The sequence below is a fragment of the Astyanax mexicanus genome, chromosome 7 (assembly GCF_023375975.1).
Source record: "Astyanax mexicanus isolate ESR-SI-001 chromosome 7, AstMex3_surface, whole genome shotgun sequence".
Classification (NCBI taxonomy): domain Eukaryota; kingdom Metazoa; phylum Chordata; class Actinopteri; order Characiformes; family Acestrorhamphidae; genus Astyanax; species Astyanax mexicanus.
In genome coordinates, this window is record NC_064414.1 from 38,788,570 (window position 1) to 38,932,748 (window position 144,179).

The following is a 144,179-nucleotide window of genomic DNA, read 5'->3' on the forward strand; positions in this document are numbered from 1 at the left end:
TTTTATCCAATTACTTTTATGTTGAGTAGTATTGCAAAACAGAAGAAAATAGATTATCTCATACTTTACACCTGTTCTATTATGCTAAACATACATTAGATAATGTGTATCATATTTAAACTGATCTAAAAATTATTCAAATGGTAGTTATAATGCCCTATCCGATGTTAAAAGATTCCATTTTAATTCCATTTATTAAAAGGGTTAGGTTATTTTTTCATTGTTTTCTGTTATTTTGGAGACAAAATGGGCTGATACTTGATTCAACTGTAAAAATGTGCCTTTGTCAGGTCCTATCTTAAACATGAGTTATAAAGTTTTTTTTGTGAGAGTGAGGCAATCACTGGCCTTTACTCAAACTCTGACATCTGACATCAGAATATGTGACACTATTCATCTCCGTGTAAAACCAACCAAATCTTCACTCACTATTCCTTCACATTTTCAGCTTTACAAAACATTTATTACTGGACTTGATCGTAATGCTTTAGAATAGGGGTCATACTTTCTGACAGCTGGTATCAAAATATGTGACCCTATACCATCTTTATTAAATATAGTTTAAAACTTACCACATTTTCTCAGATTACTCACCATTCCTTCACCTTTTCAGCTACAAAAAACATTAGTTACTGGACTTGACCATAATGCCTTAGAATAGGGGTCACACTTTCTGACAGCTGGTATCAGAATATGTGACCCTATACCATCTATACTAAATATAGTGTAAAACAAACCAAATACTGTCAGATTACTCACCATTCCTTCACCTTTTCAGCTATACAAAACATTTATTACTGGAATTGACCATAATGATTTAGAATAGGGGTCACACTTTCTGACAGCTGGTATCAGAATATGTGACCCTATACCATCTCCACATACAATAGTGTAAAACCAATAAAATCTTCTCAGATTACTCACTATTACTTCACCTTTTCAGCTATACAAAACATTTATTACTGGACTTGACCATAATGCTTTAGAATAGGGGTCACACTTTCTGACAGCTGGTATCAAAATATGTGACCCTATGCCATCTTTATTAAATATAGTGTAAAACTAACCAAATCTTCTCAGATTACTCACTATTCCTTCACCTTTTCAGCTACACAAAACATTTATTACTGGACTTGACCATAATGATTTAGAATAGGGGTCACACTTTCTGACAGCTGGTATCAGAATATGTGACCCTATACCATCTCTATTTAAAACTGTGTAAAGCTAACCACATTTTCTCAGATTACTCACTATTACTTCACCTTTTCAGCTTCACAAAATATTTATTACTGGACTTGACCATAATGATTTAGAATAGGGGTCACACTTTCTGACAGCTGGTATCAGAATATGTGACCCTATACCATCTCTATTTAAAATAGTGTAAAACCAACCAAATACTGTCAGATTACTCACTATTACTTCACCTTTTCAGCTATACAAAATATTTATTACTGGACTTGACCATAATGATTTAGAATAGGGGTCACACTTTCTGACAGCTGGTATCAGAATATGTGACCCTATGCCATCTTTATTAAATATAGTGTAAAGCTAACCACATTTTCTCAGATTACTCACTATTACTTCACCTTTTCAGCTTCACAAAATATTTATTACTGGACTTGACCATAATGATTTAGAATAGGGGTCACACTTTCTGACAGCTGGTATCAGAATATGTGACCCTATACCATCTCTATTTAAAATAGTGTAAAACCAACCAAATACTGTCAGATTACTCACTATTACTTCACCTTTTCAGCTATACAAAATATTTATTACTGGACTTGACCATAATGCTTTAGAATAGGGGTCACACTTTCTGACAGCTGGTATCAAAATATGTGACCCTATGCCATCTTTATTAAATATAGTGTAAAACTAACCAAATCTTCTCAGATTACTCACTATTCCTTCACCTTTTCAGCTACACAAAACATTTATTACTGGACTTGACCATAATGCTTTAGAATAGGGGTCACACTTTCTGACAGCTGGTATCAGAATATGTGACCCTATACCATCTCTATTAAATATAGTGCAAAACCAACCAAATACTGTCAGATTACTCACTATTACTTCACCTTTTCAGCTATACAAAATATTTATTACTGGACTTGACCATAATGATTTAGAATAGGGGTCACACTTTCTGACAGCTGGTATCAGAATATGTGACCCTATACCATCTCTATTAAATATAGTGCAAAACCAACCAAATACTGTCAGATTACTCACTATTACTTCACCTTTTCAGCTATACAAAATATTTATTACTGGACTTGACCATAATGATTTAGAATAGGGGTCACACTTTCTGACAGCTGGTATCAGAATATGTGACCCTATACCATCTCTATTAAATATAGTGCAAAACCAACCAAATACTGTCAGATTACTCACTATTACTTCACCTTTTCAGCTATACAAAATATTTATTACTGGACTTGACCATAATGCTTTAGAATAGGGGTCACACTTTCTGACAGCTGGTATCAAAATATGTGACCCTATGCCATCTTTATTAAATATAGTGTAAAACTAACCAAATACTGTCAGATTACTCACTATTCCTTCACCTTTTCAGCTACACAAAACATTTATTACTGGACTTGACCATAATGCTTTAGAATAGGGGTCACACTTTCTGACAGCTGGTATCAGAATATGTGACCCTATACCATCTCTATTAAATATAGTGCAAAACCAACCAAATACTGTCAGATTACTCACTATTACTTCACCTTTTCAGCTACACAAAACATTTATTACTGGACTTGACCATAATGCTTTAGAATAGGGGTCACACTTTCTGACAGCTGGTATCAAAATATGTGACCCTATGCCATCTTTATTAAATATAGTGTAAAACTAACCAAATCTTCTCAGATTACTCACTATTCCTTCACCTTTTCAGCTACACAAAACATTTATTACTGGACTTGACCATAATGATTTAGAATAGGGGTCACACTTTCTGACAGCTGGTATCAGAATATGTGACCCTATACCATCTCTATTAAATATAGTGCAAAACCAACCAAATACTGTCAGATTACTCACTATTACTTCACCTTTTCAGCTATACAAAATATTTATTACTGGACTTGACCATAATGATTTAGAATAGGGGTCACACTTTCTGACAGCTGGTATCAGAATATGTGACCCTATACCATCTCTATTAAATATAGTGCAAAACCAACCAAATACTGTCAGATTACTCACTATTACTTCACCTTTTCAGCTATACAAAATATTTATTACTGGACTTGACCATAATGATTTAGAATAGGGGTCACACTTTCTGACAGCTGGTATCAGAATATGTGACCCTATACCATCTCTATTAAATATAGTGCAAAACCAACCAAATACTGTCAGATTACTCACTATTACTTCACCTTTTCAGCTATACAAAACATTTATTACTGGACTTGACCATAATGCTTTAGAATAGGGGTCACACTTTCTGACAGCTGGTATCAAAATATGTGACCCTATGCCATCTTTATTAAATATAGTGTAAAACTAACCAAATCTTCTCAGATTACTCACTATTCCTTCACCTTTTCAGCTACACAAAACATTTATTACTGGACTTGACCATAATGATTTAGAATAGGGGTCACACTTTCTGACAGCTGGTATCAGAATATGTGACCCTATACCATCTCTATTAAATATAGTGCAAAACCAACCAAATACTGTCAGATTACTCACTATTCCTTCACCTTTTCAGCTACACAAAACATTTATTACTGGAATTGACCATAATGATTTAGAATAGGGGTCACACTTTCTGACAGCTGGTATCAGAATATGTGACCCTATACCATCTCTATTTAAAACTGTGTAAAGCTAACCACATTTTCTCAGATTACTCACTATTCCTTAACCTTTTCAGCTTCACAAAATATTTATTACTGGACTTGACCATAATGATTTAGAATAGGGGTCACACTTTCTGACAGCTGGTATCAGAATATGTGACCCTATACCATCTCTATTAAATATAGTGCAAAACCAACCAAATACTGTCAGATTACTCACCATTCCTTCACCTTTTCTGCTACACAAAACATTTATTACTGGACTTGACCATAATGATTTAGAATAGGGGTCACTGATTCTGACAGCTGGTATCAGAATTTGTGACTCTATTCAAAAATCAAATCTTCTCAGATTACTCACTATTCCTTTACCTTTTCAGTAAAGCAATAATTATTGCAAAGGAGTGTATTCAGGCTAGGCACATATATTTTAATTCAAAAAGTGAGGCACTGTTGAAAATACTTATTTATTGCAAAGTCTACATAATAATCAAGCTCAAATAATGGGAAAACATGCAAAAGATACATACACATAAACACAAACCTTTCTGTCAAAACAAAACATAGTGATGGCCTCCGAGTGGTCCAGCAGGCTTTGCACTGCCTCTATGACCAGGAGCTCGCCGGTTCAAATCCTGTTTATGTAGTTGCCATTAGCTACCGGAACCCTCAGGCAGCAAAATTGGCCTTGCTCTCTCTGGGTGGGTACATGGCACTCTTTCCCCTCATCACTCCAAAGGATGATTTCGATCAGCACAAGGCGTCTGTGAGCTGATGATGCTACTTGGCAATGCTGCATCAGCAGCTGTTCAAAAATAGGCAGAGTCTGACTTCACCTGTCAGAGAAAGGGGGGGGTTGGTCTTCATCCTCCTGGTGTGTTGGGGCATCACTAGTATTAGGGGGAGTCCTAATGAGTGGGTTGGGTAACTGACTTTGGGAGAAAATGGGAAAAAAAATGGAAATAAAATTATATATATATAAAAAAAAAAAAAATAGTGATCTCTTTGTAAGATAGCTCTCTTGCTATTGGCATGCAGCACAGCTGTAGCTCTCATTTATGTTGGGTTTCCCCACACAATTTAGGTGAAACCACCTAGTGCAGTCATCACACTGGATCTGTAATCAATCACATGCATATTTTTATATATTATATATTAATTGGATTTTCCATACTATACTATACTACTGTATACTATATTAAATTATGCTATACTATACCTATATATTGTTTAATTTTATTTTTATTAATGAAAAACATCTTACCCAGACAGTATTGCATGCTTGCCCTTTCTTTTTTTTCCCACGTTTGCTTTTTTCTGTTTCTCCACTTTTTTCTCCACAGTAGTGGCACACATCTTCGAGATTATCTGATTAAAATACAATAGTAATTGCAGATTGTGATGATCAGATTTTCATTACACATACTTACTTTATCAAAAATAGAATTATTGGTCAACACAAGAATTTTACCTGTCTCCTTGAGCAAAGTCATTGCCACCTCCCATCTGTAAGTCTGAACAGCTGATTTTGAATTAGTAAATGTCAGTGGCTCCTCTGCCAGAATATTCTCAGCGTACTAAGGAATGAAGAAATTAAAATCAACTGCCATATAAAAACACTTTCATATATAACTGTTAATTCATAGCGCTTGAAATGTTCTAAAACTGAATTTGGAACCCAACAATTCTTATGTCCAAAAATATCCCAAAACATCTATTTTGAATCTATGGTGTATATATTCAAATATGTATAATCTTTACAGTTATTGACTGGGCCATACATATATTTTTTACTAAACAATTTAGCTTTATGAAAAACATCAAACAGTTCTTCAGTTCAAAATGGACACTTAAATCAACTTACTTTCAGCACAAACACTCCACATGACACAGCATCTGTCTGTAATGCATGAGGAACCGTTTCTGTTGTCCATGTGGACACCTCACACCCTCGCTTTCTCATGAATGCTCTAAAAAGAAACAAAGATTATTGTATATATTGTTCCTTGGCCTTCATAATAGACCATTTTTCATTATCATGAAAAGAGTACCTTGCTGTCCTTTCACATGTGACTAATTTTGTGGAGGCGTTTCCAAGAGAATCAAGCACCAAACTCCTTTTTTGTTGTGGAAAAAATGCCTATATAGGTGTAGAAATATTTGTATATCAGTCACATATAGTCACAGCAAAAAACACATAATATTACAGATACATTACAGTATCATTACAATTTACAAAATATCGTATTCTTACTGTCAGTATCCAGTGGTTTGGCTCGTTTACAGCTCCCAGAATCACTTGAAAGTTATTGGGGTCACACTTAAAAAAGGTTCAAAAATTATAAAATTATAACAAGACTTTAGAAAATCCATATAATACAGCATTATTAAAATGCAAAACAGTAATTTGCCTACCTTCAGTTTTGTGTTCTTCCCCTGCCACATACCAGTCATTTCAAAAGAATCAATGTATAGTGCCTGTTTGCCTCCATGTTCTTGATTTTTCTTGTGAACAATATGCTTCAGATAAGCATTGATCACCTATGAGGAAGAAAATAATGTAAATATCAATTCATATACATCACTTATGATGTTCTGTGATGTCACAGGTTGATAAAACGTAACGTAAAACGTAAAATATGTATCTTACCTCACTTTCAACCTGTTGATTGGGTGCTAGGTTGGCGATGTCCCAATAAAACAATTTGTATGGTCCAATTTTTGACAGAAGGACATGAACATTTTTTCCTTCCCAAGCCTCTTTCACACCTAAAGAAACAATTAATACAAATTGTAGAAAGGTCTTTCAATAAAGTGTAAAAAATCTGCAGCATATTGTGTTTTCTTGTTGCAATTTTCAAAATAACACACAGCTATTAATGTCTAAACTGTTGGCACCAAAATTAGATTCCTGTAGCAACCTGTGAAGCTCTAGTAAACTCCATGCCCAAGAGGGTTAAGACAGGGCTAGATAATAATTGTGGTCACAAAAAATATTGCCACTTTCCGCACAATTTGGCCATTTTCACTTAGGGGTGTACTCACTTGCCAGCAGTTCAGACATTAATGTGTGTTGAGTTGTATGAAGGCACAGCTAATTTTCTTTGTTATACAAGCTGTACACTGATTATATTACATTGTATTAAAGTGTCATATCTTCAGTGTTCAGATGAAAAGATATTTAAAAAAATATGTGAGGTGTGTACCTACTTTTGTGAGACAGTGTAATGAAGCTTTGTTGAAAGTGTTAAATGCCAACTGAAAATTTGTACTCAAAGAAACAAATGTAGTTTCTTGTGTATTTCTGGTGTATGTACTATACTGATGGTTTAATTTAATCTGCTCATGTATACACACATTTTTCTAAGGAGGAGACAGATGTTTGAGCAAAGATGGTTCCAGAAGGTGGAGAGGAGATGACAGGAGGTGGAGAGGATGTGACTGGAACTGGTAGAGAAGAGGTGGAAGTAGGTGGGGAGGTGGTAACAGCAGGTTGAACAGCAGGTTGAACAGTGGATAATGGAGAAGAGATGACAGAAGGGTGGAGGTTGGCAGTGGCTGGTGGAGAGGAGATGACCGTGGCTGGTGGAGAGGAGATGACAGTGGCTGGTGGAGAGGAGATGACAGTGGCTGGTGGAGAGGAGATGACAGTGGCTGGTGGAGAGGAGATGACAGTGGCTGGTGGAGAGGAGATGACAGTGGCTGGTGGAGAGGAGATGACAGTGGCTGGTGGAGAGGAGATGACAGTGGCTGGTGGAGAGGAAGTGACAGTGGCTGGTGGAGAGGAGATGACAGTGGCTGGTGGAGAGGAAGTGACTGAGGGAGGAGCGATACTGAATACATCATGATGCCCTTTTAACTTTTGTGGTATCCTCGGGGTCTGTTCATTGTACAGTTTTAAATGATCAATGTTAACCTTGTGGATGGCTTTTCCATTGGAGTCAACAAGGTCAATGCTTTTTCCTGCTACTTTGGTGATAGTAAAGGGGCCGAGGAATTCTGGGTCAAGCTTTCCTCCTTTTCGTTGCTGGCTGCGGATATTCTTTCTCAGAACTACATCCCCCACCTGAAGATTTTGCTGAGGGAGTTTTGACTGCAGCCTTTTTCTTGTTCTCTCCTGAACTCCTTCCACATTCTCCTGGACAATGTTCAGGATTCTGTCATGCCTCTCAATGTCAATTGCCACCAATTCTTCAGAAAGCACATTCTCAACAGTAGCATCAACCTGTAACAATGTATGGCAATAAACAAATAAAAATGTGTACTTACAGTACAGTACAACATCTGTTGGCTACATCAAGAGAAAATAACTGAACTAATATAAATAATGTGTGATCAAATAATGCAGACCTCATACAGCAAGCACACTCTTTGTCCTGCACAGATTTTATCTGCTAGATAATACATACTTTTATCTTTATTCATTGGTTAGTTACTATGCATTAAATGTTGTTTCTATGCATTTATGTTATTTCTGGTATAATGCAGTAATGTAGTTTTTGTCCTTTCACAGTAAAACAAAAAGGTCAGTTCAACCTTGAAAGTATTTGACGTGGTATTTATTTTATTAATTTCATTCATTTTAACTAGTTTTTAATCAGATTACTCAAAACTAAAAGCCAACACAGTAATACCAATAACTTACTTAAAACAAAAATGAGCAAATTTCTCTTTTCTACCTTATAATGTATTGTACAACAGTTATTGTTCATTAACTTGAACATAATTTAAATACTTCTTTAAAAAGTTACATAAAATATACATGAAACAAGGAGCCATAGTCTGAATACACCAGTTAGCAATGTCATTAATACGCCACCCATTTCACAACCCTCATGGCAGATTACCAGAAAAACTAGGCCTCTATGTGGAAAAACATATTCTACAGATAGAAGCCATTCCTCATTCTACAAGGAAGGAAAAAACTTGAGATATATATACTTAGTATCTCAATAAGAGCAATTTCTTAATCTTGCATTAATAATTTCTGTATAGACACAACAAAATCTTTATTGGGAACAACTTATTTCTACACTCACTGTCTCCTCTGATCATATAGGTCACTTTGTAGTTTATAATGCATATATAATACAGTAATTCCTGACTGTAGTCCTGTATCTGTTTCTCTGCATATAATTATCCTCCTTTCACCCTATTCTACAATCTGGATCAGGATCACTACTGGAGAGACCACCACAGAGCAGCTATTATTATTTGCGTGATGGGTGGTTATCCTCAGCATTGCAGTGATTAGCACTGATTAGCATGGTGGTGTATGAGGTGTTAGTGTGTGTTTTGCTGGTACAAGTGGATCAGATACAGCAGTACTGCTGGAGTTTTTAAACGTTCACTCATTGTCTATCACTCTACTAGTCACTCCTATCTACAGCTGCTCCACCTTGTAAAAGAGACATAAGCTCTGAATCTTTTGCAGCACTGTTTGTGTTGGTCACCTCTAGTCCTTTATCAGTGCTTACAGGATGCTACCAACAAGACAATGCCCAAAATAATGTTGCCCACAGGACGCCACCCATAAGATGCTTTTGGTGGACTATTTTTAGTCCAGCAAGGACACTGCAGCTCAACACATGCAAAAACACCATCACCATGTCAGTGTCACTGCAATGCTGAGAATGTCCCATCACCCAAATAATAGCTGCTCATTGTATGTGTATCCTCTTAAAAGAACACATTTTACTTAACCTGATAGTCCTCTGGCACCTCAGCAGGATAACGTGCTTCTCTCCCGAACATCAAAAAGAATGGGGAGAACCGTGTGGTTAACTGCTTTTTTGTGCGCAGTCCAAACATTACTGCATCCAGGTACAGATCCCAGTTGTTAGGTTTCTCATCCACCATCTTGCCAAGAGCTCTAAACATGACAAACACATACACAATTTGACATATACATACACAAGTAGCCATAATATTTATAAACATCATTATCTAAATCATTATATGAAAAGCAACACTTTTTAGTAGCTTAACGAAGAATGTAATGACAGCCTTAACAGTCTTTGTTTTACCTTTGTATAGTTCCGTTCAGTCTCTCCACCAACCCATTAGTTTGAGGATGATATGGGGCACAGAGACTTCTTCTAATGCCAAGTACTTCACACACTTGTGAGTTAATCTACAGAATAAGAAAAAAATAATAAAACATATTGGAAATATATGTGTATTGACATAGACTTTTGCTTTACCCCAAGAAACAGTAGATATTTTTTCCATTCATAAAGGTAAACATGAAAAGCAATTATATTGTAAAGAAACATTCTATTTAAAATGTGAGTATGATTCACTGAAGTACAACCCCAATTCAAGTTGGGATGTTGTGTAAAAAAAGAATATGATGATGTGCAAATGCTTTTCAAGCTATATTTAATTGAATACACTAAAAGGACAAGATATTTAATGTTCAAACGGATAAACTTCATTGTTTTTTTTTGCAAATATTCACTCACTTTGAATTTGATGCAACACGTTCCAAAAAAGTTGGGACAGGGGCAACAAAAGAGTGGTGAAGTTTAGGAATGCTCAAGAAAACACTTGTTTGGAACATCCCACAGATGAACAGGTTAATTGGAAACAGGTAAGGGTCATGACTGTTGTCGGGAAAGGCCGCACTACCCCTTACAGCGCCGTTTCCAGTGCGTTTCCCCCTGAGTTCTTTTAAATGGTTGAGATGAGTAGAGAAGTCAAGAAGAGTCAGGATACCAAAGTCTTCAGCTAATTTAACAGTTTATTTCAGAAGATCTTCCGGGAACAATGCTCCGCTCAGAGAGTCGAGGAGAATGTTCGAAAACCAAAAGACATACACAAGATTATATAGATCATCCCACTATGGTGTGAGTGAAGAAGGTTGAACAGCCCCCCCCCTTTGGTCCCATAAACTGTATCCTATCTTGACATGACCCCGTGCCTGCCTGACACCTACGTCTTCAGTATAATAAATCTATTGTCCTCCCGCCTGGTTCTGACAACATAAATAATAAAAAATAAATAATAAAATAAAGTTTATCTGTTGGAACATTATCTTGTATTGTGTTAATGAATATCGGTTGAAAAGGATTTACAACACACATTAGACAGATTGGCAGACAGAACTATCAGAGCACTGCGCTTTGTCAGTTTAAGGCCATCCTTTAATTGGCCTTTGCCAATGTAGGGCCAGGATTGATCATATGTGGCCCTTATTTTATCTGAAACATACCAAAAAATTTTCCTTCATTGCTAAAAGGCACAATTCTACTAATATTTATCCAAAATATCTAATAGAAATGTATAAAATCGGATTCTCAGGTCTGGACAACTGCTTTAACTAATTTGAATTTAAGGAGATATGAAGTGAACTAATGGCTAGATGTTTAGGATGGAGGGGTAGGACAGTCCAGCACAGTAAAGTATAATATATTGCGATCTACATGACAGCAGACAGCTGTACAAAATCATTTGCAATTGCACTCCAAAGCATTTGCTGTTTCTGTAAAATTATGACAAATGGTTTCTGTGATGAGCACAATTGATTAGATGATGTGAAAATTAATTAATATTTTTGAGAAATTAAATGTTAATCTGCTCTAAAGGGACAGAGAAAAACTGTAAAATAATCATAAAGGAATAAAAATACTCACAGCATTGACAAATTCTCTACCTTGGTCAGTCAGAATCCGTTTTGGCACTTCAAATTGGTAGACAAATTTCAAAATGCTCTGTGTGACCTCTTCTGCAGACTTTGATTTTAGTGCATATGCCTGAGTCCACCTAGTACAATAGTCAATTATGACACATATGTACTGGTGGTTTTGCTCTGTCTTCACAAGCTTGCCGATGAGATCCATTCCCACCAATTCAAATGGAACTTTGGTCTGTCAAAAAAGGCAAAAACATACATATATACATTTATAATATTCATTGTAGGAAAAGAACAGAAACTAGTAAAAACCTGACCATAATAATACATACAAACATACATACAGATTTAAATTCCAGCATTGATTATTGAATCAATCAGGAATAAGAACAAATATTTAGCATTTTTGATAGTGACAAAATTGATTTATTTAACAATCAATAGATTTATGAAACCTACAGTCAGTATGGTATCTTTTTAGTAAGTATAAACATCAGTATAACCTATCTTTGGTAATTGTGTGCAGACTCTTTTACAACCTATGATTAATAATAATAAAAAAATGTCACAAGTGATTTGCAAAAATTGTATTTTACAACACAATGCCAATGCTTCACATGTCAGGGTGAAGACAATTTAAGTAATGTGAGGAGCATATTTCGTAAATTTGTACAGTCCTGACCCTGATATGTAGCCAACAATTGTAGAAAAATCTCCTACTTCATTATGACTACTGTTACTGTATACTAGAACAAATAAAAGAGAAAAAAAAAACACATCAGAGGACTTGAGTAAATAATTTGGCTCCTTTCGTGACTGCTCAATCAGTGTCTAAATCTAACTTGACAATATAATTTAAAAAGGTATTATAGTATAGGTAGTATACTGTCACATTTGTTCATTTTATTTACTTGAAAATATATGGGCCAGAAGACTCAGTCACAACTGGGCCAAAACAAAGGCAAGGATGAGGCCCACAAGTGTGCCAGATAAAAAAGGGGTATTTTAAGTACTCACAAGGATTAAATATGCAAGTGTTATTTAGCAACTGATGTAAGTGTATACCTTGATCGGCTTGTATTCCGTGCTGGCCTTTATATCTCTCTTGTTTTTCTGGCAAACTGTGCACTGTGACACCTATATCAAAATATGAATAGATAAACATAATACGATCCCACAGTTGATTTGCTGAAGTAAGAAGTAATTGCAACTCAACATGATTAAATATATAAACATACCCATTTCTCAATATCCCCAGACATGCCAGGCCAGTAGAATCTTTGAGAGATTGCATCCCTTGTCTTTATTTGCCCACAGTGAGCTCCGATTCCACTACTGTGAAACTCGACAAAGAGAGCATCAGCCTCTGCCGCACTACACACCACCTTCACCTTGCACTCTTTTTCGGTTCCCCTGTGTCTTATGTAGTACAGTTCGTTGTCTAAAGAAGTCAACAGAAATCATCATGACTGACGTTTCTACAACATATGCAGGCACATATTACAGACAATAATTAGTATCACTAACAAAATAACCATTTTGAAGTATGTTAATGGCCTGTATCCTTACCAGTGATGCAGAAATTGGATGCCCTCCGTCTCAGTATGTACCTCTGATGCTTATCAAAAACATCAGGGTATTTGCCAGTGAGAAGAAATTCTCTGATTTCTTTGGCAGTTTTGGAGTCCATAATAAAATCAATCCATGTACCGTATACCGTAATCCGAAACTAGCTAACTTGACCACAACTAAAAAAAAACATCAGTTACAGAGCATGATGGGGGAAAACAGCCCCTCCCCCAACCCTACGTTTAATGTCCATGCACTGCAAGTGTAAACAATCAATATATTACACATTTTCTTCTTAAATATTAGTGTTCTCACACACTTAAAAATTATTATTATTATTATTATTATTATTATTATTATTATTATTATTATTATTATTATTATTATTATTATTATTATTATTATTATTATTTTAATGCCTAAGAAACAGATTGAAAGGACTAAGTGAAGGAATGCTGAGTAAACTGATTTGAAAAGATTTGAAAAGATTTAATTGGTTTCACACAATTTTAAATGAAGATGGAATAGGGTCACATATTCTGATACCAGCTGTCAGAAAGTGTGACCCCTATTCTAAATCATTATGGTCAAGTCCAGTAATAAATATTTTGTATAGCTGAAAAGGTGAAGTAATAGTGAGTAATCTGACAGTATTTGGTTGGTTTTGCACTATATTTAATAGAGATGGTATAGGGTCACATATTCTGATACCAGCTGTCAGAAAGTGTGACCCCTATTCTAAATCATTATGGTCAAGTCCAGTAATAAATGTTTTGTGTAGCTGAAAAGGTGAAGGAATAGTGAGTAATCTGAGAAGATTTGGTTAGTTTTACACTATATTTAATAAAGATGGCATAGGGTCACATATTTTGATACCAGCTGTCAGAAAGTGTGACCCCTATTCTAAAGCATTATGGTCAAGTCCAGTAATAAATGTTTTGTGTAGCTGAAAAGGTGAAGTAATAGTGAGTAATCTGACAGTATTTGGTTGGTTTTGCACTATATTTAATAGAGATGGTATAGGGTCACATATTCTGATACCAGCTGTCAGAAAGTGTGACCCCTATTCTAAATCATTATGGTCAAGTCCAGTAATAAATATTTTGTATAGCTGAAAAGGTGAAGTAATAGTGAGTAATCTGACAGTATTTGGTTGGTTTTGCACTATATTTAATAGAGATGGTATAGGGTCACATATTCTGATACCAGCTGTCAGAAAGTGTGACCCCTATTCTAAATCATTATGGTCAAGTCCAGTAATAAATATTTTGTATAGCTGAAAAGGTGAAGTAATAGTGAGTAATCTGACAGTATTTGGTTGGTTTTGCACTATATTTAATAGAGATGGTATAGGGTCACATATTCTGATACCAGCTGTCAGAAAGTGTGACCCCTATTCTAAATCATTATGGTCAAGTCCAGTAATAAATGTTTTGTGTAGCTGAAAAGGTGAAGGAATAGTGAGTAATCTGAGAAGATTTGGTTAGTTTTACACTATATTTAATAAAGATGGCATAGGGTCACATATTTTGATACCAGCTGTCAGAAAGTGTGACCCCTATTCTAAAGCATTATGGTCAAGTCCAGTAATAAATGTTTTGTGTAGCTGAAAAGGTGAAGTAATAGTGAGTAATCTGACAGTATTTGGTTGGTTTTGCACTATATTTAATAGAGATGGTATAGGGTCACATATTCTGATACCAGCTGTCAGAAAGTGTGACCCCTATTCTAAATCATTATGGTCAAGTCCAGTAATAAATATTTTGTATAGCTGAAAAGGTGAAGTAATAGTGAGTAATCTGAGAAAATGTGGTAAGTTTTACACTATATTTAATAAAGATGGCATAGGGTCACATATTTTGATACCAGCTGTCAGAAAGTGTGACCCCTATTCTAAAGCATTATGGTCAAGTCCAGTAATAAATATTTTGTATAGCTGAAAAGGTGAAGTAATAGTGAGTAATCTGACAGTATTTGGTTGGTTTTGCACTATATTTAATAGAGATGGTATAGGGTCACATATTCTGATACCAGCTGTCAGAAAGTGTGACCCCTATTCTAAATCATTATGGTCAAGTCCAGTAATAAATATTTTGTATAGCTGAAAAGGTGAAGTAATAGTGAGTAATCTGACAGTATTTGGTTGGTTTTGCACTATATTTAATAGAGATGGTATAGGGTCACATATTCTGATACCAGCTGTCAGAAAGTGTGACCCCTATTCTAAATCATTATGGTCAAGTCCAGTAATAAATATTTTGTATAGCTGAAAAGGTGAAGTAATAGTGAGTAATCTGACAGTATTTGGTTGGTTTTGCACTATATTTAATAGAGATGGTATAGGGTCACATATTCTGATACCAGCTGTCAGAAAGTGTGACCCCTATTCTAAATCATTATGGTCAAGTCCAGTAATAAATATTTTGTATAGCTGAAAAGGTGAAGTAATAGTGAGTAATCTGACAGTATTTGGTTGGTTTTGCACTATATTTAATAGAGATGGTATAGGGTCACATATTCTGATACCAGCTGTCAGAAAGTGTGACCCCTATTCTAAATCATTATGGTCAAGTCCAGTAATAAATGTTTTGTGTAGCTGAAAAGGTGAAGGAATAGTGAGTAATCTGAGAAGATTTGGTTAGTTTTACACTATATTTAATAAAGATGGCATAGGGTCACATATTTTGATACCAGCTGTCAGAAAGTGTGACCCCTATTCTAAAGCATTATGGTCAAGTCCAGTAATAAATGTTTTGTGTAGCTGAAAAGGTGAAGTAATAGTGAGTAATCTGACAGTATTTGGTTGGTTTTGCACTATATTTAATAGAGATGGTATAGGGTCACATATTCTGATACCAGCTGTCAGAAAGTGTGACCCCTATTCTAAATCATTATGGTCAAGTCCAGTAATAAATATTTTGTATAGCTGAAAAGGTGAAGTAATAGTGAGTAATCTGAGAAAATGTGGTAAGTTTTACACTATATTTAATAAAGATGGCATAGGGTCACATATTTTGATACCAGCTGTCAGAAAGTGTGACCCCTATTCTAAAGCATTATGGTCAAGTCCAGTAATAAATATTTTGTATAGCTGAAAAGGTGAAGTAATAGTGAGTAATCTGACAGTATTTGGTTGGTTTTGCACTATATTTAATAGAGATGGTATAGGGTCACATATTCTGATACCAGCTGTCAGAAAGTGTGACCCCTATTCTAAATCATTATGGTCAAGTCCAGTAATAAATATTTTGTATAGCTGAAAAGGTGAAGTAATAGTGAGTAATCTGACAGTATTTGGTTGGTTTTGCACTATATTTAATAGAGATGGTATAGGGTCACATATTCTGATACCAGCTGTCAGAAAGTGTGACCCCTATTCTAAATCATTATGGTCAAGTCCAGTAATAAATGTTTTGTGTAGCTGAAAAGGTGAAGGAATAGTGAGTAATCTGAGAAGATTTGGTTAGTTTTACACTATATTTAATAAAGATGGCATAGGGTCACATATTTTGATACCAGCTGTCAGAAAGTGTGACCCCTATTCTAAAGCATTATGGTCAAGTCCAGTAATAAATGTTTTGTGTAGCTGAAAAGGTGAAGTAATAGTGAGTAATCTGACAGTATTTGGTTGGTTTTGCACTATATTTAATAGAGATGGTATAGGGTCACATATTCTGATACCAGCTGTCAGAAAGTGTGACCCCTATTCTAAATCATTATGGTCAAGTCCAGTAATAAATATTTTGTATAGCTGAAAAGGTGAAGTAATAGTGAGTAATCTGAGAAAATGTGGTAAGTTTTACACTATATTTAATAAAGATGGCATAGGGTCACATATTTTGATACCAGCTGTCAGAAAGTGTGACCCCTATTCTAAAGCATTATGGTCAAGTCCAGTAATAAATATTTTGTATAGCTGAAAAGGTGAAGTAATAGTGAGTAATCTGACAGTATTTGGTTGGTTTTGCACTATATTTAATAGAGATGGTATAGGGTCACATATTCTGATACCAGCTGTCAGAAAGTGTGACCCCTATTCTAAATCATTATGGTCAAGTCCAGTAATAAATATTTTGTATAGCTGAAAAGGTGAAGTAATAGTGAGTAATCTGACAGTATTTGGTTGGTTTTGCACTATATTTAATAGAGATGGTATAGGGTCACATATTCTGATACCAGCTGTCAGAAAGTGTGACCCCTATTCTAAATCATTATGGTCAAGTCCAGTAATAAATATTTTGTATAGCTGAAAAGGTGAAGTAATAGTGAGTAATCTGACAGTATTTGGTTGGTTTTGCACTATATTTAATAGAGATGGTATAGGGTCACATATTCTGATACCAGCTGTCAGAAAGTGTGACCCCTATTCTAAATCATTATGGTCAAGTCCAGTAATAAATATTTTGTATAGCTGAAAAGGTGAAGTAATAGTGAGTAATCTGACAGTATTTGGTTGGTTTTGCACTATATTTAATAGAGATGGTATAGGGTCACATATTCTGATACCAGCTGTCAGAAAGTGTGACCCCTATTCTAAATCATTATGGTCAAGTCCAGTAATAAATGTTTTGTGTAGCTGAAAAGGTGAAGGAATAGTGAGTAATCTGAGAAGATTTGGTTAGTTTTACACTATATTTAATAAAGATGGCATAGGGTCACATATTTTGATACCAGCTGTCAGAAAGTGTGACCCCTATTCTAAAGCATTATGGTCAAGTCCAGTAATAAATGTTTTGTGTAGCTGAAAAGGTGAAGTAATAGTGAGTAATCTGACAGTATTTGGTTGGTTTTGCACTATATTTAATAGAGATGGTATAGGGTCACATATTCTGATACCAGCTGTCAGAAAGTGTGACCCCTATTCTAAATCATTATGGTCAAGTCCAGTAATAAATATTTTGTATAGCTGAAAAGGTGAAGTAATAGTGAGTAATCTGAGAAAATGTGGTAAGTTTTACACTATATTTAATAAAGATGGCATAGGGTCACATATTTTGATACCAGCTGTCAGAAAGTGTGACCCCTATTCTAAAGCATTATGGTCAAGTCCAGTAATAAATATTTTGTATAGCTGAAAAGGTGAAGTAATAGTGAGTAATCTGACAGTATTTGGTTGGTTTTGCACTATATTTAATAGAGATGGTATAGGGTCACATATTCTGATACCAGCTGTCAGAAAGTGTGACCCCTATTCTAAATCATTATGGTCAAGTCCAGTAATAAATATTTTGTATAGCTGAAAAGGTGAAGTAATAGTGAGTAATCTGAGAAAATGTGGTAAGTTTTACACTATATTTAATAAAGATGGCATAGGGTCACATATTTTGATACCAGCTGTCAGAAAGTGTGACCCCTATTCTAAAGCATTATGGTCAAGTCCAGTAATAAATATTTTGTATAGCTGAAAAGGTGAAGTAATAGTGAGTAATCTGACAGTATTTGGTTGGTTTTGCACTATATTTAATAGAGATGGTATAGGGTCACATATTCTGATACCAGCTGTCAGAAAGTGTGACCCCTATTCTAAATCATTATGGTCAAGTCCAGTAATAAATATTTTGTATAGCTGAAAAGGTGAAGTAATAGTGAGTAATCTGACAGTATTTGGTTGGTTTTGCACTATATTTAATAGAGATGGTATAGGGTCACATATTCTGATACCAGCTGTCAGAAAGTGTGACCCCTATTCTAAATCATTATGGTCAAGTCCAGTAATAAATGTTTTGTGTAGCTGAAAAGGTGAAGGAATAGTGAGTAATCTGAGAAGATTTGGTTAGTTTTACACTATATTTAATAAAGATGGCATAGGGTCACATATTTTGATACCAGCTGTCAGAAAGTGTGACCCCTATTCTAAAGCATTATGGTCAAGTCCAGTAATAAATGTTTTGTGTAGCTGAAAAGGTGAAGTAATAGTGAGTAATCTGACAGTATTTGGTTGGTTTTGCACTATATTTAATAGAGATGGTATAGGGTCACATATTCTGATACCAGCTGTCAGAAAGTGTGACCCCTATTCTAAATCATTATGGTCAAGTCCAGTAATAAATATTTTGTGAAGCTGAAAAGGTGAAGTAATAGTGAGTAATCTGAGAAAATGTGGTTAGCTTTACACAGTTTTAAATAGAGATGGTATAGGGTCACATATTCTGATACCAGCTGTCAGAAAGTGTGACCCCTATTCTAAATCATTATGGTCAAGTCCAGTAATAAATGTTTTGTGTAGCTGAAAAGGTGAAGGAATAGTGAGTAATCTGAGAAGATTTGGTTAGTTTTACACTATATTTAATAAAGATGGCATAGGGTCACATATTTTGATACCAGCTGTCAGAAAGTGTGACCCCTATTCTAAAGCATTATGGTCAAGTCCAGTAATAAATGTTTTGTATAGCTGAAAAGGTGAAGTAATAGTGAGTAATCTGAGAAGATTTTATTGGTTTTACACTATTGTATGTGGAGATGGTATAGGGTCACATATTCTGATACCAGCTGTCAGAAAGTGTGACCCCTATTCCAAATCATTATGGTCAATTCCAGTAATAAATGTTTTGTATAGCTGAAAAGGTGAAGGAATGGTGAGTAATCTGACAGTATTTGGTTTGTTTTACACTATATTTAGTATAGATGGTATAGGGTCACATATTCTGATACCAGCTGTCAGAAAGTGTGACCCCTATTCTAAGGCATTATGGTCAAGTCCAGTAACTAATGTTTTGTGTAGCTGAAAAGGTGAAGGAATGGTGAGTAATCTGAGAAAATGTGGTAAGTTTTAAACTATATTTAATAAAGATGGTATAGGGTCACATATTTTGATACCAGCTGTCAGAAAGTATGACCCCTATTCTAAAGCATTACGATCAAGTCCAGTAATAAATGTTTTGTAAAGCTGAAAATGTGAAGGAATAGTGAGTGAAGATTTGGTTGGTTTTACACGGAGATGAATAGTGTCACATATTCTGATGTCAGATGTCAGAGTTTGAGTAAAGGCCAGTGATTGCCTCACTCTCACAAAAAAAACTTTATAACTCATGTTTAAGATAGGACCTGACAAAGGCACATTTTTACAGTTGAATCAAGTATCAGCCCATTTTGTCTCCAAAATAACAGAAAACAATGAAAAAATAACCTAACCCTTTTAATAAATGGAATTAAAATGGAATCTTTTAACATCGGATAGGGCATTATAACTACCATTTGAATAATTTTTAGATCAGTTTAAATATGATACACATTATCTAATGTATGTTTAGCATAATAGAACAGGTGTAAAGTATGAGATAATCTATTTTCTTCTGTTTTGCAATACTACTCAACATAAAAGTAATTGGATAAAAGTAAACATTTTCTTAGTGTTACTCAGTTTTCTGTTTTATCTAATATTTTACTGGTTCTGACGTTTTGGTTTGTTTAGGGAAAAAGCTTGTATTTTGCAGTGCACCCCCCCCCCCCCCCCCCCCTACTTTCTTCATACGACGTGAAAATGCAGAGAATTAATAATGAAACGTTCATGTTCAAGATCATTTATTTTATTTATAGACAACATAAAAATGTAAACACCCTTTTTTCATCGTTCGACAGCAGCAGAAAGAGAAAATAAAGCGAGTCCGCGTAGCTTACGCAGTCTACGCAGCGCGCTCGTGCCCGTGAACAGAAACTGTGAAGTAGCGCCCTCTGTGGTCACAAAACCCGACGGTCACAGAAAACGGTGTAACAACGGTAGTTTCCCGGCCAAAACGGGAGACTTGACAGGTATGTCTACAAGTCCGTTTCTACCATTTAAACAACTTAAATGCCTTAATAAACTTGATTGCCTTCCAGATATCTAGTCATGACACGACTTGAACCAAATGAATAAAATTATAAAATACAAGCTTGAAATTGTTGTATTGTTGTATTGATTTTAGTTTGGGAGGGGCACTGGGTGATGTGGGTTGGGGGGGCAGAAGGTGATTTGCATTTTGTGAATGTCCACATACCAAAGTTCCATAGACGCATCTTTATAAACATTTTATGCAGGACTGGTATGGTTCACAACTTCAAAGGAACACATTTTAGCGACTAATGAAAAAAATATGGTTTAGTGGCTCTTTCAAATATTTGCTACAGTTGTTCTCTTTTCAGCACAATAAGGAATAACATGAGTGAGCTGCTTAATTAATCAAAATATATTTTTATTTTATATCAATATTGTTTTATATATATATATATATATATATATATATATATATATATATATATATATATATATATATATATATATATTTCTTGAGGTTTAACACACTGAAACCCTTTTCTTACCATTTTCACATTTTGCTTTTTCGCGTTTTGATTCTGCGCGGAACCTGATAGGCGCTTTGTGTTTCTACCCGGGTTTTCCTGAAGCCACACTCCGCTCTCTGGATGGGAAAAATCTGAGGATCAATCACAACAGCGGTGTTTACATTAAAGGTACGGGCTTTTATGGCTTTTTACGGGCTTTTTTTCGGTCTCAAAATAATAAATACGGGTTATAAAAATTGTCGGCTCGAGATCTGTTAGTCTTGGTTTGAGATTTGGGAATGAACAGCGTTTTTTCGGGATTATTATCAGAACACGGAAAGGTAAATCTGTAGCCACTTAACCTAGCAACACAAAAGTCCTGTGTTAATAATAAACATATTTTTAGTTTTTTAGATTGTATTGTATGTGACCTAGAAATCTCTGCTGCTATATAAGTACATTTGGTTGGAATGAATCATGTATTTGTTCTTAAATTAATATATATAATAAAGCATGTATTGAAGAAACAAATAAATTATTAAAATTAAAGCAATTGAAAAAGTTAATCGCAACATACTTCTGTGATTAATCACGTTTTATCACACTTTTTTCCTTAAGACTAAGCTTTTGATAATGAATTTTTAAATGTGAATGAAAGAATCAGTGTTAAAAACTTGTAATTTTGCTGCCAATTCCTTATCCATTAAAATAATTGTATTAATCACAACCATATTCATTGTCTAAATCACATAAAATCTTGATTTCATTTTTTTAAATGCTGGTACTTAATTGTATTTTTGAAAGGGGTCAGAAATAATGGTGTACTGTGGTTTACATCTGTCACACTAGATTATAAATATATAAGTTATATATCATCTCCACTTCGATTTTCTTACCGATAAATGCATTAAATTCATGAATTCCTCAAATGATTGGACCTGCGCGTGGTCTAAATATCTATCAACAATAACTCATAGGACGAGGCACAAATGAATATCAGATACATTTATTGTAGTTACTCAATAATGGGTCTTAAGGTACAAATATATATTTTATACCTTAAATATACGTATATACCTTCATACCTATACCTATATTTATACCTTATGTAAGGCATAAATATGTCATTTAGAAAACCATAGTTTAGCAGGTAGCTGACAACAACAACAATCACTTTTTAACAGTCTGGGCACTTTATGTTAATGACAGTTTGTTTAAGTCTGACAGTGTGAAGCTGTTGTACTGTTGTACTGCAAACTTCCTGATTACATATATTTAGATACAGTGCATATTCATTCTAACATAACCTTTGGTTTCACAGAAAGTGGACGTCCTTCTTCTCTGGAACTAGGCCGACAGTCGCTCACCAACCACCATGGAGGTGGAGGAGACTATACATGCCAAATTTCTCAGTCAAATTGAGTCACTCATGGCGAAAACCACCTCAGAGATTGTGAAGGTGTTTGTTGAAGTGCTTATGGAAACCAGGGTAGAGATCACCCGCAGCTGGAGAGAAATCGATGAGCTAAAACAGAAACTGGAAGAGAGTGAGGAGCGGAGAGCAGAGGTTGTTTTGAGAAGTGAAGTAGCCCTCAACTTCAAAAGAGAAATGGAAGAAGTGCTGGTGTCACAAGTGAGCTTTTCAGACTGTTGACCTAAAGCACATAACTATACTTTGACATACATCAAATGAACCAATTAGAAAGTAATGCATTACATAATAAGACAGTTGCTACTAACAATGCTATAATTTATGTGTAACTTCTATTTTTAGATTTTTATTCTTTTTAGATTAAGTATTTTAATATGTATTTATTTAATATGTTATATGTATATTTTTTATTTTTTTCATGCTCCTATTTTACTTTTTTGTAGGATGTTGTGCAGACCCCTAAGGATACCACAGTTGAGCACACTGGTAGTAATGTGGAGGACCATGAATCAGCAACTTTACAGGCATCATATGGTAAAGTTTTAGTCCCCCCAACTGCATCAGTAGGGACTGTCATTGCTTTGAATTACTTGTGTTATATCTGCACAAACAATGACTTAATTTTGTATGATTAGAATTATATTCTTATCACTACTTAAATAGAGCTGTCCTTTTAATTATTTATATTTTACAGGTGCACCTGACATTGACCAATCTGTAAATAGTCCAAACCAAACCCAAGAGGCCCAAGAGGCCAAAATGTCACAGACCTTACAAAGACCTAAAGCAGCATGTCAGTCTGAATCGTTTGGAGTTAGAGAGCACCAACAATCCTTGACAGAGAGTGATGTCTCAAAGTCTCCTCTCCAAGCTGTTTCGTTGTTCAGTCCCCCACGACCATCCTGTAGCTCCTCTACTCTAGCTTCTGACTCTCTCAAAACAGAGGCTCTGGCTTTCACATCTGACTGTCTTGCTGCTGAAGAAATCCAGGATGAGAAGCCAGTAAGTGTTCCATGCTTTTAGATTGTCCTGGGCCAACTTGCATAACATTAGACTTTGAATGACTCATATGCCACACACCAGGATTCTGCACTCATTATAAATTACAGAAGAGTGTTTTGTGAAATTTTTGTTCAGTGCTTTTTAAATATATACTGTTTTCATTTGTGCAGGCTGTAGATGAAAAGGGCATCCCTGGTTTTCACCATGTAGAAAGACTGGCTGACTACTTGGTGGAACTGCGAAATCTTACTACTGTGGTACTGACCAACCTGCAAGTCAGCACAATCATTGACCTGTGGCTGAATCTGGACAGTTGGGATAAGCAGCAGGTTGGTTTTGTTGCTCTGCACCAGGAGAGGTTGACCACTGGCCATTTTCAGTCACCAGGAAAAGAAGACAATCTCTTACAGGGCATGGTGAATACAGCAAGGTGTACTCTAGAAGCAAGTTCCTCAACACGTCCTGACTGCTGCCGCTTGATAGAAGCCATCTTCATCAGGCTGTGCAGTATCCATGGTTGTCCTTCAAAAAAAGATGAAGGAATACTGAAACGCTGGACATTGATTATGCAGGACTATAGAAAGATTAGAGAGCTTCTGCTTGGGAATGGTGCAGTAATGCAGGCTACATCACTGCAGCTAGTGGAGGTAAAACAGAATGCCTTGATCCAATGGCATAATCATCGCATCAAAGACCAGGGTTTGACAGAATTACTCAAGGAGGATCTTTCTCCATCGCTACAAGAAGCTGAGAAGCCACGTATACAGGCCAGAACTCTTCCAATAGATCCCACTCAACATCAGAATCATAAATCTGACTTTAATGTTCACATCAGAAATGAGTGTTTTTCAGAACTGCTCAAGAAGGATCCCTCTTCATCACTACAACAAGCTGAGAAAATTTTGCAAGCCAGAACTCATCCAACAGAACTCAATCAACACCAGCTACCTGCTTTTAAACACAGGCCTCTAGAAAGTACAGCAGGACAGCCTATTTTGAAGAGAAGAGCTGTATGTGAACCACCAACAATCAGACCAAAGCTTCCTACACAAAGGGAGCTATTTGGGCCAGATCCAAAAGCTGCACAGTACTTGCAGATGGTACCACAAATTTCAGTCAGGGCGGCACCGGTACTGCAGGCAGTGCACATGCTCCAACCACTGCCTGCTTTTGTCTGTGGCCCAACTCAGAACGGTGTACCACAATGTGCCACCCAGGAGTCTCCTTCCCAACCTCGTCAGAAACGTGCCTACAACAGGGTAGTGCAAGGAAACACGTGTAAAAAATGTGGCCAGTTTCGCTCAGCAGTCACTGGTCATAGCCAATACAAAGGAATTATTTACTGTCCTAAGACTGAAACAATGGACAAAAAGCAATGGTTGGATTACATGAGAAGAAAATGGAAATAGTGTTATGTCGGAGTCAATAGTACATAGGAAGGTTTTAGTGCTATTTCTGCTTACCCATATGTCATTATTTTGTATTAGTGACAATAAATCCTTTGAAATGAATTGATGTTGATAAATTCCATCATCATGTAGTCCACTCTAAAACTACATGTTTATAAAATAATATTCTTTATATCTTCAGCTAACATTAAAAAGATCTATTTTAGAAATGTAAAGCAGCTGTTTTAAATAATATAATATGCAGATAACTAGAAGTTGCTTAATGGAATCTAATTTTAATACAATGCATTGCTGCCCAGAATATACATAAATGCAGAGAAAGTTGCATTGTGAAGACATAGGGAAAAATGATGCATCATTACATTGCAATATTTGGTTTAGAAATAGTATTGATACACATGGCTTAAGTGTGTATGTGGTTTGCCAGTAGGGGTTGGATATGCTGTCTGGTAAGAATTGCAGTATAAGAGAAGGTAAGTTCCATTTAAGACAGCTTTAGCTAGACAAATTATTTACTCTAACCACTTGTTCACTCTTTTAGGGTTTCTTGGTCACGTGACATCGCATTCAGTAGCTCCTCCATTTTTTCTTTATAGTGTTTACGTGGATCTCTGTGGAAACGCGTGTCCAAAGTGTAATTAAGTGTGCAATTTTTTTTGGGTGGTTTTTAAATGTTTTTTTTTTTTTTTTTTTTTTTTTTTTGCATCTTCTAAACAAGATTCGATGGTATGATCCAAATGACTTTTACTTGAATGGAAAAATATATACTTGAATGGAAATATATATACGTTTTAAATCGTTTTCACATTTGGAGAATCTCATAGTTATCCAGAATGGAACCGAACTCGCGGTGAGTGTTTCTAGCCGGGTTCTTTCCAAACCGCACCGCTCGGTCTGGATGGAAAAGAGTTGGGGAGACGAGCGGAGGGTCGGTCAAAGAGCAGCACTGCGTTTATATTTAAGGTTTGTGGCTAATTTGGGTCATTTTCATCTTCATACTCAGTATACCCCTGCACTACATGCCCTGATTGTCTGTCTGTCCGCTCAGAGAGATGTGCTGGGTGGCGGTAGTAGTCGGGGTTTGAGAGCTAGCGGTTTGTGTGTGAATGGACAAACCGCAGTAGCTAATCTAACCTATAGCTGTTCCCAACCCCCCGATTTCCCCTGGTAAGGGAAAAAATCAGGGGTATTTCCACAAAACAGCCTTAATAACATACCTAGCTAACTAACGTACTGAGATTACCGTTACTAACGTCTTTATTCTGTCAGTTTATTGCCAAATTCAGCATCTTACCCTACCTCTAGATTTACCTGATAAAATACATATATATATGTCTGTCACACGTTTGATGCAAACGGCAAAACAACTATGAGTGTACGACTTAATGTTTTGTTTGAGTGATTTATTATCAGTATTGCTATTTAACTGAAAGTCATTAATAATATTGTAACATTAGTGTTTTTTAGTTCTTTTATATTTTATTAAGTTTTATATCTCAGTCAAAAACATTTAATAGCAACATAATTAGCATATTTTCTTTTCCTGCTTCTCTTGAACTTGCCTTAAAATCTCTCCCTTTAATTTTTTTAATCGCCTGGTGATTTCTGGTTACATTATTATTTCTCTCTCTCCCCTTTCTCTCTCCATCTTTCTCTCCATCTCTCTTAATTACTCTCTCCCCAGCTCTCTGTCTCTGTATCTCTCTCTATTTCTCTCTCTCTCTCTCTCTCTCTCTCTCTCTCTCTCTCTCTCTCTCTCTCTCTCTCTCTCTCTCTCTCTCACACCCGCGACGGATATTTAAACAAGTCCAATTTGGCGGGAAAACGGCGCACCTGGCAACTCTGGCTAATACCCCCAAGCTAGCATTAGTCTCCACCTGGATTTAACTAAGCAAATGATGTGGGGTTGCTGCAGTTGGTCTGCAGGTCTAGGTTCAGCAACAGTATGTGCTAAAAGATTGAGGTCAGCTGACTACCTGAATATACTGAATATAGACCAGGTTATTCCATCAATGGATTTTTTTATTCCCTGTTGACACGGGCATATTCCAAGATGACAATGGCAGGATTCTTCAGGCTGGACTGAAAAAGGCCTTGTGCAGCAGTCAGACTCTACCATCATCAGTGCAAGATACTGGTGAAAAATGAATGCAACACTGGTTTGAAATTAACCTTGTCACATTGTTGAAGCTTTTTGAAACAATGCCACAGTAAATGCCTGCAGCAATTATCGTAATTATGGCTTAGAATCTCATAATTATGGCCTCATATCTCATAATTATGATTTAGTGAAGGAGCCTTTCAAGCAGTGCAAATGGGGTTCCACAGTTACCTGAATAGTTTTAATATAGTATAACTGAACACTCATGAACGGATGAATGGTTCACAGATTTTGGTCATCAGACACCACATTGTGCAACTACATGACCGTATATCTGCATAGGAGAGATGTGACACATACAAACAATATTTTCTAGATTTTACATGTAAAGTATTTAGCATGTGCTTTCATACAAAAAAATAGTTTTTATTTACATAATATCCCTAGATTTAAATAAAAGAAAAGGAGAAAAAAAAATCAAGAAAAGATTTCTCAAGATTAGATACTGTCAAATCTGTGTTCATATGAATACCAATGTAAACATAGCACAAATTACCTTTTAAATGGTGCCACATTTATAAGGAACATGTATTTGTGGGATGAGCAGTAGGACTGGGTGTGTGGGTTGTGCACACAACCAATGCCAAACAGCTGCGATTGACTCACTTTTCTTTTTGAGACACCTACGGTCCACTATAGCAGGGCCCATGCTCACAGGTTCTGCCAATCAATTGAGAAGCAGTGCTCAACCCACATACTCAGCTCTACTGCTCATCCCACAAATGCATATTCCTTACAAATGTGGCACTATGCAGATTGCTCACATACTACACTTCATCAGTATGTCAAAGAAAGCCACAAGTACCGTCTTTGGTAAAGGCTTATTTAAGTATCTACTCTTGGATAAGATTGGTCTTCATTCAGCCTTTGAAATCACTCAGCAGATGTTCGTTTGACCACACCGGTGACAGGAATACAATCTCTGTCCTGTTTTTCATGCATTTAAAGAATGGTTGGTGCAAATCTAGATTTGACCATTGTATGGAAAGATGGTGCATGGCTGAACATAGGAAGTGCTGCATCAGCTGCATTTTATGTATGTTATTGTCATTTATTTTAACCATGTAACTTTATGCACAGGAAATGCAGGAGCAGCCACTAAGCAGTATGCTTTCTTCACCTAACACCATGGAGTTAGATGACCCCATATCTACCAAATTTCTGAGTCTCATTGAGTCACTCATGGCAAAAACCACTTCAGAGATTGTGAAGGTATTCACTGAAGTACTCTTGGAGACCAAGGTGGAGATCACCCGTAGCTGGAAAGAAATAGATGAGCTGAAGCAAAAGCTTGAAGAGAGCGAAGAGCAGAGAGCAGAGGCCAGTTCGAGAAGTCAAGCAACCTGCACCTTTAAAAGAGAAACCGAGGAAGTGCTGGTGTCAGATGTGGGCATTCAGATCACTGTTTCAGACACTAGGACAATTTTGCCAGCAGACAGAGAAAGCAAGGTATGATGTTTTGCATATAGACAGCACTCTGCAAGAACTTCGTAAATTTGTGTTCTTGTACTTTTTGGACTTCGAATTGCAGAGTGCTAACATTTGTTCACAATTATTTTATAGTATTCACACTTCAAACACAGTTCTTTTTATACAGTCTCTTTGCCTTCTGTTGACAGTTAGCCTCAGCCTCTTTGCTGTATTCTTGTCTAACTGTTATTTATTGCATTATTAGTTATCTTTTCTTTTTTGGTCTTTATGTTGAGAAGCAACACCAACAGGCTCTCTTTCTGTTTATGCATCTATTGACTCTTCCAACTCACAAAATAAAATTTGTAAAAATGAGAATCACACCATGTACATCTACACAGTCCAGAGTCCTTGTTTTCAATCTTCAAGTGTGGTTGTCAGAGTAAAGGCTTTTAAAACCTTAGCAAACACAAAATAAAGTGTTATGTTATTATTTATTTAATTAAACCTCCAACTCTGTTGTAGTCTAGATGTAAAGATGTTATAGTGCAATAATAAATAAAATAAGGGGCAAGTACTATTTGAACCGATTAACAAGCAATAAACAAGATTATCTCCTCACAGTTTACATTTAAGGGGGTCAACTATGGCAAATTATGAGGCATTTATTGTTCAATAGAATACTATTAAAGTAGTATACTTTGTTTATGAATATTAAGTGCTCAGAAGAGCAAGAGTAACAATACAGAACATTCAGCTTTGGATTCCCTACGGCTTTAGTGCTTACCACAGATTCAGGTTTAACCTCTGATAGCTTGGTGTCATCTGATTTAAAACAAGGTTCTGATAATTGTATGATTTCTCATTTCTTGTAGGATGCAATGCAAACACATGACTATGTCCCAGTGGAGAACACAGTGGTCACTGAGACAAGTCTGGAAGTCCATGGACCTGTGGGTTTCAAGACTTCTTCAACTGGTACAACTTTAGAAACCCCAGGTATCTATTTTTTCCACCACAAAAAATAATTATTAATGTTCAGTCCTGGTTTCTTTTATTATTTTGTATTTCAAAAATATTTTTGTTTTATTTGCAGGTACATCTGGCATGAACCAGCCTGTAAATAGTTCAAACCAAACTAAAGAATCAGGGGTCTGCCAGACTCCAGTTAAACGCAAAAGAGGCCGTCCACCTAAACCTAAAGTCACAGAGCATCAAAATTCCACGGCAGGGGATAAAGTAGTGTCAAGGTCAACAGTTCAACCAGATAGACTAATGGACCCTCAGCAACCCTCCACTAGTACAAGCAGAATTATTCTTGGTAAAAACAGATGCAAAAGAGCAGTGGTAAAAAGGAGAAAAATCATTCAAAAGAAACTTTCTTCTACAGGCACTAGCACTCCTACACACACACTTCGTGATCGACAGCTTCTTAACAACCACAGGACTTGTTTGTGCTGCTCATCAGACCAATGCTCACTTCAAGTGAAGAAGCCAAAATTCAAACAAGAGGTGATTCATAAAGTGTACACTTGCAGTAGGTGCGGAGACACATTTCCAACTCCTTCGCATCTCACTGCACACAGGCGGACCACTCAGTCTTCAAACAACCATTTTAAGTACTGCTGCTATCTCTGTGGTCACATGTTTGCTAGCAGATGTTGCTGGAATTTGCACAAAAGGATACATGCCCATTCTAATGTTGCTGAGAATGCCCAACAAGCTGCCTCCATACCCTCCCAGCTGCTTATGCGACCCAAAGAACTGAAGGCCAAGGTTCAGGTTCGCCTGGAGAGAATTTCAGATGCTCAGTTGGAAGCTGCCTTGTTCCCTAAAGGCTCTTTGTTGCAAACCGAAAAACCAAGTCTGAGCTCCATGGACACATCGCAGAACCGGCTCTCTGCAGTAGAAAACCCTGCTTTGAGAGAGGGTGCCAGTGCACCATCAGCAGTCACTTTCATAAGCACACCAGATTTTAAGGAATCTGGATCTCAGACCGGGAACATCTTGGATTTAAGGTCAGAAAGTGAAACAGGTGAAAATATAAAGCAGTCACATGAGGAGACGACGTTCCCTTTAATTCCGACTGCCTCTGACCAGTCATTGACTGTACCTACAGCTGCCCCCATGAATGGTGAAGAAGGATCTTCTGGTGCAAGTGATGAGTCAACAGTGGGATTAAATTCAAGAAAGCGGAAAATGTTGGGTATAGTTACAGACATCTTGTTTTTAAATCATTATGTTCTTTGTACTAAGTTTAAGATAACAGTAAAAATGTATATTATTCTGTGATCAAACTTTGATTCTTCACACATTTTCAATGGTTAAGTTTAAAAGATATTTCTCCTTGGTCTCTAGATTGTGATCATAATGTGCACAATGGGGTGTTTCCAGTTGAGAAAATTCTTAGATGGAGAAACACAAAGGTAGGTCAATGGAAAAGCTAATAAAAGTAGCTGTGTACTTGAATTTTGTTTTGCATTTAACTTGAAAACTGCACATTAAATACTCTGTATTTCACAACAGGCAAAATGGGAAAATCTGATTGTCACCAAATGCAGTGTTTTCTTAGGTTGTTCATACAATTATGTCTATTTAATGTGACCTATATAGAAACTTTCTAGAAACAGTTTACACTCATAAAAGTGTCACAATAGGGGGGCATATCAGAGATTGTGCTTAAGCTTGACTTAAAAGGGGGATGTTATGTGACCACAAGTTTTTTTAGATTTAAATAGCAGTGACCCAATTCTGAATTAAACTGTCAAATTGAATGTTTTTTTTTGTTTATTGTCTTAAACTGTTCTGATTGCCACACAGAGAACACATCTGTGGCACATATGACAAAAAAAGAATGTATTAGGGCAACTTTACCTGCAGTGTGAAAAAAGGAAAAAGTCACTCTCATGTAGTGTGAACAGCAGATTTGGTGTGAAAATCGGAATACGGCCACCTTTGCCTGCTGTGTGAACATACCTTAAGTGCTCCTCACATCTTAATTTAAAGTATAAGCTTATGTTAAATAACAAGGTTTTATTCTCATGTCACTCTTCTGTTTCCTCACGTGACAAAAGGGCCAAAATGAAGTCAGAGTTAAATGGATGCCTTGCTCACTGTGGTAAGCTGCTCTGCATTCGATAGATCCATCACCATGTCACTGTTGTTGTTTTTTTTAATCTGAAGCCATGTTATAAGACTTCACGTACATATATACTGTTGTTGTTTTTTTTTGTTTCAGTGGGGCAAAATGGAAAAATACATGGGAGCCAGCTGAAAGTTTTATCTCGTATAAGGACAGCAGAGATGAAGAACCTGTACCCATTAACACGCAGGACTAAAATTTCATGCAGCAGACTATAATGATTTGATATTGTAAAAATGTGTTTTAATTTATTTGCACTTGCTCTCTCCATTTTAATCTGACCCGTATCAGTAAATCTTTTTTGTAAGGTTAACAGTACTTATTTTGGGACATAAGATGCAGTCCGGTTTTATTCAAATGACTGCATGACTTGCCTCAGCATTCTCTGGTCTCTTACACCTTATATAGTGGCAAATTAGATAAAAGGTGACTAGGAAATAGTTCTGATGTTTGATGTGTGGAACTTCAATTTAAATTATATATTGCTGTGTCCAAACGTTTGTACACACCTGATCAAATGGCATATTCTCTACACAGAATATAATCCTTTCTATTTTAAAGACAAAGAGCCATTAGATCAGATGTGTCAATGTTTGTATATGAATATTTTCACACGTCTTTATTTGCAGCAAGCTGATCTGAGTTTCAGTTAGCTTACTTTTATATATATATTTTTTTATTATTTGTTAATTTGTATTATATTAAACATTTAAGATCTTAAGACAAATATATATCCGCTGATTATTAATTTACTGCCTCGAATAACTTGAATGTTTACTTGTCAGTGTACGAAACCTGTTTTATACGTTTTAAACACTGTTTGCAGTCTTTCTGAAAATCACTTTAAGCATAGTACCGAAGCCATTTCCATGATGTGTAGCATTGTTGTTGGATCTGAGTTGCTGCATTAAATGACTTGCACATTACCTGAATGTAAACTAAATGTTAAAAATGTATTTGCCTTGTGTTCTGATATGTTATTCAGTATCTAGATGCCATGTCCATATGTGCTGTTAAAGCCTGTAGCACAAAGGTTTGTGAATGCTTCTTTTTATATAAACTCTGTAAAATTGGTGGTTATTGGTAGGAGATGCTGGCTCTAACAGGTCACATGTTGATTATTTGTGATTTTATGAGCATATTTCCAAAAAAAAAAAAAAAAAACGTTTATTGAAAAAATGTAGTCATACAAGAGTTTAAAGTTGTTGTAAAGCTAGGGACATATATATATATATATATATATATATAGATAGATAGATAGATAGATAGATAGATAGATAGATAGATAGATAGATAGATAGATAGTAGTGCTGATAGTCCAAGTGTATGAAGTACGTTAATTCAAGACTGTCTGCTTACTGTGTTTTAATTTTTTTTATTACTTAATTGGAAATTTGACTGTTTGTGGTAAAAATGACCCAGAAAACATGACCACACTAACAGACCTGGTATAAATGAGTAATCACAAGTTGACCAGACAGACATCCTTTTATTCACACTTCCTGTTGGAGAGTACAGAGTTCTGCTGCTTCTGTTTGGTGATGTGTAATTTAGATGTTGAAGTTTTAATCTTAATTCCTAAATAAACATTTTGAAACATTGTGAAATCACATTTTCAGTTTTGTTCAGTTTAAAAGATGCACAAATCATAATTTTTACTGTGTGTTTTTTTTTATATATTCCTTTAAATTGAAGCACTTTTAGGAAAGAAAAAAAAATGTATTGGGACACCTACTTGTTTATTGTTTCATCAATTTTTTGGAATACTTACTGGACTTAGGAGCATTGCTATAGAGATATGATTGCATTCAGACATCCAGAAGTGTTTGTTAGGTGAGGATGTTGGATGATCATCCCTCATCTCTAACCTTACCTTAGCCCAAAAATTTTGGCTGAAGCTTCATAATTCCATTTAGCACAGTTACCCTGCTTCACAGCGCAATACTGGGAGCTTACAATCCCACTAGGCCATGCCTGACATTAGGCATGAACACTAATGTGTTCAGTTATATACCCCAAAAAGCAATCTGTGTCAGCACCTTACATCTTAAATATGTGATCTATTTGAATGTGCTCTTATTAAAGACAAATGTCAAAATCCAGACCCACGACAACTTAAAGAAACCTTTGAATGCTTGAATGGCTCTTTGTTTGGTGAAGTGCTTTGTATATATATGTGATGGAAACCTGTTCTATATAGTTCTCATTTAAAGAGTCTACTGCTATTGTTACATTTAAACAATTTATGCTCATTTAGTTTAACTGTGGAAAAAAAAATATTGGAAACTGTCAAGTGCATAAGGAAGTGTGGTTTTCAGCAGTGGGCTACAGTGAGTAAGGGGGAGGGTAATGGAAAAAGGCCACTTTGCTTTCGTTTACAAGATAAGTTCAGAGATTTCACTGAAAGGAAACAACACGGTCTCGGCTTTCAACCACACGATGCTGCTCTCTTTATATTTATTCACAGGTAAGTTTCTACCTTTACAATATTTAAAGGCTATGAGTAGTGAAGCTTCTTGTAAAATAAATACTGTGATTATCAAGTAGAATTTAAGTAGATTAAAAAAATAGGTATTTGTTTTTACCAGCGGTCTTTCTGCCATTCACGGCTTTGGAAGCAGTAGAAATGCTAGAGGTGGAACTCGGACAAGCTGTCACACTGAAGTGCAACATCTCTTTGCACCATGAAATCTTCTGGTTGAAAGTAAGCATGGAGGACAAACCAAGGCTTCTAATGGTTGCTGGTCTGAAAAGTGATGGAATAGTATCAGATGTTTGGAATTACGACACCTCTCGTTATAGGGGTTCTCTTGGTCTAGACGAGAGGTTTTTTGGACTTAAAATTCTCCATGTCTTGAAAAGTGATCTTGCCTCATATTACTGTGGAACCCTAGATGGTAAACGCATGGAGTTTGAAGAAGGAGTACACATATATGGTAACATTTCTTAACACATTTCTTATATAATATTTCTTACACAATGTTAGAAGAGTTCCATGATGTAGATATATCTCCCTCTATACAAAAACACATTATTTTTTGTCACCTTTCAGCTAAGCCTGCTCAGCCAAAGACAAGTACTAACACTGAAAAAATCACCAGCTATGAACAAGGTAACACACTAGGGCAGATTATCATATACAAAATATTAAGTGCCATGATGTACAGATTTCTTGTTCTATACAGAATCACTGTTTTTTTTTTTGTCATATTTCAGGTATGCCTGCTCAGCCAGAGACAAAATTGAACACAACAAATATCACCAGCAATAGAAACGGTAACAAACGTGGGCAGATCACACTGATAATAGTTTATAGAACATGTTTTGTATAGGCAGTGAAAAAAATAGTTCCACTAAATGCTTCCACTAAAACATTATTCTGGTTAAATCTATGACCATTTCTTTATTGGACTTTTTGGTACAAAGCACTCTCTATGAAGAAGGTGCACTCTAAAGCATGGCAATGAACATTATGTTAAGGCTTTAATGCTGTAGAAACACCTGTGCTAGCTGCAAGTTAGTTTTTTTGAGTAACTGTTAGCTTCATTAAAACATTTCCTAGATAATTTGTATACTGTGCGGTAGTAAGTAGTTTCCTTAAATTCTTAGGGTTTTTTGTGTTAGCCAAACTGAATCCAGAGAAAACTTTTTTTGAAGAAAACACTTCTATCCTTTCTTATTTCCGTATTTGTGTTGTAACTGTTTTCTCTGAATTTCCTCAGATCCAGTTCCTTCTGTAGCTGAAAATGGTTTCAACCCCTATACAATATTTGCAGCAGTGCTGGGTGTTGGACAGTTAGGAATGCTGCTGGCAGTTGTTGTTGTGCATTTGATAGCTGGCAGGCCAATAAGGAAACCCTCTTAAAATCAGGCTGATCGTCTTCGATTATAGTAATGGGCAGAAACATATATGTAAGAGATGGTCTGTTCAAATTCTAAAGAAAAAAATTCTAAGAAAACCGTGTCGGTGTGGAATGAAAAGGAGGCTAAATTAGTAGCCTATCTGAATGTATTATCTTTAATTCTATGTAAGTATATAATGAAATGTAAATATGAAATCCTTTCACTGAGTATGTTTCTCAAAGCATTATCTTTCTGGATAGTGACTCATATTTTGGTTCTTGTATGGTTTACTTGTAAATAATCAATGTCTCTCTCATCTCAAACGTTATTGTAAATTGTGCAATAAATATAAGAAATAAAATCAAATATTCAGACTTACTTATCTTATTGGGGGTATGATACTGGAAATGTTAAAGCAGGAGTCTAATAACTACGGGGCTGTATTTTATTTTATAGAAACTTTTTTTAAGAAGGTTAATATGCAACATGCTGCCATTAGCTTCTTTCTAGCTTGCAAAATGAACTATCTTCATTAGATCAATTTCTAATTGATGTATATAATATGATGTAGAAAGTAGTTTCCTTCCAAGCATTTTAAAGTACTTAATAGTATATAGACAGACATTACACTGATGTGAAAATCACACAGTATGTAAATATCAGCAGTATGTGAAGGGTTTCCCTAGGAGACCAGCCTGGGAATGCCTAAACCTGTAGAAGTTTAAATGAAGTTTGAATGTTGTCACAAAGCAGCTGTACAGAGATATGGCCCAAGCCTCTTTTGAGTAAGTAAGACAGTGGCAAGGAAAAACTCCCTTGTACCTAAGTGAAATAAACCTTGGGAGGAACCAATACTTAGTAAGAGGAACCCATCCTCCTCTGGTCGACCTGGACAGCACAAACAAATAACAGAACAAAAACAACTGTACAGACAGATCATGGGGAACTATAGCTAATGACGAAACAGGTTATGAGTTATCGGTAATTGGCACATGCTCATTGTTAATGTTAAAATTCAGGCAGTTTAAGCGAACCATATGTATAGATATGGAGTGTGGCAGTAATGGATCAGTGTAGAGTTCCTGAGCAGGACTGCAGGACTAATATTATGTGCCAGATTAAACAAAATATAGAAAATTATGATACTAGATGTTCTGCCTTAGACATAGCATTTATTTATTTGGCATCATATTTTATCTTTATTATCTGCTCCTCTAACCACTGTCTGTGTTTTTTTTTTTTTTTTTTGCTTTTATTTCTTTTATTTTTTCACTCCCAGATGGAAAATCACACTTGCAATGGAAGTGAATTTAGTAAGATAGGGGCACCTTAGGTCTAGATAAGGAAGTTGGGTTACTTCTACTTTTGTTGCAGACTTTGCAAGTTGCAACTGCTGTAGTTTAAAGTTAGCCCTACTGGATTCCTTCTGTTATTTTTTTCATCATAATGTCATAAACATAAACATCATAAGTTTACAAAGTAAATTTATCTTAGGTGATATACATTTTCCAGTGACATGACTGGGCACGGTATTTTCATAAATCACTGCCATGCTGTGTGTTCAACAAAATAAATAAATTCAATAAATGGTGATTTATTTTGTTATTTTACATTGTTCCCCTGGATTCCACTGGTTTGACAGCATTACAATGTCTGTGTACCTTTATTTTTGCTGTTTTCTCTCTCAGCCACTCTGTTTGGTATGACTACTCCAGAAGAGTGGTTGATTTTAAGGGATGGGATTGAGGTATTTTATAGGATAGCCTTATTAGGTCGCTGGCACTAAAACAGCCTGGGCAATGAGGACTGGAACGGACCTGGAGTGGTGAGTAACAGGAACTGAGTGCTTTTGTCCCTCCACATTTTAGACATCACAGGTGAGATGAGAGACAGCTATTAAAAAAAGAAAAAGAAATTAATGCAACACAAGCAGGGGGGCTATGGGAGCCACGAAAATGGTGTAGTAACGGCAGGAGAAGCCACCACAGGTAGTATGTTTGTATGAGCCTGCCCAGGAGAGACGGCTTAAACAGGAAACTTCCAAAGATGGGGCAGCAGTTGTTAGACCACGTGCCAGACTATATAAATGTGTTTACCATCTTGTTTTCTCTTTAACGCTTTCTTGTGATAAATATGTGATATGCTTGCTGTTGCACCACAGTCCCTGGTGGTCTAGTGGTTAGGATTCGGCGCTCTCACCGCCGCGGCCCGGGTTCGATTCCCGGTCAGGGAACTTGTCCTTTTTTCAATGCGAAACGTTTTCTGATGTGGTTAAATGTGCTTATTGAAATTCTGTATAGGATAATCAATCAATCACTACATGCATTACTACCTCTGAACATACGTGTCTACGTTCGTAGCTGGTGTGATAGTTAACAATAATCATTGTTGCCGTTCATTTCCAACCTTAGTTAACAAAAGTATTACATATCTCTCTTCTCTTAAAAGTATAAGCATTTTATTTAAGAAACATGTAACTTAGCTAAGTTACCACGGTAAAGTTAGTTTCATTTTTGATATTCGACTTTTCGGCTCTAATAACTTCTGAACGGAGGATGGTAGCCAGCAGATACTTACATAATCAGACATCAGACGAGGTTGAAGTTGGTTTGATATTCGCAGCTCCAGATTCGTTTGGCTCGATATTCGCAGCCTCGTATTCCCCGGCTGAAGTTGGTTTGATATTCGCAGCTGCCGCTTCACTGAACCACCGTGAACTAAAGGGAGCGTTCACAAACACCCGCTGTTTATATTAAACACCTCACAGATCAACACTGAAGGAGATAGAATGAAGAAAAGCAGTACATCTGTTTATTAACAATGTAAATATACAATATATTATTAAATATAATTTTGTATATTGTAAAATATTTATTTTAATTACTGAATTCATAATTATATATTACAATAAATAATTAAATATATATTTAATAAAATTATATTTTAAAAGCCATTGCGCTCAAAAAATATGAGGCAGATGTTCAAGTGTGATTTTGAAGAACTTTTTCATGTTGGGCCAGACCAAATACACATGATCTGAAGAGTACTAGTCTTCTTCTTTAAGGAAAACCTGGAATTAGCCTGGCCCAAGCTGATTTTAAACTTTAAAATTAACTGGCAACATGGCCTACCGATCCATAAGGCAGAAAAAAGTTTAATTTAAAGCTGATGTTCTAGTGTGATTTTGAAGGACTTTTTAATCTTGGGCCAGAACAAATACACATGATCTGAAGAGAACTAGTCTTCTACTTTAAGGAAAACCTGGAATTAGCCTGGCCCGAGCTGATTTTATACTTTAAAATGAACTGGCAACATGGAATACCGATCCATAATGCACAAAGAAATTGAATATAAAGCTGATGTTCTAGTGTGATTTTGAAGGACTTTTTAATCTTGGGCCAGAACAAATACACATGATCTGAAGAGAACTAGTCTTCTACTTTAAGGAAAACCTGGAATTAGCCTGGCCCAAGCTGATTTTATACTTTAAAATGAACTGGCAACATGGCATACCGATCCATAAGGCAGAAAAAAGTTTAATTTAAAGCTGATGTTCTAGTGTGATTTTCAAGGACTTTTTAATCTTGGGCCAGAACAAATACACATGATCTGAAGAGAACTAGTCTTCTACTTTAAGGAAAACCTGGAAATAGCTTGGCCCGAGCTGATTTTATACTTTAAAATGAACTGGCAACATAGCATACCGATCCATAATGCACAATTTTTTTTATGTAAAGCTGATGTTCCAGTGTGATTTTGAAGGACTTTTTCATATTGGGCCAGACCAAATACACATGATCTAAAGAGTACTAGTCTTCTACTTTAGGGAAAGCCTGGAATTAGCCTGGCCCAAGCTGATTTTATACTTTAAAATTAACTGGCAACATGGCCTACCGATCCATAATGCACAAAAAAATTGAATGTAAAGCTGATGTTCTAGTGTGATTTTGAAGGACTTTTTAATCTTGGGCCAGACCAAATACACATGATCTGAAGAGTACTAGTCTTCTACTTTAAGGAAAACCTGGAAATAGCCTGGCCCGAGCTGATTTTATACTTTAAAATGAACTGGCAACATAGCATACCGATCCATAATGCACAATTTTTTTATGTAAAGCTGATGTTCCAGTGTGATTTTGAAGGGCTTTTTCATCTTGGGCCAGACCAAATACACATGCTCTGAAGAGTACTAGTCTTCTACTTTAAGGAAAACCTGGAATTAGCCTGGCCCGAGCTGATTTTATACTTTAAAATTAACTGGCAACATGGCCTACCGATCCATAATGCACAAAAAAATTTAATGTAAAGCTGATGTTCTAGTGTGATTTTGAAGGACTTTTTAATCTTGGGCCAGACCAAATACACATGATCTGAAGAGTACTAGTCTTCTACTTTAAGGAAAACCTGGAAATAGCCTGGCCCGAGCTGATTTTATACTTTAAAATGAACTGGCAACATAGCATACCGATCCATAATGCACAATTTTTTTTATGTAAAGCTGATGTTCCAGTGTGATTTTGAAGGGCTTTTTCATCTTGGGCCAGACCAAATACACATGCTCTGAAGAGTACTAGTCTTCTACTTTAAGGAAAACCTGGAAATAGCTTGGCCCGAGCTGATTTTATACTTTAAAATGAACTGGCAACATAGCATACCGATCCATAATGCACAATTTTTTTTATGTAAAGCTGATGTTCCAGTGTGATTTTGAAGGACTTTTTCATATTGGGCCAGACCAAATACACATGATCTAAAGAGTACTAGTCTTCTACTTTAGGGAAAGCCTGGAATTAGCCTGGCCCAAGCTGATTTTATACTTTAAAATTAACTGGCAACATGGCCTACCGATCCATAATGCACAAAAAAATTGAATGTAAAGCTGATGTTCTAGTGTGATTTTGAAGGACTTTTTAATCTTGGGCCAGACCAAATACACATGATCTGAAGAGTACTAGTCTTCTACTTTAAGGAAAACCTGGAAATAGCCTGGCCCGAGCTGATTTTATACTTTAAAATGAACTGGCAACATAGCATACCGATCCATAATGCACAATTTTTTTTATGTAAAGCTGATGTTCCAGTGTGATTTTGAAGGGCTTTTTCATCTTGGGCCAGACCAAATACACATGCTCTGAAGAGTACTAGTCTTCTACTTTAAGGAAAACCTGGAATTAGCCTGGCCCGAGCTGATTTTATACTTTAAAATTAACTGGCAACATGGCCTACCGATCCATAATGCACAAAAAAATTTAATGTAAAGCTGATGTTCTAGTGTGATTTTGAAGGACTTTTTAATCTTGGGCCAGACCAAATACACATGATCTGAAGAGTACTAGTCTTCTACTTTAAGGAAAACCTGGAAATAGCCTGGCCCGAGCTGATTTTATACTTTAAAATGAACTGGCAACATAGCATACCGATCCATAATGCACAATTTTTTTTATGTAAAGCTGATGTTCCAGTGTGATTTTGAAGGGCTTTTTCATCTTGGGCCAGACCAAATACACATGCTCTGAAGAGTACTAGTCTTCTACTTTAAGGAAAACCTGGAATTAGCCTGGCCCGAGCTGATTTTATACTTTAAAATGAACTGGCAACATAGCATACCAATCCATAATGCAGAATTTTTTTATGTAAAGCTGATGTTCTAGTGTGATTTTGAAGGACTTTTTAATCTTGGGCCAGAACAAATACTCATGATCTGAAGAGAACTAGTCTTCTACTTTAAGGAAAACCTGGAATTAGCCTGGCCCAAGCTGATTTTATACTTTAAAATGAACTGGCAACATGGCATACCGATCCATAAGGCAGAAAAAAGTTTAATTTAAAGCTGATGTTCTAGTGTGATTTTCAAGGACTTTTTCATGTTGGGCCAGACCAAATACACATGATCTGAAGAGTACTAGTCTTCTACTTTAAGAAAAACCTGGAATTAGCCTGGCCTATGCTGATTTTATACTTTAAAATGAACTGGCAACATGGAATACCGATCCATAATGCACAATTGTTTTTATGTAAAGCTGATGTTCTAGTGTGATTTTGAAGGACTTTTTCATCTTGGGCCAGACCAAATACACATGATCTAAAGAGTACTAGTCTTCTACTTTAAGGAAATTTTGGGATTTGCCTGGCCCGAGCTGATTTTAGACTGCACAATTAATTGGCAACCTGGTAGCACAAAAAAAATATTATTTAAAGCTGATATTCCAGTATGATTTTGGATTTTTTTTTTCAGACCAAATACACATCAGATGAAGAGTTCTGGTATTCTCAAAATCAATGCTTTATATTCATTATTTCTGTGCAAAATGGCTTTCATGTCATGTTGCCAATTCATTTTAAAGGATAAAATCAGCTCGGGCCAGGCTAATTCCAAGTTTTCCTTAAAGTAGAAGACTAGTTCTCTTCAGACCATGTGTATTTGGTCTGGCCCAAGATTAAAAAGTCCTTCAAAATCACACTAGAACATCAGCTTTATATTCAATTTTTTTGTGCATTATGGATCGGTAGGCCATGTTGCCAGTTAATTTTAAAGTATAAAATCAGCTCGGGCCAGGCTATTTCCAGGTTTTCCTTAAAGTAGAAGACTAGTACTCTTCAGATCATGTGTATTTGTTCTGGCCCAAGATGAAAAAGTCCTTCAAAATCACACTGGAACATCAGCTTTACATAAAAAAATTGTGCTTTATGGATCGGTATTCCATGTTGCCAGTTCATTTTAAAGTATAAAATCAGCTTGGGCCAGGCTATTTCCAGGTTTTTCTTAAAGTAGAAGTCTAGTACTCTTCAGATCATGTGTATTTGGTCTGGCCCAAGATGAAAAAGTCCTTCAAAATTACACTAGAACATCAGCTTTACATAAAAAAAAAATTGTGCATTATGGATTGGTATGCTATGTTGCCAGTTCATTTTAAAGTATAAAATCAGCTTGGGCCAGGCTAATTCCAGGTTTTCCTTAAAGAAGAAGACTAGTACTCTTCAGATCATGTGTATTTGTTTTGGCCCAACATGAAAAAGTTCTTCAAAATCACACTTGAACATCTGCCTCATATTTTTTTAGCTCAATGGCTTTTAAAATATAATTTTATTAAATATATATTTAATTATTTATTGTAATATATAATTATAAATTCAGTAATTAAAATAAATATTTTACAATATACAAAATTATATTTAATAATATATTGTATATTTACATTGTTAATAAACAGATGTACTGCTTTTCTTCATTCTATCTCCTTCAGTGTTGATCTGTGAGGTGTTTAATATAAACAGCGGGTGTTTGTGAACGCTCCCTTTAGTTCACGGTGGTTCAGTGAAGCGGCAGCTGCGAATATCAAACCAACTTCAGCCGGGGAATACGAGGCTGCGAATATCGAGCCAAACGAATCTGGAGCTGCGAATATCAAACCAACTTCAGCCTCGTCATAAACAGGACAGTACGACCACAGAGAGTGACGCACACCCTTCCTTTTACTGTTTGGGTGAAATTTGCGCAACGCCCTTTTAGCGTTAATACCGAAAAACTAAGCGCACTTTTCCTGTCAGAATAAAATACATGTACTTCTAGACCACCTCTACATCTGTACACACTCATTTATTTACCTCCAAATCACTTCAGTGCATAAAAATGCCTTTAAATGTTCCCACATAAGAATAGATGGCTTTAAGAAAAAAAAAAAAAACACCAATAGCTCCATATCCTTAGGGTTCATACACATCAGAATAACGGAGATGTATACTTTGAGTCATGAGGAAAAATTGCACACCCATTAATATTATGCAAAATGCTCTAATTTTTTTATTATATTTTATATATTCACAAATTCAATAGCGTTTCAGCAACTGTGTATGTCACAGCTAGGTGGCAGCAGACATGAACACCATTTATATTTTGGATACAGTGCCAATTCTAGTGAATATTACATTTTATATATTTAAAAAATCAATAGAATTTAAACCGAATTACACAGAACACTAAAAATAAGTGTGTATGATACAGCTAGGTGTCAGGAAACACACACACTCTTTGAAATTTGGATACATTGCCAATTCTACTAATTATTAAATTATATACATTTTAAAATGTAATAGCTTTCAAACTGAATCACACAGAATAATAAAAACAAGTGTGTTTGTTGCCAGCTAGGTGGCAACAAACACACACGCTTTATATTTATGATACACTGCCAATTCTACGAATTATTAAATTTTATATATTTTAAAATGTAGTAGCTTTCAAACCGAATCACACAGAATAACAAAAACAAGTGTGTATGATACAGCTAGGTGGCAGCAGACACACACCATTTATATTTTGGATACAGTGCCAATTCTAGTGAATATTACATTTTATATATTTAAAAAATCAATAGAATTTAAACCGAATTACACAGAACAATAAAAACAAGTGTGTATGATACAGTTTGGTGGCAACAAACACACACATGCTTTATATTTATGATACAGTGCCAATTCTACATATTATTAAATTATATATATTTTAAAATTCAATAGCTTTTAAACTCAATTACACAGAATAATAAAAACAAGTGTGTATGCTACAGCTAGGTGGCAGCAGACACACACACCATTTATATTTTGGATACAGTGCCAATTCTAGTGAATATTACATTTTATATATTTAAAAAATCAATAGAATTTAAACCGAATTACACAGAACAATAAAAACAAGTGTGTATGATACAGTTAGGTGGCAACAAACACACACATGCTTTATATTTATGATACATTGCCAATTCTACTAATTATTAAATTTTATATATTTTAAAATTCAATAGCTTTTACACCAAATCACACAGAACAATAAAAACTAGTGTGTATGATACAGCTAGGTGGCAGCAAACACGCTCACTCTTTATATTTATGATACACTGCCAATTCTACTAATTATTAAATTTTATACATTTTAAAATTCAATAGCTTTCAAACCGAATCACACAGAACAATAAAAATAAATGTGTATGATACAGCTAGGTGGCAACAAATACACACACTTTAAAATTTGGATACATTGCCAATTCTACTAATTATTAAATTTTATATATTTTAAAATTCAATAGCTTTTACACCAAATCACACAGAACAATAAAAACTAGTGTGTATGATACAGCTAGGTGGCAATAAACACACACACTCTTTAAAATTTGGATACACTGCCAATTCTACTAATTATTAAATTATATACATTTTAAAATTCAATAGCTTTTAAACTCAATTACACAGAATAAAAAAATATTGGATACAGTGAGCCATAGTATAAACAACATAGTATAAACCATAGTTTTAGCCATAATATAAATAACGCTAAAAATAGCTGTGTATGACACAAGTCGGTGTAAAATAAAGGGTGTTATGCAAATTTGGTTATGTAAAACCAAAACATCAAAAGAAAACTTTTTACTCTCTGTGGTCATAATACATGTATTATTAATTTGATATTTGAGACAAAAATAAATAGGTGGATTATTTAATAACAAGGTAATGTAATGATTAAGGTATACCATGTAACTAACTGAATGTTATACATTATACAAACATATAATACATAATATTACATAATTACATAAAACTGTTACAAACACAACTACATTTAAACTTTTGTATTAATGTATAGTTAAATGTACTGTATGCTCTCTGTTAGAATAAATATTGCCAAGGACATTGTAAGCTATTGGTCAATTTCCAAAATTAAAGGGTGTGCAGTTCTGCCCATGACTCAAAGTCACCGTAAGAACTTTTGAATGGATGATGGTAGCTAGCAAATGACAACAAAATGACCACAGAGAGTAAAAAGTTTTCTTTTGATGTTTTGGTTTTACATAACCAAATTTGCATAACACCCTTTATTTTACACCGACTTATGTCATACACAGCTATTTTTAGCATTATTTATATTATGGCTAAAACTATGGTTTATACTATGTTGTTTATACTATGGCTCACTGTATCCAATATTTTTTTTATTCTGTGTAATTGAGTTTAAAAGCTTTTGAATTTTAAAATGTATATAATGTAATAATTAGTAGAATTGGCAATGTATCCAAATTTTAAAGAGTGTGTGTTTGTTGCCACCTAGCTGTATCATACACACTTATTTTTATTGTTCTGTGTAATTCAGTTTGAAAGCTATTGAATTTTAAAATGTATAAAATTTAATAAATAGTAGAATTGGCAGTGTATCATAAATATAAAGAGTGAGTGTGTTTGCTGCCACCTAGCTGTAGCATACACACTTGTTTTTATTATTCTGTGTAATTGAGTTTAAAAGCTATTGAATTTTAAAATATATATAATTTAATAATATGTAGAATTGGCACTGTATCATAAATATAAAGCATGTGTGTGTTTGTTGCCACCTAACTGTATCATACACACTTGTTTTTATTGTTCTGTGTAATTTGGTTTAAATTCTATTGATTTTTAAAATATATAAAATGTAATATTCACTAGAATTGGCACTGTATCCAAAATATAAATGGTGTGTGTGTCTGCTGCCACCTAGCTGTATCATACACACTTGTTTTTATTATTCTGTGTGATTCGGTTTGAAAGCTACTACATTTTAAAATATATAAAATTTAATAATTCGTAGAATTGGCAGTGTATCATAAATATAAAGCGTGTGTGTGTTTGTTGCCACCTAACTGTATCATACACACTTGTTTTTATTGTTCTGTGTAATTCGGTTTGAAAGCTATTACATTTTAAAATATATAAAATTTAATAATTAGTAGAATTGGCAATGTATCCAAATTTCAAAGAGTGTGTGTGTTTCCTGACACCTAGCTGTATCATACACACTTGTTTTTATTATTCTGTGTGATTCGGTTTGAAAGCTATTACATTTTAAAATGTATATAATTTTATAATTAGTAGAATTGGCAATGTATCCAAATTTCAAAGAGTGTGTGTGTTTTCTGACACCTAGCTGTATCATACACACTTATTTTTAGTGTTCTGTGTAATTCGGTTTAAATTCTATTGATTTTTTAAATATATAAAATGTAATATTCACTAGAATTGGCACTGTATCCAAAATATAAATGGTGTGCGTGTCTGCTGCCACCTAGCTGTGACATACACAGTTGCTGAAATGCTATTGAATTTGTGAATATATAAAATATAATAAAAAATTAGAGCATTTTGCATAATATTAATGGGTGTGCAATTTTCCTCATGACTCAAAGTATACATCTCCGTTATTCTGATGTGTATGAACCCTAAGGATAAGGGTGTGCGTCACTCTCTGTGGTCGTACTGTCCTGATTATGTAAGTATCTGCTGGCTACCATCCTCCGTTCAGAAGTTATTAGAGCCGAAAAGTCGAATATCAAAAATGAAACTAACTTTACCGTGGTAGCTAAGTTAACTTGTAGTATCCTTCCAGTCAGCTAGTTTATGCCCAGAGCTGTATCTCAATATCAATCGGGTATTGTCGGTTTAATAGCTGGTTTAAAAGACTGCCATGATCAATTTAACCTAGTTGTTAAAAAGGCGTTTTTTATTTGAAAGCAAAATAGCTAGCTTAGTTATAATAATCATGTGCGTATAAACTGTATAATAGGGTACACATTTTGTTGGAGTATGTGCATTACTATAAATCCAAAATGCATTCAAGTTTTAACAGTTGTAATAGCACATTTCAAACAATAAGAGCCTAGACCCATTTCTGAATATGGATAACTACTTATCCATCTAAACTGAATCAGATAAATTCAGTGAGCATCTATTTTAAGATTTGTTTCTTAGCTAAAACGCTCTAAAACAGTTTCGGACAATTAGACGTGGTGCCTCTTGATATAATTTTTACATATATTTGTATGTCGTGATTAATAATAAGCCTACTATAGAACACACGTGTTGACACTATTTGAATCACGTTTGAATTTCCCGCCGTATCAGCCCGGCTAGCTCAGTCGGTAGAGCATGAGACTCTTAATCTCAGGGTCGTGGGTTCGAGCCCCACGTTGGGCGCTAATTTTTTTTAGGTTATAATCTCATTGTTCACACAGTATTTAGCACTTAGCATTTAGTCTCTACTGATAAAAAGTATATTTTGTTATAAAAACAAAAAAAGGATGAAAACGTTAACGCCCGAACAGGGACTTGAACCCTGGACCCTCAGATTAAAAGTCTGATGCTCTACCGACTGAGCTATCCGGGCCCTGTATCAGTGCCTTCCCAGGCATGTTTAGAGTGAAGAAAAGTCGGGTTGCGCTTGTTGAAAATGTAGAATCTTTTTACCAAATACGTTTATATTCATATGCATTGTTGTGCACGCTTCTGTGGTTACTGGAACCAATACAAGTCTTTAAAAAACTCATGGCACTCAGGTATTTTGTATGCTTTCGTCTATTGTGCCTCTAATAAAGACAGGTAACTTAAGTAAAAACATAACACAGAAATGTGGTTATTCATTCTCATTGGTAGGTTAAGTTGTTCCATAGTATCGATGGAACGCTTTAGGCCCATATTTACAGTAATGAACATCCTCACGTCGCCGACGATATAACCTAAATTACTTGTTAAAATTACCTCTAAAATAACAGCAAAACATATTCCGCGTGTGTTTGTTGTCCGCCGTATTAATAAAATAATAAAAAAAAATCAAAATATTGTTGAGGCCCCAGCGAGATTTGAACTCGCGACCCCTGGTTTACAAGACCAGTGCTCTAACCCCTGAGCTATGGAGCCCTATGGGTTTGCTGGGCTGGTGAGAACCTTTTAATGTTTGTGAACACCAATACGTGACCTCGCAATGACTAAATCTATGCGAAATAAACTCAGTGGCAAATAAAACACACAGATAATGTGTTTATGTACAAGAGAGTCTAGAATAGAGTCTGTATTTAACCCATACAAAATCTATGGTTTAACCACAGTGCCACAAAGGCAGACCATTTTTAATGCACAAGCGCCATCTACTGGAATATAATTTACCCTCAGGTTTAACTAGGCACGGCTCAGTTCAACAAAACCATTTTACTGGTTATAAAGATTAATCTTAAATTATCTTAAAATACAGATACATTGGGAAAAACTTACAGGAGATGTTCATCCAAAATCTAAACTATATTAGAACATTTTCCATATGCACCAAACTGTTTCAATGTGCAGTTACAATATGCTTTTTAGTTTTTAGTCCTTCAACAATAAAATAATAATATGTTATAAAATTGATTTATGTGTTATCTTCAATTTACTCAAATGTTTCCCATTTTTTAAAAGATCTGCTTTTGAAGATATTTTAAAAGTGGAGTGATTTTATGTGATTAGATAGATAAATACAGCTCTGTAAAAGAAATAAGAGACCACTTAAAAATGGTGAGTTTCTTTGATTTTATCAAATTCTAAAGATCACAAGCCATCAAACCAAGCTAAACTTTCTGAAATTTTGCACAAGGTGTGGCATAAAGTTATCCAAAAGCAGTGTGTAAGACTGGTGGAGGAGAACATGCCCTAATGCATGAAAACTGTGATTTAAAAAATTATTCCATCAAATATTGATTTCTGGACTCTTAAAATGTATAAATATGAACTTGTTTTCTTTGCATTGTCTGAGGTCTGAAAGCTCTGCATCTTTTTTGTTATTTCAGCCATTTTTTCGTTTTTGCAAATAAATGCTCCAAATGATAATATTTTAATTGGAATTTGGGAGAAATGTTGTCTGTAGTTTATAGAATAAAACTACAATGTTAATTTTACTCAAACATTATCATACTATACAATATATTAACTGATTCACCAGGTAGCTATTGTCAAAAAGATTTGATCTGTAGTAAAACAGGAGATTGGCAGCATGAAAGAATGAAAAATCTGATGTAATTTTGTTACTCATTCATGTCAACAAATTTTAAATTAACATTACATTATATCCTGGAATATATGCTGTGAAGAACTGAGGTTAATTTAAGAACAACCGGGGTATAGGTGATCAATTAAAAAATGTATATAAGCAAGTTAAACGTGAAGGTTTCAAGATCAAGGTGCATCAGTGTCTGGTTACAATATCAGTCCCTTTTTAAGTGATAGTGGGCTCTATGATAAAAGACACAGAAAGATACCATTGTATAAAAGAAAACATACATGTATTTAATGTTTCCTTTAGAAAAAGAGGAGATTTTTTTTGCTATTTTAATATTTGAAAAGTATTTTTTAGACTATTTTTTTTACTTGTTCGCAGATTTAAAAAAGAACATTCCCACTTTAAAACATGGAGAAAGCTGAGTTATGTTTTGGGCTGCTTGGAGTGCCTTGATTATGTGATGGACACAGCAAAATCTCAAGACTTAAAACTAAAACTAAAAGTACTTGAACACACCTAAAAGCACGCAGGACCAGTATAAAGTTTGGACATATCTTATAATTTAATGTTTTTTCTTTATTCTTAATTTTACTACATTGTAGGTTAATATTAAACAAACATAACCATCAAAATCTGTGCAAATCTGTCATCAAAGCTAAATGTGGCTACTTAGAAGAATGTAAAGTATAAAACATATTCTGATCTGTTTAACACTTTTTGTTTACTGAATAATTATATGTCCTCTATAGCTTTAATGTCTTTGATATTAAATTTACAATGTTAAAAAATCAGGAAGGAAGAAAAAAAAAGGAAGAAAACACATTAAATCAGTTAAGGTGTGGCCGGACTTTTGACTGGGTCTGTAACTTGTGTTTTATTGCAAGAAAATGAGAAATGGAGCATGACTGGAATTTTGGAAAATTGCCAAAAGGAGGTCTTATGACCAGGAGTCAGTGTTACCTAATGATGAGGTTTTGATAGCGTTGTATAGAAAACGTAAAAAAAAAAAACGATTAAAGCAATGTTGTAAGAATTGGATTTGTTTGCTGGGACCCTGCTTTCCCTCCCTTAATGGGTTAAGCTGCTTTAGTGAACAAAGGGTAACAAAACTTGATTTGCCTTAAACTACTGAATGATTGCACGTCTTCGGCAGCTGAACAGTTGGATAGAGTACAAAAACGACAGTTGCAGAAGTCGTGACTTGTCTGTGTAAGCTGAAAAATACTAACAGACTTACCAAACCTGTTTGTCTTGTATTGGAGGTGGGAGGGGGAGAGAGAGTGAGAGCAGGAGGAGAGGGAGTAAAGTGGGAGAGAAGAGAGAACGTGTGGGGGAGAGAGAGAGAGCGACATGGACTGAGTGATTCAGGATGTCAGGCTGAGGCTGAGCCAGGGTTCGTGCACAGCTACTGCTGTCACTCTTTAACTAGTATGTAATGAGCTAACTTACGCTGCGCTCCTGTAGTACGTAGTTGTAGGAGTGTTTCTCGACTGGTACTCGTCTGTTTGGTTTCTCCTATTCTACAAGTGCACGCTGCTGCTGCTGTAAGCTACAACAGCGCCACGCCGTAAGACCCATGTCAAACAGCGCTGCTCGCTGAGCGGAGCGGCTGCTGCCTCGGCTCCGAAACACCACCGAGGGTAAGAGAGGCTTGAGTCGGTGTCAGCGTGGATGTGGATGTGGAGGTGAACACGAATGAGACGGATAAACGGTTCGCTTGTCCTTTATTTTAATCACCGACTGACACAAGAAAGGAGCTGTGTTGTGTCCAGCCATGGAAGAGGGACGGAGATTTCTGCACGGATGCTCTTCTTTCTTGCCTTAACTCTCCTTAAACGGACTAAATGTGAGTACACGAATGATTTTTATGTTTCCTTTAGGGCTGTTTAATTATGTATATTTTATTATTTTTATAATATTATCATCACCAAGTTCAGTTCAGTTTTATTGTCCAGCTTCTGGACGATGTGTATTGTATTCTTGAATCATCAGATCCACCTTAAATAGTACATCAGTTACATAGCGATAGCTAGCTCACTACGCTCTCGCCGCAACGGTCGCCCTATGGAACTGCTGCGCCTCTTAAGGTGGACTGGAGAGTTAGGAAAAGAAGCTGGCTAATAAGAGAAGAATCAACTCCAGCCCTGTGATATATTAGCAAAACTAAGAGAGATAGCTGGCTAGCTAATCTTATGTAGCACTGGCTGAGCATTTAAGCGTTCGTGTGAATCTGTGATTGTGTCTGATTTGGACTGTGATTGTGTCTGATTTTTCTGGGGCTATGTTGTGATTTTTGGTAAAGCCAAAGCTAAGCTAGCTACCTAGCGTTAGCTACAGTTAACGTTAGCCCAAAATATACATAGCTAAAGCTAGTTAGCTAACTAAGCTAGAAATGTCTTCTAAAAGCTCTCCGTTTTGTGTGGGCTTTCTTCATTCAGGGACACGATGCTGCTCGCCTCCGCCGCGGTGGTGTGGGAATGGCTGAACGAGCACGGACGCTGGCGGCCCTACAGCCCGGCCGTGTCTCATCACATCGAGGCGGTGATACGAAGCGATCCCCGGGGCGGCAGCGTCGTGCTAGGCCAAGTCGACAACCGCCTCTCGCCCTATATCATCGACTTGCACTCAATGCACCAGTTCAGACAGGACACAGGTGAGACCGCCGCTTAAACAAACCGCCTGTTTCATTATTCTGGGCCAATTAGAGCATCGCATGAGCGCTAGAGGAAGGTCTCCTCTTCAGGGACTATATTTGTACGGTTATTGTTTAGTATGGAGAGCTGTTGCTTTGTCATAAACTGTGGTTGTGTTGCAACACTTCAACTAAGGTGCTGTTCACACCCATTCCAGTTAATAGTGATGGCAGAAGTGGGGCTTTTGGGAGATCCAATCAAATAAACAAATTTATTGCGAAAATTATTCATTTTTGTAAGATTGTCCAGTCATCATCCACCACAGTGAAATTAGGTGGCCACTCAATCACTGTACCTGTTTGTCTTCAAGTTCAAAATGATCCCAAACAGCAGACCTAGGTCTTTTTTGAGAGCCTTCCATTTATCAAACGTTTAACAGTAAACAGTTAATGTTTGACAGATAATTAACAATGAACGGCATGAATGTGTGTTAGGGCTGCAACTAATTATTATTTTCGTAGTCAACTAATCTGCTAATTATTTTTTCGATTAGTCAACGATTATTTCTGCTTTGTCAACCTCTAAAACAAAAAAACGGCTGATCATGAGATTTAAAAGGCATTTAAATATCTAGATGTTGTCTAAACGTGAAATGTAAATATTTAATCTGTTGTGTTTGGGCACTTTTGGAGACACAGAAGTTGAGTGTAACCTATATGAGTGAGCCAATTACCGATCTCCTATTGCACTTCCATGCTTTGTGCACTTTGTTTATTGCAGTACTGTTACAAATAACGATAAGTCTACAATAAATGTTTGTAGTAGACAATATTAAATAATCATTGCAGCCCTAGTGTGTGTGTGTGTGTGTGTGTGTGTGTGTGTGTGTGTGTGTGTGTGTGTGTGTGTGATTTTTTCCCTACTAAAAAATTCAATGCTTTGCATCTCTTTTAAAGTGTGGCAAAATTGTCATTTGTCATGTTGATGATAAACACAGTTCTGAGATCATAGAAGATTTTTCAGCTCTCCTTTAGAAACATTTGAGGGCAAAACATTTTGACCTCAGATCAGCTGCTTGCCCTTTCATAGACATTTACCAAAAAGTTTTGGGGTTTAATGTGGACTTGGAAGCAGAGGATAAAAAAAACCTGGTTTCAGTTGAATTGATTCAGTTCAAATCTTAAGTTTAGAGTTTGACATCACTAACAGTTATCCTAACTGGGACAGCTGTGGTGAGTTGACAGACAGTCCTCAGTCTACACTCTCCACTGTCTGCCTCACAGAAGTTTTAGTGGACTTGCTGTGATAGCTCAGATTTACCGTGATTTGGTCTTCAGCACTGCATATAAAAGTAACACATCAAAACAGCTGGCTTGTTGAGTCAGCCACATTTCTTTCTTATTACAGCCACTGATATCCATGCAGCTGTTGTCTGGGAGTGGAAATATGGTGGGGAAGACCATACCCTCAAAGAGAGGATGAGAGAGAATGAAGATGATAAGCTAAGGAGATGAGATAATATTTCTGACAGCATAAGCAGAGAATCCCTTTCAGGAGCCTCATAACCACTAAAACTCTGAAGTCTCACAGCCCTTTAATCACTTAATTTTTCTCATGACTGATGATGATGATCTCATGGGAGTTTTGCTCTGGGTTGGGATTTGATTTTGTGGATGGAAATGCAACCAGGCCAGCAAGCAAGCAAAGCAAGGCAGACAGTCAGACATTGAGGCAGGCAGGCAGGCGAATAGAAAATGGGAACACTAGCTATACTAGAGGTGGGGGTGGGGGCTAAGAATACTGGGAGTAGTGGGGGACTCCAGTGTTTGGGAAAGGCACCCTCACCCACTCTCTTTGTTGAATCGTACGAACAGATGTGAGTAGAGTCGGGAGCGTGGGACAGAATTCTCGGAGCAAAGAATTGACCGAGATGGAATGATTAGGCACAGTGTGCTTTCTAATTATGTGATCAAAAGACGAGGCTCGTTTTTAAAGACTAGAAGAGAGGTATAACCTTCCCCAATGGAAATAAAAAAGAACTCATTACTAATTGAACTCCATTGTATGTGATTGCTGAAGTGACCCAATCTAGAGACTGTAGGTACTTTTCCACCTATTTTAAGTCTTTAAGGTGTCATTGGGTGTTCTGTGTAGGAAATGATGATCTATAATGGCTTCCCTATTACTACAATCAGTATCCACAAAGGCCTTCTATTGTTAAGTCTTTTTAGGCACCAGAGTGATTCTTCTTTTCATGAGCAGTAATAATTTTCTGTAATGAGTACTGTATCCACAAAGAACATGATGTCCTAGTGTCTTTACAATTATTCCATTCATAAGCCCTTTGTTTGTTAAACTGAAACGTTCAGTTATATAAAAAAAACATTACACCCACCCCCCTCTGCTCCTGTCTTTGACTCGCACAGCAAGTTTCATTTACTCTGTAGAGTGAGGTGTCCCAAGATTACAGTCAGCGCTTGCTTAATGCTGTGGTTGGACAGATAAACGCAGGCCCATTTCCCGTACTCTGTAAGATGTCAGTAATTACTATGAACACTAGTTACAACCTGAATATTGCTGTAGCTTTCCAACTTTCTTTCAGTCAGGAGAAATCAATAGATTTGAAACTAATAAAAACATACTTAAAAGTTTTTACTGAGCTCACAAACTTTGATCCTTCTGGAACTGAAACTTTGTGATTAGGATCGATTTTTGTCTGAGGAATATTTGGGTTTTTTGTTGTTTATTTTTTTGTTTGTGGAGTCAGCAAGATCTGACACAAGAAATGTAGTCCAGCTCTGTGTTTGGCAGACAAGTTAAAGACAGTCAGCTGTGATCTAACCCCCATTTTATCCAGCTGGTCCAGGCTAGCAAGATTATTTCCAAATGTCCACAAAAGTGGAGAACAGACACACATGCCTTCACGCACACACATATGCACAAATCAAACACTGGAGTTCCAAGAAAGTGTCTCAAGCAAGCAGGGCCCAGGGAGACAGGCCACTTCCAAGTTGAAAAAAATGTGGCACAAAAGGCACAGAGGGGGGAAGTGCTATGTGCTCTTCGGGCGCTCAGGGAGTGGGGGGGATAGTGGAATAATGTGGAGAAGGAAAACAGAGTGGAACGGCTGTAAGTTTCTCCATATGATTGCGCAACAGGCTGTATAGAGTTTCAGCAGCCCCAGACCCCTGGGTGCCGTCACTCACTGTATGCTTTCCAATGAAGTCTACAGATTAATCATGCGTGCACACAGACACTTTCAAGCTTGTATGCGCGCACACACACATCCACAAGGCTGGACTCTGTTTTGGTCTGTCTAATGACTCTCATGTGATTAGGCTGTGGAGTGGAGGGTTTAGATTTTTTTTTCTCCTTTGCAGGTTCTTAGTTTCTGAGTAAAGTTATTTGTCTTTTTTTCTTAGCATTTTCTCTTCTCTTTAACAGTGATTTAAAAAAAGAGTGATGCCATAAAAAATAACCATTTAGTCTCAAAAAGAAACCGTGTTTATAAAAGAGAAAAGTATCAAGTAAAGGATAACCAGGTCAATGTGGTAAAACATTGTATCACCATATTTTAGGATGTTTTCTCAATACACAATATTTTATCATAATATTTAGATATGTACACAGAATGCATGAATGGCGGCAAATTATATAATACAGTGATTGTTATTCAAACAGCCAATTAAACATCAGTAATTACACAATAATACAACCTATAGTTGATTAGTGTTCTTTAAATAATGACAATGTCTACGATATGCTCAAGAATGCTTATTTCATATCATGATAAAAATATGTATAATGATTCAATAAAATATTGTCATTGTCCACCCATAAATAAAGCTTTGTCTTTATAGCAAAAATGTTTTTTTTTTTTTTATAGAATCACTGGCAGTTCTTCTTTGGCATCTTTAATTTTTACAAATGTGAACTCTTTTCTGATTTGAGAGGATGTACTTTGCCACATTTCTCTCTATGTACTGGTTCACACAGATCATTGTCGAATAAAAAGGAGAAATGAGAGAGGAATTCTAGAAGAGACAATGAACATATGAGAAGTGAGAGAGAGAAGGTTTGTGTGAATTTTAGATTAGGGTTATGAGAATGCGTTGAATTAATCTATTTTGTAATTGATTATAATAATATAAATAATAAACATATCTATAATAAAATGTAAGGCAATTGTGATTTGCAAAAATACTCTAAAACAAAATGCTTTCAGCATTAAAAGGTTTATAAACTATAACAGAAGAATTCTGCTCAGGTTCTGAAATTCTTTACTTTTTCCGCAAAAAAGGCAACCAAATTTCACTGTGTGATTGAGATGTAGTGTTCTGGACTATAGAGCTTTGTGTCAGGAGGTGTAACCAGGAACTGATACTCCATACATGTTCTCCTCTTGCATGCAACAGTTTTCAGTTTTTAAAGCCATAAAACTAAATTTACTGCTTGAATAACAATAATAATAATAGAGGTGGGGTTCACACAGTCAGAGTGTGAGAGAGGATGAGAACGGGGTTTGGGGGAGCAGGGGGTCACAGAAGCAAGACGCTCTCAACAATCGAACAGATGGACAGTCTCTGTACACCTGCTTTAGGGCTTTGTCTCGCTTTAGAGGTCCTGGGATTCTGAACTAATGTCACACTCAATGATGTACTGAGCCACTGACCTTCTCCACACACACATTCTGACACAGTTGCATACATGTATACGTTTCTGCATGCTGTTGCTGAGAATACATTGATTGACATGTGAACGTGTCCATCTGTTGATGCAATAAGAAAAGGAGGAGTAGGAAAAATAGTAAGAAATGTTTTAATTTCAGTCTAGAAAGATCAGTAATATTAATACAGTGTTTGATGTTGTCATATTCAGAAACATATTTCGATCATCAATTACTTAATTAATACATTTAATTTACATTAATTTAGTCATAAGACATGTAGTGTGTATTTTGGGTTTAAGAAACCTTGGCACTTAAATATCGTTTTGCATCTTTAGATGTATTTCTAGGGTTTATTGAATGTTAAATGTAGGAATTTAGGTTATTTTGAAGAGGTTGTGATTTGTGCTTGTGCAGTTTTTATGTTAAAACCTTAAATTCTTCGCAAATCTTATAATTCTTATTCTTTGTGATGTCAGCAATTTGGTAAGCTGAAATCCTTGATTAATCCTTGAGGAACTGTGAGTAAAGCACATTTGTACATAGAAATACTCTTGTTTTGTTGTAAATGTAATGTTATATTAATTTGAAACCTGTGACACGGCACAGTCTTAAAATAAAAAATAGTTTTAGTCTTAAAGTTGTTTTAAATTGTTTTTATTATGGTATGGTACGGATTTCTAAAGTTTTAAATGCTGTTTTATTTTTTAAAAATATTTTAAGTCCCTTTTTACATGTTTTAGTAAAGCATTGTTTACATGCATTTGTTTTACATTGACATGTTTTTGTTTTAGTTTAAGTTGTAGTTTGCTTGTTGGGCTTTTTATCCAGTAGCCTAAATTTAATAAACAGTATTCTGATTGCTTTAAATGTAAAAGTTGTGAAATATGTTAATTATGTCAAACATGGGCTACATGAAAGAAGAGCACTACTTGTACCCAGGAACCAAATCTTTGTTTACCATCACAACTACCTGATGCCCAGGGCCTTTAGACCCCACCTTGTCCTACCTTGCATTTAATCATTTTTATAACGCGCCCTCTCCCCAGTGGCTCTGACTCATGGGGAGCAAAAAAGAAAAGCCACCCAACAGCCTGGGGAATACCATCTATTATTCTGCTAATGAAAGAAACAAGGTTATCCTCTAACACAAAGAAGAATGTGAGCTTTGGTACAAAAAATAGGAGGAAGTGATTAGAATATAATAAGATGTACAAATGCTTACAGTTAATCAAAACAAATGAAGTGTCTGTTTATATTTGATGAACATACTTTGTCCTCTGTTTCTCAACATGTTTTCATTTTTTCACAATTTTTTCCCCAAAATTTAACAAAAGTTTATCTTAAGGAACAAAAACTGATCTTAGAGAATGAGGGTCTCCTCTTTCACTGTTTTGTCCCCCCAGGCGTCAGGAGTATCCGCTGTTTGCTTCGGCTTATATCACAATTCACTGTCGGCACAAAGCAAATGTTGACCCTTCTCCCATTCTTGAGTGTCTCTCCACCCACTGCCAGGAATCTGTGGATGTGTCCTTTTCTTTATCTCCTGGATTTTGGCTGACTATTCATTGCATGCTCTGCTTGTAGTTTATGTCTGAGACTTGATTTGGCGGTGCTTTACTCATCTTTGTAAAACCCTGGAATGATGCCAGATTCAACAGGTTCTCCTAGGGTGGCGTATTAAATTTCATTCAGGTGAATTAGTGTAGATTTATAAATAACTATTAAGCAGCACATACTGTGTTCAGTGGACCTGCCCTTGTGAAAAGGAAGCATACTCAAGAACATTAAAAGTATGTTCAAATAGGTAAAGAATACAAAAGTACATGTTCAAATTAACATACTTTATGAAATATGTATGAATAATATATGAAATACACATTACATATACATTCTTTGTATTTCCATAAAATGTATAATTAAGCAATATTCTTTAATTTAAACGTTCTGTGTACAGGCATTAAATGCTGCCTAAAGTGCAGTATTGTGTAAAGTTTTTTTTTTCCCAGTAGCATTAAGGTGTACACTATGTGTATCGTTACGTAAAGTAGTATATTTACAATATACTTCAAGTGCAAAAAAACATATACTTAAATCTACTTTCAAAGTATTATATATAATATGTAGTAATTGTAATGTTGAAAGTATGTTCTTTTCAATGTTAAGTATACTTTAAAAATATATACTTAAATGCACTTAAATTACAAGGGTGAAGCAAGCTGGATTGTTGAAAATAAAATTATGAGCATTATGTACGCAACTTTCTACTGTCTATACTTATACATATCTCATACAAACATTCATTTTGATTCATTGTGTGTATATACACATGTAAAAAAGTATTAAGTTTTTGGATTAGTGTTGACAAAACATGTCTATGTATGTGTTTCTTGACACTTTTATATGTTTTTTGACAAAATTAAAAACAGTCAAATAGGAAATAGAAAAAAAAAACATTTGTTTCTTTCACCTAACTGTCAAGTCTGCAACTATATATTCAGCAATGTCAAAAAATTTCAGTGTCGACTAATGGTTAATTTGTAACAGTACTGCATTAATGGGAGAGGGGTAATGGGCTCTCTCTCAGTTTACACTTAACTTGGTCTGTCTCCACAGACACAAATTATATATGCACTTACTAAATATCAATACTTTAAACATTTCCATTTTATGGTTTTTGTAAGGAACATGAGACGAGACTGTTCATGTTAAAAAAAATGCCAATCATTTTCTCCATTGCAATACCTTTGAAAACACAAGTGAAGCACAATATAGAAAAACCCAAAAGCAGAGAGAAAAGGATACCAAGTGTTAATAATACATAAATAATGAAACTGAATAACCAGTCGTTGTAATGCATAATGAGTAGGAATGAGTTGAATCACCATCTGTTTGCCATTTTGCACATACTGTGTTAATTTATTTTCCACACATTCCAGTTTCTGGCCCAAATTTCAGTTTTTGGTGAGAATTTTTCATCAATACAATCTAATTTCTTTGTCTCCCTCCACAGGTACGTTAAGGCCAGTACGTCGGAGTTTCTATGATCCTACTTCAGCACCTGGCCAGGGCTGGCTGTGGGAGTGGGAGAATGATACTGGTTCTTGGACGCCGTACGACATGGAGGTCTGCATTGCTCTCCAGGCAGCGAAAGATCGCCAGCAACCCTGGCTGGACATGGCACCACTTGGCTTTTGCTACCTCGTGGACTTCCAGAGCATGACTCAGGTCAACCGGCAAACACAGAGACGCCGCCGCATTCAGAGACGTTCTGACATAGCTTACCCGCTGGTCTCTGGGCCCTTGCCAAAAGCCTCCCAGGGTTGGAGTACTGGTGCTGGAGGGGCTGCTGGCGGAGTGACCTTAGGTGGAGGCTCCACTGGAGCACTTCTGGGGGTAGGAGTGTCTGGCGCTAGCTCAACTGATAACGGGAGTGCAATCTATCCTAGTGGAACTCTTTCAATGTCGTCCCTTGCTCCACCTGGACAGCCATGTGCCTGCCAACAGTGTATGCTAGTCTTAAGTGTGAAGGCAAATGCCATGTCTTCACACACATTGGGGCGCAGAGCTCCGCCAACAAGGCCGCCAAGTCCTAAATCCAGCCTAGGAACACTTCCGTCCTTGTCAATGACTTCATCTATGTCTAATTCATATTCACAAACACTGCCTCATGGGCTGTCCTTTAACCGCTCCCTCTCACAAGAACGAAAGAATGCCGCTGCCTTTGCTCACTCTCTATCCATGCTCACCTCAAACACTGCCACACTTTCACTGTCCTCCAATCGCCCACCTCCTCCGCCTTTACCCCCTCCTCCGCCTCCACAGGCGTCCAACCAGCAGCCTTCAACCGTGCCAAACTGCTCGTCGTCGACATCTCCTCCCTCTGTGCCAACTGCAACGCTCATCACTGTGGCGTCAAGCAACACTTCATGTTCGCCTTCAACAACAGTTCCGCCTCAGCGTTCCGCGGCCTGTGCCGCTCCTCTGCCTCCTCGTGCCAGTCTTGCAGGGCTGAGCCGGCCAGCACTGCAGAGAATTGCCATGGCGCAATCCCGTGCGCTTATTGCCTCCGGGTGAGAAAAAGTTATTGAAGTCCTTATATTGTACTCTGCCTCCCCTGGTGGACGGAAGCCTAATTTGCAGTCAATGGTGGATGTAGTTATTAGTAGTGTAGTAAGTAATGGGTTTGTATCATTGGGTATTAATAAGTGAGTTGATTCTACCTGTGTCCTGAAAGACCATGGTACAAGAGTATTATTGAATTGCATAAAAGATAACAGCAGGTTATATGTGCATTTTCTAGCTCACTGGACAAAAAATGAATTGATAATTGTGTAATACTTGGTTACAAGTCCTCTTGCCTTAATAATATTAGTCATGTCAGGTAAGGATTACACTAGATGCGCATTTGTGCAAGAATTTGTATGTTTTATGTCAGCATTTCACTAGCTGTAGCAAATTGGGAAGCAACATTTAAACTTCTATATATCTGTTGAACCAGCCACACACTGACACACAGTTTTGTCAACCACAGTTATCAACCTAGAGTGTGAAAGTGACAGCACTGTATCCTGCTTATGTTATGCACAAACTAAGCGAAGGGTAAGAGGGGGCTAAAGAAATGAGTGACTGGTGTAGGCTTCACCTAACAGGATTGACACCGTAATATTGTAGTGATAGTAGTAGAGATTCACCAAAACCACTTTTCATATTTTTTGCCACTTTTTTCACTATTGTAAAAATTAAATAGCCAAACGTACCTCTACAGTGCCAGTGAGTAAAATTTACAAATGCAACTTGGCTAAGGCTAACTTTGTTTTCATACTGGCAGGTGACAGGATTTACCCTGAGTTTGTCTTTAGTGGGTGTGTTTGCAGCCACTCAAGTTGTTGTGGGTGGGTGTGTATCTACCTATTAAGCTACCTTTCACAAGCCATCCTTTATATCTTTTCACACATTATTTTTCTTGAATTTTACTGTTTATGTGCAAATTTGCATCTCAGTACTAAAGGAACAGCAGTTATATAAGCCACAATGTTGAAACTAGGAAATAAATGGGGTAGGAATCAAACATTTAAAAAGCAGAAGCTGGGAAACTTGGACTCCCGTCTCTGTGATTGGTCTAAAGTACCGGTAGTTGTTTGACCAGTCAGTTTAGAATGTTGATTCTCTACGTCATTATTCATTTGCATGATGTTGAGAAAATCTCAACTTGTTTTGTTGCTTGATCCTCTGCTGGCATTTTGCCAAACTGCAGCTACAAATGTATTCATCGTGTGATGAATGGCAGCTTGTCGCTTTGTCACATTCTAGCGCAGAGTTAGCTAGCTGCCACTGCTGCTTCAAATAACCTCCATTCCTCTGATAACAAAAACACTGAAATGAGGTCATTGTTTATTATAAGTTCTTCTGTCTTCTCACCTGTTCAGAAGGTTATTTATTTATTTATTTATTTATTTGCCATTTTTTGATGAAGGGTTTTCAGTTGCCAAATATTTGGTCTATCCTGAGATAAGTATTGTTATAGTATTGTTATAGTACAACCTTGCATGATTAAGAATGATTTGATTAAAACAGGGTTCGTACAGTTATGGAAAACCTGGAAAAGCCATGGAATTTGAAAATAGCAATATCTGGGCTTGGATAAGTTTTGGAAAAATAAAAATACCCAGAAGGTTTTGGAAAAGTCATGGATATTTGGTCTAAAAAATCTGTTTTTAGCTAACAAATACGTCAGCTTAGAGTTTATTCAGTAATTTAGCCTGACACATTTTATTATTAAAGATTGTGTGTCAACATTTTATCAGATTCATTTTAGAACTACTATATCATATCAATGTTAATTATATTTTAGTTGACTTTTGGTTTTATTCTTCATGTCTGCGCTGATGTTTTAAAACATGGATGAACCTTGTTAAAATAAGCCTGCTTTCTTCAGCTAATAATTATTATGTTGAAGAAGACGTATGAAAAACATTCTCTCGTTGAATTAGATGTTCTGTGTTAAATCAACACAATGCTCTTTTGTCATTTGTGTAGTTTGAATTACATGATGATGTTTTTGCTGCTGCTAAATCTGCTGGTTCCATCACGTGTTTCTGGTTAAAGTTTAGAGAACTGAGACCTCACTGGTTTGTATGTTGTCCAGATGCTTTTGGGCGGATGCATATTGACCCTTAGTTATGTGTAACAGTGTGCTCGCAGCCAATGTGGGTGTGTACATTGCACAGCACATGACATGTTTTGGGAATGTGTAAAGATGAAGTGTGTTTGTGTGCATGGAAGAAAAGTGTGTGTTTATGTCTGAGCGAGTTTATGTGTGTGGTGTGCACACATTTATGAAGTGTGTTTGTGTGTAGAGGCTGTGTGTTTCTCACAGTGCTAAATCATCCAACACAGCTTAGCTTGAGGACCATCTGGGGACAGATCGGAGCACTTGAACAGTGGAGGAATGAGATATGGAGAAATCTGTGTGGGGAAAGAGAGGGAGTTACAAGAGTGAGGAAAATGGGAGACACTGAAAGAAAGAAAGCATAGAGGTCATGAAGGGTCATTACCTCCCTCTGGCCCCACCCCCTTCTCTGTCTCTGCCTCCCCCTTTCTCCATCAGCTTTCCAGGCTTTACCCCCCTGCTCTCATGGCCGTTGTGTGCTCATGTTTGGTTGCTATGGTAACCTTTGTTGGCATGGTAAAGCCTAGTCAGCATTAGCAACACAATGCTGCTTCATGGCGAGTGTGTGTGTAAGGGTGTGTGTGTGGTGGAAAGGGACAGAAAGACAAAAGGACAGTCAGTGTAATGTCTGGAGTTTTTAGGTTTGGCGAGATTTGGGTGCTCTGCTTGTTTAGGGTGCAGTGACCGTGCAAGAGTGAACTCAGTGCTAACATATTCCTGCTGGTTGAAAGTAGGTTGTGAGGTCAGGTGACCGAAATTCAATGGCTTTACAATGTCTAAGAACAACATAGTCAATTTTGTGTTGAACAACAACATCCAACATTAATGGTATTTTTGAGATTTTTAGTTATTTATTTGATTTGAACCAAAATCCAAACGTCTTCCAAACGTCACATGCTAATATCTTATTGATGTAAATTAAAACTCGCAAGGTGTGGTGACCAATACCCAATGTCTACAAAACACTGTAATCTTAACATCCCTGCAAAGTGAGATTCTTTTGTTCTTTTAAATTTCACAAGCAAATGTCATATTGATATATGATATTGTGTGAAATTTTGGGCTCTGAGTGTTTCAACAGATTTATACGCCATTACTATGGATCATGTTGCTACAAGATGTCTGGGTCCCGTAATGCCACCCTTAAGTCCAATTTATACTTATGCGTTTCCAGAGAAGCATACAGCATAGGCAATGATGTAGGGTATGCGGCTACGGTGTAGGTTCGATGCAGAAGTATAAATTGGCCTTTTGTGTGATACTGGCCAGCACAGGTGTCTGTTAGCTGATGTGTTGGAGCTGGGGAGTCACGTGGTCCTAAGAGGGCACCTGCTACATAATGATTCTGCATCAGCACCTGTTTGAAATGAAGTGGTGGTGACTCATTGGTGATGAACAAAGCTGTCAAGCTAAAGTCATTCACAGCACTTAGGAGTTTAGGGATTAAAGTGAAACGGCTAAAGTGATTTTCAGACAGATGTCAGATATGAGTCATATAAAAAGATGGTATAAGCAGCCAAAAATAAGTATCAGATTTGAGCCACCTTTACATGAACAGAGACTAGAGTCCAGTGTCTTTGTGGTGTCATTGTAACATCCAGTGCTTGCAGGGATTGTGGACTGCACGACAAAGACGTAAAATCTCAGCCAATGTAGTAAAGACCACCAGAGCCGTGACCATGTTGAGAACACATTTCACAGCTACAGAATGTATATAATATACACTGAACACAATATTGTGTCAAAACAAACGAAACTAAAGAAAAAAGGAGTGCCCTTTAACCCAATGTACAAAAGTTTCAGAAAGCAAACGCCCCCCAGCTCATAGTCAGGCATGCAGAAAAATAAATAATGAGGGTTTAACTGACTGAAAGGAATGTTGAACCTGTAGAGAAGCCTTTTGCTGAGAAAATAAGCTGTGCTTAATTTTTAGGCAGTACCCTGGTTATATCAATATACTACACCAAATTAAAATATGAGCCACAGATGGCTGACCACATTTTACATTATCAGCATTACAGTGATCAACCTGTTGAGGGAGCTGTGCTTAGGTTGACTCCAGTGGATGAGGGAACAACATTAAGTAAATATTCTCTGCATTAACACTGTTAACTTCATACAGTGGCATGAAAAAGTATTTGACCTGAGTAAACATAAAAAGCTATTTTAAATGTTGATTTCATTTATTAATGAAAAAAACCTACCCAAACCAATCTAACTCTGTTTGCCCCATAAACAAGTTCACCTCTGAATGGCTTTAAAAAAAAAAATGAATTGTTTTGGAGTGGCCTGGTCAAACTCTGATTGAGTTGCTGTGGCATTATCTTAAACAGGCTGTTCATGTTTGAAAACCATCAAAAATCGCTGAATTAAAACAATTCTGCAAAGATGAGTTGCCCAGAATTCCTCCACAGAGATTAAACACTTATTGCCAGTAAAGCTTGTTATTAGATTTAGGGGGCAAATATTTTTTAACATAGGGCTAGATTGGTTTGGATAGTTTTTTTCCTTTAATAAATCAAATTATAATTTAAGAAATGCTTTTTATCTTTTACTTAGGTTAACTTTGTCTGATATTAGAGTTTGATCATCAGAAAAAAATGTTGCTTTCAAATGAAAATAGGAAATGTAAAATACTGAATGGTTCCATTTTGTGTTTCTCGCTATCTAATATATGTGCCCTGTAGTGTTTTTTTCTATTCCATTATTGATACACAGAGTGCATTATTAATCATGACATGGTAAAAAAAATCTGGTAAACAAAAATGGTGTGTGTGTATATATATATATATATATATATATATATATATATATATATATATATTTAAATCTTATCTTTTTTTTAAATGAAGGGATGACACTATTACACATGTATGTGTGTCTGTGTATGTGTGTCTGTGTATGTGTGGGGCAGCTGGGAAGTGTGTTAATACTTCCTAGATTAGCAAGGGATCAAACGTGACAAAACGGTCTGTAGCGTCTGTCTGTCTCACCTCGCACCTGCCTCATTACTCACACTGCTCTGCATTAGCGGTTTGCTAATACACTAGGTAATATCAATGATGCGATTACTCTGCCTCCCTTCCCCCTCTTTACCTCATGTGACGCAAGGGGGGGAAATTTCCCTGTAGTAAACACATCACTGCATTAGCTGTTTATTATTACACTGGTATCAGTGAGCAGATTATTAAACCTTTCCACTCCTGATTTTCATACGCAACATAAGGTGTGACGTAGAGGGAGGGAACTGAATTCTTCTAATGCACTATTTATTTGACTTAACATTGGAATATATTATTTTAATAGTTAATATTAAATAAAAGCCAAAAGGACAGAATACATTGTGGCAACAGTCAATTCAAACAGGTTGTCTGCAGCTGTTCATTGTGTTAGTAATTAAGCATGTCACAATAATTACTAGAGGTGTGCCAAAAAATCGATTCACATAAGAATCTTGATTCTCATTTACTACGATTCAGAATCGATTTAAAATGTCCCAAAATCGATTCTGAGGGGCGGGTTTTAGACTGATTTTGGGCTGGGTATTTTTGTTGGACCTGGCAACCCTGGGGATAGGGCTTGTCCCTTCAAACGGAGATCTTCCAGACACACACAGAGCGTAGGTGTTTGAGAATCACCGGTAAGATGGCAGAACAAGCACTATATTACCTTAGATTAACGTGTAGTTTCAATGTTTTATGGCAGAATGCTTCATAACAAGCATAAAAAAGATCGCTAGTAGTTAGTTTCAGTAACTGTTAGCTAGCTAACTAGCTAACTTTCCAGTTCCACCTTAAATAACGCTACAGGTGGCAGCGGGCTGCAGCATTTAAGGCGGAACGGAAAAATAACAATAAGCTAATCAGAGCTAATTTCAGCTCCTCATCACAGAGGAATTAAGGAATGGACAATATGAATTAATTTCTCCACCTCCTGCCCCCTTTCTGAAGAAATACAACGACCTTAAAGTTAACTAGTTAATCAGCAGCTGCTCCTGAACTTTAGCGCTTCACTGCTATCATCACATCAGCCCAGCAGCGTCACCTACACACCACCGCTAGTAGCCTGGTAATAAAGCAGTGTTATTTATTATTTATTTATTGTTCATTAACGTCATTGTGATATCCCAGTGATTCCTCTGTCACTGAGGACCCACATTCCTGCACATTTTATTGTTTTTGTAACACATTACTTGCTCCAGGACCAGTGTATATTATGGAGGGGTTTTTTTCAATAAGATTCATAAGCCAGAAGCAGAAATTTTTATAATTCAAATCGTTTTGAATCAAAAATCGATTTTGAATCGAATCGTGGCCCCCAAAATCGGAATCGAATCGAATCGTGAGATAGTAAACGATTCCCACCCCTAATAATTACATTATTTATTCATTTTTTTGCATTGTATATTTACATGGACTCAAGCATTTTTGCTGACTTCAGTGTTGCCCAATAACATTAACATGAGTCATTATTGTGACTTTGTTTAAAACGGGGGTTTTATTTTGGTAGTACATTTACATTGTTTTAATATTTCAAATGCAGTATCTACAGAAAGTAATAATTAAAAGTACTCCCCTGCTTTAAAGGGGTAACTGCATTATTATGTTACAATATTATCATTTAAGTGTTATAAATGGGTCTTAAAATGACATTACAATTAAAATTACATTAATATCATTGCAATCATTTCTGGGACAGTATGTTGTCCAAACAAAAACATGCAACAGCGCAGCAAGCCTGTTAGTAATGTAAAGTAATAATACAAACAATGTCAATAAAACCCTGCGTGTTTTTCTTTTAAACACGCAGTACAATTGATAAACAAGTTAAAGTTAGTTTATCTATATAGTGGAAAGGCTGCTGTGTATGCTCTCAATATGCTCTTAATAGTTATTTGTGGTAACTCGTAACAGATTAGTTGGATAACCAACATTACTGGATCAATAGCATTGTGTTTGTGTGCTGCTAAGAGCAGGTGTGTTTCTGTATGGGTCTCATGAGCTTGTGACGTGCAGGTAATCTGTTGCAGATGTGACGCTAGCATATTGTCAGGTCAGCCTCCAGATGGAAAGTAATGGATTAGGTCTATAAGAGAGCAAGAAGAGGATCACAAGACATTCAGACACTTGTGAGCTAGCAGAGGTACTGCCATGCAGCCACACAGACAGAGACTTCTGTAATAGAGAGAGAGACATTCAAAGCTGAATAACAGCGAGAATTGTTGTGATTCAGACACAGGACACAGAAGAAACACAGACCTCCTGCTGTGGAGATAAACAACTGGACCTGAACTAGATCTGTCTATTTCTTTTTTCTTCAAAATCTTCCTCTGAGTCTGAAGAGACTCAGTTCAGTTTTTCTCCATATATTTTTAACCTAAATTTGACTTGGATTATGACTGTGCTCACTCATTTTCAGTAAGTATTTGGTTTCAAAAGCATATAGCTTTGTAAGAGCTGTGGAACGTTAGAAGACTGTTGTGTTTTTCATGTTGTGTTTGTCTTAACACCAATGGGGTAGGTTAACATCAAAAGTAAAGAGATAGATTACAGATAATACATATTGTCATTAGGTTATAACATTCTCAAGTGTTTAAATCAGTATTATATCAGAATGTACATTATTGTGCAAACTTTTTAGGGAAAGTTATCTGTAAACCTATTTGTTTTGGCACTAAGTGTTCATTGTTTGAAGAAAAAAAAAAAACACTTGCGTTAGAATAAATATAAAATGGCCAGTAATGTATTGTAAACAAGTTCTACTAATTGTATTATTACTAATTCTATGATTTTAAGCAGCAAATCATTAACATACTGGAAACAAGGCATTTGCTCACCTTACACCGAAAAACATTTTCATAAACGCAGAAAAAGTTCCGAAGGCAGAAAAAAAAAATCATGCATGTATTGCTAGAGTTGTAACATTTTCCTGTCGTCTCTGTTTTCTGTTGTATGGAGGTCAGGATGGAGAGTCTTTGTCTCGTCTTTATGTTTCTATAAAATCAACTCTGTTGTGTTATCACATATTTTCAGTTTTTAATCATGCAAACTGTCAAATGGATGTTGCAAATAACCAATAGGTGAGCTATCTTAGCACTTAACAGAGAGCAGCTTCCTCTAGTTATTTAACCAGGCTTGTATTCACATTCTGCTGCTTCTTTTATTGTTTTTTTCACCTTTCTGGTGAATTTTCACCAGGAACATAATGGTAAATATTCTCTAAATGAATTGAGTTGCAGTCTTGTGAATAGTGTCCTTGCAAGCTTTTCAGTCTTTGCAGTGTACCAGTAATGACTGTTTGTTCTTGGATGTGAGAGAGATCAGACTTTTTAGAGTTTTTTCAACATCTGTTGATGAATGGTTGGCATTAGATTTACTCTCTTCGTTGCTGTATTTATGCTGATAAGTGATAGTGGCACAGATTGTGTATTAAAGGTGTAATTTTTTAAGTATAATGGAGCATATTTTGCTTTGTTATTATTATTTTTTTTTTAGAGTACCGACAGTACCAGTGAAGAACCTCAATGGATCCAGCCCTGTACATCCAGCGTTAGCAGGTAAAGTTGTGATGTGATGAGTATACTAATGCAAGTAACACACACAAACATACACACACTCACAAGGAAATTTAAAGTAATTGTACAAACTTTTTATGCATTTTTCAGCTGTGCAACTATAATCCTCTTTACTTTGCAGGGATCACAGGTATACTGATGAGTGCGGCAGCACTGCCTGTGTGTTTGACTCGTCCTCCTAAACTGGTGCTGCACCCTCCTCCTGTCAGTAAGGGTGACATCAAACCCATCCCTGGCCTTGGACACTGCTGCCGCAAAACCACCAAAAAGCAGGCTCGCAAGGGTGAGATTAAACATACACACACATTTTTACAAGGTTATACCAATGAACTCGCATATCAAAGAGTCAAAGATCTTTTCTGAAAAGCTATGTTGCTCATTTCCACAAGCAATGTTGACTACATGTACCTTATATCCTTTCTAGGCAAGACTCCAGAAGAAGTGGTGAAGAGGTACTTGCAGAAAGTCCGGAATCCTCCTGAAGAGGTATGTCACTGTTGCTTTTTGTTGCTTTATCCTTCACATCCTCACATTATTTTTACTCCTGTATACACAATATATTTTTCTTATAGTCCCAAACGTTCGTACACTACTATTGGCTTGTGCATCTAATAACCTTAAAGGAACAGGTAATGGGACCATGTGACTTAATTCAAGTAAATGCCTATAATACAACCTTACATATGATATGTAAAACAATATATAAATTATTTTCGGACTCCTTTTACATGAATACTTGACACTAGTGTAGTGTAGTAGGAGGCGACATTGGGACTTTGACCTTTTCACTTTTTGATTGTATGAGGGATAATTTGGGGGGTTGCGGGAAAGAAAGATTATTTTTGCTAAGACCTTTTCTGTTTGGTTCAAACCAAATAGCAGATTATGAAAAGTGTCACAATCAAATGACCAAATTTTCTCATACCAGAAGTGATGGTCTCAGACAGAATTAACTGAACTGTGGTCTGGTTCAGCTACTTTGTAAAACACTTTTTGAGAGGGTTTAAACATTTATATCAATTGCAGGTAGTTTACTATTGTCGCCCATTCAACAGCAAATCAAGTATATGTACTGTTATGTAATGTAGAATTAAATTTTGTTTCTTTTTGCTCCATTCAGGACTGCACTATCTGTATGGAAACTCTGACCGGCCCTTCAGGGTATAAAGGCCCAGGCGTGGGTGGTGTATCGCGTGCGGAGTCAGTGGGTCGACTGGCACAATGTGGCCATCAGTACCATCTGCAGTGCTTGGTCGCCATGTACAACAATGGCAACAAAGACGGCAGCCTGCAGTGCCCCACGTGTAAGACCATCTATGGTGTGAAAACGGGCAACCAGCCACCTGGCAAGATGGAGTACCATGTCATCCCACACTCACTCCCAGGACACCCTGATTGCAAAACCATTCGCATCATTTATAACATACCACCTGGCATACAGGTACACACTTGTGTACACTAGTGTTTGACTCCAGTATACACAAAGGCTGTATTTATGACTTTCTCTCCTGAATGTGAAAGAAAAAGTTTTATGTTGTGTTTTATTTTTCGTCTAAAGGGCCCAGAGCACCAGAACCCGGGAAAGCCGTTTACTGCACGAGGATTTCCACGCCACTGCTATCTTCCAGACAGTGAGAAAGGAAGAAAGGTAGGCAGCATTTTAACCAGAAAGGAACCTTATGAGGCAGTGCGTTCGAGACACGCTTTAGGGTCAGCATACGTCATCATGTCTAGTGCGTTGTGCTTGTGGGCTCTGTTTACAAATTCAAGTTATCCACTTGCCTTACAATTAATCTCAAAGCAGCGTGAGCTATTTTAATTTCCTTTGCACTTTTGCAGCAATGTACTCTTCCAAATATTACAGATAAACTTAAATATTCATGATTTACTTTCATGTATAAGCTTTGTCACTTCATACTCAGTGTAAGGTCAGTTTCATTTATTTATTTATTTTTATTTCTGATAAGATGCTTTGTAGAGATGCATAAGTAATGTAACCATAATATAATCAATAGTTTGTATGAGCCATCAAAGCTAAATTATTAAACTGCTGCCAGAGAAGTTATGGCACATTTAAGCTTAAGCTAGGTATTTACTTGATAATGTAGGCTGATGGATCAAATTGGATTATACTTTTTTTTTATCCTGATATTTAATATAGTGATTTTGGCCAATGTCAGACCGGTACTGATCCTGAATGATTGGATCAGCACACCCCTAATAAAATCTAAATTGTAGGATTTAGCATTATAACACATTAGAATTTATTCATTATCAGAGATGCATCATGTGATTAATAGAGAAAACTGTTATGGATGATTATGGACCTAGAGACAGGAGTTTATGTTAGTGGTTTCAAATATTAACGGTTTTGTGTATATTAACTTTATAATGTATAATATTAACTTTGTATAAAAAAAGAAAGAAAAAAGGAACACATTTCTAAGAGTTTTCTTCACTTGCAGGTATTGAGGCTTTTGCTGGTAGCTTGGGACAGGCGGCTAATCTTCTCAGTGGGCACCTCCAGCACCACTGGCGAGTCAGACACTGTCATCTGGAATGAAGTCCATCACAAGACAGAGTTTGGTTCCAACCTGACAGGCCATGGCTACCCTGATCCAGGCTACCTTGACAATGTGCTGGAAGAGCTAAAGGCCCAAGGCATCGCTGAGGAGGATGGACAGCAGCTGTGAGGAGCAGGAGAAAGGAGCAGGGGGAGTCCGGGGTTCAAACAAAAGAAGAAGGCTGGATTGCTGGGAAGTGGACTTCTTGAATGGGGGAGGGATTACTGGACAGTTTTTGTGGTTGGAGGGTAGGGGTGCTTTTTATTTGGTAGGATTTTTAGGGCACAAATGTGTGTCTGTGTGTGTTTGTGAGAGTAAGCGTGATAGAGAAAGAGCATGAAATGATAGCAGTGACTTCTGAGGAAATATAACAGATCAGAAGTTGCTTGTTGCTATATCAGCCTAGTATTACAAAAGTCGGTACATTTAATGACTGCCCAGGTGTGCCAAGCTGGACAGCTATTCTCCCTCTGAGCTGAGTTCCACTCATAGACTAACGCTTCAGCTTGTAACATACAGATGATCCAGAAGATCTGGATAAGCCAGAATGGGTGTGTTTGATTGTACTGTGCACTCTTGAAGAGATCTCATATTTACGTGCTTATAGATCCAAATGGGTAGGTTTGGGTAACAAGTTATAGTTAAAGAGTTTAGTGCCGTAGCACTAATAGCATTGAACTAGTACAGTAAAGTAGGCTGTAATTGAAAGGTGTATTGAATTGAAAGTTTCATAGAATGATGGAAATGAAGAAATGTTGTATGAAAGATTAGAATGGTAAAGTAATGAAATGACAGACAGACATATAGAAGGGACTGAGAGAAGGAATGAGTAATGGAAAGGCCAAAGAAAGTAGTTTTAACCCCATTTGCTAAGAAAAGGCACTTGTCTAGTGGAAGCCGTAATGAGAGATTGTGCCTGTGTGTGTGTTTGTGTGCGAGTGCTAAAAAGTCAGATGTGAGGAGAAAGACAAATAAACCTGCTTGTGCCCTCAAATGATTCCTTTATCCTAAAACATTCCTTTTTTATGGCCACTTATGCTTGAAAGTTACATACACAACAAGCATCATGAGTACTTAATTTGCATTATGATTGCTATTATCATGTAATACATTCCTTGTGTTTGATTTATCTACTCATATTTTATTGTTATTTTTTTGTAAATGTCATGACGTATGGCTCAACAGCAAAAGTGTATGGCTCAAAGAGCAAAGTAGTGAGACTGCTGAAGTGACCCTTCAGAATTGTGTACATCTTGTAGTTTATTAGGGAAAAGAAAAATGTTTAGTCAAACTGAAAAGCAATTTTAATGATGATTCTTAATTAAAATGTCTTATTGAGTTCAGGTTTACACTTACAACTTTTACCCCAATTTTTCTATTTCATATATGTCAGTGCCTCACTGAGGTCCTTGCTTTTTATAGAGGTAGAGTGTATAAAACAAATGTTTTATGGTACGGCATGTTTGGGCCATTAAATGATTGGTACTGCTTGCGTTTTAAATAAGGATCTGGAAGAGTATTGATTGATTGTTGATCCAGTAGAAAAGTTGTAGTGCAAAAAAGAAAATGTAAGATTGCGCAGGTTATAAGGAGCTATGGGTGGGAAGCAACAGCTTGTATTTTTTATTTGTTTGTTTGTTTAATTGAGCTTTTTAATAAAAAAAACGTATCATGCAAAAACATTAATTTTAGAAATAATCGAAATTAAACAGATGTCTGTGGGTCTGTGGAAATTGAAGCATAAGTGATGAAAGGGTCTGAATGTTGGGTTTGTTTGGTTTAAAATGGTGACCAATGTTTTCCACTGTTTTGTTATGACGCAAGCTCTGTTATGCTGACCTCCATGCCTACCCTGTCTCTTGTCCAGTCTCTGTGTTTGGTCAGTAACTGACCTGAAATGCTCCTCTTTTCTGTGACCTAAAGTGTGTGCCAGAATAGGGGCATGCTTGTGTCTCTGTAAGAGTGAAAACATGCATGTGTGAATCCATGCATTGACTGTATGCATGCATTTGTACTTGATTACATGTATGAGTGTGTGTGGGCTTTGTTCGCTGGCCTGATTTAAGGTACAGTTATGTTACTGATCTGCACATTTCCTTTCTTTTGTTTCAGTTCTTTAGAGCATGTTTTTTTGTTAATTTGAACCCTTTTCAAGTTAATTTTATGTTTAACATGCCATATGTCTATATAATTTTGTACATAAGCACTGCACATGTCAGGTTCCAGTGGATTGCTTTAGGATGGGAGTTAGAATCTGTCAGCCTCCTCTGAAATGTACAGAAGTGTTCTCTGTATGTCAGTGTCTTTTCTTTTGTGAAAAGGAATCTAAAGTAGACTTCTCTGAGTGTAAAGTGTTCTGTTCTCTGAGGAGAGCCAGCTCCCTCCTGTCTCTTTCACCTGCTCAGAGAAAATCTCAAGTGGGACTTAATGCATGCATGAATTGGACGACAACCCCCTCCTCCCTTTCCTTTTCTTTTTTTTTTATAAACAAAATCTATTTTATGCACTCGAGGAGAACATTTGAAACACTCCTCTACAATGTTTAAGATGAATGCAGGATCAAAACAACAAAATAAATGTATATAGCAATGGAGAAAACATGTACATACATTATTGAGGTACTATTAACTGATAAAAAATAAAGAATGACTGGTAGTCACCTTATTTGTCTTATGAGTTTCTTGTATTGTAATATTACATGTATAAAATATTTCATTATATTATTTAAGGTTTAAAATGTAAGTTTTTGGACATTCCGCTTCTTCATAAGGACACCCTGATTCTGTCTTACACCAGCCCGGCTAGCTCAGTCGGTAGAGCATGAGACTCTTAATCTCAGGGTCGTGGGTTCGAGCCCCACGTTGGGCGCAAAACTTTTATATCACTCAATAAATTCATAATAAGCGTACTGTGATAAGTTCAGTAGTGCTGTTAAAATTAAAGCGTTTGTGCTGATTTTTGAATAAACTGACTAAATCATCACATGTTGCTCCTTATAATGCTGTGCAAAATCCACAGAAGATGTCATTAGTTTAACAACTGTTAGCATTTATTTTTTTTCTGCAGCTGTGGTTCAAGTATTTGCCTGTATTTAGTAAGTAAAGGTAAAAGTGTAACCCATAAATTCTTTGAGCAGTTCATTCGTGTATTTTTTTTTTGTGAGCACACGAATGTAAACATTTTAATATTAAAATCATGATATAACACAAATGACAAAACATTTATAGAACTATTGTAAAACTAAAAATCTAGCAAAGTCGTCAGAATTATGGAACGTAAAACATTCAATTTAGCGTTTAATGGTTAAATGGTTTGCGCTAACATGTAGAAACAAATAATGCACTTTTAAAAGTAGCTAGTTTTATCTCCAGCACTCCTACATTCTGTAAAAAGGGTCAGATGAACAAACACAGATTCACACACTGTCCTGTAGTGTTGCCCTTCAGTGTATGTCTTACAGAGCGCTGTAAGGAGCAAAGCTTTTAAAAGGTGTGTGACACATGTCACCATGGGCTCTTTTGTGTTAACTCTATATGAGCTGTTAATCACATTAATTATTTTTATCAGGTGTGTTAGAGCAGGGAAAACACTACCAGGGGCCTAACGCATGTCAATGGTGTGCGTACGCATAAAAACAGGTCGCGCGAGCGCACATTTAAGCAAGGTTTGAGGCGTCCGTGTTACTTTAAAAGATTAGGGCGAGAGCGAGAATTAGTGACATCTTGTGGTAAAGTACAGAATTGCAGGTAAATGCGCAAACCTTCCTTAAGAACGGAAGCTTATTGAAGAATAACTCTTACTTGTTTAAATATATATTTTTCTGCATGTATAAAGTGTCAATACGTTCCGTATCTTATTCTGCTTTATATGTACTGTATGTATGTTTTATATAACTTGTGTATTTCAATTTATTTGCATTATCTGTTTTGTTTTATCTCACAATTTTAAAATCCAAGTGTGAAGTGGACCAAGCAAAAATTTATTAAATGCGCCACACACAACACCTTATAATGGGATTTTTTTTTTCTTCAATTTAAACAAAATAAACCAACAAAGAGCAGAGTTAAGTGGGTTTTATTGTTATAAATTTATCTTACTACACAGCGGACAGTAGTTTAACTAATCTGATTTGTTTCCACGTGTGGATGAATCATTAATAAACAGACTGGAAATCGAAGTTTGCGCAAACACTTTCAGATTATTTAATTATGAATTAAGCTAACCTAGCTAACACGCCATAGTGTTAGCAGTGTTTTTTTACCTAAACTGTCTGGAAAGCGAAGCTACGGCGAAGGAACTGTAGAAATTAAGTTCCTCCCACCCCCCTGCACTAAAACATAAAAAATACACAACTTATCTTATGATAAATGTTAATGTTTGTGATAAAAACCTTAACAGGTTACGCATTACCAAGATCCCTGGTGGTCTAGTGGTTAGGATTCGGCGCTCTCACCGCCGCGGCCCGGGTTCGATTCCCGGTCAGGGAACAGAAGCTTTTTCCGCGACAGTGAAGAAACTGTTTGGTCTAGTTAAAGAGACGCAGGATGCGCAATCATTACCACAGGGAATTACACCAATTGATTTCTTATATTATTTCTCAATCAAACCCTTTAAAACTTGGAAGACACACTCGGTGAACCCATTACGTGTATTAAGTGCACTTAATGGCACTTACTCACTTTTGCCAGTTTCCTGGAACTTCTTAAGCAGTTGGTATGTCAAAAATGTACAAAATCACTGTATTAAACTTCATTAAATTAATTATTAACTTCACTATATTTTAAGGCAACCTTAAAACACATAAAGTCCTGCCTTTTTGAAGACACTTACTCTACATTGTGTGTGTGTGTGAGTGAGTGAGTGTGTGTGTGTGTGTGTGTGTGTGTGTGTGTGTGTGTGTGAGAGAGAGAGAGAGAGAGAGAGAGAACAGTATTTTTTTTACTGCCAGTAATACTCAAATATTTACCATTTATTGTGACAGTACACAGCATTAAAGTGATCAAAGAGTGCACTCCTTTTGGTGACACTGTTGTGGTGACAGGCTTGGTACATATTACCTAACTAATACAGTAAGTATGTTTGCACAGATGGTACAGAGGTGTATAAAATACATTTACATTTACCAGGCACTTACAGTTGTGGGTCATTAATAAAATACTTTACCCTTTGGCCTTCAAAACTATCAAAACAGCACTTAAGATTATAGTTACTTGGACTATTTATCATGTTCACAGAGTATTTTGTAATTTTAATTAACTACATGGCAATGCGCACTTTGAACACCTACACAGTACGAAGATTTCTTCTTATATTTTACGTTAGCCCAAACAGCTCAGCATTAGCTAATATAGCTAACTAGTTGCTAGGTGCATTACTGATAGTTGTTAGTTTCTCCTGTTAACAAATGGAAGCCTAATAAAATGCTAGTAATAATAATAATGCTCACTATAATAACTATCATAAAATAATAATAACTATAAAAAGAATCATACAAATGCTAGCAATAATAATATAAATAATAATACAAATGCTAGCTGTAATAATAATAATAATAATAATAATAATAATAATAATAATAATAATAATAATAATAATGCTAGCTGGTGGATCATTCAGGCAGGTTACTCATACTCGCTGGATACTCATTTTTACCTCTCACTAGTAAAAATGTTAAGTTTTGCCTATACAGGCGAATGTAAACAATACAACCGGAAACGTCCAAGCCGCATTATTTGAAAACGGAAATGCGTCAGACCCGTGAATGCAAGGAGTCTTGCATATACTGTCAATGCACTCCTTCGAATGCATTGACAGTATATATTAACTGGACCAAGCCATCCCGCTGATTTCAACGGAGCCAGGTGAGGCCAATCGTGTCACTTCCTGATCGGCTTCTCGTGGGGCGTTAACCGGGAAAGTGAGAGACTGCGCAGGCGCCAGCATGACGCGAATCTTCCGCGTGCCGTGCAAACAACCGTACTGTTTATAGGAGCTGCACAGAACTATTTACTCCACAGTGAGAAAAGCTCCATTCCGTCCCCTAATGGGGCTTTTATTGAATAAACAGCAGATAAAAACTAGAATTACTGATAGCCAATATCAGTCCACGAATTTACTGAAGAATATTCATAGTTTATCTATATAACAAGGATTTAGAAACTCAGTAATAAGAATAATAAATGTGTAATATAAATTAGTTATATCTCTACATTATAATTCTCATAGTCTATCTTACATCTATTTACTACTATCTTACTATCTACAATGTATTAACTGATAGTAGTAGCATTATATTTGCATAATAAGAGGTTACTTTGACCCTGCTCTCATTCAATCAGCTCTGTACTTTTAAATTAAGAGGAGCAACTTCTCCAAACATTACAGCGCGGTATTTTGGGTCGCTGTCTTTTTACGTCATCGTTAGCATAGTTGTATAAAAATGTTATTTTCTAAAGCTATGAACAGATTATTAATCTTATGGATCAAATGGCAGAAAATCCGTTCTTTGTAGAAAAGAACACGGGCCGTGTCATAATCGAATACGGCTTGGAAATACATTTATTATTGGTTCAAAGACACCCCGAAATGAATGGATAGCTTTGCTCAAATGGTCCTCTCATACCTTAGCAGCACACTTCCGGTGGCACGTTTTGGAAGGGGAAAGCTGGGGGCCTGTTCGAATGCGGCCGACGAATGCAGCCGACGAATTCAGCCTACTTTTTCTCGGAAACGAAGGATGCACCGGGTGTATCCTTCACAGCCTACAGTATCCCAAGATTCATTGCGCGCCGGCTTATTTCAGCACGAAAAGGTCAGCAGAGGAGTCGGCTGTATTATGTAGTATATGTATGGAGCTAAATTAGTGCCAAAACTACTCAAATAAAGAAAACGTATTCTGTAAATATGATACTACTTGCAAACAAACGCGTTTTACAAATACAAAACTCGACTCTCTATCACACACGGTGTGTTTTACAAACACAAAACCTGATGGTTGTAAATATATATGTAAACTTCAAATAAATACACAGCTGTTTTCTAATACATTGCTCTTTACAAACAAATATAACACGTTTTACAAATGCAAAAAGTAATAAATAAAACAAGTAAAACATTATTTTCAAACATTACCATGTCATGACTCACGAACACGCACAGCCCATTTGTAAATCACGTGACTTTTGGCACAGTTTTAGCAGAGTCGCAAACTCGTGTTGAGATTTTCTCACAAATACACCCAACCCTCGTACAAATGCATCGCCCCAGAACAGCAGGTGGCGCTGTGGGACACTTTACGAGAGGTGGCTGCACAACAAAGCAAGCTGTGTGTGTGTGTATTAATGTATTATGTAGTATTGTTTAGTTTATATATATATATATATATATATATATATATATATATATATATATATATATATATATATATATATACATATATATAGTATTTATATATGTATATATATATATATATATATATATATATATATATATATATACATAATACTATATAATATTTAATATATATAATAAATTATATAACATAATACTTTATTCTAATTTATTCTCTTTTTTCCAACTTCATTTCAAACGCCCTTTTATTTGTTTATGTTCAGTTCCACCCATTCCCATTTAAAATATTTAAGTAACTGCACAGTTAATTAACCTGGACTTAATTAATTTGGTATTTTGTGGTCTGAAGCAAAACGAGAATCAAAATCTCTGGCTTATTTCTTAGCTCTGACTTTGGTTGTGGCGGGTAGAATCTCAAACAGGAAACAGGAAACACTCCGTAAGGTAGACAGTCCGATTTTAGTAGAGCCGCTGCAGCCTACCCATTCTTCAAAGGACACACCTTCATAGACCGCGTCCTTCGAAGGATGCAGCCCCTGAATTGAGACACAGCCAGTGTGGGCAACGAAGTAATGGTGCGTTGCATGCTGGGTAGTGCCCGCCATGTTTTAGGACACACAATAAAAAAAGGGCCCATGCCATTAGCTAAACAAAAAAGCAGAGTAGCCTTACCTTAAGAAAATTGTGGGAATTAATTGGCTTGAGCTTGGCCTTTTGCTTAGTGTGGTGTATTATAAGTTATAGCTAACCTAGCTTTAATTTATAAGTTAGAAATAACTAGCCAACCCAGCTTTAGTTTATAAGTTATAACTAGCTAACCTAGCTTAAAATTATTTTATAAATAACTAGCAAACCTAGCTTTAATTTATAAAACAGTAAAGCTATTATGTTTGTGTTTTATTATTGTTTTTCACTAAGAACACATTGAGTAATGTTGTCATTGTTGACCTGTGATTCTCCGTGTTGCTTCCAACCTGGAAAACCAAAAACGTACTCCAATTGCACGTTTTCCCCTACAGTCCTGAGAGCAATTGTGGCACTTGATAACACAGCATGCATTCACCATTTAATTGTATTGTATATTAAATTAAGAAAACAATACCGAACCGCCAGGCTGCCATAGTATCCGTGTCCTAAAGTCCCGCAATGCACTGCGTTGTTCATGTCTGCTGATGTCATGATCCTATTAGGTGTTTAAAAAAGAAAAACATTGTCCTCCTTCGAGCCGGATTCGAACCAGCGACCTAAGGATGTCTGGGTTATTCCTCTACAGTCCTCCGCTCTACCAACTGAGCTATCGAAGGGGCGGTCTCACAGATGCGCTACGAAATATTTCAATAGCCGAGGGTGAAGTTTTTGAATGCAAGAGCCTATTTCATACAACGTTCACATATTTGATTTGCTCACGTGTAAAATATAGCTGTGCTCACACAATTTTACCACGCTCTCTCTCAGATTAACTCTTGTACGAAACTGCGCGCGCTTTCAGATACATCATTCTCGTGTACCTTTTGTCTATTCTTCATAATTTGAGAGCGTGCGCGCCCACTCAACTTCCCCCTGTGTGCTTGCAGAGCGCGTTCCTTGCTCGAGCGCAGAGATTTTCACTGCAACAAAGCTGCCAAAAGTCTCCAGCCAATCAGAAGTGGCAACATGATTTGACCAGTTAAATAGACCACTGAAGTCGTGCGTCATTCTGTAGTCCTCGTATGGCCTCTAAGCGTTTTTTCCCCTGTGATGAAATTGTATTGGTCCCTATCACATTCTGTGGCAAATAATTATGTTCAGAACCCTGTACCATGTTTTATTCTGTGTACATGACCTCCTGAACATCCCTGGATCCTCTGAATTACGAGCTCGTTTAATGGTAGTAATGAGAAAAATCATGAAATTATTTAAACAGGTGAAAACTCTATCAATATGGTGATGTTGAGCAGTGCAGTCTGTGTTACAGCTTTAAAAGGCAGATAATAAGAGAAAGTGGTTCTCCGTTCAGGAGCAGCGCTTCCCAGCGGGTTTAGTATTTAATTACAGTTATTAGTTTATACAAATTACAGCAAATAAAATCCCGTTGCATGAAAAAGGCTCATTATTTAGGTTAAAGGATTGCAGCATAACATCTAATTCAGTTTACACTGGAAAATTCTATAATTTTACAGAAAAGAAAAACACTGTCCTCCTTCGAGCCGGATTTGAACCAGCGACCTAAGGATGTCTGAGGTTTTACCGCTACAGTCCTCCGCTCTACCAACTGAGCTATCGAAGGGGCAATGACACCTTCATATATTAAAAAGTTACTAAATAAAATTCTGTAAGGTATATTTTGATTACCCACTTTGGCACATTAAATCCTCTAGAGGGCGCAATAGACCGTGTTTCAACTTTCAAACACCATTGATCTGAATTAGGTCACGTTATGTAACACAAGTAACTCTTTATCCTGAATTAAAATGAATAGACCTTAATTGATCCCGCAAACCCTTAACTTAACTTTTTCTTTATTCATAATGAATCTGTACATTTGTACTATTAGTATACAGTTTATTAGGATTAACTAATATCACTAACATACTATATACCATGAGACCCATGACAAATCCAATAGTGTTCAACCTGAAGCTGACATCCATTTAAAAATCACTAATTTTCCAAAAGCACTGGCGGAATAATGGTCATGTTCTCTATATTTGTTATATGTTGAGAATCAATACAATAAAATAATGATAAGCAAACAGAAACGTGATTAAAATTGTTAGACATTTTAAATGGCTTGAATGGCAAAGCAATTAATAAACTATTCACATACATATGTACACTATAATTAGCTTCAATTTAATTAAAAAGTAGTTGTTATGTATAAGTAGTACAAAAAAAGCATAACAACTAATAATATTCTAGTGTTTTGCAGTCAATCGTGTTTTCATTTTATAGTTCTTCAAACATACATTTAATCCTTTTTTTTAGATTCCTCAATAAACATTCCCATGTCATCTCTAAATTCATCATTTTAATGCATAAAATTATTTATATTCTATATACTAGTTCTGACATAATTTGTATAACAAAATATTAAAAATACATTTTATGAAATTGTTGTTGTTGTGACATTCATGTTAAATCAATGTTTTAACCGTAAAATATGAATGAGTTGCGCAATTGTATTAATATTCAGAACATGGTCTGGGTTCTTATGTGTTAGTCATGATGAAAAATTACTTCTTTAGGACTGTATGTTAAATGAGGTTGAAAAGGTTTTTAGGTTGTAAAGTACTGATAAAGGAAGTGTAGTTAGTGCTAATTCCCCTCTTTGGTGGGGATAAAATTCAGTATATCTTATCTGGTATCCTGGTATTAGCTATGCTTAACTTAATTTACTTTAATAATGAACTAGACCAGACTATCGCTAGCCAGATCCTTCATGACATAAACATTACGATGACACAAAAATGACCTTCAGACATGACTAGTTATCATATCTAATTGTTGCTTACAAACTTCTCTCTCCTCAATCTGCTCCTGCAACACCATGACAGAATCTGAATATTACCTGTAACATGGCAAGCCGCCAGGCTGCGCACGTCTAAAACTAGGCCACGTGTAAAACTGCAGGTCTAGACAGAGTTGCCAGGTTCGCGGTTTACTGCCAATTTGGGCTTGTTTGAAAATCCAGTCGTTGGTGAAAATTCAGGGGTGGCGGGGTGCGTTTATTTCGCTACTTTTAAAAATTACCGCGGCCTAAAATCGATTATGTTCCTGAAAAAGGAGAGGGAGAGCGAGATAATAAAAAACGTTTTTTTGCTAATTATATTACTATTAAATGTTTTTAACTGGGATATAAAACTGTTATAAAACTAATAAACCACAATATTATTAATAATTTAAAGATAAATAGCAAGACTGATAAATCCCTTATAAACAAAATACTAAGTCGTACACTCATAGTTGTTTTGCCATTCGATTCAAACGTGTCACAGACAGAATCTTTTGGGCTAATTTAAGCTTCTCAGGGGCGGGTTTTAGACTGACTATAGGCATACCTGTCAAGTCTCCCAGTTTACACTGAAAATACATTGGTAAAAACTAGACAAATATGTCAAAATCTGCCAGTGGGATAAGCACATTATTCTTAGTAAGATTTCTTATAATAAGTCTCAAAATAAACGAAGTAAGGCCTAAAATCACTGATTATTTGACTTAAATGTGGACATAAGAACTAGGATAATTAGACTGGTGCTTATTTAGAGTTCACATTTCTTAAAGTAAGGTGAAAATCCTAAGTAACACTGATTACGATAATCAATCCTAACATAAATTGATTATTCTTACACTTATAATGCTTACCCAGGATATTCCTTTAAAATAAAAGGTAGAATGATTTTAAAAAAGGTACCTGAATTTACATTATTTTACAGAAAACACGTTTTTGGCAACAAAGACCCTAGATGTGTGCTGACTGGACACTTTGAAAAGGCTTTTAACTGGTTTTGAAAAGCTTAAACAATATTTTTGCAGCGCCGAAACATTTTCTTTTGTTCTGTGTATATACATTTTTATATTTAATGCCCTGTAGAATTGAACATCCAGCTCAAGGCTTTAACTGGTTTTGGATGGTCTAACCTGGTATTTTATGTTCTAGAATATCAAATAGGTAAAAATACTCTGTGATTTTAAGATTATTAACCGACTTTTTAGCAGGATTTTGTTTTTTTTATATGATTGGTGCGTGGTCATTCTGGTTGTCCATCATAGTGATGTTGGTCAGCCAGAATGGTTACACTGGTCATGAATTACCCAATGCTAGTCATGAGCTAAACTGGTCAAACTGTTTACCCAGCTGTTTTTTTTTTTTTCAGTAGGGTTATGGCAAACATTGTAATCAGCACATATTCCAGAAAATATATTACACAAGGTAACACGTTTATTTTATGAATGAAAAACACAAATACTCAAATACTCTCAATCTTATGTTCACATTTAAAACAAAACATCAATCGGTATTATATACATATATAAAACCATACATTTCCTAATATCCACATAATCACAGTGTATTTATAGCTAGATGTCAATGTCAAAATGCCATTTTTAATTTATACAGAAATGTTTTAATCTGATCTGTGCACTTCAGCAGGTAGAGGGATTCATAGCACAGAAGAAGACATATCCACTTGCACAATTTGTGTTTGACCAGCCACCTGAAACAGATTAAGACAAAACAGACGTTAGAAAGCATTTTATCTGTAATGAAGTAGGTTGGAATTTGACTATAAAAATTAAACTGGTTAAAAACCAAACAGGAAAATAAAGTTACCACTGGATCTCATGTAGGCACATGGGTAGCTGGACACACTGCTCTGCGACTGCCAGTTTGTGTAGTAAAACCCAGTATTGTCCTTCCACATCCATGTGCCCTGAAGACACAATTCATGCAGCTTTTATAAGATTTTAATGGAATAATAATTCATTTGTAATTCAAATGTAATTCTAATGTTGTAAGATGTCTGTAACTGCTATTGAATACATTGGTTGATAAATAATTAGTTGATTAAGCCTAAACCAGGACTACATTCTTTCTTACAATGGAGAATCTCCATTCAGAATGCTGTATTGTCCAGGACTAGGCCTGTCTGGATAGCCCATAATGTTAAGCTATATACTTGTTACTGGTTCATACAGTAAATAAATGGTAATATATCAAATATAGCCAAATATAGCTATTTCTAAGATTGTAGGAGAATTACTTTCTGAATTTAAGTATAGTTTAGGAATGCCATTTTATAGGTTCTAATATAAGATGTCAGAAAGGGCAGTTAGTAGTAATATCTGTATCAACATATTACCAAGAAGTTGTAGGCACCAATCCAAGCGGCTGAGTAGCCAGACACTGTCAGCAAACTCTGGAGGAAGTTATACTCGCTGGGGCTTTGCACAGATGCCAGACTAGCCTGGTTATTCACACAGTGGGTCTAGAAAGAGGGAGTGTGTGAAAGCCACAAAAGGAAGAAAAAATTAATACAGGTAAGACATTAAGGTGTATTAAAGTGCACTTGAAGGCACTTTTCCACATATAAACAACACCGTCATTTAATTTATTTTTACATATAACCATTTCCTTGCCGACCTTCGTGTAAAAGGCCTCATTGTGTCTGTTCTGTATTGAGCTTAATTTAAATATAAATCCTAGCTGAAAGGTAAGAAGTGAACTCAATGATGTCTTCAAAAATAAAATTCAGACAATTATTCATATTAGACTTTGAATCTTTTGCTGCAATTACACACTTGCTTCTTTACTCAGTACAATGTTATTATTATTTGTTTCACTCTCTGATACACTTTAAAAACAGTGTAAAATTTCATGGTAACACTCCATTGTGACAAAACTTTGACAGACAGAAAATGTATGTAAAAAAACATTAGCAGGGCTTTAAATAAATTTTTTTTAACATTTATTTATGGTATATATTTTTGCAGTTATAAACTGATTTTGACAGTAATGTGGCTGCATAACAAATGTATTTTTGTTAATAAACAGAAACACCCCCAATCACCCCCGTGTGAATAAGTAATGTAAACTGCTGGTGGCTAAATGGTCAATCTTATTCATTAATCATGACAATAATTTTAACCTTAGTTATGGTAATAGGACATTAACAGGTTTCTTTGTAATAAATTGAATATGAATCTGTTTATGAATGAAAAATAAAGAGATGTATAGGCAGATCTTTACCTCAGCATTAAGCCATGTATATCCAGACTTCACAAGCAGAAAACAGCGTGCCCCATGTCTAAACCAGCCAGGTGGACAGATCACTGACCGACCTGCCCACAAAAAATAGCACTTTTGATTTCACTAAACAACAACAACAATAATAATAATAATAATAATAATAATAATAATAATAATAATAATAATAATAACAATAATAATACATGTTCACTGTAATTAAACATTCCAATTGAATACATTTATCTTACCTAAAACAGAGTCAAGTGGGTCACTCTCCTGCACCATATCATCATCTGTGTAGTGATGTAAGCTTTTATTTATGCTATGTCATATAATTGTTTAATATACATTATTTATTGTTGTTAAAAATATAATTTTAGTACTGTTTAGTACTGAAAGCATACTGCAATTGCAGGTTAGTAAAACTTTTTATGAATATATCTTAAGCTTAGATGATAGACACTGACCTAAAGGTCCATTTAGGAGGTTCTGCTCATACTCAGCAACCTCAGCCTCCTCTGAATAAATCTCAGCAGCCTCTTCTGGAGAAATCTCAGCAGCCTCTTCTGGAAAAATCTCTGCAGCCTCTTCTGGAGAAATCTCAGCAGCCTCTTCTGGAAAAATCTCTGCAGCCTCTTCTGGAGAAATCTCAACAGCCTCTTCTGGAGAAATCTCAGCAGCCTCCTCTGGAGGAATCTCTATAATGTTTCCGGGAGAAATCTCTGGAAAGTTTTCTGGAGGAATCTCAGCTGCCTCTTTTGGTGAAATCACAGCTGCCCCTTTTGAAAAAAAAAAATCAGTTATTGCACAAGCGTAGATATTGTATTGTTATATTGTATTGATCCTTAACCGTTTTAGGCATACACAGATAATTTTCTGCAAAATGTCAGATTTATTGATATGGGCAAATTTACCAATAATTAAACAACCTCAAATTAGGGTTGCAATTTGTAGGTGCAGGGTAAAAATTGCAAGTAGTTTCTCTGAGTGCGAATGAATATATCATTTACATCTATATTTATTTCATAATGATGATATTGGTATCATATTTTCATTGCTTAAAGGCCACACAGACTGGTTTATTTGCTCAAAAAACATCAAATAACAAATAATAGTTCACTGGGATGGTAAAAAAAAAAATCTGTGTCAGCAGGGCCAGATCCAGCTTTGCAGAAAAAGCTGCACCTACAGTTCTTTAATCACATTTCCTCTTTAACCTGTTACCAGGCCCTGGCCTGTATATGCACTACAAGTGTATACATACATATACATACATACATAACCCTTTTCTCTGCAGTAAAATAAGATGTTTGTGTTGCAGAGGCAGGAGCAGGACACTTGGAAAAGCTGCCTTTCACTCTTTACTTCACCTAATTTTTGATCAGTAAGAGCAAAAGAGCAATCAACCACAACTTTTGCATGTTTAACAATAGACATAAAAAAATAGACAACCGTAAACATTGGAAATGTTTGTAATCTCTAAAATATTGGTTTTAAAATTAAGTTTCGGAAAGTGCCAAGTTTGTTATTTTGTATTTCTTATATTTTGACAGTTCCACATTTATTTCAAAATATTTTCCATTTTAATTACAATTAGGATTTCCAGTAACATTTCTTATCAAACATAAAAACTGTTTTTGTAATGTTTGAGTAGAAATCCTGAAGATTTGGGTGCACAATATCAGGCAGAATATGAACAAAAATGTTGTTAATAGCAAAGGGGGTTAATAGAAATGGGGAGAAAAACAAAGAGGTTTGTAACAGAGGCCACTGTGATTTAGAGGGTTAATTAAAAACAAGAATACAACAAGCCAAGAGGCTGATGAAGTTTACTATTTCCCTCCTATACATAAAATATTTCTTTGTAATTTTCTTACCTGTGATCTGCAGTGTAAAGGCAGCGCAGAGCAACATGGATACAATCCAAACTTTCATGATGACGGCTGCAATAATGTTAAATAAAAGAGAAAAATATAATTCTGTCACACCAGACATTATCCAGCCTTTAAAAAATTCTAGTTGTCTTTATTAATGATTGTTTATGAATAAAATATTAAAAAAATCATAATATGGTCAATTGACTTTGCAATAAAATGTCTGTTAGAAAAATAAAACTCCTTACTTGTTTCTGGTAGTATTCAGCTGGAATCTCTCAGTCAGGCTAAGTGTAATGTGATGATGAGCTGGATTCACAGTGTTCCTTATATACAACTTTGTCCCACTGCTTGTACTTTTCCCAGCAGGAAACATAGAGGAAAATGTAAAATTAAATCAGATTAGATAAGAATTTAAGAACAATCCTAGCTAATTTGTTTTATTGAACATTGTTTATTGAGTTCAATTATTAACATATTCAGGAACAGGTCCAGTACTCACATGCAGGAAGGGAGCCAAAACGTGTGCATAGCTGTTAGATTTATAACAGTCTAATGATATGTAATTCTGTCTGTCTTCACCCTGCTTTTATGATTTACCTCTATCTTAACAATATAGAGAAGAGCACGGCACCAACTGAGTGAAATGTAACACTAATTAAAATTTCTTTGTTCAGTGTTCAATGTGCTTTTAGTGTTATTTGTATGTTTCTATGGGAACGTCATCTGCAAATTTTGTATTTGAATTCAGACAAATATGTCTCAATATTTAGGCTGGTGTGCAATGCAGTTGTTACATAGGGCGTCCTGCAGGGCTCAGTTCTGGGCCTGCTGCTCTTTATCATGCACATGCTGCCACCTGGTCATATAGTAAGGCAAATTATGTACAGCAATGCAGACAAAATATATATTTGTGTTAGTGTCACTCATGCTCAGACTATGCAACCACCTGGTATATCCAACTGTATATTTTTATTTCCTTAAATACTAGCAAAAATAAAATACTTTTTAATTGTCACCAAACCTTTCACATTTGTTATACACAGTATTGTTCAACTTTTAAAATATTGCACCTTTTCTTAGCCTAGAAATGTAGAAACTCTTATACAGGCATTTCTAACAGGGTAGGTTAAACTACTGTTATGTCTTTCTATTGGGCCACCCTGTCAAAAACCCTCAGTAGGTTATAGTATAGAATATCTAATACAGATATTATGAAGGATATGTTAACTATGAGAAACACACACTTAAAGTGTTCAATTGCTTGACAAAACTTGTGTATTTCATTCAAATATACAAAAGCAGCGTGTTAGACTGGTGGAGGAGAACATGCCAAGATGGATGAAAACTGTGATTAAAAACCAGGGTTATTCCACCAAATATTGATTTCTGAACTCTTCTGAAAACTTCATGAATATGAATTATTTGCATTATTTGAGAAAGCTATATATCTACTTGACCTCTACTAGTTAAAATACTTGACTTCCTAGTCAAATAAATATTTATTGAACATTTACAGAGATACTGCATTTGGCTCTAATCCCTCTGAAATTGTGTTCCAGTGGCATGGCTTTCATGTCTTCTGTCTACGTGGTTTGTTTCTGTAATAAGGAAATAAGTATGCATTTTAAGTTTATGTCTCACATGTAAAAAAAACCCTGCGTGATTGATGATTATGTAAGACTGTGCATGATCACTATTTCAAGGAAATAATTTGTTGTATTGTATACTCTTTTATGTTGGTTGTAATCTAAAGGCTGTGCACAAAGTCCTTGATTACACTGTAGAAAGTGGCATAATAATATCTGCTGTCTGACAAAATAACTTCACTGATTAACTTAGATGCAAACATTACAGTTCATACTCTTTAAAACTCTGGGATTATGGGTTTGATATGTCTATTCAGATTCTAAATATTAATACTAAATATAAATAATAAGCAAACAAGTTAAATGTGAAATTAAAATCAATACGTGAATGAGGAAGAAATAAAAGGAAAATAAAGAGACTTGCAGATGTTTTTGTAAAACGAAGGTACCTTTTATTGCGTACATTTGAGGACATTAGTACCAGCAAGGCACGCACCACACTTCATAATGGGAACAAAAGCATCAATCAAAAGGGCTTACAAAAGAAAAAAAAGAAAAAATAATTTGCTTTACTTTTGTTTTTTTTTTACAAGGGAATTTCCTTTCACAGAAAGGGCTGTAACGAACTGCAGACAGACAAATAAAAGAGGGAGAAGAACAGACGTGGACATTATCTGTAGGCAGAACTTGGTTATGGTTCAGTCCAGTTATATTTTGCTTGTGCAGTAGCTCTTGAGGGACACATACCAAAATAAATCCTAAAAAGAGTTTTTTTTAATCCCAGCAGGAGAGAAAACATCACATATCAGAATACAACGTTAGATATCTGATTTATCGGTCATTTTTTATAAACTGCAGTTTTATTAACTGATCGAAATGTAAGAAACATATATTATAGAAATGTTTACTGTGTTAACAAATGTAAAGTCTGAGAGAAAAAGAGTGAGAACTGTACGGTCACTCTAAAGTAATATAAAGTATGGATCACAGAATCAGGGCCATGGGGGAACAACTGCACCACTACAGAGGATGCACTGCTATTCAAAAGAATGTACAAGAACCTGAACTGAACGCCCACATGCATGAAAGCATTGAAAAGTGCTGCTGATGACCCACATTACAAAATAATAATAATAATAATAATAATAATAACAAACAAACAAAATAAAATAAAAAAAAACATGGAAGAGAGAGAGAGAGAGCTCTATGTAGTATTTTCTAAAACAAGCAGAAAGGAGTGTGTTTTTTTAGTGACTGCACACTCTGATATTATTGGTGAGAGAATGATGTATTGCTCACAGGTTCAGCTGCAAAATCTTCATCAGTTATTGATACATTATTGACAGGTTATTGGCTAATTCCATACTGAGCACGCACACATACAAACTTTCATACAACTCACTCTTACATACACAGACTGGTAAAAATGGGAGGAAAGTGATTTCTAATACTGACTTCCATTCAGGAATAATACTGACATATGGCACACTGAGGGCCCTATTGTGCGATGCTCATTGCTGTCTCACACCCCGTTAACAGTCTATTTTCACGCCTTGCGCCCGCGCTGTTAAAATGGCGTTGGACTTTCAGATTATATTTATGGTGGGCTGGAAGTGAGGTGTGTTCAGGTAAACATCTGGCATGTTTCTATCTTGGCAGTGGAAAACACAGTCAATAGTCACCCGATGTCTTAGCTACACAGGTGTGCCGTCTGCTCTTTACACACACTGACGCACTGCAGTGCACAAACCCAACTTTTACATCAACAATAAACAAAATACAAATAAAATAACAATGCTGTTCCCATTACCTACTGGCACACCTTTACAGCATGAACGGGCAGGTTATCATCCTCTGCTGCCACACACAAAGCGCTGCACTGTTAAGATACCAACACGCCAAAATCAGAGTGCACCTGCCTCTTAAAGGGAATGAGAAGTGAAACACTGATTGCTTTATTTCCCATTCTGCCCAAAACACATATATTATTTATAAAGAGATTTAGTTTATGCCTTTTGCGTGTTTCGAGCTGCTCAATGTGTGCTTTTTGTGTTCTCACAATGCCAAAGACACATTGACATGCCCTAAATCCAGCTGTGTGATGTGCAATCACACGTCTCACCTATACATCGCTAAAATAGGGCCCTGAGACTTAAACAAAAAAAAAAACATATGGCTCTCAGGCTCACAGCAACAGTTCATGCATTACAGTTTACAAATTTTTCAAAAACACACTTTATATTATAATTTCCAGTTTATAAAAGAATTGACAGAGAAAGAAAAGCTTATGGTCTTGATTATAAAAACACAGGTTACCAGGACAGTTTTTTATTAAAGGCTGCTGAATATGAAACCCAAAATGAGCTTCCCTTTTAGTTTAATGTCTCTACTCAGACCTTTCAGGCACAGCTCTGGCTGAGACTCCAGCACTAGCCATTCCTCAGTCTCTGTTCTTTACCACTTCAATCTAAGAGTTCATCAATTACACTCTGAGCACAGAAGTACACTGATTTATAACCCTGTGTGTCTGTGGCTACGTTTGTTGTGTCTACAGCGAGTTCATAACACTCCCCTCTCTTTGGAAGCTTATTTATGTCTTGCCACAGAGCAGCCATACACAGGTTAGCTGTTTGCACTGGCCAATTGACTTTATATAATTCAAATGGGTCAAAGCAAATGGGTTCATTGCATATGAATCTAATATTAAATATTAAACAAAAACAGTCAATGCAATATTATGTATTCATATTTTCACTGTCACACATAAACAGCAACTTTACAGTAAGTCAATTTAAATATTTCATGTAGGTTATTTTCTACACAACAAATGTGTCAGTGTTACATCATGCTGTTACATCAATAGTGTTAAATCAACTGAACACTACAGTTTGTTTTCATTTTATAAATAATTTTTATTTCTGATTTTCTTCATTTTTTCTCCCAATGTAGCTAGGCCAATTGTCCCACCCATTCAGCAGCTACTCAGCTGTGTATCCCCATTACAAACTTTTCTTAACTTTCAGTATAAAAAGAAACAATTTCAAGTCTGTATGGATCTATTGGTTAATTAATTATTAGATTTCGACACTATATAAAAAACAACTGTCGGATTCAAATTTCAAAAATTGAGATACATGGTTTTTGCGTGACAGTGTATCATGCTATCATGCCAAAAACAATTTGTAGAAGAAAGAAAATCTTTCTAAGAAAAATATTTAATTCCCATGCATTATTTAACATTACTGCTGGTTCATTAATCATGAAATTGGGATATAACATGTAGAACAACTGCCAAATTTAAGTTTTATCCAAGAATCAGAAATGACAAAAATCGAAAGGCAAAGTTTATGAGTGACAGTGAAGATATTTTACCTAGACTGTGAATATTCTTACAGTGTAAAAACATCTAAATTTAAAACTTTATTTGAAACTTTTATACTAAATGTTTTTTTAGTCTTGGATTTTTTTTTGTCTCCAATGTGATCCTCACTTACTCTCTCTGACACTAACACACACACATACACACACACATAACAAAGAGTAATCTCTGCTTGTTTCCTTGGCATTGTGTAAATGAACTTGCAAGGGGCAAGGGTGAGGAGATCAGGGAACAGTTTATGGGTCTAAGAATTTGCATAGAGTAACAAAGGCACATGTGGTTCAGTGAGAGCGGCCAACCTTAGAACACAATGTACACGCACACGCACACACACACACACACACACACACACACACACACACACACACACACACACGCACTTCCTATCCTCAAACATTGATGATATGGCTATATACTCCTTTTCATATTGAACACGGAGTGCTTCTTGTCTTTGGTTCATAGCTCATATTGTTTGATCGAGACTATCTGAAATAATCATATACTGTATACACTTTCTTTGAAACACTGTGAAACACACACACACACACAACCTGACACTATTGTGGACTCTTACATTGTTCTCCTAATCTCATAGTGGCAGCGTCCTTCACTTAACCTGCTTTTACACCACACAAACATGTCAGAGTGTGTATATGCAAGTGTGTGTGTGTGTGTGTGGACTCTGCATTAAGGTCCAGTATCAGTGGTTACTTTAATATACATGAAATTAAATCTCGTTTGGATTAGCATGCAAAGACAGACAGACAGACAAACCATCATACACACTCACACACACTGCTAGATAATCTAAGTAACATGACCATGAGGGGCCTGTGTGGGTCGCTCAACTGGAACCCAGTAGGTTTTGTCCATGGGTTTCATGTTGGCCCCTCATATGGATGTCAGTGATTGGCCCCACCAGAGTCAGTGATGGGACTTAGGGGTTAAACATTGACCCTTATATGGGCGTTACACTGCAAGTAGAGCCTAGATGGGACCCAAGTGGTTTAACAGTGGGCTGAGATGATGGGGCCTGTTTGGGTAGCCCAGCCCAAAACACATGAATGAACCCACTCAGAGCCCATGCCCACCTTGAACCCACCTATCACACCTTCCACCCATGTGAGCCCATCATGAGCATGTTGGCCGGGATGAGTTCACTCTTGGTTAAAGCAGCTGACTGGTAAGACAGACTGGCGCAGGTTCCCTTTCACTTCCTTTGAGTTCAAAGGCTGAAATCAGCAGCTCCATCACATTATATCGCATATCTTCTCCACTCTTTCACACAAACACTTCCATCATCTTTTAGGTTTTCTTTGATCGTTTTCTCACACAACAAACTCAGGCACCTCCTCTGTGGTCAGGTCCAGGGAGAAGTATTTGTTGGTTCTTTTGATGGGGTAAGGGTGCTGGTTGTCTCGGATCCCAGCGCACTGCTCTGCAAGTCCCTGGTAGCCGCAGCCGTCGCTAAGCTCCTCATTACACCCAAATGTGTAACTGTGAGCGGTGTCTTCACAGAGCTCCGCCCACTCTTGGCAATTCCTCTGGTATAGACGCACATCATCCAGTGACTGGCTGTGCCGATCTGTGGAGTTCTGAGACTTCCTTTCTGACACAGTCTGGAAAAATAAATACAGAAAACCAATCAAAATTCAGGAAGAATACAATTTTATGGATCGAGTGAGAACCACACAGAAACATACAGCTCTGTAAAAAATTAGATCACTTCAGTTTCTAAACCAGTTACTCTAATTTTGCTATTCATAGGTATATGTTTAAGTAAAATGAACATTGTTGTTTTATTCTATAAATTACGGACAACATTTCTCCCAAGTTCCAAATAAAAATATTGTCATTTAAATGGCTGAAATAACAAAAAGATGCTGAGCTTTCAGACCTCAAATAATGCAAAGAAAACAGTTCACAAGTTCATAATCATAAAGTTTTAGGAGTTCAGAAATCAATATTTGGTGAAATAAACCTGGTTATTAATCAACCTTTTCATTTATCTTGTCATGTTCTCCTCCACCAGTTGTACACACTGCTTTTGGATAACTTGATGCCACTCCTGGTGCAAAAAAAACAAGCAGTTCCTCTTGGTTTGATTGCTTGTGATCATCCATCTTCCTCTCGATTATATTCCAGAGGTTTTCAATTTGGTAAAATCAAGAAACTCATCATTTTTAAGTCCAGAGCTTTTTTTTTTTAGAGAGAGATTGTGTTCTCTCTACTGGTGCAGGTTGGAAAAGCTTATTCAGACCACAAGGTGGAGCTGATGCCAAGTACATGAGTACATACAGCATTGATCCCTTATACCCTGTGTGAAGTACCACATTTCAGTTTGTATACTTTTATCACTAAATTACTGTAATAATTAACATCAGATTATTAACCCTACTGTAGGACCCTGGGGACTTGAAATGCCAAAGATTTAGACAGTGCACATGCCAGTTAACCTGTTTAATTGTCTGTTTAATACAGTATGGGTAGCTGTTTAAAACAGTAGTACAAATACAATCCAAATTATTTTTATTGACAAAAATGAGGAAAACAGATCTCTAATCTGTAAGTAACATGACTGAATACATGCCAAAATGAGCAAATGAGGAGAGATATATGCGTGTGTTTAAATATGCGACTGAGTGTTACCTGAGGAAGGGACTCGATGCTTTGGCCTCTCATCTTCACCACAGTCTCAGAAGAACTTGATGTTGATGAGCTCACTTCTTTCACCACTAAACCTGTGTGTACACCATCATTATCATCAGTATATATATAAAATGAAAAAGATATTTCATAGTTTAGTACAACCATCTTAAATCATATCTTAAGTGCATTTTGGAAACATAGCAGTCTGTGTGTCTGTGTTTGTGTTAATACCAGAGTATCCATTGCTCTGCGCAGATGTTAGCATGTCCTCAGTGATGTGAATGCAGAGGTCTTGACTGAGATCCAGTGCTAACTCATGCAGCTCCTCAAAGTCTTTTGGGTCATCCACCAACATCTCAATCTCTGTAAAACAGCACAACAGGACAATAACTACACAATATCTTGTTTAACTATTAAATTAATGATTTTTCCTATGATTTGTCCTTCAATAATGATGTAAGGGTTAAGGGTTTAAAGACAAGGTGTGAAATAGTTTAAATGCTATAATATTCATAGTTACATACAGTACTATTAAGTGTCTCTAAAATCATAAACCCACCAGCAGAGGGCAGCAATCCCAGCTTTACACAGTGCTTCAGTCAATTAAGAAACTCATTGCCCAATAAACATCTGAGACCATAGGTTTGTGACTCATACCCTCATCATCCAGGCACCGCTCCTTGCTACTGCTCTCAATGCCAGACGTGTGTGTGCTGGCATGGCTTGTGTTGGAGGAGGAGTGTGTGCGCAGCGGTCGGTGAGGTGTGTGCGCTGGAGTGCGGAAACTGTCGGTGTCAATGCCTGAGGTGTGTGAGCTGCTGTGGCTGGTTGTGGAGTGTCGTGAGAAGCGTTTCTGGCGTGAGACGCTCCCCATGCTGCTGCCACTCGCGCGGGAACGCTGCTCCAGCTGCTCCATGTCCAGCTCCAGAGCGTCACTTATATACGACTCCCGATACTGCTTCTTCTCTGAAAACACAGAAACAAATGTTCAAAATTAATCAAAAGATATAAAAAAATCTTAACTTTTAAGATTTAAAAATTTATACCGTATAGATGAAAACACCAACATCTTAATGTTTAATTCAATATATTTTCTGGAAACATTATTAATCATTAAACAATAATACATGAGAGAGAGTGCTATAATGTGTATTATTGGCACTGCTGTACTGCGGTCATGTGCAAGAGGCTGCGGGCCAAGCAGTGCCAATATTACACCTTATAGAACAAACCTTGAGTGTATTATTCTGATTATGCTACAGTTCTATTATTGCTGTTTATTGAAAGATTTTGAGTTAAAGAGGATGAGAAAATATGATCTGTTTGGTTATAAACAAGAGTTAAAATAGTTCCGTTGCTGCTCCTTTTGTAGCTGAGCTGTTTGGCTTGTAAGCGCTGCATCGTCGTTAGGTTACCTGTATGTGGCGGAGTAATACATGGAGAGCTTCGGTTACAGTGCATTACCGGCACGCATAGAACGCCTCTCAGCCAATTACACTGCAGGGTCAAAACTAACTGTGGTATAATTATACATTATATAGACAAAAGCATTGGGCTGCCTGCTCACATGTTCTATGACTTACACCTGCAATTGTCATTGGGTCAACAATGTTCATGTGCATCTGTTTCAGAAAGTCCTATTCTATTGCTAATACTTCTCTACATGGTCTAGACAAGCTGTATGTGTGCATTTGCACATCTATGTTAGCAATGGATACAACATAGGAACAAATATGTTTTTAGACAAATCTGATAGCACTTTTTTAGAATGTATCAGAATATAACACAGAATTGACCAATGGAAATGTTTCAAAGTGACTAATTATTTTGACACTGACTTCCATTGTAAAAGTAAAGAAGTTGCTGGCACTATTTTGGAGAACTTAGATTTTAGCCTAACAGTGACAATACATAATTTAAACAACTTTATTAAAATGTAAATCTGTTTTTTGTCCTTATAGAAGGTCAGCAAAGATCAGCATGCAAACAAGTGCAGCTTAAACCCTCAATATCTTCACACTCCTTAACATCCACTTTAAACACAGTATGTAAACAGTAATTAACTGCTGCATGTCCACATGTTCATTATGTACTCATGCAGACACACACACACACACACACACACAGTATTACCTTCATTCTCCTCTAGGCGCCGGACCTGCTTAAGTACAGGCTGAAGATTCATGTACAGGCGGTGGCTGTTGCTAAGCAACTGTAGGAGGTGGCGGGAACGAACAGGACAGCCGGTGTAGTAGATGAGCTTCCTGGCAGAGGGCAGGCCATCAGGTAGGATCTCAAACCTCTTCCCCTGAGAGACAGAAACCCAGAGAGTGAAAGAGAGAGAAAGCATAAAATGGCTATTTTTGGAAATTTAGGACACGAGGTAAAAGTACATGAGGACAGAATTTTAGATGTTACAAACCCAGCGTACACAGTAAACCATATAGTGTATAGTATGCACAAAAGTACTTACCACAAATACAAGCTTGCCCACGTTCGTCCAGGGGAAGTCATACAGGAGTTGCCTCACCATGCCCACATTCTAAATAACAAGAAAAAAAACAAATTAATCAGCTTTTCAACATATTTCCAGGACATTACAAAAATACCTTTATACTTTTAGATATGAGTAATGTTTATATAATTATATAGTATTATTGTATCCAGTAATGCTTCACTTTAATGCAGTTGAACAGTTAGCACAGAGTGTGTAAAATGTAACTCAGGGGGGTTCCCAATCTTTTGCAACTTCAGGCCCACTTAATCCAAAATTACTCACACAAAAAATGTACTAACATTACTGACATAGAATCTAAACAAATTACAGCACAACAATCAATGTAACTATCTAATCCATTGATATGCTCAAACTGCATCATGATCTTTTGTTGTGAAAGACCCCATTTTTAACCATATACCTATAATGGGTAAAACTCATACACTAGTCTACATAACCCAAAGGCCAATACTGGCATAGTGATAACATCACATACCTGAAAGATCTGGATCCCACGCAGTGTAAGTCCCAGAGTGAGAGAGGCCTCCAGTTCTTTCTTATCCTGTAAGGAACATATTTAACACGTTATTCTCAAAACTTCTCAGTTTCTCTCTCACCTACAAAAAGACCCACATACACACACTCCTCTGACCTTGTAGAGGCGGTAGTAGTGGACTGTGACGTCGTCTAGGAGAGCTGCTTCTTTGATGTACTTCAGCTGAGCCTCAGAGGCAGTCAGAGCAAACTGTTCCTTATGCATGTTGGGAATGTGACGCAGAATATACTCTCGCCCTCTCTTAGTGATGACCTGCAGAGAATGTGTGTATGAGAGAGAAAGAGAGAAAGAGGTCAAATTTAAAAGTGTCCCAGTTTATAGTTCCTCCTTAGACATAATCTACAAGTGTAACAGAAGTGAAAATGGGCCAGCACTGGAGAGATGAGCATCTTTGTAAGTGTTCTCCCAAACAATGTTTCTGTTACTGTTACCAATTAACCACATTTACAGGGCTTACAATAGGAAAAAAGCTTGTGAAACAAAAAAAAATCCCTTGCAGTTTGTTAAAGTAACTGTCTCTACTGTCCAGGAAAGACTTTGGTACTACGTTTTTTGGAGCACTGATGTGGGGATTTGATTGCATTAAGCAACAAGAGCATTAGAGAGGTCAGGATATTGGATGATCACCACACCACTCATCCCCAACTCATCACAAAATTACTGGATGTAGCGACACCATTTGGGAGAAGAGTCCCAAAACTCAACAGTCCAATCCTGCCACTACCCATGATTACAATAGTGTAATGAATATCTAATCCACATATTACTGTGTTTTATTAGAAATACTTTTTACAGGGGCTGCACAAGCTATGTGTGTGCAATTGCACATCTGTGTCAGCAATGAGTGCATTATTTAAAAAGCATGTCCACAAACATTTATTTGTGACAAGTAATGTAAGTTACAGCACAGCACTACACACTTGTGAAAATGCAGAGATATAATATTAGGGACAAAAGTTTTAATTTTTATATTAATTTAAAAAAAGGATCAGAATCGATTTATTGCCATTGCTTATAGAAATATCATACAACAAAATATCATTTAGCAGAAAAAAGATTAAACAGTATCAATATGAAGTGCAATATAAAGTGCAATGTGCAATATCTAAGTACAACTTAGACCTTATGTAAAAAATTATTTCCATTATTCAACCCCTATTTCACCCCCCTCCTTTCCTCCTCTATTTCATTATTACTCTGTTGGCCTCCTTCAGGCCCTGACAAAATATTTTTCCCTTGGACTTTTATGTCCTCTGTTGCTTATGTATCCCATTAATTGTAAGTTGCTTTGAATGAAAGCATCTGCTAATGTAATGTATTTCCTTTTGTTTCTATGTGCAATGTTGTATATAGAAATCCTTCACTAGGGTTCATCAATTCCATTTTAATTCTAAAACCAGTGCAGTGTGGTGACGCATCTATTAAACCTGATCATTCACAGTAGAGCTTAATCTAATGTGTTTAAACAGGAAACTGGACTGGACTATCAGGAATGGAATGCTAATGGTGAGAGCTTGCAACCTCTGGCCAATATTATAGTAATATATCTAAGCGTTGAGCATGTAGACGATTCAGGATTCCACATTCAGGGACAAAGAAGAATCATATTTAACAACATACGGATCCAACATATGGACCGAGGCCATTTATCAGTAAAGAACAGGAAGAAAGAGATATCTAAAAGCTACTGCAGGGTATGTGCTTGTGTATCTTGCAATTGAGGTTATGATGCGACAGCAGAGTACAGCACTCACCCAAGAAGGGAAGTAAGCCTCAGGCTGGAAGTAAGAGCCAAAGTGCTTATTCCGTTTGAAATTTCCCAGGTCCGCCTGCAGAGCAAACGCAGCCAGCAGGAAATAGGCCTCCTCTCGCTGCACACACTGCGACTGCAACACCTGCTTCCGTAAGTGCCAGTAATAATAATACCTCGCTGTACGATCACTGAGAAAGAAAAAGAGAAAGAGAGAGGATTCCATATTATATTGATTACAGAGGTTTTTACTCTGGCACAGTTTAGAGCATGTACAGTACAAAGCATTATACACACAAAATGTGTTTCTTAAAGGAGCCATAGAACATCCATCTTTTATTGGTCATGCTGAAGTTTAATAAAGACAATTTATGATGAATAATGGATCTGTAAAAAAAAATGTTTTCATTATTTATGCACCTAAATTTACATTCATTCAGCTCACATACTGGCTACAAGCTAAATGCAACATCTACTTTCAGAGAACCTGGAAGCAGTGCTATAGGGACTGATGATAATGAACATTTGGAGAAGTTAAAGCTAACATTAGGCAATAAAAGTAAGGACTGGTGCTGTTACATATTGTGCTGGAGCCTTTGGAGGGGCTAAAGCTAACACCTGATGACTAAAAGGAAGGACATATGCTGTTATCCAGCCCAATGGAGCTTTTAGAGTGGTTAAACACTGACACTTGGCAAACGGAGTAAGGGTTGGTGCAGTTACCCAGTACACTGAAGATAAGCCTAACCTAACACTTTGCAAAAAAGCAAAAACTAGTGCTGTCATCCCATATGCTGAAGCTTTTTTTGGAGTGTCTAAAATCTAACATTAGCCAGACAAAAGCACAGACTGATGCTGTTAACTTTTGCAGCGGCTAAAAGCCAATGCTAGGTGGACAAAGCAAAAACTGAGAGCTACAGGTACCCAGCATACTGATGTTTTTAAAGCAGTTTAACCAAGGCTGAAAGCTTCAATTTGCCCAGCTTTAATATCCTCATCTAGACAACTGCATACCATGCCAGAGAATACAGCAAATTTATTAGTAAGTTGTACAGTTTAAAGCTAAGCTTGGATGTTACACTAGACTGTGTGGCAACTGTGGGCTGTCTCAGCTCTGTAAATCAGACAATAAAACTTAAATTTTAAGCCTTTTGTAAATTGAGAAAACTGCATGTTTCTTTATGAGGCAAAATACTTTCTATTTTTACTCAAAAGAGCAACTTAAAATGCTTTACAAATGTACTATTTGTCACCTTAAGAAACAAATTAACCATGCATTTATTTTGTTTTATTAACAAACATGAAGTGACAATGTCAGAGAACAGAAAACGTCTATTAAATTTTTTGTTATTTTTAAAAGTGTTTGTTTGTGTGTATCTGTGTTATTATATGTTCTCTTACCTGATAAGCCTGCCATTCTCCACATAGTACTGTGCTCTGAAGTGTACAATCATCGGAGGCCCAAACTGATCAATTCCCTTTAACAGATTGCAAAATCTATGTTAGGTGGGTAGGTTCACGTAATAGTAAAAAAGAATAGGTAACAAATATCTAAAGTTAGATTGGGTCATACTGAAGTCAAGCCTCTAATAACCCAAACCATAAGTTTCAAAATACTTCAACACTTTAAAATATGACATAGAACGCACATATTCAAACATCTGATGGGTGCAGTCTTCAATCTTTACTGTACACTCTGTTATAATAATACATTTGGTGCATTTATGCATACATTTTTGGAATTGTCCAGAGGTGCTAATGTTTTGGAATAAAGTAATTGGATTTCTCTCTTCATTAACTGATACAAATCTCCCAATAAGCCTGTCTCTTGACAGTTCTATTTTTCCACTAGCAAAGAGAGCATGTAAATTATGGTTGACAGGCCTGAACTGCCTTCAGTTGCTCTTCTTTCTATTACACACTGGTTGCACCATTTTTTTTTTGGATATTCTTTCTTTTACAGTTGACTTCAGCTAGAGTTAATAAAGTAAATTCAGCTACAGTTAAAAGATAATGAAGATGTAAAGAAGCTTCTTTTATCATAAAGATTAGGCAGAATTAGACAATGTACATGTGTGGTGTATATGTGTGTATTGGCTTGGTAAACATACAGCATTAAATTGATTTTAGCTTATGAAATAAATTGTATATCCAGATACAATGACATATTAATATTAATTAATGTTTTTGTGTGTATTACCTTGCTTGCCTCTCGTTTCCACTCCTTTGGACAGTATTTGGACAGTTTCTGTCCCAACTCCATATAAATGTGCTCATTGTCTGTGACAAGAAGAACATTAATTGAATTTTATTACACATTACACATACACACGCAGAGTATATAAGAATATTCCGAATATGAATAGAGAATTTAATGCACATTGTCATGGCTTACTCTGAACAACGGTCAGGCCGAACAGGTGACAGTCCTTCAGCCGGAGCAGATCACACACCTGCACCAACAACTCCTGACACAGAGTCTTCACCTGTGGGAGAGGAAGAACCGCAAAGAATCAATAGCAGAAAACATCTCACCGTATTATTAACGCCTGCTAATAATAGCAATGCCCTATATGCAAGCAACATAGGATTAACCAGGGACATCCAAATAATGGCAGCGTATTTGAAAAACGATAACAGCTGAATAACAGTTGTAAATAAGCTACTCTTGGTATAAATCTGGTTTAAACACAGACTTGATTTCCTCATCCTTGCTTTAAATCCCTTAACAGCACACTTGCTGATCTGACAGAGATTAGTTCAGTCACAGTAAAGACAGTTAGTACTCCTAAACGACTGCTCTTATTAATCTGTTTTAGAAAAGGCCTTACAGGGTAATAAGGGTGTAAGAAAATATTGATATAATATTGTTTTGCTTTATTTTGTTTTAGAATACTGTATTGATTTTCAAAAACACAACATTGTTGGCCAAGGTCTTGCCAATACACTACCCTATGAGATACTAGAGCAGCCTTTTAAATATACAGTTTTAAACACAAATAAAATTCCATTTGATTCTTGGGGCATGTATCATTTAATATAATATGTGTTTAAACAATAATAGTGTTTAAACAAGTATTGAACCATTGAAATATGCCTTATACATTAAATTAAGTGTTGTACACTGTTTCTAAACTGTGTCTAAGGTGTTTATAGCTTGGTGACTGAAAAATATTTTTAGTCCAGTTATGTCTTCTAATAATACTAATTCCCCCTGGCCTGTGTTCTGCCCTCCAGGAGACCCTGCTTAAGAAATGTTCCATGGGAATTCCCAGATGTGCTGGCAGAAACACATCAGGAAATTGTAAGTGTTAGTGTGGAATCATAGCTGGTAAACTCACAGTAACGATGACGTTTAGTGTGTCATCATTAGGGAGAAACACACACACACAACGGCGGTCCTGCATGGTCTTGTTGTTGTGGAACGGCAATTTGTTCATGTTTGGCCAACTTCCTCCTAGAAACTCCGCCCCTGTGTGGAGCTCTGCCCCCAGAGCCCCTGCTCTCTCGCTGCCTTTCACTCCAGTACTGGTACTAACTAGTTAACACCTACTCTTATAGTTCTACTGGTACCAGTCCTCACACACACGCACACCAGTTTCACAACTGGTTTGATGCCTGTTGAGAGAGAAGAAATAGAGAGAGAGAGAGATTTTGAGAGAGTTAAACTAACAGTTATTATTCACAAATGCATTCTAACGGACTAGTGCACAAACATTTCACCCACACACACATGCACACTCACACTCATATACACACAAACACACACTCTGGTTCCTGCTGCTCTGATCTCATCATCAAAGAATGTTTCGCTTGCTGGTGACAATGTGAACATCTGCCTGCACAGACACAAACCACACTGACTTATTCCCTTTAATGCACACACACACACACACATACAGGCACAGTCATCCCAATATCCTTACCCCTTTTCTCTCCGGTTAGTCTTTCTTCTTTTGTACCGTCATTTTTCCCTCAAAATGTTGGTATGATGTGAACTGCCCTAAAAATGCAGAAAAAAAAAACAGAATTAAGGGTAGTCACATATACACATTTCTATACAATCCTATCCATGCCCTCTAAGCGGACGTGTGGATGTGTGGCAGCCAATGTGTGTCATTTTACATCAGTGACGGTTGTCACACTTCAGGCTGTTCACCAGATACAATTACACCATAAGGATCTCATTGCATTTAGTGACAAGTAGTGATGTCAGGATGATGATCACCACCCATCTCATCCTTAACTCCCATCTCACCTCTAAAGTGTTGTGTGGAGGTACATCATTCCAAAGAAAATAGACTACAGTCATATGAAAAAGTTTGGGCACCCCTATTAACCTTAATCATTTTTAGTTCTAAATATTTGGGTGTTTGCCACAGCCATTTCAGTTTGATATATCTAATAACTGATGGACACAGTAATATTTCAGGATTAAAATGATTATTGTACTAACAGAAAATGTGCAAAATTTGACCGGTGCAAAAGTATGGGCACCCTTATCATTTTATTGATTTGAATACTCCTAACTACTCTTTACGGACTTACTGAAGCACAAAATTAATTTGGTAACCTCATTGAGCTTTGAACTTCATAGCCAGGTGTATCCAATCATGAGAAAAGGTATTTAAGGTGGCAAATTGCAAGTTGTTCTCATATTTGAATCTCCTCTGAAGAGTGACATCATGGGCTCATCAAAACAACTCTCAAATGATCTAAAAACAAAGATTGTTCATCATAGTTGTGCAGGGGAAGGAGACAAAAGTTGTCTCAGAGATTTAACCTGTCAGTTTCCACTGTGAGGAACATAGTAAGGAAATGGAAGACCACAGGGACAGTTCTTGTTAAGCCCAGAAGGCAGTTATGCAAACACTGTATTTTCTTTCTTTTTCATCTTGAAAGAGGCTGAGAGAGAGAGAGAGGAAGAAAGAGAGCGAGCTACACCAACATTTAGTTTAATGCTAAACAGGTAAGTCTGCTCACATTAATACCACCAATATTACTAGCTGTTCTCAAAGCGATGATAGTTGTGTACACTCAGTAATTTGTTTTGCCTAACTGATCCTGCTGCCAGGCCTGAATCACACCCGTCACCACAGTGTCACCACTGTAATAACACCAGAGAGAGAGAGAGAGAGAGAGAGAGAGAGAGAGAGAGAGAGAGAATAACATAGAGAGAGAGAGGGGCTGTTCTAAATTTGAGCAAGTCTGAGTCACTTCCTACCATTCAGCCATGCTGACAACGTGGCAGTACATACACACACGTGCGCTTAGACTCACTCACACACACTCACATGTTTCTCCACTTATTTTGATTTATGTCGACAAGCAAATTAAACAGACTTAAAAAAAAAACACGTTCATATAAAATCATGAACGCTGCAGTCTTAGTCTGACCTGTCATGCCATATGTTAGTCTATCAGCAGGGTGACAGAAGCATCCCAAAATGAAATGACAGAGAGACAGAGAAAGAGAAAGATAAATAGAGAAAGAGGGATGGAGAGGAAGAGGATGACAAATAATAACAGATACTAAACACCCTAGGAAATGGGAGAGCATAATATGGCAAGTGAGGAGTAGGAAAAGTGTGAGTGTGCATGTGTGAGAGATTTAGAGAGAGAAGAACTGCTGCAGTCAGGAGAATTCCAGCCTAACATCTGCTTCTCATTCCAACAATGGACGCCTTTGATTCTGGACACCACACACACACACACACACACACACACACACACACACACACATGCACGCTATATCTTCAAGAGAATGTGCTCGCTTAGACTGACATACAAAATCAAAACATCAGCAACTGTCAGTGATCCAAGAGGCACTGCATCAAACCGCGTACACAGACGTCAAACGCTCTGCAGCAAATCTCCTGCAAGTTCTTACTGAACAGAATGCGTGTGTACAATTTTAAAAGCCAGCTTTCATCACTTTGTATGCAGAAGGATGAGCATAAGCATGGTGATGGTTGTGTTGAAAAGCTGAAAACATCATTCTAACAGATACTAATGACTAGGGGTGTAAAAAAAACATGAATATTTCAAAGTATCACAATATTATGATTGTAAAAAGATTTAAGAATATCAAACTCATCATGAAACTCAATCTCTGCTCATCCCTGGCCTGTGAAGATTCGTGTATATGCTTTAATGACCTATTGTTTCAGAAATAATTGCAATAAACCATATTGTCATTTTAAGACTATTTTCTGCCACTGAAGTAGAAAGTATTAAGTAATAATAACATATAATACTGCAGTTAAATGACGATGAGGATATATATTAGGATATATATATTTTTTTGGCATATAGTTCTGCTTGTCAAATGTTGCCGACATATTTTCAAATGCTGTATTTTTGTTTTTGTTTGACTTTGTTTTGTTTATACTTTTGAATTTTTTCTCATGTAAATTAATATGCAAGTAAACACAAAGGGTAATCATTAGAAATACAAGTTGAAATTGAAGCTGATAATAATGATCATGTCAAGCATAACACTTTAAAAAAGAAAGTAAACCCAATACTGTTTATCTTAAAAAGAAAATGTATTTTTGACATGGGTGGACCAGTGTCCAGCAGTGTCTATTTGGAGTTTACAGTTTTCATTCGTCTCTTAATTAACAGGGTTAGTGGGTGTGTTTAAGCAGGAAAATAATCAAAATAGGCGTTTCCTGCTTCGACTCCTCTGTTAATTAATGGGGTTAGTGGGGGTGTGTGTGCAGGGAAATCACCAAACTGTGCTGGACACAGTGAATACAGGACTACAGTCAAAATCTTGAAACTAATATTGGCTTAAGGCTGGGTGAAAATTACTAAAAAATCATATCTTAATATATATTTTGGAGGAATAGCGATATTTAACACGGTTTGATTTGATGAGATCCTTAGAATTGTCTATGTACTATTATCTTAGTAATATTATCTTAAGTAAGTTGCAGTGTGTGCAGTGTTGTGGTATTTATAATGAAATAAAGATTGTCTTTTGTCTTTGGAATTACTTTTTTAATTTTAACTGTGATATAATTTTTTACACACTTTCAATATGTCAATATTACTCAAAATATAAAACTGACGGGTTGTAACAGTGGCATCTGTTACAGTACCACATTCAAATTCAGTCAGCTCTACAGAACCACACATTTTAAACCAGTTTTTGTAAAGAGGCACACTGCATGTTCAGGTGCTTGACATTATCCCCCTGTGGCAACAAGTTTTGTAAAAGAAACCTTCGTACCATATTTATTTTTAAGAGTGTACTGAGTCACACCTTAAGCTTAAAGCTTTGTTTTGTCTCTTTGGCAGAAACGGGTTTCCATACAAAATGCATGTGAAGCAAACAGGCTTGTATATCACACTGGCCATATGTAAATTACACTTGTGTGAATTTGAATGGGAGTTCCGAGTAAATAATGCATTAAATTGGCCTGCCCTACTGGTGCAAAGTGTCGCTAGACTGTCAGCAATTAACACCTCTTTTAGTATTTCTACCCCCTACACTCCACTACACCCCTTCCTTTATATTTTGACCCTTTTGTTTTCGCCTTATTCATGCTAATCTCTCTGCTACTTGTTGGACCAGACGTTTCAGGCCTACTTGTTGGCTGTTAATAGAGCCCTGACAGTGCCTTTGACAATATTCATTAATTTTCTATCATCATTTCCTGTCTTCATAATATACAATGTGCTCCTCTTTTCCTTAAAGTTGCTCAGAAATAAAACCGTATTGTCCTTGGCATACTTGAATAATGAGACTTCTGTTCATTGAAATGAACTACTGTCAACTAGGGGTGTGCCATATCGCATCGTACCCAATAACGTTTTTTAATAATGTGAACGATATTATACCCTGAAATATCATGCCATACCACCCACCCCTAATTATCACATTAGGATACTATTTTTTTTACTATTTTAGCAAAATTTCCCATTATATTGTATCTAATTTTATATAATTTTTATTTTGTTGCAGTAGTGTAATATAATTTAGATTTTTTATATAGTATTTTGTCATACCACCAAGAGTGTCATTATGGCAAAAATACCATTAAAAAAACATGAAACATTATGATTATTATCTCCCACCCCTACTGTCAACCTCAAAAAAAAGACAAGCAAAAACAGGCCAATTCCAAAACTCCAAAACTGTTACATTATAATCTAAAATATATTCACATCCATTTATAAGTAGTATATACATGCAGACTAAATGTGAAAGAACACAGCGAGGAAGGCTAGCTACCCAGCTGCCTGGATAAAATCTCTTTAGCTAGCTAACCACACACACTGTGCTAACAAAGAACACAGAGAGGACCACAGCACTTTCCAGAAAGACTCAAAGATACAATATATGTATGCATATTAAACTCAACATTTTTGCTAAACTTAGTACACATTACACATTTTGACAGAGAGTTGATTAATGTAAATGTGCTGGTTAAACAGTAGTTTTATTTTGTTAGTTGTATTTTAGATATTTATAAAGTTCACATTTCAATTATATTATAAATAATATATTCATATTTATAATTAAAAGTTGATGTAATGTAAAATATGATGATAATGTTTAGGACAATATATTGGCACCAAAATGGTTATTGGGACAGGCCCACATCAGCATATTTAATACTGCAGTAAAATAAAAAGATTGTAAATAGGTTTATAAAACCTCACAATTTTCAAAGTCACTACCCAAACCAAAGACACTTATGTGATACTTAAAATCAAACCAAAAAGAGGTTAAAATACCGAACAAATGCATTCTTCAGCACCATTAAGAGTGGCACTGACTCAGTGAGTGTCTTACTGCAGGGGTGCGTGATATGGTAGAAATATAAAATGACAATAGCTGGAGGCATTTTCACAGTATATGATAGATACAGTGTTTTATTATGAAGAAAAAGAAATCATCTTATCTCCCTCTGGCAGCTAAAGCAGATTTAGCTCATTTTACAACGACAGTTACGACAACGACAGTTACGACAACAACAGTTACGAAAACACAAAATTTATACTTGTTTATTTGATGCCTATTTAAACATAAATGTCTAAAGCTTTTAGTTCCTTCTTGGAATTTTCTAACTTCAAGAGTTATGAATGCCTGTGAACACTTTTCACCATAAATGATTTAAGAAGCTGATATTGGCTGCTATTCTGAAACCATATTATTTTAATTTCCTGGAAACTTTGTCAAGAATATTTGACAGTGTGAATGGTGCACTTAAAGAGGCGAGCTCTTACTTTGCTCCAGACAGATTTAGCTCAGCAGAAAGAGACACAGACGCATTTCGCCAGTGCATGTTTACCATAACAACCTTTCAGAGGTCCACCATTGTGTGTAAATTTAGTAACTGGGTCTATACCTTCACTTCCTGTCATTTTCTACATGCACGTAATTACTGTGGGAGCCCAAAACTGTCCCATATATGCCGCTATCAGTGAATACAGTCTGTCACATTAGTGGACAAACCTTCATGATTGTAATCTCTCTTCCGTGGTTGTTTTCTACGCACCACATACTGGTGATACACATCAGCAAAGTTAAGGTCTGAGGGCTGCAATGAAATGGCAAGTGGAAACTTTTAACTGGATAATAGTAGACTGGTTAAAAAAAATCTAAAACTTTTCAAAGCCATTGGGAGTCGGAGGTACAACCCTAAAATAATATCACAATGTTTTAGAGTCATTTTACAATTTAACAATATCATTGGCAATGAAAAAACTTTTTTTTTTTGTTTTATATAAATATAATACATAATATTTGCCAAATACACACAACCAAAACTGCCACATACTTGAAGAAGAATCGAGAAAACAGTGTGGCTACAGCTTCATTCACATAGCTTTTCCCCATTATGGAGCTTCTAAAATAGAAGTTAATGGACATAATGGTAAGAATTGTACAATCTACTTTGGTTATGCTTAGAGTTAGTTAAATTTAAGATTTAGGTTAAGGCGTAGGTTTAGGACAGGTTTAAATTCAGGTGCAGGTTAATTTTAGGTTAAGGTGTAGGTTCATCTAAGGTTTAGGTTTAAGTTTAAGGAGATATTATATAAACAATAGTAACTCACAACAAAGTAACAACTTATATAATGCAACACGAAATCTACCATTGATATATTCATAACTTAAAGCATCACAGTAAACAGCTGAATAAATACTGAATACTGTTGTTATTACAATAAGGATTTTTTTTATCACTTTAAGAATGATGGCAGTACTATCCTGCACTTTAAATAGTTTATATAAAAATACATAGACTTTTGATTTATAATGGACTATTGTTTCATTACATAATGATATTAAATACAGTGTGAACACTGTTTATTCTCACACAACATTCAGGATTTTAACTATAAGCCAGGCTAAGCAAACTTCAAAACCACAAAAAGTAAAACTGATGCAATCCAGCATCTCTTTCTCTTCTCTCCCTGCTCTTCAACTTCTAACAAAGTGACCGTGTATGAACACGTGACTTAATGCTAAGACATCTGGAAACCATGTGTAGGAGAAAGGAAGAGAGAGAAAGAAAGAGTAAAAGGAGGGGTAAGGCAGAAAGGCAGGGAGGGAGGAGGAAAAATGGAAATAACATGCGTGTTATATTAACATGTCCCAACCTGTTCCGATAAAGCAAGCAGCCTAATTGTTACACACTGTGATTCCCCTCCCAAACAGCCAACAAATATACACATATACTTTTATCCATTCATAATGTGACCATTGGTGTTAAAAAGTTACACCCTAAACACCCTGTGATTCAAAAAGAAACCAGAACAGAAATTACAAGAAAACTTTACTCACAAAGACAGCTGATCAACTGACTAGTGTTTCAATAGGATCAGTAACTACAGTGACCTCTTTATCAAACCTTTAGATCTATTGGGAAAATGTCAGTAAACTGTATTGGAAATTGCTTTTGAAACAGCACACATTCAGTGACCTTTACTTGTGCATCAGTGTGACATATGTACAGATAAACAGATGAGCAGATGTTCTTTAGGTGACTGGCAATGTCAATGCAGTGATCAGGCTGTGTCAGCAAACACACAGAGGATTTTTACTGCAGTGTTATAGTTCATAAATCCCTTATTGCAAAGACTAATAGATGTTTAAAGGGTTTATTGGTGTGAAAATCACAGGCTATGCTCTACAGAGGGGTGGACAACAGTGAAACAGGCATCTTTTGTAAGGACTGCCATTGACAAAAATGATATTTTTCAATTTAAAAAAACATATTTGACCAGATTTCACCGGAAGTCATTAATCCAGCTTATTAATATTATCCATGTCAGACACTGCATCCATTAAAATGGACATCGTGTATTTTCTTTTGTTGCGCATAACAGTAAATGACACCATGTTGTCCATCAGAATACATCATGGACCAGCCAATGAACAAGCAAATGAAACAGTAGCTTAGCCATGCTTATTGCACTGAAAAAACAGCAATGATTTAGAGCACTTTTTAAATCAATTTTAGGTATGGTTTGTGACATAAAACACTAAAATATTTGATTTAATTGGTTTTAATCTTATATAGAGTTTGTATTATAATATTAGAGCCTTCCATTTGTGCATTACAGACACAGTTCAGGTCTGAAAGGGTTGATACTATTTTACATTTTTTAATATTCTTTGTATCCAGGATTAGAGTAAAATAAACTATCTACATGTGGTTAATTTGACATAAAATATGAACAGATGGGAATTTTTGTGCACATGCACAAATTGTAAAGGTGATGGTAACAATATACTGTGCAGCTCACTCCCTCATCACATTCTCCACTCCACACGACAAAATGTGTGGCATAAATCAACACAACACTACAGGCATGCGTGCTCGACCCCTACAGTGAGGGGTTCTGGTGTCTCTGTTATGCTGTAACCTTCTGGCGAGGTTTGGAGGTCCTGGAGGGCTGGTGATGATGATTTCCTGCATGGTTATATGATTTCCTTTCATAAATACACTTGGTTCAACTTAAGAAATGAGAACTGAAGCTGAGGGTGTATCAATGCTTTTAAGATATTATAACCAATCAAAAATCTATAATAAAATATTTTTTCTCCAAATTGCAGTGGGCTCTTGCAGAACAACAATGTGCACATTAGCACTGTACAAGGGCTCACTGCTGAGTAAGAAATTATTGAGCATGTATTTAAAAAACGTTTTCCTTCCAATACTGATACCAGATTTTCAAGAATCTGCTGATACAGAGTACCAATACCTAGACTTTTGACTTTACTACTCAATAGGTGTTGAAAATTCTGACATTTATAGCATTCCAGGTTTTATTTTGGTGAAGGCAGTGTTCTCTATCCTAAGTAAGATATAATACGCTTGAATGAACAGAATTTACTGGTGCAGTAGCTGCACATTTTAGGTTTTAGAGCTGTGAATTTTTTTTTAAATTGGCACAATCCAGAAAGAAGCATAATCAGGGAAGCATAATAATCCCATACCATGTATGTACATGCTACTGACTTCAGTCCAATGGCGCATGTGCATCGGTAACTGCTTTATGGTATAATGTTCTCTGTTGTTGATGTGATATTGTGTGTAAATGCCAGTATTGATGCCAATATCAAGATAGTATCCATAATTATGGAGAGGAAGGAAAGAAAATCACAGTTTTTAAAAAAAAATCTGGATATGTAACCTAAATGTCTATCATATCCCCCAGATCTGAATTTGAACATTGAAAATTTCAGTTTGTGGACCATGGCAGACAAACTAAAGCTGTTCTCTTGGTTTATGTTATCCAAACATCTTATAGACACACTTAATGTTGGTTTTCTCTGTCATTTATCACACTGAGAATAGGGAAGTCCATCAAGTGGGGTACATAATTATGGACTTGTGGGCTGGGATTATAACTAATGTTGCATTAGCAGTAATAGCCACATCTACACACTGCAATTTAATATACCAGTGTGTCTTGGAACAGTAGCTTAAGTGCTATATATGTAGCGTATATAAGTTAAGAAGTGTCATTCTTGTTCTTGTACAAGACTGTGGGCTCCATCAAACTAAACCAACTTTTAGTAGCTTTGGGTCTTCAGTCAGTTCAGTACCTATTATCCAATTTAAAAGCTGCATCATTGTTTTTGCACCAGTTATTCCTTTAGAAGGAAAACAGGAACATCCAGGTCTTCCTTTTGCTTGGTGAAAGATTTTAAGACTTCCTGTTTGGCTGTTGGTTCGGGCATGCCATCATAATTAGCAGAAATAACAATAACAGCAATAGCAAATGGGAAAAACATTGATAAACTGACCCCAGGCTACACAATGTGTAAATATGTACAGTACATATATTGTAATCTATAATTGTGGCTAATTATTTTTTGCATTTAATTTTCTGCCTTTTTCTGCTGCCACTGCACCCACATTTACTCTTAGTGATTGTTAATAGTGTATATGTCTTTACATAACAGCAAGCAATCACAATAAGTCACACTTTGACACCTCAGAGAGACAGTTTGATGTTATTTGTGCCCACTGACCACTGCAAGAGTTAATTCAACAGCGGTGAGTTTACTGTTAAGACTGCTAAAAGTATCCTGGCAGTCTGAACTGTTCCAGACTGAAATACAGGAGTGCACTGCCAACTGTCTGGCACCAGGCTTAGATATTTCTACAAGGAGAAAAGGAGAGGTGCCAGTATGTTAATTTGCCAGTATGTTACTTTAAATTGAGCAGATATTTGAACTGAACTGTTAGCACTATGACTTTAACAACAGCTCATAATGCACCAACAGTTAAATCATCTAGCCAAGGTTACTCAGTTCAGACCCTGAGGGATCCGCTAGTATAATTTAGTATTTTACATTTTCTCACACAGCATGCTATCAAATCCTTTCTCAGCAACAAATGTTAGTACAAACTCTTAAACAAATAGCAGAAAGAAAAAATGTTATGTGTACCTAATGCACAATTATTTTGTCCTTTATTGTGATTTCTATTGGTGTACAAACAAAAACATAGACTTGGCATTGTTTAAGCAGCTATGGGATGATATTTGATATTTATTCAACTTTAGATTATTTTAATGTAGAAGTGCTGTATTGGATTGTGATAAATGTCTGAGTGTATTTTGAATATTATATGTAAAGTGAAAAATGAAACATGCAATCAGTGAGTGTGTTTACTTAATAATTCTTAATAATAATAAGTACAGTAATCCATTCCATACATTTAAATACATCTGGGTATAATGTAAAAATGGTAAACTGTAGGATTACATGCGTCAGGCCATAATCAGATTTCTATTTTGCCACAAAAACATGGGAAATAATCTTCAAACTTCTTGCTGTGGCTGTTTGTGAATATGCATTATCTTTACTAGAATATATATATATATATATATATATATATATGAAGTTTATTTTAATACAATGCATTACTGCCCAGTTTATAGCTGCATTTACATTACTGCAGATTAAGATGTGAATAAGCATCTGTCTTACCCAGTTACACTTGCTTGCAGTAGACTGTGAAATACTGAACTAATTCAGTGCAAGCATATACAGCTCCAGAGAAAATAAAGACCCTTTAATGGCTAGTCTCATCTCCAGACCTGAACCCCACTGACAGATGTAACCAAGAGGAAGATGTATGGTCACAAGCCATCAAACAAAGCTGCACTGCTTCAATTTTGGCGTTAGGAGTGGCCCAAAAGGTCACCCAAAAGCAGTGTGAAAGACTGGTGGAGAACATGCCTTTTGACTATTTATCATTTTCTTGAGAGCTGAAAGAGCTCTTTTTAGTGAGCAGAGCCAAATTAACTGGCTCACTAACAAAAGCCAGAATTCCCATCACTATCATTCATGTTTATTTTCTTATTGTGATAAAGTGAATGTAAATATGTTAAGCTTAAAATTAAGATGTAACATAAATTAAACAGCTATTTCCTAACTTTTATTTTAACATTTTGTTCTAGAAATCATGCCAGAAATAAAATGGTGGTAACAGGAAACACATACAAAAAAAACACTTTTAAAAGGTTTATCTCCAGCACTAACCCAGCATTCTGTAAAAACGCCAGATGATCACACATTCACAAATTGTCCTGTGATTCTCTCCGGATGAAATGTTTATGTCACATTGGAATTTGACAAAGTTAAAATGAAGGACAGAGTTCTTTTGGGTTCATTTGGTAATAATACACTTAACAGACATGGGGAAATGGGTTTGGAGCCATTCCACTGATAAGAGTACTGAAAGTATCCTGTATCACATCAGTCATTGTAGTAAAGTGTGACTTTATCAGTTCTGTGGCTACTCAGCTTTCAGCAGATGTTACAAAGATGCTATAAAGCTGCTAATAAGTATACATTTCATGTGCTTGCAACTCTGACTGCTAATTTTTTTTTTTTTTTGCCAAAAGTATAGATAATAAACACTGATTTGCATGGTTATATTACACGTACAGCATCATTCTACATGCATTGTCACACTACTTGTTTTGTGTGAAATATATAAAATGTATAAAAGTGTAAATAATCAATCTTATCTTTCGCCATATTTTTAAATCCAGCTGCAGACACATTGAGAAGACCAACATCTGTGTGTACTTTAACAAAATGCCATGCAGAATCCCATCACAGAGCGATGCACTCAGGCGCTCTCAGAGAGCGCACACACACAAAGCAGTTTGCCACGCTTCATTCACGCTAAACACAGCCCATGCCGGGGTAAAGCCTCGCATCACTCCATACAAGCCACCTGATTGGTCCGATCTCCATGTGTTTTCTTTTAAACACTGCATAAAGCTGCCATGTTAGGTGAGAATGATCAAACACACAATCAGTCACACACATACGTGCACACACACACACACATACCTATACACATGCACACACACGCAGACTCTTCACACAAAAGAAGAACAGCTCAGCAAAGAAAAACATCCTGAGGCTGAAAAAAAAGAAAGGAAAAGAGGAGGGGGGGGCAGGGAAGAGGGAAGCAGGAGGAGGGTCAGGGAATGACCTGTTTCCTGACGAGTAGTCCCTTACACAGGTGGCTATCAGAGAGCTCACACACACACTCACACACACACACACACACACACACACACACACACACACACACACACACACACACACAGGAGGGCCATCTACCATTACTGATCCATTCACAAGCAGAACTGATCCGCTATTCCAACTTCACTTCAGGCAAAATACGAGACCAAACCCACAGGAGAAACCCCAGATGCCTGCGCACACACACACACACACATGCACACACACACACAGTTATATACTCAGCACTATTGCGTGAACTGCACTGTTACGCTTTTTCTGGTAGACAGCATATTGCTTTTTATGATCAGCGTGACTAAACTAAAAAAGGCAAACCACCCTTCACACCTCCAGATGCTAAGTTTCCTACAAACACCACATGTGAAAGAAATAAGAAAGTGGAAGAGGGATTTTAACAGAACACATAAAAGCAGTTTGCCATTTTGTTCAATGTCAGATCATCTTTAGTCTTTATTACAGGAACTCTGACAGACCAACAATATCTTTATAAGGGTCTACTTTTTCAGAACGCACACACTAGTACGCTGTTCCAACAGGACAATGCTCATCCACATACTGCAGTTTTCTCAAGAACTTGTTTTAAAGACACAAATAAAATGCTATGGCCACCTGCATCATCAGACCTATCCCTGAGTAATGCTAGCCTGAGTGTGGGATGCTATTGGACATGCTATCAACACTCCACCTCAACCGAAACAGCTGCAGAAATGATGTGAGAATATTCAAGCTGCATGGGATGGATTATTACTTCTGAATAGCATTGCAATTCCACACTTGCATCTATATTTTGTTGAAGAGTGTATGTAATATTTAGGAGTTATTTGTAGCACTGAACAACTTAACAATATTTTGTTGTACATGAATAAAAGCTCTCAATAGATCCAACAGATTGGAGTAAAATAAACAGATTTAGGCAGATATATTTTGCCTCTGTCATGGAAAATTACAATAGTGCAAAATTTCCTTTTTGTATCAAGCAAGTTGTAGCATGACTTGTAGGACTGACTTTGCCTTACATAACATTGCATGTCCTATGATGTAAATATTGCACATGTTAAATTCCACTTACAATGTTGAGGCAACATATTGTGTAGCCCTAGTTACTTTCTAATTTACAGAAGTTACTGAATAACAGGTTTTAAAATTAATTGCTAACAGTTTGCCCAAGGTTTAAGGAGGTGGGATGTGGGACCCTTACAGTGTTTCAGTGCTGGATGGATGCTTACAGTACAAGAAACCCAAGAGAATCTAACACAAACCCCAACAGTCGAAGATTATTCTTATCATCGAGATCAAATTCAGAATATTTACACCACACTTTCAATCCGAGGTGGAAAGTTTAATCCAGGCTTTAAAGTTCAAAAAGGACAAAGCCACAGCTTTAGTGGAAAAAACAACAAGAACACACACCATCCCAAAGCCAGGATGTTGACATGATGAGGATCTGAATGTTTACATCTAATCAATTAGGAGCTCTGCTGTAAACATGCCACTTTATTTCAGTGCCCTCGTACAAAACTAACTTAATTTCAAAATGATCTGATTTCTCTTATTATCTATTAACTCTTACACATATATTCCACATACCATAATATAAATAGTGCAGTAGAAACCAAGATATACAGTCAGACGCATCTTAACAACAGTATTGGATGAGACCTTGTAGCTTGTAGCTTGTTGAGAGTGGTGGTGAGCTGCAGTGTACTACTATTACACAGAGGAAATAGTGAACATTCCTCAGTCCTGGAGCCATTTGGTCACAGAAACCGAGTATGGAACAGGGGAGCAGACACAGACAGAGTTAGGGACAGAGGGACAGAGGAGGGGGGAGAAAGAAAGAGAGAGAGAGAGAGAGAGAGAGAGAGAGAGAGAGAGAGAGAGAGTGAGAGAGAGAGAGATAACAAGAAAACCAGAGCATCCAGAGAGAGAAAGAATTTTAAAGAGGAAAGCAGAACATCGGGAAACAGGACTTAAGAAATGTACATCATTAGATAAATTGACACTACCTGCACATACTGTACATTGTCCTCACTTATAGTCTAATTTAGCAGTACAAATTAAAACAGTTCTTTAGATTTACCATTTAGATCCAACTGGTTCAAAATATCTGATTGAAATTGATCAACATTCCTTAGTGGGTTTACATTAGCCAGTGAAACAGATAGACATAACCCAATCCTACACACTAATATTACCCAATTCTAAATGTTAGCATTATCAAATTGTGTGGGATACTATTATTTTACTATTGTACCTCTATGTTATTACCAGTTATTATCTATTAACATTACCAGTACCTATGGGTTAACATTACAAACTCTTCATGTTGACATAACTAGAACCTATAGGTTAAAATTACCAAAACATACAGCTTAATATGACCTAATTCTATAGTTTAATGTTACCAAAGTCTTAATGTTAACATTACAGAATTCTTTAGGTTAATAGTACCAGTAACTATGGGTTACAATTGTTAAATCTTATAGGTTAATATGACCGATTCCTAAAGCTTAACATTACCAAATCCAATTGGTTAACTTTACTAATCCTTCTTATTAACTTTACCTAATATCATATATAAACATTGCCAAATGTTAGAGGTTAACAGTACCAACATTATCAAATAATTTAGGTTAACATTACCAAATCCTTTAGGATAACAGAACCACTATCTTTAGGTTAACATTACCTAACATTACCTTTAGGCTAATATTATCTAATCCTATAGGTTGATATTAATTCTATAACATTACCGGGTAATATTGGTTAACATTAACAAATCCAATATGGCATCATTTATCATTAACAAATGCAATAGGTTAACATTGTCAGATCAAATTAGATTACATTACCAATCCTTGTGCATTAATGCAATACAAGATTGCTTTAAGATAACTTTAACAAATCATAAAGGTTATCATGATTTTTCGTGAATTTATCTGTAATATTTTCCAGAATATCCAGTATATTATCCAGCTTGAATTAAAATCTTTTACACCATTTTTATGGGCTAGATTATCATCACTCAATTCTACAGGGTTACACTATTTATATGTGTAGTTAGTTAACATTACTCAGTACTATAGCTCAGCAGTATCCAGGACTATTATATTCTGCTTTTCTCAGAGACTGGTATCAATGAGAGCTGGATGTCCACAGAAGATGTCCACACAGGACGTTTTCTTTGCCTCTTTGATGTTTTTGCTGCTGCATGGAAAAGTTGGAATTTCCACACTGAGCAGACATATGAGCAGTTATAACCGGTCACAGAGGGAGTGAGAGACTGAGACAGTATCCTATCCGCTGTCCTCCTAGATTTAATGAACTTACGCTATCTTCTCCAGACTCTTGTCCTGTTAAAGTGGAGCAAAGTGCGCGGCTGTGCGAACCGCAGCGTCTCACCTTACCAAAAGCAGGCGGACTGGTTCCATCAGGGATTCAGCATGAAACACCCAACTTTCAACTGGAGAGAGGAGAAATCTCCTTGTTTATATTGTTCTATTTAGATTTACATTTTTCATTTTTTGCTCTGTGTCACTTCTTATGGTCAAAAGTATACTTATTCTATATGCACACAAGAGATCATCTGGACAGGAGATGAGCCCACAATTCTCTTCTCCCTCTAAACAGCTAGTTACAGCTATCCTCTGCAGTCATATGCGCCTGATGAGTGCCAGTTTCTCCATACTGCCACGTTGAATGTTCAGACATGTGGGGATCTGAACTGTTTGAAGCAGCAGTCCCCCTTCACCCCCTCACCCCCTCTACTTCAGATTCTGCAGCAACCCTCTATACTAGTACTAAAGGGGAATAATAAGGGCTAAGGGATGATGTGAACTAATATTAAATATACTCACCTTTACGAAAAAAAGATCAGCCAATTCCGTTCAAGACAATTTAATCCAAAACGAGCCCAGTTAATAGCGTTAATCCCGTTTATACGTCCCGTCCAGCATCGACTGAGAGTGGAAAACTGCAGCAGCAGCTCCTGAGAGCTAACAACTCACGCTAACATGTGGAATTGCTGGGTGGAATGACCCAACTGAGCAGAAACAGGGGGTGGTAAAAGTGTGGCAGTAAAATACCAGGACAGGACCTCAGCTCGCGTTAACGCAGGACGCCTTTGAAGAAGCAGCCTGTGTTGTTTGAACTGAAGATATGAGAAAAAGTGAGCGTGCACTATCGCCTCCCCCAGTCCAGCAGATCTTGGTATGCTCCACGGCTGCTTGTCATGCCATTCTTCCCAACTGTAGCAGTGCAGGAGGGGGGAGCCATGGCGCCAGCAGCGGGACCTCATTGCAGAGGAGCGGGGCAGAGAGGGCGTGACTCAGTTGGGATAGGCTCATTGCCCCTATAGCTGAATAGTAATAGACTGATGTAGCTAAACTAGAGGGTGTGTTTTACTGTAGCCTAATGAATCGCTGCTTTTTGTCCAGGAGAGGCTGTAAAAAAAGTTTAGGAAAAAAATAGTTGTTACAAAATTTCCCTTCTGCTCTTTTCACAAAGAAGTATTCATTTAAGTTTCCACAGGAGCTACTGTAGCTAATTACCCTCCTGAAAAAAACAACCCTGACCAGACCAGCACAGGGTATGTTTTAGATTTTGACCAGCACACCAACAATGATCAGGATATGTCATCACATGTGGTGTCTCATATAAGCTTAAAAAAAAGTAGATGAAACAAGTAAAGGCCAATAAAAGTCTTGGTTAGGTAAGAAGACCCAGTACAATATCAAGGAAACTACCTGTGAAACTACATGTGAATAGAGTTTGACACATTACAGGGCAAAACAGTGACATATAAATTAAAGCTGACAGTATGGGTCATTGGGTGCATCATTGGACAGCGTTTTTAATCCTGATGACTTTTCAGAAATAAAAAAGCTGATTCCTGTACAGGTCAAGCAAAGCTGAAACATTCCCAGGAAAATGAAGTCGTTAATGTCCAAGGATTTGAATGGCAAAGGGTCTAACGACCTCTATTGTGTTAGTCTTCACTGCAGAACTCAAGAATCAAACTTGAGACACAAAACACTGGCAGATACACTTACTTTGGGGTGTGGGGATAACTGAAGTGAAAAACATTTTTTATTGGTGAACCATTCTTTAATACAACTTAGTCAGCAAAAAGGAATCTAGCAGTTTCACTGCAATCTTTAGTATTTGTGCCAAAGCCTGTGTTGGTTTAGAAACATCTGTGTTGAAGAATACTCAAAGAGCATTTGTTCTGCTAAGAGAATTTGTTGTTGGCCATAGGAAAGTGCTGGGAATGCACAGGTGTGACATTTTCCTTTCTCTAGAAACAGCCTAAAAAAAGTAAAATCAACAGCCTCCTTCCTGAGTAGACCAGAAAGGCTTTAGAAACAGATCTCATAAAGTATTTATTCACAGTAGTCATAGTACTTTGTGTTCAGAGAGAGCTTTCTAGAATCAAATTGCAAATACATTACCATGACTTGAACTGCCTGGGGTCATCTCATTCTGTGTGTGTGTGTGTGTGTGTGTGTGTGTGAGTAGCTGTTCACAGTTCACAGCTAAGGAGCTGAAGGTTGCCTGCTCCACAGAACAAAACAAAGATGAAGACAGATTAAATATTCACCTTTCACTAATTATGCAATATTCTTACCTTTACAAGTGTATGGATTTGTGCTCATAGAATCTATAACTGCCCCTAACCATAACCAGCACTTCACGGGGGTAAATAAACAAAGATAACAAACAATCTAAAGAAATTTAATTCACATTATGTATGTATGTACAGTACTGTATGTTTATAGAATTCCTCATACCCTTAAAATCCAGTAGATTTTTGCATTAGATCAGAACATTCACATCTTCTAATAACGAATCCCCTGTATAAATTGTGTAAAAAACATTAGTTTAATGTCAGAAAACTACATATGTGGGGTTAAGACTAAATTCCTTCTAAAAAAAACAATCGTTGAATAAGGCCCATGTGTGAGGAACATCTTGAAAAGGTGTCTAAATTCAGCAAAACATTTTAAACTAGAAGCTCTATAAGCAACAGAACAACATCTATGTATGTAAATACATGTACTAGTAATTTTTATCTTTTAATCATATTGTTTTAGTAGACAAAATGTTTGGCATTAAAACATGCTAATTAAATGGTTTATATAACAGTAATGAAATACTACTTTAAAAGTGATGGATTATTTTACATATCTACCTTTATCCTTCTAACTTATTTATTTACTGATTTACATTGATTACAGTTAGTAACTATTTTTTCACAATTAGTTGCTACTTTTTTGGTATCAGTAGAAGGTTAAGTAGACCTATAAAAGATTCTTCACACTCAAACAAACACACACTACGACAAACATGGTTCCTCAGCAATAGGTTATACTATGACGTTTCTTGAAGAATCACATGAAACACCAAAGTTTTTTATTTGAACAGACAACCCATTTTTACACTGTTCCTCATAAATGATTCTGAGACTTCACCACCACCATGTGTCACCATCAGATCAGGTTCACTGGTGCCATCATGAACAGAAGAGCATCTGCTGATGCCTATCAGTCTCAGGGTCCCACTGGGAACCAATGGGGTGGGGGTCAAAGGGAGGTAACACACCAGGTCAGAGGCAAGAGTGGCAAGAGAGGCACTCCTACAAACTTCAATGAGTGTGCTAATTCCCACCTGCACAAATACACTGTACCCACACACACACACACACATACATACACACACACTGTTGTTGCACCCAAACACACAGTGTTGTGTTGCTGTCCCCAGCCTCTTTCTGCAGGACAGATGGTGGAGGAGTAAGTCTACACCCTGAGGGAGGACAGAGACAGAGGGTTTGGGGAGGGGAGGGGTGTAAAGCAGGACTAATGAAAAATAAACAAACTAAATGACATGATTCCAGGTCACAGCCCCGTGAGAGTGTGTATACCTGCTCTGCCCAGTAGCAATGGGGAGTTCGTTCACACGTGTGAGAAGAGGAGAAGAGAGAGTAGAAAGCAAACAAACAAACAAGCATATGTAATCCACACACACACACACACACCACTCACACGGGCCGTGTGGTCAGTGTAGAAGGGCATGGCCAATAAAACCAGAGATGCTGCTCTCTTGCCAAAGCCTGCAGCTATTCCGAGCTCTCCCATCACGTGTGTTTGTTTGCCTTGACCTCCGCCAGTTTTAGGTGCGGAGCCATTTTGCAAAGCTGTGAAGCACCAACAAACACACATACAGGTTTGTTTACAGAAAATGTCAGGTTATAGAGTTTACCTTATATTGGGGGTATGTGTTTTACTACATATGAATTTCCTAAGCCTGACCATAAACGTAAACAATTTTAAACTCAATATACAAATATATTTTTTTAGGTTTTAATTGTTAAAGAATATTATTTTACTTTACATTGTTTAACCATGTAGACCATTCTTATGTAATGTAAATGAACGTCGCCTCGCTTTGCCAAACATTCACACAAAGCAATCCAGACTGTTCTTATACAGAGTTCCCCAATGGTGGAACAAACTACCTTCTACTACCAGATCAGGAGAATCTCTTGCTATCTTTAAGAAACTCCTGAAGACAGAGCTCTTCAAAGAGCACTTACTCTTCTAACACCTCTAACACACTAACTACTTCTAACCTCATTTCCTTCTTCCCCTCCTTCACTCCTCTATCCCGTTATTCCCTTTGACCTCCTTTAGGCCCTATCTAAAGATGTTTTACATTTAACTTCTATTACTTTTGTACTTCACTATTGTAAGTCACTTTGGACAAAAGCGTCTGCCAAATGTAATGTAATGTAATGTAATCTTATTGTTTACAATATTATTAAATATTTTTCTGTTATTATTTAGAAACTATTGTGAATTATTTATAATATATAGTTTGGTTGAGTATCAGTTTAGGACCCATGAAAGTGATGTTAAGTATTGGGTAGTAGAGCTGTGGCAATTCGCTGATTACAGAAATGCATCAATTTGCTAAATGTGAATCAGTGCATCAAAAAGATAAAGATGGCCTCATCCAATGAAAACAAACTGTATTCCAAACCTCACACAGTGTGCACTGTTTAAAAGAAGTGCATAAGTAGAAGTGTAGTAAACTACATGCTGTCTTTATATCATTTTAAATAAATCAATAATTACGAATCTTTAGATGAATTGACCAATCAGAAAAAATCAATGTTAGATTAATCTCTAAAATATTGATTAGGTGCATGTGAGATTATGACAGCAATGTATTTATAGAACTGAAAATGTTGGTGTTTTTTTAAATGAGTAAATATTAAAACTAATATTAATTTGTCACACACACAGTTAATTAGTCTATTTCACTTTCTAGACAGAAATTGAGAGAGAGTTGGCATGGTGGCTCAGGGTCACACAGCTGCTGTTTAGAATGTTATGTTTTCTGAACTTTTATCAGTGACCACGACTATCAGTGAGGCCAGACAGATACAGGCCTGAGAACCCATACAGCCACATAAACCACACAGAGCTCACCAACCCAGTGCGTCTGTGTATTATCTGTGACTGTGTGGGTTCTCAGGCCTCTCTCAGTGAAAGAAACAGGATGAGAGGGATATTGGAATGACCTAAATGAATGTTGCGCATACAGACTAGATAGTGTGCATATGGTCTTTGAAGTTGGTCCATCAATTCTAGCAGCAGTAACTGTCAGCTGTTTTATGAGATGAGACAGAATGTGTGATTGTCACATCAAATTAATGTCCAGCAACTGTTAATCTCTGCTTCAGCAGTAATATCTCTCCAGTTCCTTTTATTAGAATCTTAGAAACTTATTTCAGAGCTCCACGGTAAAATGGGGATGCAAAGACGACGATGAAGATTCTACATACAGCTCTGGAAAAAATTAAGAGACCACTTAAGTTTCTGAATCATTTTCTCTGATTTTGCTATGTATAGACATATGTTTAAATAAAATTAACATCGTTGTTTTATTCGATAAACTACAGAAAAAAAATCTCTTCAAGCTGAACTGCTTGAATTTTTGCAACAGGAGTGGCATAAAGTTATCCAAAAGCAGTGTGTAAGACTGGTGGAGGAGAGCATGCCAAGATGCATGAAAACTGTGATAAAAAAAAAACAAGGTTATTCCACCAAATATACATTTTTGAACTTTTAAAACTTTATGAATATGAACTTGTTTTCTTTGCATTATTTGAGGTCTGAAAGTTCTGCATCGTTTTTACTATTTCAGCCATTTCTCATTTTCTGCACATAAATGCTCTAAATGACAAAGTTTTTATTTGGAATTTGGGAGAGATGTTGTCCGTAGTTTATAAAATAAACAACAATGTTAATTTTACTCAAACATAAACCTATACATAGTTTTTATCTATATCTTGATTTTCTTCATTTTCTGCACAAATCATTTTGGTACTCACAGTAGGAAATAACTCACAAAAAGTAAGGTCATGTTGGGTTTAAGCAGGTTTAAATTTACTGTGTTTAGTATGGATAAAAAAAAACTAGAGTAAATATTTGCCCCCACTTCGTCAGTGTTTGAGTTTCGATATGTTGTTGTTCAGAGTCCAGGCTCTCAGAGTGAGACTTCAATGTACCATATTTCATATACACAATTTAAGGCAGAAAATCTTGAAAATATATCCAGCAAGTTTGGTGAAAAAGGATGAGAGAAAAAGAAAAAGAGAGAATAAATGACAGACAAGTTTAAAAAAGAACATGCCAAGAGAAAGCTTAGCTTTGTGGGTAAGTTAAACCTGCCCACATACCCATATTACCCATATACTCTTATATGTGAGTGTCCATGTACACATGTGTGAGAATGGGAAGAGAGAAAAGAGTAATAGAATGGTGAAAGACATGAGTGAACTGCTTGGGAGACAGAAAATGAAAGGGAGGAGAAGGAGGAGGAGTGACTCCCTGCTTGCAGTGCCTTACAAATACACACACACACACACACACACACACACACACACACACACACATGCATGCATGAGGGAGGCCTAGATTTTACAGCAGGTTTAAACAAAAGCACTTCACAATGATTTAATACCACTATTGTCATATATATAGAGATATAAATTTTTATTTAACACATGAATACACACACACACAAACACAGTTTCACACACATACACACACTGTAGCATCTGCAAGCTGATGGAGATGACTGATGGTGATTTGCTTTGTGAGGCATGAAGAGCATCTTAATAAAACTGAGGTCATATGACATCCTGCACATTCAGTGGGCTACTCTAGACACACACACACACAAGACAACCATACATACATACAGTAAACATACACATACACACTAGTGAACATATATTGAGCACACATGCCCTGAGCGATGGGGGGGTTCAGCCGCCTTACTCCAACAGCTTTCAAACCCAGGTATCAAACCTATAACCCTACCTATAACTCTACAATATCCCAGTGCTCTAACCACTGAGCCACTGGGCATTAAACCCAAAACCTCACACATACACTTTACCACTAAGCTACCACACACATACACATGCACACAGAGCTGGGCAAGTAAACCCTCTGCACTAAAAGGTTTTTCTGGAAATAATCCTAACTTCTCTACATTCATCTACATGTCTAACATAAGGCAAATGTAAGTCAGTGAATAAAAAAGATACTGTAACTCTGTAACTGTTTATGCATTTAAGTGCTTCTGTATGCAAATTAAAACCATGATTTGCATGCAGCAACCACTTATATTTAGACCAGTAATCTCTTAAAAAACTATAACCAGAAATCACTTTTTTTTTTCAGGACAATCTTTAATCATTGAAGAAGTATCTCAATATAATGTTATTCTTTATTGTTTATTAATTATTTAAATGCATGTATGCATGGAGTGAACATGAATTTTATTCCAGATTATTTCAGCTCACAGGATTCGTCTGAGACTAGTATTGTAATTGTGCTAGTGACATATGTGTGACCAAGGGCGTAGGAGCGGGCTTGATATTGGGGGGGACACATTTGCCAATATGAACCCAAGCCCACCCTATAGTTTCCTAGAACAACATTTGTGGAAATTACTTTAAATTAAAAGTAAATTATTATTATAAGATGATTTTACAACCTAAACAGGTTACTCCACGTTACAGTTACTGTTGTTAGAAAAACAAATGCATGCAATGTCTGAATTATATACATATAACAAAAATGATCAGTTATCACCTAATATTTAAAATAATATAACAGATTTGGTTATTATTATTATTATTATTATTATTATTATTATGTATTGGCATGTCAATTCTGTCATATATTTACATTTTCTCCTGCGCTTTTATTTCTTTTTCTACTGAGAGCTCTTCTTAAGATGGTGTCCTTTTATGTAAAAGAATGTAACTTTACGTTGCATAGAGACTTTTATAAACGTCAGGACATGTGGTCTTACTGTGAACTACAAATGAACAGAAGTCACGTTACAGCAGTATTTCTCAACCCTGTTCTTACATATTCTACTGCATATTAACACTGTTCTGCATGTTCTTGAGCTTCCTCTGCATTAAAGGCATTTAATAAAGTGGTGGTATGATGTGTCTAATACACTGCTGGATTTACATGATTAATTTAGGCTCCATAGGGGGCTAAAGGATTTTAACAGGTAAACTCAGTAAATGACTGTTTATTAGCTGATCAGGTGGATCAGGTGGAAAACACAGTTTTAGGGCAGAGATCAGGGTTAAGAAACTGCTTTAAACTACAAACATAAAGTACTGTACTACATTCTGGCTATCCACTACATGCAGCTTCTAGTTTACTAGTTAGTTAAATTCATTTTCGTTCATTATAGCTCACACTAAGTCCTGCAATCCTAAATTGATAAACAGTTTGAAAATGTAATAGTGATTAGCTGATCAGGTACAGGTCAAGTTGAACATTACATATATATATTTTTTTCTTTAACCCTGACTCCCTATCTAATTATTTTAAGTTAAACTAACTCACTAACACAGCTGCAGTTTATTAATCACAGTGGGTTTAAACTGTGTTTTGATTCAGAGACGTGTATTTTTAACCAGTTATCAGAAACATATCATCACAGTTTACGTGGTTAGCCTATCGTTACCTTTCTGTTAGAAAAATCTCCGTATATCCAGATCTGTTTTAAAATCAGCTGAAGCTGCTGCAGCCCGATCCCGCTGCTAAATCTCACAGCGAGGGGACGGGGCTTCCCCAACAGCAAACTGACTCTCCTCCTCCGATTGGTCCGGTCTGTCTCCTCATTAATATTACGGCTGATGTGAGCGAACTGATTTCATTTTTGGGGGGGACAAATCCACCTATTTCTAATATTGGGTGGGACATGTCCCACCCATCCCCCCCGGTTCCTACGCCTATGTGTGTGACAATGTAATATGTGGAATGCAATTACAATGTAATGAATTTGCCAAACCAGATCTATAAATCATACTAACAGACTCCCATGAGAAGAGAAGATGAGGAGGAGATATCTTAACAAAGATGGGGATGTATGAATAATATTTTTTTAAATGACTGTTATTTGTGTTTATTATAATATCAGCATTTTAATGGTCACATAATTTAATTTATAAAATATTCAGATTTTCACAGGTCTCCCTCTCTCTTTACTTTTTCAGTAAAAATATGCATCGAATTTTCACTCAAGTGTAAAAATAGCATATTACTTGTATCACTCACTGTATAGTTAATATTACAATTAAATAACTACAACAGAGCATAAATTCTAAATGATTAAATATCTGAATAATTTCAAATAATCAGCAGATGTTGAATGTTTTTAAGATGCAGTATAGAAGACAGTCTCACACACACACACACACACACACACACACACACACACAGATACAGATTGACTAGACTTTGCCATTATAAAGGCTGAGCTTAGAAATTCTTCAGCTTGTAAAACATGTTCTTAAGTTACATCATCATTCTGTGCCACTCGATCCCCCAGGGGATCACATCACTATGTCTGCAGTGGCAATATCTAGCTTTCACTCCAGGGTAGCCCTTGTTAACACACACACACACACAGTGTGCACAGAGTGCAGTTCTTGGCCCAGCTGCAGTGCTATACTTACTCTAATTGCAGAGCGGGAGCAGAAGGGTGGAGGTGAGTGACGCACCCAGCACTTACCGCACAGCCTCACACACAGCGCAGAAGACTGGAATGAAAGCAAGGAAGGAAGTATGGCGAAAAGAAAGAAAGAAACACACAAATCACAGTCTTAACGGATTTATGCTTTGGATGGGATCCTGTATGCAACCATCAAAACATGAACCACCTTATTTTAGTCTTTTGAATTGTTTGTTTGGAGTCTGAGGGAAAAAAATCACAAACAGCAACGAGGACATATATATATATATATATATATATATATATATATATATATATATATATATATATATATATATATATATATATATATATATAGCACCTAAAGACTTCTGGAAGTGCTGGCAAAATACTTCAAGCTCATTTTAAGCTCATAACCAGCCTAGCTGCTTGATTTAAAGTCAACATAACTCCAATCTATGTGGGCCCTGCACTTTCACATATATTCTGGGTCTGGATTCTCAAAACAGAATCCCTCTGCTGCCATTTATATTCTGGTATCTTGTTCATATCTCCAGGCTTCTGACTCCCAGCCATTATTCTCCTTGTCCCAAATTTTCCCACAGTATATAGTTGTTGTGACATGGCTACCCTTTAATTTTTACAAGATCAAAAGTGTTTCAGACAATAAACTGATATGCAGTTTTATGACCAGATGTTCTCTGGTCCTGTATCTCTTCATTACAAATTAGGAAGGTTGAACTCTCAAGATGTGGTGCAAAGCGGTTAAGTTAAGAGACCCTAATTAGGCTGAATCAAACAAGCAAAACCAAACCCTACAAGATATATAAGATAAAAGTAAAAATTTGGTACATTTTAAGTGCAATTGAGGAATGCAGTGGCAATCTCAGCAACCCCAAACCATCTGGAATACTAGAGGACAACTGGTAAACCACTGGTAACACTGGTCACAAGAGCAAAAATCCCAGAATAGACTGGTAATTTTTTTTAAAGCATGCTCAATACTGGAACACGTACTGATGGACAGATGAAAGCAATGTTTACTCTCAGTATGGAGAAAGAGAAGAAGAAAGAGTTTCGTGATCTAAAGCATACCATCTCATCTGCCAAACATGATGGTGGCATTATTATTGCATGAGCATGTATGGCTGCCAGTCGAATTGGGTCACTGGTGTTTATTGATGATGTAACTGCTGAACTTTTTGAAGTATATAGAGCTATACTTTCTGCTCAGATTCAGTCAAACACTGCAAAACTGATAGGATAGTGGTAAACAGTTTAAATAAATAATGACCTAAATCATACAATGAAAGAAGCCCAAAAGCCAAGGCATAGAAACAGGATAAACATTCTTAAATCACAGAGTCTGTCAACACTGACATCGTTTTTTTTACTGACTGAAAACAGAAAGACAAACTAACAGCAACTAAAGGCAACTGCAGTAAAGGCCTGGAAAAGCTGAAGAACACACTGTTGTGATTGTGACAGTAGTCTGAGATGAGTTTTGTTTTGTGTCATGGTGGTTCTATATTTGGATTGTAGCTATTAAAAGAAAGGTGTCAAGAAAACACTTACCAAACCATTACATCAATTCCACTAGTATGAATTGATAAAATAATTCTGTTGTTCCCAAATATTGACCCTGACATCTGTCTGCCAGCAGCAGAGTTTGAGATAAGTGATTTTAGGCTATATTTTTCCAGTCTCAAATGTCCAGTTTTGTTGAGCATGTGGCCACTGCAGCCTCAGCTTTCTGTTCTTGGCTGAAGGTGAAACAAAGGTGAAACTCAGTGTGGCTTTCTGCTGCTTTAGCTCAACCTCCTTAAGGTTTGATGTACTAAACACATACCTATCCAGCCTTTCAGTCATTCTCCATTGACCTTTCTCTAATATATTTAATTTGTAGCATCACCTTAAGTAAACTCTAGGGACTGTTGTGCATAAATATCCAAGAAGATTGGTCGATTTAGAAATGCAGTTTTATGCATTGCTTTTTTCACTGTTCTGCTGCCACATGGTTGGCTGATAAGATAATGGCACAACTGAGTAGGTGTACATTTCCTTATAATAAAGTTTTAAACTGAAGAAATTGTATACTCTTGAGATTTTAACAGATTCTGACACTTAAAATCATACACCATATAATTTAAGCACCATGAGAACAACCTAATTATAAATTCCATTCTGGATTATCCAGTTTCAGGTGTACCTTGGAATCAGGTGGAGCAGGTCGGGATTTTGAAAGATTTTTTAAAATAATTTCTTCCTCCAAGAAACAAACTGACCAATGTCAAAAGTATACAACAGTGTTCATCTGCAGTTACACATGTTCGGTGTATTTCACATAGACAAGGTCAGACAGGTCAGCCTTGTTAGCAGTGTAAACATGCCTAAAGGATTTAGAATTCTTTCTGCAGTTCAGTGACAGGATCAGATTTTCTTTACACAGCAAACAGACTTAAGGGAGAGAGACTGAATGATAATGCTATTCTCTAGATGGACTTCAGATAAGTGTAAAGTCATGACGGTGGCTCAAGTCTTTTTTTTCGCATAATGTGAATATCCTTCCTGTTCTGGTAGGTTTCCATTTGTAAGTTCTGGAAAAAAATAAGAGACCACTTCAGTCTCTGAATCCGTTTCTCTGATTTAGCTATTTATAGGTAAATATTTAAGTAAAATGAACATTGTTGTTTTATTTTATAAACTACAGACAACTACAGACACGATTTCTCAATCAATATTTGGTGGAATAACCCTGGTTTTTAATCACAGTTTTCATGCATTATGGTATGTTCTTCAGCACCAGTCTTACACACTGCTTTTGGATAACTTTATGCCACTTCTGGTGAAAAAATTCAAGCAGTTCTGCTTGGTTTGATGGCTTGTGATAATTCTATATCTATAAGGCTCTTGTCAGTGAGATGCAGTGAGATGTTACCTCTATACTCACTGGGAAAGATACATTTTACAAAACACAGTCAAATAATTGTATAAAGTCATAAAGCATTTAAGTTTTCTTTTATTTGTACCACATGTGTCCCTCTGCCATTAGGTTCTAACGGAGTTTTTCATGAAATTAAAACATCTGAAATGTGTTGTGTCTTTGTATTCTGGTTTACCTTACATGCATTCACATTTTACACAGCATATGTATATTGTAGCATTTGAGTAAAAGAAAGCACTGTGGGTGGAACAAGAGCATTTTTTACATGTGGCTTAGAATTTCTTAGATTTCTCTCTCTCTCTCTCTCTCTCTCTCTCTCTCTCTCTCTCTCACTGTGTGTGTGTGTGTGTGTGTGTGCTGGGGGTGATAATGTTGCTGGCAGCCAAATACAGTTTTGTCATATATTTTTAAGACATTATTATTCTCATTCTCTTTAATAATTTTGCTACTTCAAAGTGAGTTAAAAGACACTGAGACACCAATCTTTTGTGTAAGCAAATGTGAATGTGTGTGTGTGTATGTTTGTGTGTGTGTGTGTGTGTGTGTGTGTGTGTGTGTGTGTGTGTGTGTGTGTGTGTGTGTGTGTGTGTGTGTGTGTGTGTGTGTGTGTGTGTGTAAAAAGTAGGTTGAATTCTTTTGAAAGCCTGAACAGGTCTGAACGTGTGTAAAGGCAACACTGGTTACTCTTCAGTGTAGTAATCTCTTCCCGTCTGTGTGAAGAACAGCTCAGTAAACAGATGTTTAGTCATATGTATTTTAAAAAGCTGTACTACATTGCATTCACTGTTATCATTGTTTATTGTTGCATCAGTTTCCTTACCAGCCTTGTCATCCATTTGAAAATAAATCAAATCCATATTCTGCTCAATGTGTGTCCTGTCTCCATAAAATAGGTCATAACAATTTATACTACATTTTAAGTACATAAACATACACTTACAAATAATGCCAACCAAACAAGCTTTGCATAGCTCTGTGACATACACTGACATGCCAAAAGTCATGGGAAAGCTGTATATAATTTAATTATATAGTCTTAGTGCAGGGAGATGTCCTGGGAATGTCCACTAGCATAGATACTATACAGCACAGAATATTCTGCTCTATAAGTTTTGTGGTAGATACATTACATTATTTGTTTTGTTACATTACAATTATTTTACACAAAATCAGAGACTTACTGTTGTTACTATTGTTTAGAGAACAGAAAAAGGCCCGATACCATAAATGGACCAACATTAACAAAAAGACCTCTATTATACCACTTTTATACCACTGAAATAAAGTTATTACACCTTTTAGGGAGCAATGAGCATTTAGATAATTAAGAATATTCTGACATTGGAAAACAACTGAATAGTCTAAATAAATAAAAAACAGAAAATGAGCACCTGTTTTTAAACAAAGTCAGCATACCTTTTTATTCATATTAATGGACTTTATGTGGTGAGAAAAACATTTGACAATGTCAAAGTCTTCACAATGATTAAGTTAATGTTCTTATATTGTATTATAAGTCAATATTGTATTTATTGTGACAGGCCTGGACAAAAAAATGTTTTTTTTTTGTATGTGTAAAACTGTTATTTGAAATAAAGCTTAAAAAGTGTTGCAGTAGTATATTTTTGAAATTAATAAAAAAAGATTTTTATGTTTTGACATATCGCCTAGAATATCTTTATCACAAAAATACCCAGAAATGATACCATGATATTATTTTAGGGTCATACAGTCCACCCCTACTATAAGCATTGTAATTGTTCCCACCCAATATAAATGGTTCTCATGCCCTGCTGAGATGAACTAAAAGCAATACTAAAATTTGCACAACAGGAGATCCTCAGGATCTTGGAAAAAAAACTCTACTTAAAGGAACCAAAAGTGGTTCTCATATGTCTAGTGTGTCCAGTATTGGACCTGGAGCTCTACCACCCTGCAGAGTTTAGCTCCAACCCTAATCTAACACACCTGATCCTCATAATGAAGGCCTTCAGGAGGATTCTGCTGGATATTAGAGGCAGGTGTGTTGGCTCTGAACTCTCCAGGGTGGAAGATCTCCAGGTTCAGGATTGGAAACCCCATTATACAGTAGTGCTGGGATGAAATTGAAGGTGTGTTGAGGTAACGTGAGTAGAATTGATAAAGTGGTTAATAGGATTAAGGAAAGTTAGGTACTGATAGGTAGAATTTAGCAGAGCGTCTCATTCAGAGAAACAGGTCGCTGCTTTCTTGTGCTGCTCTGGAAAATTTGAGAATGTCAAGCTTTTTTCTGCCTCTTAAAACCCAACATTATCACCACACCCAATCCCATTTCCTGTGCATGCCTCATGAGACATATAAACACACACACACAGTCCCTTTCCAATTTCATGTTTATGTCATTTTGAAAGAGCAGATTTGTGGTGACTAAACAACAGACAGTTGTGGTCATCTTATTAATGGCTGAATGGAAGTAATAAGGTAACACCCATAACTGCTGTCTCTATTACTGGCTTGACATTTATTTAAAAAAAAAAACTATCTGTATCTCCTGACTTTCTCTCTCACTCAAACACGCACTCTCCACACATTAGCAGCACAAACACACTCACACACAGACACACACACACAGAAGAGACATTTATCTTTCTTGTCCGGACTGGGCCAGCAGAAAGTGTTTGGCAGAGAAGGCCACACTGGCTATGTGTGTGTCTGTGTGTGTGTGTTTTGTAAAGTTTGTGAGAGTTTTGTGTAAAGCTAAGCTAATGTACGCTGCTCAGGAGTGAGTGGGTTGTGTTTGGGCCCATACTTCACCCGTTCCCAGTGTAAGAAACATCTGGTTCCGTTTAGAGCAACATGGTTTGTCTCTTTGCCTGAACCAGAGAAATGAGTGAAATACACCCGCTGGGAAAGTGGGAGAAAGAAAGAGAGAGAGATACAATGAGAGAAAAGAGAAAATTGTTGTTTTTGAAACTGATTTGACTCTTGGAAGCCTAAAAAATATACTGTCATTCTCTTCTGTTGCTTAAGCTCAATTGCATGTAAATTCCAATTAGACTGACATGCCAAATGTCATGGAATATGGGACTAGAATTGAGTCCCATGGAAATTAAAGAATGCTGCGCTGACCTGTGGGATATGCATGTCGGACCTCCCACATTGAGTGATTTTCTGTTTGCATGGACCATTCTAGCAAGATGCACTCTCCACTATGGGTAGTAGACATGCGACACTGTGAATCGTGGAATGTCAGGTGTCCCCACAACTTCAGGAATAAAAGAAGTGCTCAAGTGGAAAAAGGGTCTGCAACTGTGATCCGAGGATCATCAGTTTATATCCCTGATTGTGCTGCCTGTCAACAACAGCCAGAATCCAAGAGAGCACAATTGACCATGATGTCTCTGGGTGAGTAGATAGTGTGCTCTCCTCACATCACTCCCAGGATGATGTCAGTCAGCACGTCAGGTATGTGTTTTGGAGGCATGTGTTGGCTGGTGTTTCAGAGCTGAGTCACTGCGCTTTCCTCAGTGTGTCGGATGAGTCATGTGCTATTTTTCACCCTCAAAGTGTTAAGGGCATTACTAGTTGATCGGTAGTCCTAATGAATGGGTTGGGTAATTTGCCTTCCAAATTGGGAAGAAACTGGGATAAAATGAGAAATAAATTATAAAAAATGGAAGTGTCCCATCCATCATTGCAACCATCATCAGACCTTATTATTCATGTTGTCTTACCATGAGCTAGCCAGCCATTGCTCAGCCTCATTCACAGGATAACACCTTACAACTTACACAGCAGGTATGTTTGCCTGTATGTTTGTCGTATGGAGACACTGCCTTACCATCTAGTGGTCACATGACCACATGGTACTTAATGGACTGAAAACAAGGTGGCAGGAATCCCTGTCAAACGTTTCTACAGCCAGTGCAGACAGACGCATTTATTTATGTGTAATAACATCTATAACTTCATATGGCATGTATTTCTGACACATTTAGCAATAACAGGAAGCTACAACAAAAAGATAAGTAATAAAAAATAAGCGATTATCTCCATTTGAGGACATTGTTTTTTGCAAGAACAACTTCCTGTATAAAGACAGAGTTTAGTTTTTTATACTTATTAGGTCCTGCTTATCTCAAATAACTAGGAAACATTAAAAATGCACACCAAACAATTTTGGATGTCAAGAGGACAAGGTAAATATATAGTAATTTAACAATGTCTTTTTAGATGTAATAGATGATAAAAGTTGGTTTGTTTAACAAATATGAAATAGTGTAACATGTATCTATATAAACTGTTGTTTGAATAATGATTTGATGTTTAGTTTTATTTATTGGAAAATTACTATTGTTTTAAGTTATTTTCGGGATAAAAGGGGCAGATATTATATATATTTTTTCTTCTTTCCACTGCCTTTCATTTTATTTGTGATTTGTGTTTTTTTCTTCTGTATCTAACATTTATTTTGTTTATAATGAAATGAATACATTTTCTAAATAAATAATAATATAAATATTATTAATCTTACTATTATAGTAATGCAGTTATATTTTAGGGGATTGGAAAATGCAGCAGAATCTCCTGAGGGCTTCAGAATAATAAAATGTGTTTGGGTTTGCATAGCAGAGACACAGTGTCACCCTAAAGCATGATAAGACAAACCCAGAGAGAGAGATTAACAGATAGTGGGAGACAGACGGAGAGGAAGAAGAGATAAAAGGCCGACATGAAAAACAGAGGGTGTAAGATATCTAATGAGAAAGGAGGGAGAGAGAGAAGGAGAGAATAGAGAAGGAAGGAGACGGGAAGTGTGGCATATCCACACAATTTCCTGTGTGTCCTGAGCTGTCTACCTGTGAGAGGGCTCATGACCAGGTCACTTCCTGTCTATCAGCATGGCCACGCTGATGATAAGGACGTAAACAGGCCTTTATTTACTTTTCTCTGTAGGAGAGTCAATGAAACGCTGGGATTTTGGAGTTGAGGTGCAGCTCAGGACAGTTTAACTGCTCTCCTGAAAAAGCATAAAAAAATCACATCCAAATTCCTCCAGAATAACAGACTAAAGCCACTGAGGGAGAAGAATAGCTCTGCCGTTGTTAAAGTTGTTTGTGAAAGAGTGGGCTGTTCTGGTCCATCTCCAAGACTAAGGAACAAGAGCTGAAAGTCGGTATTGTTTTACAGAGAGGACAGGACAATATTGCATTATTCTCTGGTGCTTCCCAGAGCTCTCGCCTCAGCCCTGCCTGTGGAGAACGCTGTACCAGTGGAGTGCAGTGCTGAGATTAGGGTATACAGTTAACACTTAAAATGGGAGTTTGCACACACACACACAAGAAAACACACAAGCTTTTATTTAATGTTAGAATGAGAAGTTATACTTATAATTTTGCATGGTTATAATCCATATGTGTCACATACAATCATTTGGAAATTGTTACTATAAGGGTTATTAGAACAAAACCATGGACCACATTTTTGTAAATGGAAAGTAAGTGAGAAAAACCTTTAAAATGTTTAAAGAACTGGAAGTAAACTGGATTTTTTAAGTTATTTAAAAGTGAGAAAACTTAATCATTGACACAGAAAAAAAACTTTTTAAACCATATTGTGCTTTGTTGGGTGTCAAAAATACTTCTAAATTATAGTTATGTAATTGCATTTCCTTTGATAAGCAAGATGATAATACACTACATTATTTCCATAAAAAAGGTTTTTCCATTGGCATCACTTAAACAACCACTTGTGAAGAGTGTAACAGCTTATAAATAATATGTTGTATCCTGTAAAATATCTCATCCTAATTATATATATATAATTATCAGAGCTGCAGCACTTTTAGTTTTAAATAATAAACCACTATAATTTGATGTACCTATTTACAATTCAGGATAATTTTGTTCACATTGTAGTTTTACTTTTACGTTGCTTCCCACAGGAAGCATACAGGTCAACACATGACTGCTCCTCGATTTGTCCTGTGATTTATGGTACATTATACAATGCTCACAATAACAGATTCACAAATACATGATATTAATAACACTGTTTGTAAATCACAGTTAATGTTATAACTACACTTGTAAAAGTTGCAAACATTACAAAATCCATATTGCACACACACAAGCTCAGCCTAGAGGGCTTCAGATCACTCATTAATACCACAGTAATACAAATAATCAGTGTTTACATGTAAAAGCTGCCGTATGCACACATTAAAACACATGTAATGAGGGTGGATAATTATTTTTATTTATTTATGTATGTATATGGATACTATTAGAAGTGAACTATTATTTAGTGTTTTGAAGCAACCTCTTTGTATTCCTGAACTGAAGTTTGCTGTTGGGCCGCATAATTATTTAATCTAGACCCCATGTGCAGTGTACGACTTAGATGGGGCTCCCATTTAACCCCTCCTGGTCCCATCAGTAACCCTGAAGAGCAACGTAGATCCAGTGGACACAATGTTCTGGTTCCCATTTCTGCTCCACATGAGCATATATTATCTGGGAAGTCAGCAATGATTCAGTCAAATTTTCTGTATTTTATTATCTATTCCCAGTGCTTTTGAGGCATTTGCATCACTGCAGTTTTATATGAAAGGGTAAAGCATGGTAGTGTGGATGAGGGCTTAGGGGACCAACAGAGACAGGGCACTTTGTTAAATAAAATAGCTGTTAATTGAAAACTTATCTGAGGAGAAATATCTAACCAACCCCTGGAAGCATCGTGGCCTTTTCTCCTGTGAGTTGACTGTGATTTTAATTAGCTTTTTAATAAGCTTATTCTTTCTTACAATAACTATATAAGCTATCTGACATATACCCCCCCATGTCTGCAGTGCAGTAGCAAAACTGTAAATGGTCTATGTGTATTGCTGTTAGTACAATTGTGATTAGCCCAAAATTTTGGCAGCTGGTTAATTTTGGTCAGTGCTTCAAGATCTGTAGGTCTTGTTGATGGCTGTCCATTAAGATTTAGTTGTTTGATTGTTGTTTTTGCATACATATGCTTATCATCCAAAAATATATTGATGAGTTGCACCCAGAAGGAATTGACAGACAGGATTGAAACTTGGAGGGTAGTCATGCCAGGCCACTGTCATGGACTGAAGTATCTAGTCAGTCAGTAGTGAGTCCTGCTTTTGTCTTGGTAGGTATGACCAACAAATCAGTGCATGGAGGCACTGTGGCATCACCAATCCAGTTGGTTGAAGGCCTGGTGTCGTGGTGTGGGGCAATATGTCTTGCGTTGCCTTTTGATGCCTTTGGTCTTTATTACAGGCACTCTCACGACCAATTGTTACGTAAATGAGGTTCTGCAACTGGTGTCACCACATTTTCTTAATGCACCACACTATAGTAAATTATAAAAAAGAAAATAAACTAAATGTCCCATCCATCTGGCACCCATATCAGGCCTTATTCCAACTCAGATAATTCATGTTGTCTCACCATAAGCATGCTAGCCAGTGTTCAGCCTCAGTGTTTACAAGATAACACCTCACAACCATAGTGAACTATTCCAACAGGACAATGCTCGGCCACATACTGCAGTCATCTTAAGAGCTTGCCTTGAAGACACAGATACTATAACCTGGCCAGCTGCATCGCAAGACCTATCTTAATGAAAATTGTGTGGGATGCTACTGGACATGATATCCACAGTTCACTTCTTCTGCAAAATCTGCAGAAACCATGCGAGGATATTCAAGCTGCACAGGTTGGATCATTGCAGTACAACAATAGGAGCCTCTATTACACTATGCCAAGACATCTGGCATGTTGTGTTACATGTGTGTTACACATGCATTACGTGCTACTTCTGTATGTTCAGCTGCATGAATATAATCAAGATTTACCATGTACTCTATTTTTTTCTATTACTCGTTGTTCCTAGTATCTCCCTTCCAAATAGCATTGCAATTCAGCACTTACTTCTGGGTGCAACTCTATTGGATGCATGTGTGATGTTTATGTCTGAATATGTTGTCTGTTACCTGAGGAATTTCTAAGTTGGTCCAACCAGTGTTTTATTGTTATTTTTTCCTGTGTGTTCTAAGTCTATGAAATATTTAAGTGTTGATTTAAGAAACGTAGCAGAACATTAGTAACATAATGGGGTTTATGGTAGCAGGGCCAGCAGTGAAGGAGCATACTTCACACTGGGTCAAGTGTCAGGCCAGAGCTTGAAATGTGAACTGACCCTCCATTTGGTCAGATGCTGGGGGCTAGAAGCTATAAACTAATCCACAGTGGTTAAAGACCAAATATACACACCCACATCAGTTAATACAAACACAGCGCTTAAAGACTATATATAGCAGCTAAAAACTACAATTACTGCCTCTCGCTGCCTCTCCCAAACTTAGACCACTTCCTAGAGCTCCAGTCTGTCTCCGCTGGGCCTCATGCTTAGATTTTTTAGATGGTGTACTTGAGAGAATGTGTTATTATAAAAAATGTTATTTGGTCACAGAAAGAAGCAATCATAAATCATAGACTCTAGATAGACAAATAGATAAACATAGGCACAAGTGTAAATGTGCTGAACTGCTTTTTTATATGTCTGTAAAGGAAATTCCCAACAGCTTATGCTTTGTTTAATTTGAACTCAGATGTAGGAATTTCCAAGTCTGAAGGCAAACTCCCTCCTCTGAAAGTCGGAGGGCCTCACTAACCTTCAGTTCGGAATCCAAGAATCCAAGATGGCGGCACCATACAGCAATAGTAGTATTACACAATTTATTAACATTTCTATCTTCAATATTTTGCCAAAAGTTCAGCTGCATCACCATTCCCACCTCCACTTCATTAGAATATCACTGACAGTTGACTGTGGAATCTTTATTAGTGAAGAAATAACATAATCGTATTACTAAAGTTATCTAAGCATATAAGTAGTTATGTAAACAGCAAACACTGATTTCTTAAAAGTAAGAACTTAAAAATAAAATGAAGGACTCCTATAAAGAGAGCTGGATATAGCTCAGTAATCGTATTTCTCATATTTCAGGTCATGAATTCTCCTAACTGGATTATTCTCCAGATTTCTCACTCAGTGCATGTGTGAAAACAGACCTTAGTACCGGAACAAGAAGCAAGAAGAGTAATACTGAAGAGACACTGAAGCTGATGGATTCTTATTACCTTTATCTATTAGCTGATGTATGTTTATAAGGAAGTTTAATGTATGAAAGAGTCTGTGGCATGATATTTGGCTTTTAAATGCCATTTTTATCACATACTATTCTGTTTATTGGCTAGTTGTAAAGTTAAAATTATTATTCCCATTTAAATCTGATTGTCCAAGTTGCTGCTTACCAACAAGTGGTCCACAGAATGTCGACGGTATATAGGCAGAGTGCTTTTTAACCAGTCACATTGTGCTATTGAAGCTAAACTGTTGGAGATGTTCTGGTAATGATCTGGTAATGTACTTTGTTGGATTGCCCATGTGCCCTAGGTTAGAGTATTTAGGGCTTTAAGGGGTGAAGGGTCATGGTTAGATGAATGGGAGCCAGACAAAACGACATTCCAGTGGGAACACTGAGACTCCAGCATCCACACACACACACACACAGAAAGAAAGTTGTGTCTGTGGAGTTCACGCAGAGAGACCACAGGACTGCAGCAATGAGAAAACATCAGAGCACTAGAGGGAAGAGTGGGAGGATAAAGACTTGAAAGGGTAGAGGCAAGAGGTTGACAGGATGAGTGAGGGAATGGATTGAGGGAAGAGCAGAAAGGGGACAGCAGGTTGCATCATGGTTTGTGTTAACCTGGCGTCCTCAAAGAGAGAGTCAAACTACATGCGTTTTGTTTCCGTCACACAAAAATTGTATCTCTGGAATGTTATCTTTAAAAGACAAGGGGAAAAATAACTTTCTAAACTTTCAATGGAAGTCAGTGTAAAAAAAAGGCATTACAAAGCCATTTTGCAGACTTTCTGTTCCTCTGTATCTCTTAGATTGATAGAAAGTGATAAATAGAACAAACAAGATGCTGCTATATTCCAATATTCTGACCTTAATACACTAGCTCTAAGAACTAATAACAACGATCATGAGTAGACAAATTCTTACAGGTTATGATAAATAATGTTCTGGTAGGTTGCGTTAAAGGAGAACTTTTGGTGTAGAAAACATGATAAAAAGTACTTTCCTTTGATAGATAGATAGATAGATAGATAGATAGATAGATAGATAGATAGATAGATAGATAGATAGATAGATAGATAGATAGATAGATAGATAGATAGATTTTTAGTTCAGTGATGGTGGAGCTGAAGCCAGCATTATAGGATGTAAACAGAGGTTTTCAATAAGCTTCTTGTACACTTTTTAAGTTATTAATGCCTCATTTTAAATGTGAGGGCTCTCCGGATTCTAGCATGGAGGTGTGGAGATACTTTGAGCCTGAATAACGGTGTAAAAAGTGATTTATCGGGTCAAACTATGCCCCGTGTCTCTCAGTCTGTAGGGTGTTTGGACAGACTGTTAAAATGTGTGCTATTCATCAAAGGTAAGTACTTTTTATAATGTTTTACTACAACAAAGGTCAATTTTACACCGACATCTTCTTTAAAACACATCCTTATGAATGAGAAGGAGTTGACATGGGTGAGGCTGAACATATTTTGTCATAGAGACACAGTGGGATTAGCCCACACATACACCAAGGGGGAAAACAACCCTGTACTTTCCACTGATTTGCACTGTGAGATCTTGTTGGTCTTAAACTCAAATTTCTCAAATTGCAAACATGCCATTAGAGTTGGTTTCAAGTTATCAATGCATTATCATTGCAAATGCATTATTTCTTGCAGTGGTTTCTGAACAAAACCACTTGAACAGAAATCACATCCCACTTACAAGCTCCAAAGTTGTAAACACAAGCTTCTGAGGTGGATCAAAGGCAGAAATACAGACTGCTGTGGTCCTACAGGCTTATTTAAAGTCCCCTCAATCATAACATCCCACAACGTAAGCCCAGGTGTCCTCTTTTCTGAAAATCCAAATATGGTCATTCACATTGTCATGTAAGACCCTGTGTGATCTTACATCTGAGTAAATCAGTGCTAATCACCACACTAAAGACCCTGAGGTGAATTACTTTTTTGTCTTTTTTATTTTTTTCTCCCAAAAAGATCTTCAGACCCTCTTCTGTTCTCTTCAAAGTATCCCCCTCTCTCTGCACAGTCCATACCATCCGCTAAATGACCCTCGGATGCCCTACACCCACCCAAACCCCTCCCACCTCTATGGCCTTTTCTGCAGCTCCCTGCAGCAGGCCTGTAGATGGTCAGCTCCATGTGTAATTATTCTGCTTCTCAGAGATGCTGCGCTGCAATTAACTCACTAATCACAGAGTAAACACACACCAAAATAAACCCCACACATTCTAAACAGTGAAAAAATCCCAGAGCATCACTTCCAGCACTGAATGATGGGGCTGAGAGTTTAGTGTGTGGACTAAAAAGAACCATCTTGTGGGAAAAAGTCAGAACAATACAGGGAAAACCACAAATGTTAGAAGGAATACATCTCTCCCACTCTTTGTCACGGCCTGTCAGTCTGCATCTTGTACTTTTCCCAGTGATGCCATTCAGAAAGAGCAAGAGAGTGTAGAATATTCACCAAA

At 36.5% G+C, this 144,179-nt stretch overlaps 7 protein-coding genes and 8 non-coding genes across 19 annotated transcripts; 8 read left to right on the plus strand and 7 right to left on the minus strand.

Annotated features, from left to right (window-relative positions):
* Positions 1 to 4,292: 4,292 nt before the first annotated feature.
* LOC125803016 (uncharacterized) lies at positions 4,293 to 13,393 on the minus strand. 2 transcript variants are annotated; one of them, XM_049481743.1, is made up of 15 exons: positions 13,042 to 13,393; positions 12,711 to 12,913; positions 12,538 to 12,609; positions 11,474 to 11,707; positions 9,866 to 9,972; positions 9,543 to 9,711; positions 7,197 to 8,064; positions 6,490 to 6,608; positions 6,255 to 6,380; positions 6,094 to 6,159; positions 5,891 to 5,979; positions 5,704 to 5,809; positions 5,311 to 5,416; positions 5,104 to 5,207; positions 4,293 to 4,767 (listed from the first exon to the last, which is right to left on the minus strand). In XM_049481743.1, exons 1-15 carry the CDS (start codon positions 13,160 to 13,162, stop codon positions 4,672 to 4,674), a joined length of 2,586 nt encoding a protein of 861 aa, XP_049337700.1. In that variant the 5' UTR covers positions 13,163 to 13,393; the 3' UTR covers positions 4,293 to 4,671. The 2 variants fall into 2 exon arrangements, with proteins under 2 accessions (XP_049337700.1, XP_049337701.1); XM_049481744.1 differs by lacking the exon at positions 4,293 to 4,767 and adding an exon at positions 4,808 to 4,956.
* A 7,997-nt stretch (positions 13,394 to 21,390) lies between these two features.
* Positions 21,391 to 25,245, plus strand: LOC103031077 (uncharacterized). The gene is made up of 5 exons (XM_007248549.3): positions 21,391 to 21,489; positions 22,622 to 22,933; positions 23,176 to 23,266; positions 23,427 to 23,734; positions 23,905 to 25,245. Exons 2-5 carry the CDS (start codon positions 22,676 to 22,678, stop codon positions 25,141 to 25,143), a joined length of 1,896 nt encoding a protein of 631 aa, XP_007248611.3. The 5' UTR covers positions 21,391 to 21,489; positions 22,622 to 22,675; the 3' UTR covers positions 25,144 to 25,245.
* A 628-nt stretch (positions 25,246 to 25,873) lies between these two features.
* zgc:66472 (chromo domain-containing protein) lies at positions 25,874 to 33,466 on the plus strand. Of its 2 annotated transcripts, XM_007248545.4 has the most exons (7): positions 25,875 to 26,106; positions 28,385 to 28,753; positions 29,590 to 29,713; positions 29,811 to 30,920; positions 31,073 to 31,140; positions 31,789 to 31,832; positions 31,953 to 33,466. In XM_007248545.4, exons 2-7 carry the CDS (start codon positions 28,388 to 28,390, stop codon positions 32,050 to 32,052), a joined length of 1,812 nt encoding a protein of 603 aa, XP_007248607.2. In that variant the 5' UTR covers positions 25,875 to 26,106; positions 28,385 to 28,387; the 3' UTR covers positions 32,053 to 33,466. The 2 variants fall into 2 exon arrangements, 1 of the variants encoding a protein (XP_007248607.2); XR_454709.4 differs by lacking the exon at positions 31,953 to 33,466 and having other exon boundaries at positions 25,874 to 26,106; positions 29,811 to 30,915; positions 31,789 to 31,811.
* Positions 33,467 to 34,161: 695 nt separating this feature from the next.
* On the plus strand, positions 34,162 to 36,059 carry LOC103038664 (uncharacterized). 2 transcript variants are annotated; one of them, XM_007248663.4, is made up of 5 exons: positions 34,162 to 34,323; positions 34,445 to 34,792; positions 34,909 to 34,968; positions 35,073 to 35,132; positions 35,579 to 36,059. In XM_007248663.4, the coding sequence occupies exons 1-5, from the start codon at positions 34,206 to 34,208 to the stop codon at positions 35,719 to 35,721; spliced, it is 729 nt and encodes a 242-aa protein (XP_007248725.3). In that variant the 5' UTR covers positions 34,162 to 34,205; the 3' UTR covers positions 35,722 to 36,059. The 2 variants fall into 2 exon arrangements, with proteins under 2 accessions (XP_007248725.3, XP_015461144.2); XM_015605658.3 differs by lacking the exon at positions 35,073 to 35,132.
* A 1,801-nt stretch (positions 36,060 to 37,860) lies between these two features.
* trnae-cuc (transfer RNA glutamic acid (anticodon CUC)) lies at positions 37,861 to 37,932 on the plus strand. Its single transcript has one exon. It is a non-coding gene; the product is annotated as a tRNA-Glu (tRNA).
* Positions 37,933 to 47,623: 9,691 nt separating this feature from the next.
* trnak-cuu (transfer RNA lysine (anticodon CUU)) lies at positions 47,624 to 47,696 on the plus strand. The gene has a single exon. It is a non-coding gene; the product is annotated as a tRNA-Lys (tRNA).
* A 117-nt stretch (positions 47,697 to 47,813) lies between these two features.
* Positions 47,814 to 47,886, minus strand: trnak-uuu (transfer RNA lysine (anticodon UUU)). Its single transcript has one exon. It is a non-coding gene; the product is annotated as a tRNA-Lys (tRNA).
* Positions 47,887 to 48,343: 457 nt separating this feature from the next.
* trnat-ugu (transfer RNA threonine (anticodon UGU)) lies at positions 48,344 to 48,416 on the minus strand. The gene has a single exon. It is a non-coding gene; the product is annotated as a tRNA-Thr (tRNA).
* Positions 48,417 to 50,837: 2,421 nt separating this feature from the next.
* dtx4b (deltex 4, E3 ubiquitin ligase b) lies at positions 50,838 to 74,793 on the plus strand. Its single transcript, XM_007248547.4, has 9 exons — positions 50,838 to 51,373; positions 51,966 to 52,180; positions 59,840 to 60,899; positions 69,493 to 69,554; positions 69,694 to 69,855; positions 69,997 to 70,058; positions 70,693 to 71,013; positions 71,131 to 71,220; positions 72,038 to 74,793. Coding segments are annotated over exons 1-9 (2,202 nt in total). The 5' UTR covers positions 50,838 to 51,371; the 3' UTR covers positions 72,266 to 74,793.
* Positions 74,794 to 74,931: 138 nt separating this feature from the next.
* On the plus strand, positions 74,932 to 75,004 carry trnak-cuu (transfer RNA lysine (anticodon CUU)). Its single transcript has one exon. It is a non-coding gene; the product is annotated as a tRNA-Lys (tRNA).
* Positions 75,005 to 76,551: 1,547 nt separating this feature from the next.
* Positions 76,552 to 76,623, plus strand: trnae-cuc (transfer RNA glutamic acid (anticodon CUC)). Its single transcript has one exon. It is a non-coding gene; the product is annotated as a tRNA-Glu (tRNA).
* Positions 76,624 to 80,702: 4,079 nt separating this feature from the next.
* trnay-gua (transfer RNA tyrosine (anticodon GUA)) lies at positions 80,703 to 80,790 on the minus strand. The gene is given in 2 exon segments: positions 80,703 to 80,738; positions 80,754 to 80,790. It is a non-coding gene; the product is annotated as a tRNA-Tyr (tRNA).
* Positions 80,791 to 81,663: 873 nt separating this feature from the next.
* On the minus strand, positions 81,664 to 81,752 carry trnay-gua (transfer RNA tyrosine (anticodon GUA)). Its single transcript is given in 2 exon segments — positions 81,664 to 81,699; positions 81,716 to 81,752. It is a non-coding gene; the product is annotated as a tRNA-Tyr (tRNA).
* A 2,630-nt stretch (positions 81,753 to 84,382) lies between these two features.
* Positions 84,383 to 88,443, minus strand: LOC103038358 (regenerating islet-derived protein 3-gamma). 2 transcript variants are annotated; one of them, XM_049481812.1, is made up of 9 exons: positions 88,336 to 88,443; positions 88,091 to 88,156; positions 86,871 to 86,992; positions 86,681 to 86,822; positions 86,462 to 86,506; positions 86,214 to 86,305; positions 85,327 to 85,452; positions 84,798 to 84,897; positions 84,383 to 84,681 (listed from the first exon to the last, which is right to left on the minus strand). In XM_049481812.1, exons 2-9 carry the CDS (start codon positions 88,146 to 88,148, stop codon positions 84,611 to 84,613), a joined length of 756 nt encoding a protein of 251 aa, XP_049337769.1. In that variant the 5' UTR covers positions 88,149 to 88,156; positions 88,336 to 88,443; the 3' UTR covers positions 84,383 to 84,610. The 2 variants fall into 2 exon arrangements, with proteins under 2 accessions (XP_049337769.1, XP_049337768.1); XM_049481811.1 differs by having other exon boundaries at positions 86,681 to 86,992.
* A 1,662-nt stretch (positions 88,444 to 90,105) lies between these two features.
* Positions 90,106 to 120,804, minus strand: frmd6 (FERM domain containing 6). The gene is made up of 15 exons (XM_015605668.3): positions 120,404 to 120,804; positions 104,434 to 104,510; positions 103,849 to 104,125; positions 102,903 to 102,993; positions 102,708 to 102,787; positions 101,909 to 101,985; positions 100,512 to 100,698; positions 98,854 to 99,009; positions 98,698 to 98,763; positions 98,178 to 98,246; positions 97,838 to 98,012; positions 96,362 to 96,670; positions 95,936 to 96,067; positions 95,705 to 95,796; positions 90,106 to 94,674 (listed from the first exon to the last, which is right to left on the minus strand). The coding sequence occupies exons 3-15, from the start codon at positions 103,945 to 103,947 to the stop codon at positions 94,384 to 94,386; spliced, it is 1,824 nt and encodes a 607-aa protein (XP_015461154.3). The 5' UTR covers positions 103,948 to 104,125; positions 104,434 to 104,510; positions 120,404 to 120,804; the 3' UTR covers positions 90,106 to 94,383.
* Between the last annotated feature and the right edge of the window lie 23,375 nt (positions 120,805 to 144,179).

Bases quoted from the DNA above. Each gene is read 5' to 3' on its own strand.
- zgc:66472 (XM_007248545.4), top strand. From the start codon at position 28,388: ATGCAGGAGCAGCCACTAAGCAGTATGCTTTCTTCACCTAACACCATG. The intron at 28,754-29,589 runs GTATGATGTTTT...CATTTCTTGTAG, and splicing joins CAGCAGACAGAGAAAGCAAG to GATGCAATGCAAACACATGA. The intron at 31,141-31,788 runs GTAGGTCAATGG...ACGTGACAAAAG, and splicing joins TTAGATGGAGAAACACAAAG to GGCCAAAATGAAGTCAGAGT.
- dtx4b (XM_007248547.4), top strand. The intron at 60,900-69,492 runs GTGAGAAAAAGT...TTTTTTTTTTAG, and splicing joins CGTGCGCTTATTGCCTCCGG to AGTACCGACAGTACCAGTGA. The intron at 71,221-72,037 runs GTAGGCAGCATT...CTTCACTTGCAG, and splicing joins ACAGTGAGAAAGGAAGAAAG to GTATTGAGGCTTTTGCTGGT.
- LOC103038664 (XM_007248663.4), top strand. From the start codon at position 34,206: ATGGAAAAAGGCCACTTTGCTTTCGTTTACAAGATAAGTTCAGAGATT. The intron at 34,793-34,908 runs GTAACATTTCTT...GTCACCTTTCAG, and splicing joins AGAAGGAGTACACATATATG to CTAAGCCTGCTCAGCCAAAG. The intron at 34,969-35,072 runs GTAACACACTAG...GTCATATTTCAG, and splicing joins AATCACCAGCTATGAACAAG to GTATGCCTGCTCAGCCAGAG.
- LOC125803016 (XM_049481743.1), bottom strand. From the start codon at position 13,162: ATGGACTCCAAAACTGCCAAAGAAATCAGAGAATTTCTTCTCACTGGC. The intron at 11,708-12,537 runs GTATACACTTAC...CTTTTTTGACAG, and splicing joins CGGAATACAAGCCGATCAAG to ACCAAAGTTCCATTTGAATT. The intron at 9,712-9,865 runs GTAAAACAAAGA...TGTCATGTTTAG, and splicing joins CTGAACGGAACTATACAAAG to AGCTCTTGGCAAGATGGTGG.
- LOC103031077 (XM_007248549.3), top strand. From the start codon at position 22,676: ATGGAGGTGGAGGAGACTATACATGCCAAATTTCTCAGTCAAATTGAG. The intron at 22,934-23,175 runs GTGAGCTTTTCA...ACTTTTTTGTAG, and splicing joins AAGAAGTGCTGGTGTCACAA to GATGTTGTGCAGACCCCTAA. The intron at 23,267-23,426 runs GTAAAGTTTTAG...TATATTTTACAG, and splicing joins AACTTTACAGGCATCATATG to GTGCACCTGACATTGACCAA.
- LOC103038358 (XM_049481811.1), bottom strand. From the start codon at position 88,148: ATGAAAGTTTGGATTGTATCCATGTTGCTCTGCGCTGCCTTTACACTG. The intron at 86,306-86,461 runs GTAAGATAAATG...TTTTGTGGGCAG, and splicing joins CCCACTTGACTCTGTTTTAG to GTCGGTCAGTGATCTGTCCA. The intron at 84,682-84,797 runs GTAACTTTATTT...AATCTGTTTCAG, and splicing joins TGCCTACATGAGATCCAGTG to GTGGCTGGTCAAACACAAAT.
- frmd6 (XM_015605668.3), bottom strand. From the start codon at position 103,947: ATGAACAAATTGCCGTTCCACAACAACAAGACCATGCAGGACCGCCGT. The intron at 102,994-103,848 runs GTGAGTTTACCA...CCTCTCCCACAG, and splicing joins CACTAAACGTCATCGTTACT to GTGAAGACTCTGTGTCAGGA. The intron at 95,797-95,935 runs GTATTAACACAA...GTGTACACACAG, and splicing joins GCAGAGCAATGGATACTCTG to GTTTAGTGGTGAAAGAAGTG.